This window comes from Sander vitreus, chromosome 22 (assembly GCF_031162955.1).
Source record: "Sander vitreus isolate 19-12246 chromosome 22, sanVit1, whole genome shotgun sequence".
NCBI classification, from domain to species: Eukaryota; Metazoa; Chordata; class Actinopteri; order Perciformes; family Percidae; genus Sander; species Sander vitreus.
In genome coordinates, this window is record NC_135876.1 from 19,747,996 (window position 1) to 19,877,454 (window position 129,459).

The 129,459-nt window shown below is 39.9% G+C and overlaps 1 protein-coding gene across 2 annotated transcripts; it reads left to right on the forward strand.

Annotated features, from left to right (window-relative positions):
• Positions 1 to 4,873: 4,873 nt before the first annotated feature.
• Positions 4,874 to 112,999, forward strand: LOC144537377 (RNA-binding Raly-like protein). Of its 2 annotated transcripts, XM_078281054.1 has the most exons (9): positions 4,874 to 4,998; positions 53,130 to 53,403; positions 94,249 to 94,324; positions 95,357 to 95,404; positions 97,707 to 97,876; positions 101,858 to 101,971; positions 103,338 to 103,507; positions 104,657 to 104,695; positions 109,100 to 112,999. In XM_078281054.1, exons 2-8 carry the CDS (start codon positions 53,148 to 53,150, stop codon positions 104,687 to 104,689), a joined length of 867 nt encoding a protein of 288 aa, XP_078137180.1. In that variant the 5' UTR covers positions 4,874 to 4,998; positions 53,130 to 53,147; the 3' UTR covers positions 104,690 to 104,695; positions 109,100 to 112,999. The 2 variants fall into 2 exon arrangements, with proteins under 2 accessions (XP_078137180.1, XP_078137182.1); XM_078281056.1 differs by lacking the exons at positions 4,874 to 4,998; positions 53,130 to 53,403 and adding an exon at positions 78,500 to 78,653 and having other exon boundaries at positions 101,855 to 101,971.
• The last annotated feature ends 16,460 nt before the right edge of the window (positions 113,000 to 129,459 follow it).

Genomic DNA, 129,459 nt, shown 5'->3' on the forward strand with positions numbered 1-129,459 from the left:
ATCAGCCACCACAGTGGACACTGGTCTGTCAGTCCATACACTGTCACCCACTGGCCAGGTGCTGTAAGTGCCACACAAATTTCACAGATCCAAGATGGCCGACAGGCTGACACATATGCTGAGCAGCCAACCCTTCTATGGTAGGAGACTCTTGCAAGTAAAAAAACTGTTTTAACATCAAGTAACACCTAAGGAGTAATACAGTTGTGAAATTTTCCAAGTATTAGCCTGCTTGGAGGAAATTATGATTAAACATCTGTCCACTAAATTGGACGTCATGCGTTGCCAGCTATGTTTCAACTACAGTTCATACTATTACAGTGACGTTTTTTTCTTGAAAATACTTAATCTGCAGTAACTTTTTTGGCAGAAAATCAATTCATTGATGTTATTGGAATGAAACTCGTAAATATGAAAAGATATAGAAAATGTTCAACAGGGGGCAGGGGTTGTGGCGTTATGAGCAAGGTTCAACGTTTTTGGATTGCATTGAACGGTATTAGAATATGTTATATGTGAAAACATTAGTTTACATACTTCTAAATTTCAATAACTCAAACGCATGCAGTGAAATGTGACGTGAAAAACTCGACTTGAAAATGCATGTTTGAAAAAAATGAAGTTCAACTGCTTTTGTTCATGCCTAAAGAACAATAAAAACACTCGGGGGAAAAAAATCCTGACTGAGGTTTTCATAATTCATGCATGAAAGGGTTGATTTATCTAATTTACCCAGCCCACACAAGCACATTTCCAACCTTTAACCACGTAAGATGGTGAAAAAAAATCCTTCCCTGCAATGATTTTTACAAAACCTGTATATTCATTGCTGATATTAGCAAACACAGACGATGCAAAAAAGGCTTTGAAGTACATTGTCATTTTGAATTATTTGATATAATCCTTCCACCTCAAGCCTACCTTTAGATTTGTAAATGTAACCCATTTATTGTAATGAGCATAAAATCCACTTACAGTTGTGTGCACACTCCATTTATTTTTGATTAAAACATCCTGCACGATTTCTGCAGAATCCTTGACAAAATGATAATTAAAGAATACAAATCCTCTCATTGCTTTCATAAAGGAATTCAGAAATTCATTCAGTCAATAGTTTTTTTTTGTATTACCACCAGATCCTGTGAACTACTACACTGAAGTGTGGCCTTCAATCCTATAACTACATGACAAAATATCACAAAAAAAGGATATTGTGTTATATTTTTTACTTTAAATTACTATTTTCCTTAACAGAGGGATATCATGCATTAGTATCACCAGAAGTAGATGTATAACAGAATCACGATGACAATCATTATTTTGTAAGGTTTTGCTTTCTTTTCTACATTGCTGTAGCTGCATGTTGCACTTGATTTCAGCCGATAAATAATGTACTAGGAAATATTGATTAATGCACCTCGAGAGGAAACTCGTTGGATGTGTGGAAAGAACCAAAGGCCTACATGTTTTGAGCTCTGCCTCTGATTGGCTCTTTATGGCCAAAGGCAATAAGTGGTACTTGCACATTAATATACTAATAGGGATAGTCATTCTAGGCAATGAATTATGATTCTGTTTAGCTTTGTACCTTATTTAATTTTTAAAACTACCAATGGAAATCACACCGAGATTCAGCTTAGTACAGAAATGGAAAAATGTGTTTTTCGTTGTGTGTTTGGCCTTGCAGGGGCTGCTGATGTATAAAAAGAGCCCCACCATGTCAAAAGGTTGATATGATTGATATTTCTTATTTCAGATGTTCATAAAGGGCATTCCTTTAACCTTGCGGGTCTCTTTCTAATGCACCGGCATGGCTGATAAAAAGCTCAGAGTGTGTATTGCAGTGAACCAGACAGCATCTCCCATGTTTATGGTCACAGTTATATAAATTATGTTGGGTAAGACTTACATTCTTTATTTACCTGCATATCTTCCACAACATCCATTAAAAGTCATGCAGCATTTAAGTGGGCGAAAGGTTGATTTTATACCAAATGATTTGTCAATAACAATGTCATGCATTAGTCATAGTTTATTATCGAGTGTGGTATTGGATTAAAAGGAATTATGCTGGCTGTGGTTTAATTACATTTTACTCACCCCTGCTCTGCCCATGTGTTGGCGCCAATCTCTATCTATTTACTATCCAAGTCTTAAGTTAGACCTCTGCAGCTTTCTGAATCACCTCACTGACAGTGAGGTCTTGGACACCCCCAGGCACTGATAATTAAAGCCTGACATGTCCTGCACGGCAACACGCTGACCGTCAAGCTTCGTTTATAGGCACAGATGCCAATGTGCTATGACACTGTTGACATGTAACGCTAAATGATATGGGAAAGACAGTGCTGTACAGTATGTTTACCAAAGCCACTTAAAAAGCTCTGTTGGCAAAATGAAAGAAGATTTGGTGATAAGGTGCTATATTTTGCTTCAAGGAAAGTTTGATCGCTGTTCTTGGACACTCAATGTATTCTTTTGAGAGTGTAAAAAATGTTACCTTGTGCCTCCCAAATGCTTGGATGTGATCTAAAATGTAAATTAAATGTGGCCGGGTTAGCTCAGTTGGTAGAGCAGGCGCACATATATGGAGGTGTATACCTCGACGCAGAAGGTCCAGGGTTTGAGTTTGAGATGACGATTTCCTGCATGTCATCCCCCTCTCTCTCCCCTTTCATATATATCTGTTATTTCCATTAAAGGCTGAAATGCCCCAAACACACAATCTTTAAATAAAAAAATAAAAAGTAAATTAAATTAGACAGTGCTTAAGGTGGAAACAGTGCACCAACCACGGTTATGATGAATGAATGCTGACAGCGCTGAATTGTCTCCAGCGCTGTGTGTTACATGGGTTTGTACTGAATTCTGTCTGACAACTGCAGTCAGACGCTAATGCATCAATAACACATTATTACTTTCCTGTCTGGCACAATCAGCCATAACCTACATTTTTGAGGTATATTTATTTAAGAAATGAGAGAGACAGAGAGAGAGAGAGAGAGAGAGAGAGACAGAGAGGGTTTTACAGGAAGTCATGTAGGTGCTATGAATCCAAAATGCCACTAAAACCTACCACAAGAGTCACCTCTTTGGGCCATAAATATATTCATGAAGTGTCTCTCTATGTTAATGCCTGAAGAGGGTGCAGGCACAGTGAGTGTAGGGTGAAAGCCACCCGGTTTCAGCACCATGGACAGAGCTGGACAATGTTAAGAATGTGATATTGTTATTTTGTTCTAAATAATGCTACACATTCTTTTAGTTCCAGCACCATGGATGGGGCTAATACTGTTTTTTTGCTCCTACATGTGCTAAATGATCTTAATTTCAGCACCATAGTGATTTTAAACTAGTTTGATACTGGTGGTCATTTGTCCTAAATTTACAACACACCCTCCATTTACAGAATACAGAATATGATTGTTTGTTCTAAGGCTTGCAACAACCCTTACATTTAAGTGCCATGGACAGGGCTGGGTGAAATTAACAGTATGTCATGTCTAAAATTGTTCACCATTAACAATATTGTTCACTTCACAGAATGCTCACTGATTTGCAATGTTGCCTGAATGTCTAAAAAAAATGAATATTTTATAATGCAACTTGATTTATTGTACAATCAATCGCTATTAAAGTCCACTTCATAGTGTGTTCACCATTTTGTAGTAGTGAGAATTATCAAACCCAATATAGCCGATATAGTGGAGAAGGAATGGTCTTTAATGTTCTGCACTTCTTTAGTATCAACACCATGGGCAGGACACCATGATATTACAGTAAAGCTGTATGCTGTTATTCCATGCTATATACTTTTTTGTATGTATGTAGCCTACTGTGCTATTTGTCATAGTTTGCTGTTTTTGTAGTTTGAATACAACAAAATCAACATACTTAACCGTTTTATACAAACAGGAAATAATACAATGCTGACAAAGCATGTCAATCAAACTGCGACATCAGAATGTCACTGCCAATTAAACTTAGCTAATAAACAGCAAATAGATGTCATGTATTACGTTATTTTGTTGTTTTCTGAGCTGCTCACAAGACGGTTTTACCACCATGTGCAATTTTGCAACATTTTTATCAGCTGTGAGCATCTCCTTTATGATCTTCATGCAATGCATTATGGGAAGATAATGTCCATCAGCAGCCCATTTGAAAAATCAAACATTTATAGCATGCATGCTGACTTTTTGAGTCTCCTTAATTTAAAGTACTACAAGCCTTAAACCTGATTTAGAATTAGTAAGCAACATGTAATCGACACACAGCTATTGATGCTAGTTTGTTCTATATTGAACCACACTCTCTAAGTTTCAGCACCATTGACAGTGCTGGATGATATTACTAATATGGTGTTACTAATATTACTGATATGATGACGTTTTAATGTTTACTTATCCTCAATGTACTACTGTACATTCTCAGTACAGTTTCAGCACCATGGACAGGGCTGGACTGATACCGTCGCTACAGTCCCATGGACAGTGCTAGTGCAGAGCATGCTATAGCATGCTCGTATAGATATGATACTGTTTGTTTGTCCTGGATGTGCTACATATGTTGACCAAACACAACGCCTGTCCCTTCATTCCTCATAAGAGAGCAGAAACAGGCAGTGCATTACCAATGCGTGCTTCTACTGAATGGACCGGATCGCGGACGTGGCGCTGACACCGAGTGAGCTCTGCATCTTTAAAACAGGAAGAAGAAAAAAAGAAGCCAAAGAAAAACACACAACCAGCTCAGTCATAACTGTGGGATGATAAGGACTACCTCTTTTTTACTTTTGGAGAGAGCCAAGCCGTTAGGAGAGCATTCAGCATCAGCTGTTCAACACTGGTCTCTCATTGCTGGACGTCGGGGCTGAATCAGTCACATGACAGAACTGGAGGCAGAGATCTAGAGAAAAGGCACAGCATTTCGGCTTGCACCGCCATACTGTATTTTGAGCCATATCACATTTTTATTGCAACATTTTACTCCCGCTCGGTGAGTACATTTCCAATGGCTTTTTTGTAAGCATTTTTTGTCTTTTTAATTGCCCCCCTTTTTTTTAATTTTTCTCTCTTTTGCTGGTGTTTGAATTGAGCATTGACATGGTGGTTTTGAGCGTTTTTCACATCCAGGCTTCAAGTTTTTAGCATGCAGTTATTCTGATCCAGAGTGCCAAGAGGGTAATCGGTGCGTTATCGGTCTTGAGAAAGCCTTTACTTGCTTGCAGTTTTGTTTCGAGGGTCGAAACCAAGCAGCTTTTGTCAGTATTGAGATTTTTCAAACAATTTGTTGGTGGTTTTGAAACATTTTTATTTTTTTGTTTCTGTCGACTTTTGCTGTTGCTATGCTTTGGTTTGCATTTTGCAGTGTTGTTTGTTGCCTTCGAGTTTTGTGATTTTGGTGTGTCGGTGAATGTCACCGATCAACCCCTTTGCTTTTACTTTTCTTTATAAAAAAAAGGAGTCATTTTTAAAGCCCAATGACGTTTTAACGTGGTACTTTTCTTGCAGCTGAGCTCTCAGGTTTGTTTTTTGGTTTTTCGATTTCATTATACTTTTGCTGGTGGCAGTGTCAAGTATTTTTTGGATGTTATCGTTTTTCGACTAGATGATGCTGGTTGGACGAGGGGAGTTTTGATTCTTGGGGGAGTTCAATGCGTTTTTGTTTTCGGTATCAACGAGGATGAACAGACATTTCCCCTTTTGCAGGTATATAATATGAGTGCATAAGTGACACGTTTCTGTATTTACAATAAAGAATAAGGTGACAGAAATATGCACCTGTGGCTGACGTGTTCTTTTGTAAGGGTGGCCAAATTGCTCATTAGAGAAGGCATTATTTATCAATGTTATCTGAAGGTTACCTGATCTGATCGATCTGTCCGTAAAAAAAAAAAAAAAAAAAAAAAGTGACGCGATCAACAATTCAACAACAAGGATTGAAAATCACACGCAGGTCGTTTTCATCACAATGTGTTCTTTGTTTTGAGTTCAACAATCTTCAAGCCGTCGCAGCTGAGGAGTAAATGTAAGTAGCTACATGCAGGTCCCTCGGAAGGATGCACTGTAACGACTGTAATGATCTCCCACAGATAAAGTCAAAACTCCATCCATATGTCGACTTGACAGGGGCAGAAATAACAATTTCCTTTGCTGCAGCAGGCCATAAACTGCAGTAAGCTATGCTACCAAGTTGGAAAAATAATTAGGATAACCACAATTTGCACTACAGTATGTTAAGTGTAACGCTTCACTTATGTGCCCTACTTATTGCTGGACAAACTCAAATCTGCTTTTGTAGGCCTAGATTCATAAAAACTCTTGGATTTGTCAAATCTGATTTTGCAAAAAATGAATAAAGCCACTGACACAACTAGAAGAGGACTTAAGAGTAAATTAATCCTAAAAGAGGCAGGTTTAACTTGTCATGTAGTCTTAGAAAAGGGCATGGGTTGCATTATTTTTCTGTGTTTTGTAGGCCACAATACTGCTGTGTGTATTTTCTGGGAGTAGATGTGAGCTACTGCAACATCGCTGTGGGTCCATGAACCTTCTCCAAGTTTAGTCATCGAGGCCAACGGGTCAAAAAGTACTGCTCCACAAACCTTATCGGATTTTTTTCTGGATTATTCTAGGACTAATCTAAATCGCTGTTACCTTAAATGCTGTCTATCGTATTGGCTTTTCTATTGTAAGAAAGGATTTCAGCTTGTGAATGAAAGCTCATGGATTTGCTTTATTTTGATCCATAGGTATTCACTTTAACAGAACAGAGGTTTAGTCAGTGCAATATTGCAGGCCAATAAAATATATGAGAGTGGACCATTAAGTCTGGGTATAGACCATTGAGTCCCAGTGTCATTAAGCAAGCTGACGTGGTAGATCAGAATCAGTGCAGCTTAATGTGGTGAAAGGATAAATATTGAGTGCAGAAACTATAGTTAAACTTTTAATAAAGCAAAGTGATTAGAGGCAATTAAGATAATATGTTTTTATCATGTATTGAAAAGCTGTTACCATGTATTGATTTCCCTGTCTCCAGTCAAAACTAGTCAGCTGATAAAAGAGATGAAGAGCTCCAGGGAGGCTTTTAATGGTTTTTAAGTTGTGAGACAATTTAGAAACAGTATGTATACTTCTCGTATAGTCATTGCATTCAGTGTTGTATTGTATCACAGAGCTGTCATCCATCAGGTTCGAGATGGGAATTTATCATCGTTAACTATTGAGAGGTGAGGTGTAACAACCCAATGGTTCGATTCTGCTGCAGTGATTCAAACCGTTATCATTGTTTTGTCCACGATTAGATTTGATTACATCTGCAAAACAAAGCCCTACACATTTTAAAAAGCTAAATGTATACAGTTGTCAATAATTAAACACATTTAAGCCTTCCACTGAGTCACTAGTTGAAAGAATGACTTTCATTTTCAAAGCCTTTATTTTTAGCCTCAAACCACAGCATCTTATTGTGTCTATATTTTCAACAACTTCAAAGCAACACACTTTCCTCTTGTTCATCTCAGCAGAAAAAAATCATCTGCTCAATTCAATCAAACCAAACCTTATACAATACATGTTTTTAGCTTTGTAAATAGTAACGGTCTCTATAAATAGATTCAAACATGTCAAATCTTGCCTTTCAAAGCTCGAATCGTTGCATCACGACACATTGACATTTCTTCACGCCCCTAGTTGAGAGGTGTTTCTGCCACTCTGCCACAGTATGAGCTCCTGGACATCTCTCCTGCTAAGCATTATGATAGCTTCTATTACGTCCTGCGGTGTTGTGTCTCCCCTTCAGGCAGGTTTCCTGTTATCTAGGCCAAGCCAGACCTGCACAGGAGACTTACAGAGAAGTATGATAGCTCATAAATGGATATTCCTCTGCTACCATGAATAAAACATTGCGCAAGAGCAAATTGTATACACTAAGCATGTACTTAACTATCAGAGTGTATCTGCGTCTGCATGTCTGTTTGGTCTGAATGTGAGTGAAACAACAGTTTAGCTTTCAGCATGACAGGGTTGGACAAATGGAAAACATAACTGATATGCTGTGTATTGCATCTTTCATACACATGGTGTGTGTAATTATTATGAGATGCTGGATTCAATGAACACTCTAACCCATATAGATAATTGTTAGAAGCCTAGATGCATCTTCTGTTATATTTTAAACAGGCTTCGCCTCAGCCCGGCGTGTTTAGTGTCTGTTTTAGTACACATGCACATGCATACTTTACAATCTAAATGTCAACTGTTCAGTCCAAAGAAAATGATGAAACGAGCCTAACTTTAAGATGTCTGTTTTTACAGATAAGATGTTTGTTTGTTTGTTTATTTAGGATCCTCATTAGCTCCTGCATTGCAGTTGCAAACTAAGACTGGCATGTTTCACTCTCTCAATGAGGCTTTTTCTTCCTGCTCCCCCCTTTAACAGATAAACAGCTTACCTTTGGCATGACTCATTCTACTGAAACGAGTGTTAAGTACTTTACTGTCCTTTTCTGAGCTGTTAATTTGATAAGTGAGGGGATCTTACACATCATATTGTGGGCAATTAAACCCATATCTGAAGAATAGGGTCAGGCTGAATGACTTTCCAGTGTCTATTATGGGAACCATTTGAGTTATAGTGTGTCACTTTAATGAGCCTTCTGCACAGACATGCTGAGACCTGATTGTACTATTCAGAATTTCAGATCAAAGTTTTGTGTTCATTACATTTCATTAACATTCGGCCTTGAGTGCATCATTCTTTGTAAAGCGGTGATTCTTTTTATTCAACGTTTGATTAAAATGTAGAAAACAAGAGTGAGAATTAGTGTGTGTGCGCATGCGTTTGTGTAAGAGGAGTAACTCACTAAATGCAGTTTAAAAAGGAGGCAATTAAGCCTCAATCACTTCCATTTCTTCTTATCTGGAGCTCACAGAGGAATTACTTCTTCTATTTTTAGAAGGAATTAGGGTTCATTGATAAGGAGTAAAACCTAAACCCACAAAGATAAAAGAAAGATGGATGTTAGATGTTCCAAATGGTACAGTGAGGAAGCAGAGTTGGTGCTGTTTCACTACTTTGTGTGCAGATATCGATCTAGCCAACCCTGATAGCTTCCAGGCTACATCTGTTTCAGGTCGTTACCATATTCAATACAACTTTCTAATCATGCTGTTCATCCAATTACGTTCATACATGCAGCTTCACATGGGATCTAAACATCCATAACTAGTTTTCAGATTGCATATACTGTAGATTCTGATTTGTTGTTGCCCCCTACATATGTATATACATATGTGTATTGTTTTACTTTACTTGGAAAGTAAAACCTCGCAATAAACCATCCTTCTAGAAAACGGTGAGTCTCCCTGCTTGCACATAAGTTTGTTTCAACACACTTAACTTTTTTCATTTTTTCAAATCCGTCAGTGGAGCGGCATCATAATTACAGATTAACCCTCAGGCAGGAAGATGACTGTACTAAAGATGACTCGCCTGTTTTCTTTCTTTTTCTGAAAATAATAGAAAGTCTCAGCTCAGGTATATACAGAATTATGGAAATGTGGATGAAATGTTTTGGCAGATCCCAACAATATGGCTCCATAAAACCATATAAATAAAATATGTACACAAACTCACCTATACTGTATAAAGATAAAAAAAATCATCAGACCAGGAACAGGAGAACGAAATAGAGGCAAATCAACTTTCAGAAGCAGATTTAATACTACGATTGTTTTTGGGTTGTGTGTGCGCTTTATTTTAAACCCGGTGATAAGAAAACATCATCATAGTTTCCTGATACCTGGTAGCATCAGATTATATTCATGAAATGCTTTTAAGGTCTCCAGGAAATAGCGAGAGCTTGCAATATCTTCTTCAGTACTCCTAAAATAACTTTACTTTACTAACCTTACAGAATGAAACATTAAAAAAGCACCAAACATAAAACATAGGAGTGCAAACAATAGTAAAAGAGCCCCATCACACAAATGCTACTATAAAATGCTAAAAGCAGCATAAAAAAAGATAATTAATACAATAGATACAATGTGTACACAATGTGTAGAGTTTAAAATTGTGATTGCACTTGGAACAAAATACTCAAAACCATTCTTGATTGCCACCTATGAGGTATACTTAGCCTAATTAATTTAACATTAAGATGCAAAAGCGAGGAGCACTTGCAATTTAGAAATGACCCGGGCATGAATATAAATGAATATAATGAGTGTAGAAACATGCATGGGGGACATTTAATTGGGGAGATCATTTTTGTTTGCTACTAGATAAGCAGTCGAGCATTCCTCATGGCAATTAGGGCAGAAGAGTCTTAGCGTGACTCATGTATCGGTAAGATTAGGACCCCGTGGCTTCAGTGCGGAGACAAAAGTCAAGACAAACAGACATGACGAGGAGATCCATACTTCTCAGGCACACATCTGTAAGTGGCTGTGTGGTGTTCGCTGAGTCTGGGAGAAAAAAAGTAAACAAACAAACCGGAAATAAAAAGAGGCAGAGGAGTGAGGCCTTCCAGAGCAGGTGGCGGAGCCCTCCAGATGCTGCAGAGAAGCAGCGAAGCAGATAATGTCCTGCCTAGATTACCTCAGGGACCCCGATTACAGTGGAGCGTCCTCATCTGGGTCAGCTCCAGGCTGGTTCTGCAGGGATCAGCTGTTCTCTCTGTTGTTCTGCTGGCCTCAGCTGTCTCTCACCTGCTTGTGACCAGTTGTGGAGGCGTTGACACACTGAAACTCAGTTTCAACAGACATGATATACAGTGCTGTACCTCATGTGTAGTGACAGCCATATTTGCACAGTTATTGACAGTTTGGATATTGTTTTGACTACATCTGCATGAAGACACTTTGCATGGAAGGATTATTGAGCAGGCCTGCTGGTCCCCCTGACCCACTGGGCCAGAGCCTCTGTTTGAAGTGACTGTTAGCATTGGGGCGCCTGAATAGCTCACCGGGTAGAGCGTGCGCCCCATGTACAAAGGCTCAGTACTTGTCGCAGCAGCTGCAGATTTGACTCCGATCTGCAGCCCTTTGCTGCATGTCATTCCCCTTCTCTCTCTCCCCTTTCACATCTTCAGCTGTTCTATACAATAAAGGCCTAAAATGCCCCAAAACATAATCTAAAAAAAAATAAAAAAAATTCTTGTTAGAATGTAAATCCAAAGAGACACAAACTGACTACAAAGAGTAGCTAAACCACCGCAAAGACACTCGAAACGACTACAAAGAGACACAAGATGACTGCAAACTGACCACAAAGCCACACAAAATAATCACAAAGCACCACAAAATATCTAAATCACAAATGAAGGAAAACAAAACAACCACAAATAGATGCAAAATAAAGTCAAGACAACTGCAAAAAGACACAAACTGATTACAAAGAATCAAAACAACTGCAAACAGACCACAGAGATGCAAATCAACTATGAGACAAGAGACAACTGCAAAAAGACACAAACTTACTACAGAGACGCAAAACAACCACAAAGACATGAACAATTACCACAAAGTGCCTACAAAATAACCGCATAAAGACACAAAACCATAAAGCCACAAGGTTTGTAATGTATTCATCTTTTTTCAGTCTGGCTGCGTCATTTGTAGTTTTGCGTCTCTTTCAATCTGGGTGTCTTGCCCCCTATGTAGGAGGGGTGTGGAGGCTTTTTACATGTCTGTACCCAGAGGCCCATTGTCATTATCCGTCTATGTTCATAAGGTAGTTTGAAACAGGAGTCAGAGGTTTAAAAAAAAGCAGTTTATATCCATACATTTGCACACAATGTTTAGCAGACTGGGCAGTCTGTGGGAAGTGTTGGGAAAAGTCAAATATTTATTGTTGATTCTCTTTGTCTGGACACTGTGCTTGCTTGTTACTACTGCTGTTAATTAGATAGTGGGAAGTTTCAATTTGTGTTCTTCTGTCGGTAGGACTGAAACTGACACCAAACCTTAAAGCTACATTGTGTAAGAATTTCTCCCATCTAGCGGTGAAATTGTATATGAAAACCAACTGAATATTACTTTCTAGCCCCTCCCATTCCGATCGCGTTTCAAGTCCTACGGTGGCCGAACCCGAAATTAGCTCCTAGTATCTCCATCGTTTACACGCAGCTGTTCTAGCCACTCCAATATTAACTTTGGTCTTGTTGTTTTGCCTGTCGCGTTGTCGTTTTAATTCTCTTTTTCGCTTCCCTAGCGAGTAATCTCCGCCTTGCATTCGTCACGGTGCCACTGAGTGTAAAAGGGCGAAAGGCGGAGGTATGTCCCTCTTTGGCTAATGTATTTTAAAGATGGAGGCGCAACATGCCGGCCGTCATTCGAGCGACTCGCTCCTATGTATTCTGAATGATTCTAAATGGCAGATTCTACACCTACAAGAATACTTTGATTAGTTGGTGGAAGTAATTACACATGAATGAGCACATATTTGTGAAAGAACAAAGGTTTTTTTGCTAAGAATCAACTCAAAAAAATCACACAATGTAGGTTTAACTTACAGATTTCAAACTGAGAGTGAGATGGTTCTCTTTAATGCTGCAGACGATTATAGATCAGGTGTCTTTCCACTAAACTAAAAGGAAATTACTGTGGCTTCGGAAAGTATTCAGACCCCTATTCCCTTTTGCACACTGTATTTTGTTATATACTTAATTCAAAATGCATTATACTTTTACACTTCTACACACAGTAATCCATAATGACAAATACGCATTTTGAAATGTTTTTTTTATTTTTAATGAGTGCATATTTCTTAAAAATATGAAAAAAATACTTCTATCATTTACATAAGTGTGCAAACTCTTTGCTGCAGCCCTCCCAAGTGAGCTCAGGTGCATCCCATTTGTATTAACTTCATCAGCGTAAAATAGTAGATATAAATAGCCTGTTAATACAGATATACAATTGCTGATAGATGCAATACTGCAGTATTACATCTACATCATACAGAAGATTGTGCAAAAAGAGCTGCAAATTCACATAAAGAAAACACTCTACTTTGTGTTTAAAGGACGTTCTATATGTAGAAATATCCAGAGTAGATATTTCAAGCCGATGTAGCCAGAAACGAATAAAGAAATAAGATATTTCAACACAGAGGCCTTTTGACTCACATACTCACAAGGATCATGACCTCAATTTTCAGTGTCTGCCACTAAGAAAGCACAGGTGCACTCAAGGAGAGACGGCTAGCTAGCGTGCTAGCTATTGAGTTTGTGTACCCCTCAGGGCAAAAACATGTCCACCGAGCAAACCTTTTATGTTTCTCTCAACAAACGGTTCACTCAGGGGTAGCGGGAGACTGTGGGTGATGATGAAAAATGTATTCAGCTCCACATTCAAACTTTGATACACCCTGACAGGGAATCCTTAGCTGACTAGCATATGGACAGAGTTAGGGCTTTTCATTCAGAGAGGTTCACATAGTCATTTAAATGTTGTTTGCCTTTGTTGAGATGCTTTGTTCTGTTTGTGCTTTGGACATTTTTTTGATCATGCACAACAAAACACGCAATAATGAAATCCCCCTTTCAATACCATGTGACACTCAGCCAGCCATGCCAAAACACTTATTTGTGAACTTCGTGTCAACATAAAACACAATGCTTTCAAGCCGGAGAGTTCACTTCACGGCGAAAACAAAATACTTTCACATACTTTCTCTGAAAGGAGCGTCATCTGGTGATGCCTGTAGCCGGGTCGCAGTTACCTATTGGCGGCTAAACAACAGCCGCTGGTAGCTGGCGTCCCAGAGCTCTGTAGCGGCTAAATACAACCAGCAACTGAAGCTCAGATTTTATCGTTCTATGGCACTTTAAACTGTTCACGTTATAGAGCTTTACTTAGTTTAAAATACCTCTATTTAGGTATGTAATGTTCCATTGGTGAAGTAGCATTGATCACTTTGAGGGGGGGGGGATACATTTTGTCCCTAACGGTGATAACAATTGTTCAGCAGAGGCATGGATATGTAGACCAGAAAGGGGGAAATCCCACACGTCCCCCCCAAATTGCACCCTGACTATGGGACACAAACCAAACCCAACCCTTACTTGGGTTATCCCAACTGTGTGTTTTGTGTGTGTGCACACATCCCTGCAATTATGCATCCTGAACAGGATTTCATGTTCGCTGGATTGAGATTAAGAATGGCAAATGTCTCTCTGATTACACTCTACAGGTCCTCTAAGATAAATCTGACTTGGGAAAAAAAAACATCTGTCACGCTAAAATGTAGCCCTATACTCACCAGTGTGTTTATGTGTAAAAATAGAACTCCCATCATTTAATTCCCCACTTAGCCTCAAAAAGCAATCTTCTCCTGAAACATTAAGAGCTTGTTGACATCTTGCAGTGAGCCACAGTCAATCAGGTGGAGTGTGTAAATAAGGCTTCATTCTTCATATTGATTTTTCCTCCAGGTTTTGACATCAGAGGAAATCATGAAGCTCATTGCCGTGTGTTTCTCGCAGATATTGGTGGCTATTACAGCCTTTACTTCTGTTTCCATCCACATTCTCTATTAAACATTGTGAGCCTGCGCTCGCTGTGCAGATACATGGTTTGGATTTTTGCCTTTATTGGGGAAATTTCTAAGATTCTTCCATTTATTACATATCACCTGTATCACTCAGGCAGCCTGGTCTGCCACTATTAGAGAATATCGATTTTACTGACATGTGAATTCCCCTGCCTGTTAGTAATCTTGTTTTAATGGTAATATGTTTTTCCGTATTATGTTTATTACTCATTTTAGTGCCCACTTGGCAACTAGGCTACATTGCAGCTTCCAGACATGTGAATAAACAGAGAGTAGCACATATATGTCATACATCCCCAGCAGCGCAGGACAAACCCAATAGTGGGACCTGGGTGCCCCATTCAGCCCCATGTGTTCCCCAAATTATTTTGGCTAAAATTACTAATAATTAATAATTAATAATATATGTGTATGAACAGCACATTATGAACTAAAACTAAAGTCCTCTCTACAGGACAGGACCTCAAGATGTAAGGCTTTTGGGGACATTGTTTCGTTCTAATTTCATTTTGCCAAGTAGGTTTTGGGGAAAACGTAATTAATAATAAGGGCTAAGCGTTAGTACATGGGGCGCACTCTCAACCGGGTGAGCTACCAAGGCGCCCGCAAACTTTTTTTGAGTGACGGAAAAGTAGTGATGGCGAGATGAAGCCTCATGAAGCATTGACGCTTTCCAGGAAAGTGGTTCACAAAAGGGTTCATTTCTCGAGGCTTCATTTGCTCACTATACCACAAACAGGCTGCTTGTTTTACACTCTCTGACCTACAGGTGACCATACAGATGATCTATGTGATCTGTGTTACGCTGTATCAGAGACAGTTTTTGACTGAACTTTGCACCAGTAAAAACTTAGCAATAACGCTGAAGAAAAAATCTATTTCCCCATAACTGTAACTATAACTGTATAATAAACGGATTTCCTTGAGAGGAATGTGGCTATCAAACGTGTGTAAATCAATCCTTTGGGTCACAATATTATAGCAGGAGGGGCAATTTTAGTAGGCTATTCTAAAACTGGTACGTGGCATTGGTTTAACTGGGCTGAGGGCCGTGAATGTGCGTGTGTAGATCATAGATGTATAATAAAACAGTGTAGATTTGAACCACTTCATAAACCAGTCACGTGGTATGGATGGGCAGCGGGGCTTCAGATGTCATCAATGAAGTAATTTGTCTAAAACGATACAAGCCTCGATACGCGCTTCACGGAAAACCTCCAACCTCTCAACACACGCTTCAAAGCCACGGCACAGAACATAACATCACTACGGAAAAGCACATATCTGTACTGTACTGTTTTAGGGAGGTGGCCGAGGTGGATGGTGGGCAAACAAAGGGCATCTTGTCAGTGAACGTTTCACTGATGTGTTTAGTATCAACATTTTTAGCAACTTGCCATATGCTTTATAAACAAGATTTCCTCATTATGTTAATAGCAATGATTCTTACAATTCTTTGAAACCATATCAGACAAGCATGATTAAATATCTAGCTATAGAGCCATTAGCTGGTTTACTTAGCTTAGCACAAAGACTGGAAGCAGCTAGCCTGGCTGTCTCTGTCCCAAACAGAGACAGGCTAGCTGCTTCCATGTCATTTATGTTCATGGGGGTTATGTACATGTCATGTGACTCTATGCCAAACTAGAGTTGTATCAAACTTCTCATCTAACTCTTGTCAAGAGCTCTTCTTTTAAGAGCATATTGCTCAGACTGGAAGAGGAAAGGCTTACTGCACTCACTCCTAATTCAACGTAAAACTTATGAGTAATGTGAGTTCATTTTAGTTCAACATTTCTCCAAAGAGATCCTGCAAAACAAGGGAGCAGTACTGTGCCACCTCTGTTTTTAAGTGTACTTCGTCCCAAGTCTTTGACACGACAACAGTCCCAACTTGTGACCAGATAACTCGAAAAGAAGAAAGATTTGTTGTTTATATTAATTCATTTTTCAGAGCCACAGGCAACCAACAGCAAGGAAAATCCATTTCTGTCATTTAGTAACAAGTCAGTGGATGACAGTGAATATATTTGTCAGGGGAAAATGTTTAGTCATTGCGAGCCACAGGAGCTCGACAAATCTGTTATGCAGACGGAGCCGCAGTTTGTGTATGCGCTGCGAGCATTCGTATGAGGTGACTGAACTACGACATCTGCTTAGGTCTCTTCTTATTTTACTAAAGGTACTGTAAAAGCACCTGTCAGTGGCATCATCAGGGAGTACAAACAAAATTAAGTAATCAAGCAGACACATTACATATGTAAATGCCATTAATTGCAGACATGGGTTTGAAATATTCATTTAAATTAGTCACATCATTTAGGCAGGGATCTCTTCCCAGCGAGTGTAATCATTGAAGTAATTAGGTCAGTCAATGCAAGTTGAAACAATTTGAAAAGCAATTTCAGTATCCAATTAATTCTTGACTTAGAGAACGAAAGTGATATAGGATGCAAATGTGTGAAGCAACAGTAAGAAAATCAACACAGGAGCAGACTGACAGAAGCATATGGAAAGACGTAGAGAAACCACATCACCTTAAAACCTGAACTTCAGCAGTTATTATTTTTCAAGATCTATTGGGTCAGGTTGTGTGCTTGTGCCAAGCTGACAGTCTGTATTGGAAGTATCTCAGTGATACTATTCAGTGCTGTACTGTCAGATGAAAGCCCAACACTCTTTCACATTTCTGATACAAAACAAACCACTTACGAGAATTCATAACCACATAGAGAGTGCATGCCACATTCAGAAACACACAAAACAAATACTTTCATGATACTGGGGCACAGTTTGAAATTATGATAACAGTTTTGGCTAAATCGAAAGCGAGACAAAAATGACAATATATATATATAACATTGGCAAACATATAGTTCAGTCAGACAACTCACGTTTGAAATGTTTATTATAACAGCAGAACATTGTGTTTGGCGGCCAGACTCTGACCTCATCACTCCCCGCAGTATGGGTTTACATGAGATATTGGGGAGTGATGATAAAGTAGCTTCCCCCTGGCCAGAGCCTGCAGGTGGATGCTGGGGTGGTGGTGGGGCTAACAGCGGGAAGCGATACAGGTGCAGGGCAGCAGCAGCATGGACAAGGCAGAGATAGGGAAATTGTGCAGCTTAAATAGTTTGAGGGGGTGATTTACACAAACATGACACCACTGCTTCTCAGAGTTACATTGCAGGGGAATTGAAACGTTCAGACTTCAGGATCCTCCCATCGAAGATAAATGTCCATAAATAAGGTTAGAAATCATAGAATATATATGCTCCATATAACTTCAGATCTTGGCTCATAATCATTAGATCAAGACTTTTTACTTTAGTATCCACAGTAATCCAGGATTTTTTTTAGTCTGTGTGGATAGGAGCTGTTAATACTCAAAGCAATATGGCTTTTATAAAGCAGATTTGCCAAACAAATAGGCTTTAGGCTTAAAACAAGGAAACATGCACAGTTTTATATTCAATATATATTACTAATTACTAATATTCAGACAGTTAGTAAGGGTCATCCTCAATGACTTTTCTTCAGTTTTCAGCAGCTTTTTCTTTTTCATGCCTTTATTGGACAGCTCCAGTCGATGTGACAGGTAACCAGGGAGAGAGAGACACTGTGGCAATATTGCTACATTCATTTTTCATGCAATAAAGGTCCAGGTCTGACTCAAACCAGGGATGATGCAGTTCATGGTCGGTGCCTCAAGCCCCAAGCTATGGGGAGACACTTAAAACCAAGGATTGGCAGGATCTTTATTAGATCCTGCAGACCAACTTTACAATAATCTGGGACTTCTATTATATAGAAAATCTCCAGTTTTTAGAGAAAAATAATGCAATATGACAAAAATGCAATTCTGACCTCCTGTTCTGTTTTCACTTTCAACTCTTATACAGCTTTTCTTAGATTCAATTTAGATGCACTTTCTAGAATTCTAATACAAATCATGTTTTCTTATTTGATTAATTTAGGTACATGGTTAAACTATATACAATAAAATTATAATATATTTATTTTGCAGATAAACGTATACATACGGGGAGTGTAAATGGCAGTATAAAACAATTCAACACATAAAATGACATAATGTAGGTAACTTATTACAACTTCCGGCTTAGGCCTTATGCACTTCCAGTATTCACATATTTACAGAAAGGGGCGGGAAAATTATTTTTATCTTTCTTTTGCTATATCACCCAAAGCAGATTTACAATAGTACACTAGTGCCCTGATGGGACTTTGTGAGGAGACTCTTTACCTTTTACATTACCCCAATTCTCAGTTTCCACCTTCCCACAGCGCTGTCCATCTCTCCATCCTCAGAGATCCCACCGGAAGCCTCCAAACAGACCGATGCTTTGTCCATTCATTCAGTAATTACATTCCCCTGCCAGGTCTTTGCAGACTGATTATTTAGCTGTCTGTCTCCTTTGCTTTATCTATTGGCAAGCCACTTCTTCCGTGTTAGCTCTGATTCGGGCACATTTACAGATAAGACTCACATCCAGTAACACCATCCTGACTTAGTTAAACAATGAAAAGAGTTGAAAGGGATTAACCTGCCAGATTTAAATTGATTTTAGCTTCCATTCATGGAGGCAAAAAATAATAATCGCTTCATCACAACTGACAAACAAATCCAAAGTGTTAAACTGCATTGGACATAATAAATGTATTAGAGCGATACAATATGGGAATAATCCAAACAGTAACCTACGGAGGGTGATATTGGTGAGCTGAAGCAATTAATCAATTTATATAGCCTTTATGTAGCCTTTTACAATCACAATACAGCATGTGTACTGTGAAAACATGACGTTAGTTTATTCAAAAAATGGGAACAAATGCCTTTGGGCTTTATTTCTCCCCTTTCTTTTTTGTGTTTAAATCACAGCATCACCAGCTGTTATTGCAGATGGGCAAAGCAGCAATTTAACTATATTCAATTGCAAGCACACAATAAATCATCTCTTCTGTCGCTGTCTGTCTCACTCACTCTCTAGTTTCAGCTGTCTTATCCTGAGCAGACCTTCCCATTTTTTCTGTGAAGGACCTGGTCCCGCCACTCTTTGATTTTGACACACAGATTTGCCACCATCTTCCTTCAAGTGAGATTGTTAGCATTAAGTGGCAAAAAGGAGAGTGTGGGGTGCTACAGGAGTTGTGTAAGAGGTTGGAAGTGGCTCGAGATGCTATTGACGCAAGGTGTAGTGACAGTTAGTTGATGGCAGGGAGGAAAAGGTGACGCTGCTGTGATTCAAAAATTGCCCAGATCAATGTTTAAAGAACACATGGTGTAATTAGCGGGAGTATTGTGCCTCTCTCTTTTGACTCTTTTATGCATATCCTAGTGTTAAACATCCAATTGCCCAAGCAATAACTTAACAAACAGCTGCATTGACAGTTAGAGCATTAACCTGTCTTGTTACTAACTGCTGGTTAAATGAGAAGCAGTGTGGGCACAAGCATAGACCTGGAAACTCCACATGCATAAAGAAAAAAAGGACAAGGCAAGAAATATATATATATATATATATATATATATACAGTCAGGCTTAATGTGTTGCCATAGTGTTATTGTTTTCCTGCTGCTGCTATTGGTGGCGTCTTATAAGTCCTGGCTGACACGTGTCCCCTTCCAGCTACTTGGCGTAAAGTGCACGTGTGGAAGGGAAGCTGAGAAGGTCACTTTAATAATATTTGCACTGACTACCGCCTGGAAGTGCAAAAAAAAAAAAAAAGAAAAAAAAAAAAGCTTTGAACCAAACGACACTGATGGAGTTGTTTTCAATTCAGAGGCACCACAGGACATCTCTGCGCTGGCAGCTTATGGAAGGCCATTGCTTTGGCTTTGGATAAGGAGCAGAAAGAGTGACCATGATGACTGCAGTGGTGTAGGCTGCAGTACATAGAGTAACTCTTACAATGTGTGATGACAACATTCTTGTTTTTGTTCACTCAAGGCAAACAAATAGCTTATTCAGAGTCAGAAACATGATTGACATAAATATGTAATAAATGTGTGCCTGTAAAAGCTGTTGAGATACTTCCAAAATTAATGTTATAGACTACTTCAAGTAAGTGAATAGGAGTTTCAGATTAAACCTGGTATCAGTCAGAGGTGTCAAAAGTATTCACATTCATTACTCAAGTAGAAGTATAGATACTAGGGTTTAAAAAGACTTCTGTAGAAGTTGAAGTATCAAATCAAGCTGTTTACTCAAGTAAAAGTGTAAAAGTACTTGTTTCAAAACTACTTAAAGTATCAAAGTAAAAGAAATGTAAGGGAAAATAAATGCCATTAAGGACAAAAGCTTAGGCCGTGCCACAGGGGTCTATAGTGCACTACCCCACCTCCGCAAAAAAACATTTTTCTAAAGGCCATAATGACTATAATGTTATGTTAAAATGTTGATGTTGAAAAATTTGAGATGCACCTGTTTCAGCCGCCTTTATGCCCATTGAAAATGAACGCATTTTAGTACAATGCAAATACATTAAAGAACCATATATGGGTATTACTGAACATTAACATGTGTTTCATAGAGCGGAAGTTCTATTTCGTATAGGCTTTGCCCTCTAAGCCATGCTATGGGTTTATCCCTTCGCGTCCTTGCATAGCGCTCGGGCTTCAACTACGTCCGCAAATACTGTATATAAACAGAGCGGATCCGTTGCTCTGCTCCCACTTTTTCTTCAAGCAAGCAGTATAAAGAAGATCCAGCGGCGACCGCTTCTGCCCCTCCTGCGAGACCGGCTACATCTTTTCGCCGGACCTCCACCCCCGCCGCGAGACCTGCCTCGGCGCCTCTCACGCCGGCAAGGCTCTCACCTCCGACGCCTCCTGCCCGTTCTGCGCCCGGCTGCCACCTAAAGAGCTCCAACGGCGGGTGGACACTTTTCTGGCTTTTGAGGTCGACGGAGAGGGGGACGGCAGCTGGGCAGACCGATGTGACACCGTCGACACCCTGGACTCGCTGGAAAAGGGCGTCTTCGACGGGCACGAGTCCGATGACTCGTCTTCCCCCGAATGACGATTCCCTCACCGGTTTTCCTTTCTCCCCGCTGAGAGGACTGGAACTCGAGACAGGAATCGATGACTTCCCACTACGGCTCTCCCCGTCTCCAGAACGGCCAGGGGCGCCGCCTCAGCGGTCTTCCCCTCTGCCGTCTGTGGCCCCACCCTCCACCACCAGGGCTCTTTTTCTGGACCTGCCGGACATTATTAAAAAGGCGGGCGGACCAGAGAGGCATAGCCTCTTCCAGCCCCCACTCGCGGCCTCCTGAGCGGTGACGTCTACTCTCAGGAACCGCCGTCCAAATGGGCTCCACTCTGGCCGCGCTTTACGGAGCTTCAGCCATTCGTGGAGGAGGCTCTCTCTCAGCCCGGGAAACTGAGGGCTCCAGTCTCTTGCTATGCCTCGTTCACATGGGTTCATGGCGACACAGAGGCAGGCTTCCCTTCGGTCCCCCCCCTGGAGCACAGCCTGGCGTCGATCCTGCTTCCGAAGGCTACCGGAACCAACTACCCGGGATGTAAACAGCCGGGCGGCAGACCTAATGTCGAGGGGAGGGCCCTCTCACAATGAGTGGAAAATGAATCCCACTATCGTTCAGAAGCTGTGGAGCAGGTTCGGGGAAGCGGAGGTGGATCTGTTCGCCTCACGAGAAAACACACAGTGCGCTCTGTGGTTTTCCTTGAGCACACGGGACAATCCACCCCTCGGCGTGGACGCTTTCTCCCACAATCCCTGGCCCAGAACCCTCCTGTACGCTTTTTCCCCGGTCCCTCTGATCCCTCGTCTCCTGGAACGCATCCAGGAGGAGAATCGGTCGGTCATCCTTGTGGCACCGGAGCACACGAGCGCATCCTGGTTCCCGATGCTGGTCCAGCTGCTGGCATGCCCCCCGTGGCAATTGCCGTGGCACAAGGACGCCCTGTCACAGCTGGATGGCGCGATATCCCACCCCCCGGTGATAACCCAGTGACTGTGGGGCTGGCTGCTGAGCGGGAACGCTTGCAGAGGTTAGGCTTGCCTCCTGCTGTGGTGCGCACTATTCAGAGCGCGAGAGCCCCCTCTACAACAGCGTGTTATGCGGCGCGTTGGACCGCTTTCCAGCGCTGGTGCACGGAGAGGGAAGCAGACCCTATATCGTGTCCCCTGCCTCTCGTGTTGACTTATCTCCAAACATTGGTAGATAACGACTTGGCTCTGTCCACAGTCAAAGCCTACGCAGCAGCCATTTCATCCTGCCACGAAGGCTATGGAAAGAGAACGGCTTTTGTGCATCCCCTAGTAAAGCGTTTTTTGGAAGGGGTCAGATGACAGAAACCCGCCGTGCGCTCTCTCACACCCCAATGGGATCTGGCCTTGGTGCTTCGAGCTCTGGGGAAGCCCTTAGCACAAGCCTCTCTCAGGTTGCTGTCTCTAAAAACGGCGCTTCTCCTTGCCCTGACGTCAGCCAAGCGAGTGAGCGACTTATGCGCGCTGTCAGTTTCGCCGTCCTGTCTCTCCATTAGAGGGGACGGGGGCGCAGCCACCCTACAGCCTAACCCTTCTTTCACACCGAAAATTTTAACAAACGGTCAAGGATTTTTTCCTTCCAGGGTTTTTTCCCCCCGCCTCATAACAACAACGCGGAGGAAGTTTCCCACCGATTGTGCCTGGTGCGTGCGTTATCACAGTACGTTTTACGCACGGCGGACATAAGGTGGACACAGCAGCTGTTTGTTCACTATAGGGAACACTCCCAAGGAGCGGCTCTGTCAAAACAGCGTCTGTCTCACTGGCTGTGCGAGGCTATCACCCAGGCCTATAACATGGAGGGGGCGGAGCCCCCCCAGGGCATCTGGGCACATTCTACAAGGGCACTATCGGCATCATCAGCTCTGTTCAGAGGCATGTCAGTAGCCGACATCTGCGCAATGGCCTCTTGGGCATCCCCATGCCCTTTCATCCGTTTCTATTGCGGGATATGTCCAAGCCCTCTCTGACTCTCTGGGTCCTATCCTCACTCAACGACGAACGATGCCCCGTCGTATGTGTTCTGTCTGCTGCCGGGTGCCGGGCGGCGTCCCATATATATATATATATATATATATATATATATATATATATATATTTATTATGTACATATGTATATATTTTGTCACTATCATGCATCCTGTCTCACTACCATGCACGCCTACAATCATGATATGTGCTGCTGCATGTGTACTGCCTGGGGTCCTCCCCCCCCATACTCTGGGTGGCTGGGGGGACCTCGGGCATCCCATAATTATCAATCATGTATTTCCTCACCAATCATGCATGCCTGCACTCTCAGCTTGGACCTTACAGCCAGCTAGGCCACCACTTGTGGGCTCTGGGTCGCAGGTGGCATTGACTACATCAACTTCGCCCTAACCCATAGCGTGGCTTAGAGGGCGAAGCCTATACAAAATAGAACGATAGTTACATTATTGTAACTCCAGATTCTATGAGTTTAGGCGTAGCCCTCTAAGATCCGGGCCACCTGCTCCAGTTACACTAACTGAAGAAAAAGCTTATGTTGGGAGCAGAGCAACGGGTCCGCTCTGTTTATATACAGTATTTGCGGACGTAGTTTAAGCCCGAGCGGTACGCAAGGGCGAGAAAGAAAATCTTCACGACTGCGCATGCGCGAAGGGATAAACCCATAGCGTGGATTAGAGGGCTACGCCTATACTCATAGAATTTGGAGTTACAATAACGGAACTATCGATATGATGACTAGTTGCCTATAAGTATTGTAATTAGCTCGTGGTACTTGGGTGCGCAGAGCTTGCAGCGCATTCGAAAGGAGTTGTTTTTGCATCCAAACATTTCTAAAAATTGATGTAGGGATGTAGAAGGGTTGGCTGGTCTTCCTGGCTACCAACCTCCTCGCTGGTGTTTGGTCGGGACATTTCACTCGAGTTCATTTGAGTCCCTGCCACGGACATCTTCGTACTAGGCTACATACGTCTGCTATTTCCTTGCTGGAGTGTGACGTGATTTGTGTCATGTGAAGGTGCGATGGATTGCGTACAAACCAATAGGGTGTCGGAATGCTATATGTTTATACTTCTCATCCAACCACAATCAAATTCACTCTATCCGGATAGCAGCTTGGTCCATTCTGAGAGCTTCACAGTATAGGAATAGTTGAGAGTTGCTGGGAGTTAGATGAGAAGATCAATACCATTCTCATGTTTGTACCCTAAATTTGGAACTAAGGCTGGCATAAGGTTAGCGTACTGTAGCTTAGCAAACAAGGAGAAAACAAGGGGAAACAGCTGTCCTGGTTCTGTCCAAAGGTCAAAAAAAATAAGACCGAGCCAGGCTAGCTGTTTCCACTCTTTGGGCTAAGCTAAGTGCTTTAAGTATACGTAAAGAAGTGTATTTCCCAAAGTGTCAAACTATTTCTTTAGATGCTGGATATTCAGAGACAAAGTGGTCTGGGATTGCGTCCTCACAGACCGATTTTCAACTCGTTAAATACTGACCTTTTGTCACGGCCCTCTGCGTCAGATACAGTCGCGCAAGGCACGAACATGCACTTGCATGTCTATCAGTCTATCTACTATCAGAACAAATAACAGAGAAGCTCAGATTACACCACACAGAGAGGGAGTGTGACTTCATTCTCTGCTCAGGACGCCATTAATTATATCTTTACATAGAAAATATTTGTTTGCTGCTATATTAATGTGCTGAATATCGAATACAGGCTTTAACAGCTTTAACTCTGCAGCGATGATGACAAGACACATTTACCACACAACTTACTGTATAATAGTTCTGCTAATAAATTATACTGCAGTGACCTGTTAGGAAAAGTATAAGAGAAGTTTCTTCTTGCTGTGGAATGCAGTGAATTGAAACAACAGTAATACAAATGAGATAGCCGGGGAGAGATCATAAGCGGAGTTTGACATTCGAGCCAGGGAGGGCAAAACAAAAAAAAAATACTCATTGTAGAAGCTGAGACCTGGCCTGCCACTTGGGGAACACAGCACGAGCACATAAGGACAAAACAAACATGCTAAATAAACATATGTTTATTTTTAAAGCAGATTTTAAATTACATTGTAACAATTTAACAACTTGCCCTTATGAAATCCAATCGCGACACGGCTGTCTTGGAACGCAATAGACAGACGGTGGCAAACTGCCCCGACACTTAAATTCAACTAAAATGTAACAGTGAACAATCAGTGTTGGACCTCCAGTCTGTTGAGATGCCTCTCCAAACGCAGAAACCAAGCGCAGTCACACCATAAAACGTTAAGACACGTTGAGAAAAAAGATCCGTATTTTGCCGTAATCCAATGACACGAAAAAAAAAGTAATTCAGAGCGATCAGTAGATCCACCTCGCTGTGGAATAAAATGTATAAAAGTCAAAATCTACACAAAACGCACATTAGTAAGTTGACAGCAAATTTATATACATGGCATTTAGGAAACCTGTATTACGTTGGCACGGTAAGATGTCCAGACTAGTGCAACAGTAATTTTCGTTTTTTGCGTCCTGCATATACGTCGACAACAGTCTCAGGTGAGAGCCAGAGAATTTTTTTTTACTAAAGCAGTAGGCCTATATGAAATCAGATGTATTACCTACCACCATTTAGTTGTTTTGTCCATCCATCCATCTTCGTCCGCTTATCCGGTATCAGGTCGCGGGGGTAGCAGCTCCAGTAGGGGACCCTAAACTTCCCTTTCCCGAACCACATTAACCAGCTCCGACTGGGGGATCCCGAGGCGTTCCCAGGCCAGGTTGGAGATATAATCCCTCCACCTAGTCCTGGGTCTTCCCCGAGACCTCCTCCCAGCTGGACGTGCCTGGAACACCTCCCTAGGGAGGCGCCCAGGGGGCATCCTTACCAGATGCCCGAACCACCTCAACTGGCTCCTTTCGACGCAAAGGAGTAGCGGCTCTACTCCGAGCTCCTCACGGATGACTGAGCTTCTCACCCTATCTCTAAGGGAGACGCCAGCTACCCTCCTGAGGAAACCCATTTCAGTCGCTTGTACCCTGGATCTTGTTCTTTCGGTCATGACCCAGCCTTCATGACCATAGGTGAGGGTAGGAACAAGAACTGACCGGTAGAATGAGAGCTTTGCCTTCTGGCTCAGCTCTCTTTTCGTCACAACGGTGCGATAAATTGAATGTAATACCACACCCGCTGCGCCGATTGTTGTTTTGTGTTATTTAAAATATTGATAAAATATCTGGTCATGCCATGAAACAATGCAATTACCCGCTTCAGCTGCCGCAAACTCCGCATATGGGGAAAAAACTGTGATTTTTCTCTGGGTTTTTTTGTGACCAATTCCATTATGATGTGGTCATGAAAATCAGCTGAAAAGCACTCAAATGTAGGGGGGGTTAAGGCTGGAGAGCACTGCAAAGGAATAATTCAGATCAACTGGAGGGTCATTCAGTTTCTGAGTGGAGTGTAGGAACTCATTTTACCCAGGGCAGTGTTATTTAGCCAAGAGCAGGTCCAGACATGTGCCAGAGGGGTCGCTGGGATTGGCCCTGCCTTCCATATATCTAAACTTCTCAGTCTCAAATATTGAAATCAAATCAAATAAATGTTGTTTTTGGACTTCATGCCATAGTATTTCTTCTTTTCCCTAAACATGTTATTTATTTAAGTAATTAGTTGACCACCACAAAAAATTAAAGTTTAAGGTGTATTGTATATTGTATGATCTCCTTTATGTATTATATAATTTGATTGTTCTGTTTTTAAGTCCTGTAGACAAATAGTTTTTATCCAAAGAAACCGGTATAGAATAGGCAAATTACACTCAGGGAGTGTTTCAAGTCTGTCCCAACTCAATGTTTTGATCCGTTTGAACGTTTCATCATGTTCTTGTCACCAACACTGCAAACATGATTTTGTCACAGTAAAGGGCTGTGGCCAGCATTTAAAAAAAACAATGGGTCACCTCAACACAACCATAAAGAATAAAAAAAATAATGTCTCTGTTTTTGTACTTTGATTATTCATATTTGATTAACTCTGTATATAGTCTCGCTTTGCCAGATCTTCTTCCACAGCGCTGCGGAGGAGGGTCTGGCTAGTTCCCACAGCATTCCGGGATGGGAGAAAAACGTGCTGTGGTTTATTGGCATTTCTTTAAACCAATCACAGTCGTCTTGGGCGGCGCTAAGCGCTGCACGGAGCCCCGGTACGGCTGCAAAAATAGCCTCGGGAAGGAACTTGTTTTGGTGGAACGTGTATGTTCAAAAGTAGTTTTAATCGTGCAACAGAAAACTCAGATTGGACAGATAGTCTAGCTAGCTGTCTGGATTTACCCTGCAGAGATCTAAGGAGCAGTTAACCATAGTCCTCATACTGTAAATCCAACTCAAAGGAAGAGTTTGGTAACGGAAATCCGGCCGAAAATAAGGTCTTCCGGCGGAATTTCCGGCAGAAAGTGGAAGGTCAAGGATATAGACTACTCTGTATAGCTTTTAGTTGTGCTTCATGTACATTTTATTTCCCGACATGAAAGTCTAAATGCTGTTTCAAATTGAAACTCTTTGAGTCTAGAAATGCTGGAATCACAAAGTAGCTATCACTGAGGACCTGATGACCTCAATACAGCCCTGCTCACACCCACTTGTGCTTACATTTCGTTCACTCCATGACATAGATTATTTGATTAGAAGATGCGTCAGCTTGCTACACAAATATGCATGTATGAGAACAAAGTATGGGACATTGTGTAGCTTGTACACTTCACAGGTTAGCATTTATTTCTGCTTCATTGATTCATGACAGCCAGTCCACAAACTGATCCAGACTCAAATGCGGCAGCATACATCTAGACACTGTACGTCAGGACGAACATTATTATACAGATGTCCCATTAAGACAGGATAATGTTGAATACAGTTCAAAATCCATTGCTCAAAGCAAAGCCATAGCAGTGAAATGACTCTCTTTCAATTATGTTTTGAAAGTATTAGACATGATTTTGAAAACAGGACATGCTTGCCAATAAGTATCCCTTTATTGCAGGTGAGGACATTACAAGGATATCGGGAGTTAGTCGGGAATGATGTCCTCCATATCTTGCACTGGCACATGGTGGACAAATAAAATGGAAAAGTTTATCCCTTGTTCGATCTAACCAGACCTACAAACCATGTTTGTGCTCTACACAAAAAGTTTATACAACATTCACTTACTGTAGACACATACATATAGTGTCATTGTACATGTAGGGATGCATATTTAACAGTTTGGATCAGAGTTGGCAATCCTGCAGCCCACATTTGAATCTAAAGCAGTAGCTCGACAAACGAAGCGAGGTAAAAATGCAGACAGCGTGATTCATGCAGTGTTGAATCATGCTGTCTCATATGAAAATTAGCACATTAAAAGCAACAGAAATACTCTATGTAACTCTCAAGATGCTTTTTCGTGGCCTTGTTGTGCTTTCAAGGCTCTTCTCTCGCTTTGGCTCTGTGCCAGTGTCATAGTAATGTGTCAGGATGTGTCATCGTCACACTTTTCTGAGGAATCTGTTAAAGGCTCCCTGTTTGTGCAGGATTGGCCGAGTTCTGCACACAGAGCATCGGGAGAATGTTTAATTTTAGACAGCCCAAAGCCGATTGTATTTTGAGTGATTTAATAAGTGTCGGAAAATTTGGAGAATCTTGGCAGAGTTTGAAACATCACCCAGGAAAGGTCAGCAGAAATTAACAGAGTGGGAGTGAAACTTAACCTTTCCCCGGGTTGACTGACAGAAAGACAGAAGTGGCTTGATTGCAGCCATTGTGTACACTTGTGTTTGATGATAATTACACCATCCTGTTGTTTGTCTGGCTTCATAAATATTTCATGAGCTCTGTTTCATGGATTTAGAAAGACTAAAAAAAAATATAGATAGTGATAGAAAACGACTATAATATATTGGCAGCGGGGTGTTGCTGTAGTTGTTTTACAATGATATTGAATTCTTCCGGGGCCCGCACTTGTGATTTTCTGCCCTGACTATTGCCAGTCTTGGAAACCTCTGTAGCTGTTGTTGCATGTTCTTTGTTGCACATGGAGCCTGTTAAAAGTAACATTTTACTTAAGCACTCTATAAAACAACTTCTCCAAGTGATTGCTAATGTGAATCAAATCTCCAGTTATACCAGTCTCGTAAACTGCATTCTTACATTTAGAGGGTAACATATTTTGTCCCAGATTACAATAGTTTTTGACATATCACAAATTTGTTTTGAATCAAAGTCTGCGTAGGGTGGAAACATATGTATGTAAACTTGTGTCACATCACAAAACGTATTTACTGACTTGTGTACATAACGATCTTTTCCTCAACCTAACCTAAAACTAATTAAATTAAAATGAACTAATTCACGTTAACCGTGTTAAAAACTGCGCCCGTTTCACATCCAGCGCCTGTCGCAGGTCAACACATTCTCACTCTCCCATTGCGCAAAATACGGACGCTTGGTCATGTGCCTTTGGCGTTTGTTATTCACGCTAAAAGTATCCTTTAGCGTCCAGACTCTTGGTGTCCTTTGGCGTTTGTTATTTATAATAAAAGTGTGTCCTTTGGCGATTGTTATTCACGCTAAAAGTCTCCTTTAGCGTCCAGACGCTTGGTTTCCTTTGGCGTTTGTTATTTATAATAAAAGTGTGTCCTTTGGCGATTGTTATTCACGCTAAAAGTCTCCTTTAGCGTTGGGACTCTTGACGTCACTTTTGACACTCTTGGTCGGGACGTACTGACTGACATGCGACACAAGAACGGGACAGTTAGGTTTAGGGAAAAGATCGTGGGGTTATAAAATGTATGTTTCTGTGACAAGCAGGACAAGAAGGGGACACAAACCCCGGTCTCCTGGGTGAAAGTCCTGTGTTGTTTGATCCATCCACCACCCCAACCATCCTCCTTACGCGGCATTTCGGTCTTTTATACTACTCGCTACCGTTGTCGCTCTTACTACTATGTCATCTTACAGCACCAACGGTGGCGCTGCTGCTCTGCCCGGTGCGTTCCATACATACGCCGAAGGGTGCTTTTTGCATCGTATCTGACGCTGAGAGCCACTGCAGAAGCGTCCGTTGAATTTGATTAGCCAAGCTGAGCATAAAGATTGGATACATAGGGAAACAGCTTGCATAACTCGATCAAAATAAAAAATAAAAATACAGCTATTGTACCTACCAGCACCTCTAAGACTACGTTTACACGTGGCCAGCTATTTTCATTAACGGATATTTCACCCTCTCCATTTTCAAAAATAACATTGTGCACACCTGTCAGTTTTCAGAAAAGTGTTAGTTTACACAAACCTGTGTATTTATGCCATCAAGAGCATGCCAAACCTGTAGGTGGCAGTGTAACGAGAAGCTCAAGCCCACGTTAGCCAATCAGAATCCCGAAAATGGCAACAACAGCAACGAATCACTTCCTCTTTCTCTTTTGAACAAAGATGGCGTCAGGATCATCATTCATATGGACTGACCAGGAGGTAGAGCTCCTGTTAAATACTGTGATGTGGCTGCCTAAACCTCCGTTTTTCTCAGTTTACATGCAAACGTGCAAACAAAGTTTTCCAAAATCTTCACTCTGGCAGGAGTTTTTAGAAAGAATCGTTTTCAGAGGCAAATTCTCCGTTTGCATGTAAACAAAGGGCACAAATGAAGGGAAATGTCTCAGTTTTTCAAAATAACCATATACGTGTAAACGGGGTATAAACCTGTTCATTGACATTCTCTACCTGTCGACCATATGTCCTCAGGCTTTCCCACCTGCTCCAGACGCCTAACTCCCTCATCAACCTCCTCACCTGTTTCCACTTTCCCTCATCAGCCGTGCAATCACCCCATTTCCCTGCAGTCCCAGTTACCAGACCTTCCCCGCCCACTCACCTGCTTCCCATTTCTACTAATCAGCCCAGTAGTACATCTAGCAGTTCATTTCCACTTGCATTCTGCCAGATAGTTGGAGTTGCTATGTACCTCATGCCTTTGTGTGCTAGCCTCTGAAATCTGTTACCTGAGACTTGTTACTTTCCTATTTTTTAAACTTGCCTGATTTTTTTTATTTATTTTTTTGGCCTTTTTGCCTGCCCTCTTTGGATTTCTTTGTCCCTTTGGACTGCCTTCCCAGTTTTGACCCTTGCCTGGCTCTTGTGTCCATAAGCTTTTGTACCTTCATTCGGTCAATAAATCCCTGAACTTTACAAGTCTGTCTGCATTTGGATCTTATCATCTCGCATTCACCAGCTGTGTGTGATTTCTTGGGGACCGGTGGCTAGAATCTCACTGTGATAACAAGACTCCAGAAAGTCACAAGAAATAGTTGCAGCATGTAACTCCCTGTGAAACTACAAAATGTCATGTTTCCCCCTGCTTGCAGTCTTCATGGCAAGCTAAGCTAATCAACTATTAGTTCTCGGTTCACAGACGGAGTGGTGTTGATCCTGTCATGTAATAGAATATGCATATTTTCCAAATTACCACGGTATTCCTTTAAAACCAAACAAACTTAAGATAATTTCTGTTAACACCACAAAGAAAACTCTAAAGTCCAAGGGCACTTTTCTTGCATGTTAACATCTCAATCAGCCTTTTAATACCTTAACACTTTAAAGAAAGCCTGACGCTTCTGAATTGACATTGAATAACAATGTAAAATAAAAGAATAAAACTGATGATATGCGTGAGCCCAGAAACAGAAAGTAAAACAGTTTGAAACACTTTGACCTTAGCGTTTTTAAACAAGCCTGGGCCACAATGTTTTGTATGATGAGGCAAATATACGCTTTATTATCAAGTTGGAAAAAATGAAGGTGGTTATTTTACATTCTGTGGTGTCAACATTTCTATTTCTATTTCCATAGCATTGTCATACTCAAAAACGTGTTGTCGCTGTAACATTACCATAGAGTGTCAACAGAGAACAATTGCAGTACTTACCAACACACTTAACTACAGAACGGTAGCAGCAGCATCAGTTTCTGCCTGCTCTGTATTATTCAAAGAGAATTATTTACGCCAGCAACTAGAGAATGGTCTCTACTATATACACTGCATAGTAAACATGACCCAGCGGCACAAACCAGCAGACTTCAGCACTCATATTGATTACCGGCAGAGGGGTAAAGAATGTAGCATCTGGAGACACAGTTGGGTTTTGATAAACATACCCCCTTTGGACACTGGCTGGTAAATTCAGCTGAACATTAAGATTCACTTCTTTTCTGAAGCACATCCCTAGGGAAGTGCTTGTTTTATTGTCATCAATTTTCAATTAAACCCATTAATACTACTGAAATGGCTGAAATATTCAGTTTTACCGACATTGTTTCTCACTGAAGAAAACCTGGGATAGTGCCCATTTAATAGACACATAGGGGGGTTAGTGATGACTCTTTGGGGCATAGCCTTCCATATGCTTACTGTATAATGACAAGTATGAGCCTAAATGTTTGCACTGACCTATGCAATTGTTTTGTAATCGTATAATGTCCTTGTAAGGGAAGTAAATTAGTTTGCCCCAAATTAAGAAAAGAGTGTTTGTTCTTTTCTTTCCAAAGTACATTATTGAGCCATAACTGGATCTGTATAGTCTCAGAACTGCTGCTACAAGCCACATCATGTATTTTTACTGTGAATACTCAAACGAGCAATATTTTTCTACTGGTTTTCACACAGTGTAACTGACCTTCTACTTTACTTTTACTGACAACATAAGAGTTGTATATTCATTTAGTATTAGTGGTGGTACATGAAACTACATATAGTCGGAGAATTTGCTTATTGTACTTCCATGATATAGCTTTAAATGTGTGTATTCCTGGTTTTAACAAACGCAGGGTATGATGTTGATATTGAATATAGGCTACGTTCAGACTGCAAGCAAAAGTGGCCCAAATCGGGGGGTTTTTGGGGTCAAGTGACAGGGTCAGACTTCTTCAGAAGTAGTGTGAACACTCAAATCTTGCCCAGATCTGATTTTTTCAAATCAGATTTAGATCACTTCCATATGTGGGCCTGAATCATACCCAGGTCTGATTTTTTTTTTTTTTTTTTTAAATGCGGCTGCAGTGTGAACAACCAAGGCAGATTTGATGCGACTTCTACGTAAATCTACATCGCATTGAGTGTCCTGCCGTAGGAGTCTTGAGGAGAGGCGCTGACAGAGATAATCAAGAGCTGCCCTCGACATCCGAAAGTTTTGAATAAACTGCATCTCTGTGAAGCTATTCACAACGCAGTCCCACCACTCCTGGCTTCACCTCTGCATCCACACAGACCTCTGTAGTGAATTTGCAATCATAACCCCTCAAAAGGCCAAAATCGCCAATTTGACTATCTTTCTCTTTATTCTTCTCCTCATCAGCACCTGCTCATTAATGTTATGGCTGCCATTACACAAACATTTTGAAATAGAAGCGAAAATGCTTACTTCCTCCATAACCTCCCTAACTTCAGTGCAACAGCCTGCTGCGTCTGATGTCATTGTTATTGTTCTTTTGTGCATGCGGGTCACTTCGAAACCGCAAACAGTTCACATTGGAATCTGATATAGTCCACATTTTAAAAGGTAATGTGAATAGCCAAACAAAAATTAAGCATTAAGACTCGCGGTGTGAACGTAGCGTAACCTTTTGTTAATCTGCCTCTATTGTCTAAGACATGACTATATAGACTTGAATTTTTGCAACACTTGAAGATGAACACATTTCGGTTTTTGGAACCTTGTCATTGAGGTGTCTAGAAAACCCACACACGTATTCCCTTTAGAGAATCCAAAGGTGTAAATCCCAGGGGGGTCAGGACCCCCCCCCCATCTAATGGTTGTTCTTTCTCCCCCCCAGAATATCATTAAAACAATGCTGTGTATTGTACATAACATAATGATGTATACTTAAAATATCTGTGTAAGTAGTAAAACAATACAAACCCCAAAAAATGCTTTTTAAGTTTAGAAACATTTTGAGTCCCCCCCTCCCTTGCCTCACAGTGGTTTGGTGCACTGCCTGCTGTACCTTAGAATCTGCACTAGACTCACAGTCACATCGGGTAGTGACAGGAATGTAGTAAGTAGGTGGTTCAAGGCTGTTTTATTCACATTAAACATCGGATGAAGTTGTTCTTTTCTCAAATAGAAATGATGCTGAGTAATTAATAAATTAGTCATGACAAAAAAGTTTGCTATGTTAGTGTAATATAATGTAACGTTACCTAGCTTATTTAATAGCTTGTTGGATAGAAATGCACCCACTACAACTAACATTACCACGGCGATAAGCCTAACGTTATGTGTGTGAACTGATATTAGGGTTAATATTGAAGATCTACAGTTGTGTTTTGCTGAATATGAAGTTAATTGGCTGATCAGTTAAATATATATCCTCTGTCCCAGACGAAACCTAATATTCATGTGGAGGACGCAAGATCATTTTAGAATTATAATATGACCGCGTGGTGAACCTATGAAACTAACTCATATTTAGATTAGACATCTGACGTTAAAGATTTGTGTTGTTGTTGTTGCCTAGATGAAATGATCCTTTTTCAGTACACCAAAACGCCAAGTAAGACAATTTGGTAACATCTTTATAAGAATGGGTGCTTATGGAAATAGCCCACTAACGTCACTATGTCACAGGCAAAGGAGACAGAAAGAACTGAGGAACAGGGAGACCAGGGACAGTCAGGTGTAGAGTCTCAGGGAGACCAGGGACAGTCAGGTGTAGAGTCTCAGGGAGACCAGGGACAGTCAGGTGTAGAGTCTCAGGTAAGTGTGTTGAGCTCAGTTCATATTTTTGGAGGTGTGTGGCTGTCAGGGTGAGCAGATGAGCTTTACCAGTGGCTCACTAATTTACATTATGATCAGCTAATTTAACAAATGTACAAAAGCATTGTATTTTGGCTTGATTGTAAACAACTTAGAAATAAATAAATGGTTTTAAAGAAGAATATTTTGGTCAATTTAGTCAGCTTTTTCATTGAATCAAGAGAAACACTGAAAAGAAGAATAATGGTACAGTCTCCATGCTACACTAATGATAGTATTAAGGCTTTCATCTGTGTACACATGTCCTCTACGAGTATAACTGTGGATGAATTATTTGTGTGCCTTTCAAAAATTGCTCTTCAGAAATGTTATGTTTATTGTCCCCCCCCTACTGTTAGATCAGATTTACTAAGGTATAAGGTAAGTTAGGGGATTGAGATGCTTCTTTCAAAACAAAGACTGTATAACTGAACACCAGAAAAACAACATCTTCTTTGTTGTGAATATTTGTGCAATCATTTCACTGTAGAGAGGAGTCAAATCTATCACATCCAGACTTGGTGGGCCCATTTAAAGGATGACAAACACATTTTCAAGAATTACAAAGAAAACCTAAAAAAAAAAAAAAAAAGTGGTGCTAAAGAGGCCATATGCTTTGCTGTATGTCAGGCTGGAGGCTGAATGGGTGCTGCAACAATAGTCTGCTACTTACAACTCTGTTACGACTCTAACAACTGCCATAAAATCAATAGCTTGGCGTTTTTCCAACTCGCCCCACTTTCCTAGTCCGAGGAATTGGGACACGACCTGGAGACGTGACATCACATGCAGAAGGTGACGAATGTGAGCAGGTGTCCTCCAACACGTCCTGGTCCAGTGGCAGTCGTGGGTTATTAATACAGAGGATTTACCATCTGATGTCACATGAAGCCATTTAGAAGATAATGTTTTCTACTCCACACATAAATGTATTGCTTCTGTTGGTTTATGATGTCTTACTACCTGGATGACTGAGATGACTCAACACAAGCTTATTTGACTGACTAGTTTCTCCGAATGAGAAGCACCCCCTGCTAATGGTTTTCTACCTTACTGAATCCATTGGGAATAAAACTTACTGTAAGTGTGTCTTTAAGTTACCTTAAACCCATGTATTTCTGTGAGCCTTGAAAATGTTTGTCTGGAGAAATCTGCTTGTTTGAGTATCTGCAGTGAATACATTGCATGTCCGTGTCCAAAAGTCTTAGGTTTTATTACTTAACTCAGTTTAAACGCTCTAACGAAGAGCCGGAACAAGCAGATACAGAATATATGATAGATGATACTGTCAGACAGTGTGGAATAAGATTATTTAAGAAAACCCATTTATGGACACTACTTCATCAGTCTCACAATGCTTTGGGTACAACATTATTGGATACATCACTGGGAAAATTTAAGCTATTAATTGCGACTGTATTAAGCCAGTGGAAAGCAACGGCCCAAAGTATCATCACTGGTAAATGGTGTTTCAGAATTTTTTGGGCACCACATCAGGTTTTCATCAGTGTGAGAGAAATGACACAGGCATACAGATTCCAAAACAAAGTGGGCAAACTTTAATATTAATGGAAAAAGAAAACACTTGTTTTCTGTTATTTTATTCATGTTGTTCTGAAAGTGACATTCAATTTCAGTTTCCATCATATTCTTTTTCATCTCCCGTCTATTACACCCAAGTACACTTTCATCACATGAGTCATTAGGAGGAAAAGTCACAGCACGTCTTTTGCATACTGAATAATGGAACGTGTGCTTTGTCATTAAAATTTTCATAACCAAGACGCGCCATAACCAAATGGATTCAGCAGCATACTTCAGATTCTCAGTGAAAACATTTCACTCGTTGCTCTGTTGGATTCTGTTGTTTCATAACCAAAGCAGAGACATTTAAATTGATGGATGTTATTAGCTGTGACGTTTGCAGACTTCCAATGCCAAAATTGCAAATTGCTGCTCATATCTGATTTTTTTTTAATGAACATCTGAAGTGATAGCGATGTCAAAAAGACACATATTAACAACACTTGTTTTTGTAGCTTCTCTCACTTGTTTTGGACAATCTTAGTATCTGCCTTAAAGTTTTAACTCCATCTACCCAAGACCCAAACATGTTCTATTTATTTCTGTTGTTGTCCTGACAAAACGTCACCACTATCTGTGGTAAGCAGGAATGAAATTTCCTTATAGTCGCTGTTGACAAAGTCAGAGTTGTTGTACTGTGCATGCATGTGGCAGACTATCAGAATTTAAGAAAGAAGTGCAGTTCACACTTCTTTTCTCTTTTTTTCTTTGCACTCATTAGACAGCATCATATGTTTTTGTGTCTTAGGTTCAATTTGTGTGTGCCGTGACTGTGAACGCTGTGCCGCTGTCATGAGTGATAGACTTGAAAATGTATGTCATGTAGCCAAGGACTTCTGATGACTAACTTGGAATACAGACAACAACCAAAACACTTTCAAAACCAGGGAGCAAAGGGAGATGTGCTGCAGTTCTATACTATTATTTATTATTTTTCTTTATCTGCTCAGCCGACTGGGGCCGTGGGTTTGATAGTATACAATACTGCTTCTACGAAACCTATGGAATGAACAAATGACCTAAACATCATCCCATGTTTACAGGTGATTTTTGGTCAACTTTTGTATATGATTTTTAGCTGACAAGTCAAGATATTCCTTGTAAACTGAGAAATTCTTTGGCCAGTGCCATTTCGTCTTTGTTGTGAAATAATAAATGTATGATCCACATATAAACAAAAGGGTTGCCCCACTAGTGCTGCATAAACCACTGTCAACACCAATTACTTTAGAGATATAGAGCTTATGAAACTACACCGCGTAACCATGATTTACAACTGGGGCTCTGAGAACCTTTTGAGTAATGCATATTTCCTGAACGTCATTCTTTCAAAATCATGTCCATAAGAAATGAACATATCAAGCTGATAAAATAATGTTAAATATGTTTTTTGAGTCATTAAAGAGGGGGTATGGGTATCCAGTAACATACGTTTATATGGTCAAAAATTGTAGAGTGGCCAGTGTCACCATGTATCTCCAAATTTGGTGATTTGGAATTTTTAAACTGAAGGATTTCGTGTTCATTTATGGACTGAGAAAATACAATTGCAATTTAAGTTACATAAACCATTTAATAACTGTCACAAAGCTGAAAACATGTCTGTTTTTTATTAGCTCATGGAAAGGTGACATTTTGGAGATACATGGTTTTCACAGGTCAGAAACGACAAGCTTTTTAAGCAACATGCTTGTAGCAAACACGTTCTTCACTGGGGACCACATTGTGTGTGTTGGTGAAGGCACTATGTGGATTACACACTATATGAGGCAATTGAAAATAGCTGCAGTCAGATGGAGCCGTTGGTGTACGTACGGTCATAACGTGGAGGCTGAAGGAGGGGTGCAGTGCAGTAGATGTGTAAGTAGTAGATTTAGTGTGAGGAGATACAGAGGTGATGGAGAGAAAAACACCAGGCATGTCCATGCAGTACGTCCGAGCTCCTCAGAGGGATGTGAGGCAGTTAACAGTAAGCCGCCTGCAACTCTGTCTCACATATTATTGGGTTAGCTATGAAGGGAACCCAGGCTTAATCCTCTTCAGCTCTGCAAGTCAAAAGCAATGATTATCACATGACAGTGTTTATAGTTTCTATTAAAGTAAATCCATAACTTTGCAACAACAGCACGTGATAAGCTGGAATTTGAATTTTTAGGTGATTAATTTTTACGGTGATCTCAGGTTTGTGTCATAAAAAAGAGAATCCACAAGGGATGCTTATTGTTGTGTAATACTTGCTATTACTTCACCAGCATGACAATTAACAGGATTCACTCTTCCATGAAAAAGCTGTTTATCTATGTATTTAAAACTCTCTGGGGTTGGTGTGGCGAGGAGAAAAAAAAAGAAAAACGCCCCATCTGTCATCTATCTCCTGACAATTCTTTGATCATTTTGTGACCTCTCTGCACCCTTCCTCTGCCCTCCTACACTGCGGCGGTTTATTCACATGACGACTCATCCGGCACTCCATCAGCATTAATAATGCAATCTGACAGATGTTGTATAAGGATGAGTATGAGGTGTCACTCACAGCAACAAACAAGTGAGGAAATGGATGATGTGATAAGGCTTGAGAGGGAGGCAGCGAGAGGAGGATAAAAGGTTTAGCAGTTCACTTCACCTGAAGTTATTTTAGTATTTGACAGATATAGAGCCCCTAATCGTCGTAGATAAGATTTCATGTGTCACCGTTTCTTTACCAGATTTTTATTTTTTTATTATACAGATATTTTTGGGACGAGTCATTTCAATTAATCGTTATTCAGAATATGGGACATTGAGAGGGATTTCATTTTGGGAATGAGAAATAGTTGTCACACCGACAGGCTGTCTGAAAAACAACGCCAATGGTTATTCCATTTAAACGTGGCCCGTCACCCTAAAAGCAACATTGCCCTCATAAGAGCTTTTGCCTTTTTGAATGTTTGAGTTCATATATTGCTCCTATGAGGATGTGAGCATTCATGCACAGCTACTATGTCATCATGTGTTCTGGCTTTAAGGCTTACATGCCAGTATGGTGCTTAGAGGAAATGAAGGGTTTTAGTCATTTCAAGTGCTTGAAATCCTTTTTGATATTCAGTTATTACCTCTAACACAGACATGGTTCTTTGCTCAGATATAAATACCTTCTCAGATATGATGTTTAAAAGCTTTTTAAGTAACCTCTGAGCCTTGTTTTTGTGACAGCAATCATTCAGAGAGAGTGTCATTTCTTTTCCCAAATGATTGATGTCTTATTTTGAAAAGAAATCCCTTCAAATGGATACGATAATGCCGCTTTCTGAACCCCAGCACTGAGCTGATATTTTTCTAATGTCTATTTTTATATTGCGTTTGTTTTGTCTTCATACAAGTGAAGTTTCTCAAGCTTGAGTAGTGTTATGCATAAAGCCATATGTTATTACTCTAAGAGGAGAAGAAGTGTCGAGGGCAGCAGACAGGCTCCATAAGCATCTTCTGCTACACCAAAGGCAGCATGTGCTGTCACACTGTCAAAACTTCTACTTCAAGGATTGTGATTGGTCCGCCGTGTGAGGTTCTCCATCACTTTTTGTCTGCGGTGTTTGTGTACAAGCGTGTGTGTTCTATGTGAGTGCCTATGTGTCAGCTTGTGTGTGTTTCCGCATATGTGTATGCACATATCCTTGTGTTTGTGTATTTCACCACATTTGAGCGTGTATCCATGTTTGTGTATGTGTATTCAATGTCTGCTTATTTTCGACAAACATTAGACTCCATCTTACTAAAGTCTGCTGCTCTAATTCTGCACGTCAGTAGACCTGATAAATGGAATGCCAAGGCAAGAAAAAGAAAAAAATACTGCTAGACTTCATGAAGCGCGATGATGACTTCATTGCCCAGGGAGACCCTTAAGGGTTCCCTTGGGCTCCAACTACCAAACACTTTAAAAAATCTGCAACTGTGCCTTGCAATTACTGCTTGGAGTAAGTGATCCGTGGTTTATCTAGTGTAGAATAGGTACAATTAGCAGCAATTACAACCTGCTGCATTTTTGTTTGCATATTAAGAGACACAAAAAAATGGTATATCAGCCCCTTCATTAAGCTTCTCTTATTGTCTCTGCAGTTCATCTTTATTCTGAATTATTTAGACAGTAAGGGGACTCTTTAAAGAGTGTGGCTGTCAGCAAACATTGAGATTGTTTTAATTGTTCTTTACTTTTAAACTACAAACGCTGTGCAATTAAAGGGAAATGAAATGGGGGGGGCCTGATGAATTGTCTATATACAGAAAGAGAGGGTGGGAGCCATTTTTAATGGAGACGCCACGTGCAACCAGCTAATTAAATGAAGCTGTTGAACATTCAATTTCCCTCTAAGACGTTATTTATTTCTTCATGCTCTTCTGCGTGACACTAAATTCACACCATGCATTAGTGAGAATATGAGATGTGTCATATTCTTAGTAGTGTTGTGGCTCTTCTGGGACTTTTGGGTTATTGATATTCAGCCCTTAGATGCAGGTCCTGCTAAGTCTCCTTTGATTGTTGGGAACCATGCCCTTAACTACAAGAGGCTGCTTTGATATGCACATTTTAAATTGAATGAACAACCCTGCTATTATCTCGAATCCCTCCATGCTTGCAAGAAAATATTATTTTTTACACCTGTTTGTATAAAACTAAAGGGGGGGACACGTGCATTGGTTATTCTTGGGTTATGCAAAGCCAACAGTAAATATACAAATGTGCACATAATGTGTTAGACCTTCTGAACGTATTATCTTGTAGTCTATATGTTTTAGCTCATATTTATAATCTCTGTCTGCCTGTGTTTGGGAGGGATGAATGGAGGGAGGCTGATAATAATGAACAAATTGATTCTGCCACTAATGCATGGGATTTCAAATATGTTCCTACTGGACGACCAAAGACGTATCATGAAAGCAGAAGACAACGCCACTCATACAAACAGATGTATTTAGTCATTTAAGAGAATTTGTCACAATCACATTTTTTCTTGTATTTAGAATTTCCTCTTAGGTATGAACGGAAATCACGAGTGGTCCAGGCCTTTCATACAAGTCATGCGCAGAAAGTCTGCCTTTCTCCACAGAGGAAACTGAATTATGAGTTTGAATGCCAAATGAATTTGAAAAAACTACTAACTGAACTTCCTTGACCATGACTGTGATCTTAAAGAATATATCTTGACAGTATTTGCATCAACCAGTAATTCACCATTTCGTTACCACTCACTATTAACACAGACAGCCACAGAGAAGATTTGATTTGCTGTAACACTGTACTACTGCTGGGATAAAAGAGCCATTACAAGTCCTAATAACAACTAAAGTAATTTGGTGGCGAGTTATTTCAGCCTCTTTTGGTCAAAGGATGCATTCGATGTCAGTTAGCGGGGGAATATTGATTGAACAGGTGCAGAAAGAGAAACTGTAGAACGTGATTTAGTCTGTAACAAGTATTTCTCTCAAGGCGTAACATTTTTCTCCAGCTAATTTCTTGAGATTACTGGGATGCACAAGGCAGCAAAGAGATAAGGTAGATGTACAGTAAGATCCACAATGGCTGGGATAAACCTCCAGGATCACCGATAATTCCCTAATTTACCTTAATGTGTGGCTGCAACCTCTAATGACGTATTCATTTGACTGATTGGTTCTCTGGCAGTTGTAATTACCGAATGTCTTCAGCCAGGGGCTTTGTATTTCACACAGGCAAGGGACAGACTTTGTCTCAATTAGCTTTCGGTTTTATCTTCTCTCCCTTTCTCTACACCTCACACCTCAGTAGCGCTGACAGGGATGTTTGTACCCGCTATACACAGCGGCACTATCGGTTCAATCCTTGGCATGACTTTGAAGATTAGTCACCGAACCATGAAGAAGCTTTTGAAGTGTTGGGGATTGTTTGAAGTTGGTTTTCTTTTCCTTGTCAATGCGTTACACAAAGTTTCTGCTACCTTTGAACATTTAGCCAGGCAATAACAAAAATAACATGATGGAGATTTGTATCATCAAAGTCCATCTGAGGGATGTTTCAAACCGATGTCTGCGGCATCTTCGGTGTCCTACAGGTCCCTTCACGCAGAACTGTCAAGGCTGTTTTCTGTGATTAACATCTTCTTCTTTGGGAGTTAACAGGAAAGGAAACTATGTGGATTCTTTCCTATTTTATATTTACACATTTTCACATATTGTAGTCTTTAAGTTGCCCAACAAGTGGTTTGAGAAACTCTAATTGTGTAAAATGACTTACCCATGGCTCTGAATACTAATAGTTCTGAGATGTTTATTCCTGTCTTGAAGGAAGCGATGAATGACTAGAATAAAGTTATCCTCCATTTTGCACTTGGCAGGCAAAGTGGTTATGAATAAAAATGAAAGTGACATTGGAAACAGCAAAGCAGGAAAACCTGCCCATCGAAGCCTGATGGCCACATAAAGCAAAGCTTTGGCCAACTTTTCTTGGCCAACTCTGCATGTGTAGGCTGACTTTCCCTGGCTGCTTACCTCAATATGAAATTAATGAATTTCCGGTGACTTGATTGATTGTGTTGCTAGAGGTGTGAACGTGTGGTCGGGGCAGCTGCACTTCACAGCAGACGTGGTGCTACACCAACAGCAGAAATGTGTACACAAACCCGAGGAGGGTGATGGGCAAGCATCTTCTCGTCAAAAAGTTTTAGCGGCAGGCGGGGTTACGGTCAAGGGAAGCTGCTACTAGGCGACACCTACTGTAGGTCATGGCAAGGCTACAGATGGCCGACCAGCCCCTCTGTGTAACACCACCATACAGGGGCAATGCCAAAAATATCGTCTCTATAACCTCTTTGAAATTGACTCAAAACATAACATGCGTAGTCCACAATATGAGCAAAGTGCATAAATCTTGAAAGAAATGTGCTTTTTTTGATTACACTATGCAGATAATATTCCTGCTCTTCTGCATAATAACTCCGTAAACGAAACCTGTGAATTTTAAGGTCATTTAAATTCCACTGAGCTGTTGCCAAGCCTTTGAAGCCAAAAAAATTGCCTGCCATCCTTTTACAATACAGGCTATTGAGCACAGCGTGGCTCACAGGGGCGCCCATAAATAAGAAATATCCTTCTGCTGTTAATTTTGTGAGCTGAGAACAAGATTAAATGCAATGTCTCCTTCTTTGACAAAACACACTGGTGTTTGGCTCCAGATACAGAAGCCTGGGCTGCAGTTTGTGTTTTCAGTACGGTCAAACACTTTTTAAAGTGTATATTAATACTCCTAATGAAGAGTTGGAACTTTGTCTTACCTCTTCTGCAGATTAGATGTTAATAAATGCTAATGTGCCCCCATTAAAAATGTGTCCCAACTGCAGCTGCAACTTGGAGCGCTAATGATGACACATCAAGATTTAATGAGGAGAGCAGAACGGTCAACGGCCAAATACATTAGACCCACCAAATCAAAGCATGTCTCTACAGTATTTTAGCATGTTTAAACACTTTGGTATTAGTCATGTCATTTTACATTTTTCATCAGTTTCTCCGTATACATTTATTGGTTATAATGTAATTGCACCAGACAGGATATTCATTTGCAAAATGGCCATTGTAACAAGAGGCAACAAGTGACAACAATCAGAACAGCGGGGCACTGCATGTCTAATTATTTTGTCCTGTTAACATTCAGTGAAATGTTTTCATTGTGCTTCTACAGTATGTCAACAAAGGACCATATGATCTGTTGTGCTTGATATCATCATCAATATTATTTGATTTATAGCAGCTATAATCAATATTTTTACAAATGGAAGAGGTATCCCTCCTCATCACCCAACTCTATCAAGTTAATTGTTTTAGTTCTGACCTGCAACTTTACTATTTTGGTTTTGGCAGCAGACAGACAAAGTAAGTTTTGTATAGTTAATTAATTATATATGTAAGTGTTGTGTTTACAGCTTGATTCAACTCCCCGAAATTGTCTGAAATTGAGTTGTTGCACATTTAAAAATTGATTAACACGGACCATTTGAGGTATACAGCTGGTATACAGTGTGCAGTATGTACGTAGTTTGATACACTACATTTACATTTGTCTAAGTCCTAGTCCACACAAACTCAGGTATTTTTGACCTCCCTCCCTTGTTCTTTAAAAAAAATCCCATCCACACAAGCACTGTTTCAAAATATCTCCGTCCAAAAAAAACGCAAAGACACGTTAATGCAATGTCAAGAGCATGCCAAAACAACAGGCGGCGATATAACCCTAACCCTAAAGTCATGTTGGCCGAGCAGAAGCCTGAAGAAAAACTATTACTGGAAGGCTGCCTGGCTGCAATGGCACATTGATCGCTCCGCAGTGCATTGGGACGCCTCTGTTCCTCAATACAGTGGAAGAGTAACTGTACAATTATGTGTAAACATGTAAACAAAAATCCTGTTAGTGTGTTAGAACCAGCGCTATTTTGGCCACGTCCACTGGTGCGCAAAATGTTGCCTAATTTGTGACGCCTCGCAAAGGAGATGACGGCACACACTCTGACTTAACAAGACCAGAAAACTTTAGTCTAGTCTACATGACAACGCTGAAAACTGAATTTCTGAAAATCTTCACCCTGGCAGGAGTTCTCCAAAAGATCCATTTTCAGTGACCTAAAACACAGTTTAAGAAAGGCCAAAACAAATACCTATGTACATGTGGTCTAGGCCTAAGATCATTTTGTCATAACAGTATGCAAACTTGTGTATCTTTGCAGTTATTGCAGTCATTGTTTAAGTTACTCTTATAGTTACAATATTACTGCTGGTATAAATCAGTATAAGATACATAATATTGTATCAGTCTGCAGCCCCTCAAGAAAGAGTCAACTGTAGCATATACCTTGAGCAAATTCAATATGCATGAAAGTCTGAAAGTGAATGCAGTTTGCAACTTAAAAAGTGCAGTGCTTTACTTACACTTTATTCCCAGAGGAGTGTACTTCAGTTCACTTCGCGCTGCTACTCTTACTTTTCCACTTTGTGATCCTTCATTTACACTCCACCATGTCTCAAAGATAATAATTTGCATTCAGAACATTTAATAAATGCATAAAAGATGATGCATTGCTATAGTAACTAACTGAATATTCAGTAGCCACCTTGCCACCCGACCTGTTTTTATGTTGATTTTGTCCTAAAAAAAAAAACATATGCCTGATGTGCTCATAAGCACTCTGATTGTGTTTGGTAGCTCAGTAACCGATATTAGCTATTGGTCTGATTGCCTATTTTGAGAAGATGGGGATATTCCGCTGCACTGTGCAGGGAAAGCTTTCAAGCATCCCATGGAGCTAAGTTCTATAGTGGAGAGGAAGCTTTCAAAACAATCATGCAGAGTGGGTTTTATGTCATAAAACATCCCGGTGCTTTCCTTACCGATCAAATTGGATCAGGAGCAGACAGAGATTGATCTATTTTGCGCTCAACAGCTCACTGTGTTTGACCAGATTAGTTTCAACTCTGTGCACCTGTATACTGCCATGGAAAGAAATGAAATATTGTCATTGCAGTTGAGGTGTTCTCCTGTCCATCACAAACAGCCGACTTCGCCTGGACAATAACGAATTCCGCTCGTATATCATCTTCTGTGCCCCGGCACACAGGAGTTTCTCCCACCTCATTTTACTCAGTTTCCCCTCTGCAGGTGAATGAGGGCCAACTGAGAAATGGCTCCATTTGCATCTTAGCTAATTGTATCATTGCTGCAGGCTTCTTTTTTTTTAAGTAGTTAATTTATTTTCTGAGAGCAGAGTTTGGAAGGAAGAAAAAATTGTCAGAGCCGCAAAGCACATAGCCACTATTTGTAGTGAAATTAGGTTTGCTGCAGGTAAGAGAAGGCTGAGAAAGGCTGTGATAAAATGTATAACGTACATATGTTATATTGTCCAGAGACCATAAATATATGGTAAACCACACAAGTAAAACGTATTCTTAATAAGTATGTAAAAAAAAAAAAGTTAGTAAGAGATAAGATCAAACGTTATTGTCCATTCGCACAGAAATGTGTCTTGCTTCACATTCTCCAGTCTACAGAATAACAAACATTTTTCTAAAAAATATCTGTAAGGTCACCCTCAAGCAATCATAAAAAAGACATGATACGATAAAAACATCTGACACACCTGTCTCGTGCAATGCACATTCATGCATCCTACATCTAAACATGTATGTTTAAGATGTTTAAGAAGGAGTTTTCTACATAGTGACCCACCACCTTCGAGCAGATCCGTAGTATTCTAGCTTTCAGTTGGACTGGCAGGCCACTGAACCCGACTGAGCCTCCGTTCTGCTGAATACTTTGCATGGTGGAGCAGAAGAATAGACTAGACTAATAGTTTTTCCTCACTGGCTCCAAATGACCTGAGCTTTTAAGAAATAAATCCTCTGTTGCACCTTGTTGCACATGAAGTCCACATAGTAGGTCCAGTTTTTGAATGAAGTATGTTATTAAGCTGTAACGTATAGCCCAACCTCAATCTTATTCCCACTGCCATCAACACTATGTAACTAGCTCAGTAAAGTTTAAAAAAAAACTTACTGTTTACTTTTATTTTCAAACAGGACATGAACCCTGGACGCCTGGGTGAAAGTCCTGTGTTTGTTTGACCCATCCACCTTCCTTCCTGCTCTGCTCCCATCATAATTACTGCAGCCACTAGAGGACACCGCCACTAAAAACGTAAAAATGGATCGTAATTTTGCTGCATGAACAAGCGACTTATGGAGGCGGTTTTCACGGAGGACAGTCTCATTCAGCCACTGTGGCGATTTCAATGTCTAAAGACAAAAAAGAAGAAAACTATCTTTTACCGCAAATTGAAGGCCGTAGGTTTCAAGGAGTATTACATCAGTAGATTATAACAGATTTGAGGAACATAGATTGGTGAGAACATAAAACCCCTTTGAAAGTTCTTGTTGATGTATCATATTAAGAGGACATTAAGGTTAGGATGCTGGGAACATATACGCTCTATACCACGCTATATCAGTCCAATGTTCACTCCCTTTTAGCTCTGATTTGGGCTTTACCATCTCATGAGAAACATATGTCTTTTCTGTTGTATTTTTAGTTGCTAAATGCTCTAATATTTCAGTAAGCTAGTCACTAATTTTGTCAGGCTTGGTGCTGAATAGGGAGTATACAGTGCGTTTATCTGAGCTTTCATGCTGAAAGACCTGCCTGCTGCAGAAGAGGACATTTATTTGGCAGAGGTGCATGAATGGGTAAATATAGTACAAAAGGTAAAGGGTGTTTTATGCTTCTGCGTAGAATCGACAACATACCCCCGCAGACCCCTCTGCGTCTACGCTGGACCCCACGCCGTAGCCTGACGTGCGCCTCTCGAAACTACAGTAACTACACGTCACTGGTGGTTGGTTAGTGTTGCATTTCCCCCGAATCATTTCCTGGTTCTCCTTCTCCATAAACAACATGAAATCAGGGAGAGGGTTAACTTTTCCTGCTACATATTTCCCACCGTGGTCAGAAAACCCAGGGGAGACACTCTGTTTCTCTTACTATGACTCTAGAGTCAGTACTCGCTCCGAAGCTAATCACCATCACTCTCACACTTCTCCCTCACTATATCACACACTCCCCACACACACACACACATGCCGGCTTGACGCACACGTATAAACATCAGGCCACTTACGCTCGAGCAAAAGCTCTGCGTGGAGCCTCCACAGAACCATAAAACAGGCTTAACAATACAGAAAATACATACATTTAAACAATAAAGACCATCAATTCAAGGAATGATACCAGAGCAAATGTATATGCAGTGTTTATATTGTATTATAATTGTATTATAATGTTTATATTCAATTACATTTAGTTTCCCTTCAAATCAGACAAAATGATGTGACTGCAGTTTGTCTTTGTGCAGTAGAATAGCTTCGCCTTCTGACCACGCTTCACAAAAATGTACGGCTGGATGCAGCACAGAAATGCTCTGCAGCCTACAATACAAACAGTGGCATTGATTTACAAAATAGAGTGAATATATTTCCCGGTTTTGCCGTTGTTTTCACCAGCAGAGAGACACGTTTTAAGACAAGATATAAATGAAAGGAATCCATGAAGCAATTATTCCACCTCTGCAGTACATGGCAGCAACACCATTGGAAAAGGTGTATCAGGGTAACTTTCTCTGTTCTGTCTCACTGAGCAGCTTCTTCAGCCTTTTCTCAGCCCGTCAAGCTGCCTTGGCAACATTCAGAGCAGAGTGGCTGAGGCATGGCGGAGAGAAATGTACAGTGGTGGAGTGGTAGGAAATTACAAAAGGAATCAATTCAATGAGTTCCCTCCCTCCATGAAAAAAATGTCTATAAATCAGGCAGGTGGCCAGCCCCAAACAACAACCTTTTAAGATCCTGTCTACCAAGGCACAATGCATTACAGAGCAAGGTACAACTCAGTAAAATGGCTACTATTCTACTAAATCCTTTCTTCTTTTTTTTCCACTCAACCACTTTCCCAACCCAGCAGCGCTGTCAACAAAACAAGCTTGGTGCTTTTCCTGCTGACCTTATCCATATTTCTTTATCATTGGCATGAGATCGGGATGCTTTTTTATGATGTATTAGAGGCAAAGGCATGCCAGAATTTTCTGTAATGCCACAAGAGCAAAGTGGTTCATTCTAAAAGGAGACATCCACCTTTTGAAAAATGTGACACCTATTCTGACACGACCACACTAGCATGAAAGCGAATATGAAGACGTTTTGCTCTTTACCTACAAAAAGAGTACTGAAGAAGCTGTAATCATTTTTAAAGAGTGGGCTTTTGAACACCAGGTCATCATTTAATTTTTTCCTTTAAAAAAAAGCCGTTTGAAGAATGCATTTCTGGGATGAAGCTCTTCTTTGTGTTTTTTTTTATTTTATAACAAATGTCAAGTCGGAACAATTATGATGCCAATTATACTCCCAGTGCCTATCACTTCCTGTGTTGTTTCCCCATGTTTCTCCTCGTGGGATGAGAAGCTTAATGGAGGTTGTAAATAAACTAAATGGCAAGGTCAGCAGGAAAACCACTGATGGAATAAATTAGTGTCCTGCTCTAAAGAAAACAACAGAGGAGACAACATGAAATATAACAGTAAGGAGCAGTAAAAGGGCTCCTTGACCATTACCCACTCCTGATTTATCTGACGAGAGAGGCAATCTAACGCTCCTCCACTGATTTGTCATGTTCCCTGTGACCTGTCCACGGACATCTATATGGGATGGGTGTCAGATCGTGGGCTTAAACTACCGTTAGGTGGCTATTGTGGGGCTCATTTGAGTTAGCACATGTATATGTGTGTGCTGGCGCCACATTAATTTCCACTGTCTGCTGCTGATAAATGTCAAGGCCATTTGAGAGATGGTGAGCAGCATTTATTCACACACACCCACACGCGGAAACAAACACAAGCCAATGCAGCACCATAAACAGCGAGTCGTCACACACCCGTAATGGATGTTATAGTGTATGTGTATGTGATGTAATGCTAAAAACATGTGCTGCCAAGTGAAATAATATGTTTAGCCATGAATGAGCAGCTGAATGTCTAGCATGATCTCAGTCTCAGGTGTAATGGATGCCTGAGAGAGAATCTCTCTCTCTCTCTCTCTCTCTCTGTAAATCACTTGGCTGCTCAGGCATTTCCTGGATGACTGGTCAGTTTCCTCATCATCTACTGTAGGTACAGAGCGAGCAGCCTTATGATGGAATGTAAGCATCACTCAGTTTGTGAATTACATCATCTAGTCTTTTTTTCAACAGAATTACCTGCCATGCTATAATTAGCTAAATGACTCCATTGTAGTGTAGCACTTCACAATAAAACTACTTTGTGTAATTGTGGAGATACTGAGGCCACACAGTGTCAAGTCAGGGAGGCTGAGCTGTAAGGATCTACAGCCTCTTGCAATTGGGAAATGAAGTTGGATCAAGGAAAAAGAGTGACTGTGTGTGTGTGTGTGTGTGTGTGTGTGTGTGTGTGTGTGTGTGTGTGTGTGTCCAACAACATCAGTGTTACCTTGGTTACTAATCCTATTTACTGAGGATTGGATCCATTATTTAGGTTTTTCGTCTCAAAGCTGAGTAGTTGTTATCACCGTGTGTCAGGGACTGAGACTCAGAGAAGACAAATATTGAATATTCTGTGTTTTCTTCACAATATTTCACAGTATTTAATGCACAAGGTGTAATCCATTTTGGAATATAAACTGTAATCAAAACCGGGATGTAAAAATGAAATTATGTGTGTGCATAAAAAAAGAAATTCAAGGGGAAAAGCAAATAGAAATGTGTGGGATATATCTACATAGTTATCTACTTTATGCCTACTGTGATAAAATATAGACTTAGAAATAGTGCATCCTTTCCTTGGGATATATAATTCCTCTGGTCCTGCAGCCAATCATCTTGTATAAAAACATTTGGGTGATGAAAAGGTCACCTAGAAATAATTGCAGGGGAGGCCTACAAAAGCTGAGGGTAATGTGCACTGATAACTTGACAGCACAAAAAAGTCTGAATAAAACTGTAACATGAATTACAGCCTCCGCATTCTGTGAAACGACACACAAAGCATTAGGGATGCAACAATATGGGTATTGAGATAGCAAAGCTGTCCTTCCACTGGCAGCTACTGTATGTGGTTTCTCATAAAGCAGAGGAAACTGCTGTGCCATTCACATATTGTTGCTCCTTCTAATTCTCTCACTCAGCCATAGAGTGGTAATATTTCAACCATGCGAAAATGTGGCCTAGGTAAGCAGTTGACTGGCCGATGACCTTGTACATAAATGAAATAAGGTAAACCATCAACAATAAAGTGTCTATTTAAAATAAATTGATTTAGATTCAAACATCAAATTCAAGTACATACATTGTGTTGTATGGAGCCCTAAAGTGTTCAGTATTAAACACAATATATAAGACATTGTGAAATAAACAGTCAAATGAATAAATGTACCCTATAAATAAGTTAGTTTAATCTAATAAGTAATTTAAGAAATTATAAAAGTGTTTGTTTTATTATCATTCTTATTTTCATTTTTACATAATTCACTTTAATTATAGGCTATAATTACTGTCAAAATGCCCTTTTCAAGTCTGTTTTTATTTATTAATGCCACTTTTACTAGTGACATTTTTATTTCATAATGTCACTTTTCATGACAGTGGCGTTACCAGTCACATGCTCTCAGTAGGCTCAGCAACTGCCGGTTAGCCAACTAGCTAGCTCCTATTGGCTAACCTAGAGAGTCACTACTTGCTCCGTACCCAAAACCCAATCCGTTCAGGGGCCTATTCCCTGACCAATGGGCTATCCTGACCCTCACCATCAATGCCTAACCTGAAGGCTCAAACATCTATGCACATGCGTAGAACAAATTGTTTTTTCCGGTATAGAACAGGCAGTCACAGACAGCACAGAGAAAGAGTCTTTGCTCTTCCGAGTTGTGTGATTTCTCTGAGAAACATCTTTAAAATCACAACACTGCTCAGTTAACCCAAGCTTACAAACCAGCTTAGCTAGTTAACTAGCTCAGTAGGTAGCATGTAAAGCCTTGTAAAGTTAATAAAAAAGAAGTTAGTTGTTATTGTATCGTGTTTATTCACAGCAGCAGCTAGTTGGCTCATTCAGAATTACTTTGATAGTTGTTGCTTTCTGTAGGCTACATGCTACCGAACGTTACCTCCCCATCTAACTAGCTTAAAGTGAGTTCAAAGTGAAGAGCCAATGTTAATGGAAGAAGTTAACTAGTTAACTAAACATTTTCTTGGCAGTAAATCACATAACTCTGAAGAGCAAAACCAGTCTTCTCTGTGGTTTCTCTAGCCAACAGAGTTAGCTATGTTAGTAAGCTACAGGGCGGTTTGTGGGCCTCCTGGGACGCTGACGGTATGTAATATGAAAATGAGAATGATACAATTACACTTGTTTTTTTCGTTGAGTAGTTTAGTGATTCATTTATATATATTTTTCTATATGATTATTTCATAATGTCTTCATTGTTGATTTAATATCTTCAATTTGGGGTTCCATAGTGTTTAGCAGATTCAGCTGGAGTTAGCCTGCCCCAAACCTCTAAAGCTGTGTCCTCCCCTCCCCCTCTGTCTGTGTCCCAGGAGGGCAACTGGAGGAGAATGACTGGTAAACTCCAGACCAGCAACGTGACCAACAAGAATGACCCGCGCTCCCTAAACTCCAGAGTCTTTATCGGCAACCTCAACACAGCCATCGTCAAGAAGACCGACATAGAGGTCATCTTCGCCAAGTACGGCAAGATAGTGGGTTGCTCTGTGCACAAAGGTTACGCCTTCGTACAGTATTTAAACGAGAGGAACGCCCGAGCAGCTGTGGCGGGCGAAAACGCCCGTATCATCGCTGGACAGCCTCTTGGTGAGTCTTTTTTGATTTCTGTTTTTCTCTCTTTAGTGAAAACTTTTCTGTATTGCTTGCATTGCAGATTCCATCAGAAACTCATGAAGGGCAAGTAAGATACAGTCTACACGTCACTTCACAAAAAATATCCCATTGAAAAACAGAATGTTTCGTTAAAGCTTGTTCTTTGCTAGAGGAATGGATGGTCTCTCTCGGGAACACAAAATGCCTTGAGCATCTCTGACTTTTAGTTTAGATCTTCCCTAGGCTCCTAAATGCTGAAGTGTCTTGTGTTTGTTGTCACACTTTTTTGGAAAAAGTCCCTGCTGAATCCTTTAACTGATCCGCGAATGAATGTAAGCACAGTTTGATTTTAACATCTACCAGGCAGCAACTTGCAAAAAGTATGTCAAAGTTCCTGAGACACACTACTTAGAGCAGTACTGTATATGTTAAGTGGCATTGGGATGCACCTACAGTATGCTGTGCAAGCATAATTTTTTCTACTGTGCATGCACTTTGTAATGGGTTGTTTTTTTGTGGATGTTGACTATGAAAGGTTTTTTTATTCACATTTGTTTTGCTCAATCAGAATAAGTTTTGACTGTGAGGAGCATCGTCTTGAGCCTTATCTTGTTAAAACATTTTTGTGAAGCCTGGGGATGCATTGCAAAGATGCAGCAGAGCTCATTCCTAGACACTACTGCTTTAAAACTTGATGTTAAAATAATCATGACTGGATAATAGTGCATGCAGGCAACAGACCTTTGATTAAAACATTTGAAACGTGTTTGGTGTTTTAACTAGGGAACCTGGGGTCCAGAGTGGAAAGAATGCAAATATCAGTTACACAGTTAAAAAATATCAGCATGAGATGATTAAGGTAGCAATACATGATGAAAGTTAAGTGCAGGACTGGAATGGATTATTATGCGAATGTGGAATATGTACAGGGTTGATATTTGGCATTTAGGCTCTGACCTTGTCACTCTCCACAGTGATACACCAATTTTACCCAGCTGAGATTGGGGAGTGATGATGATAACTTTGACCCAAAGGGAACATATATTTGAAACCTACAAGGGGACCCTAAGGTGTACATGGAGGTGTGGCAGAGAGCAACATCTTTGGTGTTTCAACCGGGTAACATGTTCCAGGCAGTAAAGAGTGCAAAGGTGTCAGCATATTACAAATTAAAATGTATATAGTATGAGTTGATCAAAGAGAGTAGTACAACAAGATGGAAGTTTAGTTAGGAACTGAAGTAGATTATTAATGGATGTATAAAGAGAACTGGATACAGAGTTTGAAGCGGAGGCGGTTTAGCGCTCTGCTAACTTAAATTGGGAGTAAAAGATTTAATCTTGCGGCTCATCTAGACTTTCCAAATGTTATCGTGATAGTGATAATTCTGATAGTGAAACGAGTCATCATTTTGCGTTGGTTGTGACACTCAAAAAAATACATCCACTGATTTACAGACGCCTCTTTCACCATCTAAGTCTATTGGAAAAAGTATTTTTTGGTCTTAATAGCATCACAACACACACACAGAAGTTGTTATTCCACTGTTTGCCCACTATGTCAAATTGGCTTCAAAGTCCAGTGTACTTCCTGGGGGCCTAGGATTATTATATGAAGTAGTTGATATTTGGCATTTATGCCTAACCAACACTGCAGGCATTGGGGAGTGACGATAATAAATTCCCCTCTACAGGTGGACACGAGGGTTGAGGTGCAGGTGAGGTGCAACAGACTTTTGTTGACAGAACTAGCTTGCGGGCTTCGCGTCATTATAAGGTGTAACTTAACTGATGGCGTTTGTCCGATATTAGGGAAGCATTGGCATGAAGATAGTGTCTTCGTGGACATTCATGTTTGTCATCTCTTGTCCTGTGGCTTGAGGATGATTTTTCTAAGAGCTCATACACTCTGCCACTCTATTATACATTATGCTTAGGGCAGATCTTTGTAGTTCTAAAGAAGGAATGTTTTATATAAGATTATGAACACAACTGAGGTAAAGAATCCCAGTTCAAGGGCAAAAACAAAATTCCCCAGATTAACTCCTATGTTAATCAACATTAGCTGTAGCTAATGTACAGAGTAAAAATGTGTATTTAAAGAAAGATAAGAAAATACAGAGCTCATATGAAGGTTGTCGTGTCTCCTCTGCATCAACCTTGCAGGTTATCAGTCTGCCTTTTCTTTTTGAACTGCATTTATCAATTTAAACACTGAACCAGTAATCTGACTTGACTGGCCAAGCCTCTTCTAAAATCCATTCAGCTGCTGAGAGACCTAAGTGGTTTCCTTATTTTTATTTCGTATTGTAAAAATGATGGCCGTTTATGAAGGCCTGTCTGTGTGGATCATAGACTGTGTATATAAAGACGGACGACATGTTTCCACTTCCTCCCACTGTACAAAAGTGAAGCCAAAATCTCCCGGAAAAATGTATTTGGCATTCGCTTTTTAGTTTGGTCCATGTCCTATTCGCTAACATGTGCGGGATGTATGACCTATACTGTACATGGGCAACCAGGAGGCGATCAACATGTTTTGGATTCACTTTTGGGGAGCTGTCAAGCCGTCCATCTTCATAAACTGTCTATGGTTTGAATAGGTGTTTATTAAAGCTGTCAATCTTCTTCTGTAATACCGTTCAAATTCGGGTTTTTTTTATATTCAAATTATATTCCAAGGCGAAATACAAGGCCTAGGCAAGAAGGGCGAGATTTGCTAACATTAGCCAACACATTAATACAAAATACACATTGGAATAGTAATTTCAGCATTTGATTAGTATTGATTTATTTATTATTATAATATAATTATACTAGTACAGTGCCCGAAAATGTGCCTGTTTGGAACGGGCCGATTGCTTGGCCTGTGGTATTGCTGCTTTTCGAATTCTTCAAAACCAAATCGGACACACACGCATACATACATACATACACACAGATATGTCCCGCTTTATTTGATAGATTTGACTTGTTCCAACAGCCAAAGTTTTTAATGTTACATTTTCATACTCATACATATCAGACGTTTACTCTAAAAACTGATTTTCTAATCTAATATCACCGAAAATATAGCATCAATGGTTAATGAAACATTTAATGCATCTCAGTCTATTGTTCTGATGCTAAAGACAAACAGACGTAATGATGAGCTCCTGATTAATGTCGGCTAATGTGTTTTTGCTCTTTAAATCTTTCATTAGTTTCATATTTGGCATTATGGATGTTGTAATCAGTGCATAAGCAGAAAAACACATCCGTTATTAAAACCAAATCGCAAGCAGGACCATCGCCAGTCAGAGCCAAAACCATCAGTGAACACTCTACCATATCCATAATAATAGTGTTAGTGATTTATTTGTTACTTGTCTCCAAATCATTTGACTCTCTTCACGTATGATTGCTTGTTTTTGGTTGAGAAAGCAGACATAATCAAAAATATTTTCATTACTCAAGAGTTCAATTCAAAAACATCGCAGCAAGGCAACCCTGCCCACATTGTTATCACTCAATCTACAATTCATGTGGCGGGAGTATGACTGGGAGATGCATCCTTAATTGACAATTAAGGACACCCTCCGTCTCATCCTCTCAAGCTGATGCTCTTTATATTAATATGGCGGAGGAATGAATCAGCCACATAATGATTTGGAGTTGAGGTATGACCTCCGCAAAGGATTCGTTGACGTTTCATTAAATTTTGCAGTGTTGCTGCATTCAGATACGTTGGTGTTTTAACCACTATCGGCTACTGAGATCATCCACAGCCCCCATAAAAAGAAGCAGAACATGTTGTTGTGGAGGGAAAGGTACATTTGAAAAGCATGGTTTTCTGCTGGCAGTGGTTGCTGGAAAAGAAGGACAGTGGGATAATCACATCATACTACGACTGCACAGATCCACCTCAGTTGCTCCGATGTACTGGTTATGACTAATCTGTGCACTCAATGATACGCAAGTGTCAAAGGTCATAGCCTGCCGCCACCTCAGAAGATAAGACTGTTACTCTGTGTGTGTGTGTGTGTGTGTGTGTGTGTGTGTGTGTGTCTGTGTGTGTGCGTGTATGGATGAAAAACAGCTGATGACCGAATGCAAAAATTCTATAATAGCAGAGCTGGCAGCACCTTCCTCCCCCCGCCACTCAGTGAAAAAAAGTGGATGCTCCATTACCCTATCAAATGTGAATAGGAGTTCACGAGATCACATCTAGGATTGTGAGCACAGCAATCATTGCTAAATAGCAGTGCATGCAATGCTATTCTGAATGCCGTAAGTGCAGTGTCTCTTTGCAGTTCAGAGGTACAATAAAGACATTTCTCTAAAAGCACTCCAGATGAACACAGATGTTGAATATTGAGTCTTGCAGGGCAGACGTGAGAAATGTTTCCTCTGTTGTCTCTCTCTCCATGGGGCTGAAAACCCTGACAGTATCCCAGTTAATATTATAAAGTATACAAATCTGCATGGTATAATGTTTTGGCAGCAGATATACAATAAATGAATCCACTTTACTAGGGGTGGGGTCGTTAGGATGTTATCAATACTACTCCTTATCGGTTTGGCTCTTTATTGACGACAAAAACCTAGCAAAAATCAAGCATAAATACTTTCTTTTAATTTTGTTGCCATCTTTTCTCTCTCCCTGGTGCTGAAACATTAAAACACAGGCTGTGTTCCAATTAATTATATAGGGTATCCAAATACGCATAGTCTTGGGAGTTAGTATAAAGGAAATAAAAACACTTTACTGAAAATGATACCAAGCATGCAAACCTCAATCAAACAATTTTGAAGCACTACCAATTTCATGTCTGCACAATGTTTACACCTAGATTTAGTATTACATTACATGTCATTTAGCTGACACTTTTATCCAAAGCGACTTACAATTGCTATGTGTATGTCAGAGACCGCACACCTCTGGAGCAACTATGGGTTAAGTGTCTTGCTCAGGGACACATTGGTTGATGTATCGCAGTGGGATTTGAACCCAGAACTCCCAAACCAAAGGCATGTGTCATATCCACTGCTCCAGATTTAGTACTTTTAATACTCTTTTTTTTTGAGATGTCCATGGAGATGTGTCACCATTACTTCGTAGTAGTTTTACACTGCAAACCCACATAGGTGTTTTCAGTTATTCTGGCTGATTAGACCTCTGTTCAGGTGGGTGGAGTTCAGAATAAAATCACAGTCAGTATCATAACCATCTGAGGTCAGCTGCTCAGTTGTGGCATAAGTCACGTTAAGTAGAAATAGGTCTACCTCTCATTTGTTGTTGATGTTGTTGTATGTTCCCTTCCCTCTGGCTAAAAGCTGACTGGGGGAATTCCTCGTGACACAGTGACATGATGATTGTTGGCATCCATGAACCTTAAATGCATCTGAGCAGTTTTCCTTCTTCACCCACTGAGATCTGTCTGCTGTATCTCTGTGGTCTCGCTCTTCAGTGGACTCAGTGGGCTGCCATAGAGTCAAAGAGTGACAGATTGTTTTTGCCCTCAGCTGTCCCAGCATGCACTAAACCATGACCATTTTACTGCTGAGTTTTCAAAGCTACATGTATGCAAGTACAGCTGACAGTAACCCGAATGCTATCTGAACAACCATTGCTGTATGTTGCAGCAAGCTAAAATCAAACGTAGGTGTTTTGAAAGTTTTCTGAGTTTCTATGAAGAGTTATGATTGTAAGACTCCATTGATGTATTTGGATCAAATACTGAGATGCATACCACTCTTGCCCTTTATGTGGTGAGATGAAGATCTCGCTTTTATTTTTTTTCTCATCTACCGAGGTGGTTGTTTCAACTATGTCCTGATGTGGCACCGTGTGCTTGTGTGTGATTGGCAGGTAGTGATGTAAAAGGACAATGAAAGAATAGCATCCCACATTTTTCTAAGAGAGGCCATGTATGGAGATATATACAGTGGCCCTGAGAGGCCACAGCACGCAACAATAAGACAACACATGCAAAAAAAACAACACACAATAATAAGACAACACATGCAAATAGCCCACACCACAACGGAAATGTTTCCAGGGGACACTTTTAAGTGATGCACACGTGCCTCAACCATTGGCGTTTCCGGTACATAGACAGACCAACAATTTTCGCCATTTTATTCATCACTAAATTCACTTCTGAGTACGTTTTAGGCGAGAAATGAACTCTTTAGATTTCGAATATAAGCAGTCTTGCGCAAATCGTTGCCGAATTGACAATTTGCTTCAAAGTTTTCGGAATTGAGTAGCTCCATAAAATGACGCGACAGCCAGCTAGCGCCTGCCGGGGCCGCTAGCTCGTCGCTCAGACAGTCGTGCTCCGAGACCCCGCTCTAAGCTGGAGGTCTCTCAGACCGGTCACGTTGATGGATCGTTTGTTTAAATATCACAACACATGTCCATCATAAACGGGAACCTGTGGTTAGCTGCATTTTCGGAGTTAATCTCCACAAGCGCTTGCAGGCTTAACAACCTCGCTGGCCGGCCGTCACACACACACACACACACACACACACACACACACACCGATACATAATAATAAAATACTGAGCACCCTACGTGTGCCAGACTTCCAGTAGGCTACATTCATTTAAAATTAAACATTGCAGTTGGTGCTAAGTGGAGAGTCTGTCATAGTGTGATTGGTTATGTTGGTGGCATTGATTCTTGATTTCCCACGAAGCTGATCGCGGTTACGTGCCAGTTTAACTTTTCATCTCCAATCCTATCTGTATTTGTGAGAAGTGGCGCTGTCCTGAGTTGAAAGCCTACTTTACGGCTAAATTATCGAGTTAATAGGCATGTGTGTTCGTGTCGGCAGCTGTCCATTTCCTAAGGCTCTGAAATGCAAACATTTTTTGTAATAATTTGGCAACGATTTTCGCAAGACTGCCTATATTGGAAATCTAAACAGTTCATTTCTCGCCTAAAACGTACTCAGAAGTGAATTTAATGATGAATAAAATGGCGAAAATTGTTAAAATTGACCTGTTGTTGGTCTGTCTATATACGCCAATGGTTGAGGCACGTGTGCATCACTTAAAAGTGTCCCCTGGAAACACTTCCATTGCGGTGTGGGCTATTTGCATGTGTTGTCTTATTATTGCGTGCTGTGGTTTATTTGCATGTGTTGTCTTATTGTTGCATCCTGTGGCCTCTTAGGGCCACCGTATATATAGGCCGCTGTGCAACATGTGGGCGGAGGGGGGGGAGAGAGAGAGAGAGAGAGAGATAGAGAGAGGTTAATAGCAGAGAGAGGGTGAACTAACAACCTCTCTGGAGAGTCCTTCTGGTAGTAAGCACACCTGATAATCTCCCCTCTGTTGACTCCTGTTTTGAGTAGCCTGACCCAGAAGAGAGCTGCATTCCCTTCCACCTGGAAGTTTCATGGTGAAGGTCCATTCATACAATATTAATGACCACAGTGAAGGATAATGTGTGATGGATCACCAATCATACTGCCTCCAAATGGCATTGGCAAGAGTTAGGCACATAAATAATAAAGTGATTTAGATGCAAAATCCATCCTAAGCGGATTACAAAGGCAGTGGCACTGCAATCAATCGTCATTTTGGGCCAACATGATGCATAGCAAGGAGCACAGGACACAGAAACTGAAGCATACTGGGAAGAAGGAGAAGACGGAGCAGGGACAGGTAGAGGGAGAGTGTGCAGGGAGTATTGCTTTCAGTGTGTAGTGTGGAGTGTCTTGTTGTTCAAAACTGGCTAAAGACAGTTGCTGCAATGCATTTTGGAATATTTAAAGGCACTCCTACAGTGGACTTTGATGGCATCAATGTTTTCTATTCTCTTGAAGGCCCTTTACACAAATTTCCAAATGGGACAGGCCATAATTACATAAATGTATGCAATATTTGGTGAAAACCTTGGAAAATACAGTCTTAGATCAGTGGTTTATCACTGTATTGTTTTCCCTCTGCTGATATGACGCCATGTATGCATTTATTTTTTTGCCATGTGTGGGCTATGTCTTTGGTTGTTTTTATTGTGTGACTTTCTACCACTGAAAACCAATTTCCCTTTGGGATAATTAAGTTAATCAATCAAAGCAACCTATCAAAATACGACAAGAAATAACCCAGAATACACTGGCGAGCGTGGTTAATGTTGAGCCTAAAAAAAAAGAAAAAAACTTACATTCAGCATTTCACGTTGTCCTACCTTTGCTGACCACGATAAGCTTCAAAATCTCATTGAGATTTTTTCTGTTTCCATTTTTTAAAATGTTCCATTTTAATTGCAGTACTATGATTCACCAGGCAATCCTGGCTTCATCTGACATTCCAAAATTGATCATACAGTCTGACACAGATTGCTAACCATAGACCCTTCTCATCACACAGTGTGGCATACAATGAACATATAAGATTGTGATCGCACTATAGGTGCCTGAAAACAACAGTTTGATTTATTGTTGATTGTTAGATTGTGAGAGAAGTCTATGGAGTATGTATGATGTATGAAGCCACAGCCAGCGCTTGGTTAGCTTAGCTAAGCTCAAAGACTGGTATGGAAAATAGATAACATGGCTCAGTCTGAAGGTTATACAATCCTGCAACCAGCCCCTCCTTAAATCACTAATTAACACAAATATATATTGGCTCTGGGACACACAGGTCTGATCAACCTGTGGTGGGCCTGCACTGATGAGAGTGTATTGTGAGTAAAAGGCCGAAACACCCAATGATGCTGGGGTACACAACCGATGATGTGTTCCAGTTAACAACCAATGGTGGTCAACAGCGCCCCTATGTCAGGATAGCCAGGCTGGTTCTTCGGGATTGTAACACCTAGTCCTACAAACCAATCTTGTTTGTTAAATCTATACAAAAAAAAACCCCGTAAAAAACTAGTTCTCGTTTTATGATGGGTGGTATTGATATTCTCTTCTAACTCTCAGCAAGAAAGTGATTAACCACATTTTTGGTGGAATAATTTGTTGTTGACCCCCAAGAATTAAAAGTGCAAAGGCTTTTGGCTTGACTCATCATTTTGCAGATTCAAAAGCATTCTGGTAAAAACAAAAAAGAAATATGTAACTCACGTTTACAAAGATGAGGCTGTAATGTAAAATGAAACACTTCCTCACAAAATACATGCAACTCCTTAAATGCTGTGAATATCACAGGCTTAACAGTATAAGTGAATACCCAAAGGGGATTTTTTTCTTTAATGTCTATCCAAAGCAATCCTCCTGCATTTTCTCCACCTGACTGCTGTAATTCTCTCTAACATTCACCATTAGTATTCACAGGCTCACTTTCACTTTGAAATTTGCATAGATAATTCCAACTATGTCTACAATAACTGCACAGCTCAGTAACTTTATTTTAGAGAGCCAGGTTCAGAGGCATGAACAGTCATGAGTGAGAGGCCTTCTGGGTATTGCAGTATGCAACTAGATCGGCCAATTCTTCCTGATCCATTGGACTGAGCCTTGCCAAAGCTAACCCCATAAGGCCCCCTTTGTGTTCTTGTCATGTCCCTGTGTTTGCTTCTGAGGCTGTGAGAGTATTCAGTGTGTGTGTGTGTGTGTGTGTGTGTGTGTGTGCATGTTTGTGTGCTTGTATGTGGGGGTCGATGTGTGCTTGCAGATGGAAAATGTTGAGTTGGGAATTCAGGTTTGTGCACAGAAAAGGAACCAGAGTGAGGACACTTCACACAAACTGTAATATCAAAACATTATCTCTTTCTTTCTCTTTGCTCTCCTATTCCCTTTCTTCCTTTCTTCTGATACCTCTCCTTGTCCTTGTGGGTGATTAGAATGCACCCTGGTTGTCTGTCTCCTCCCTCATTAATCACGCTCTGAGCGACGGAGCCGGACGTTGAATGCACAGTTGGCCTGACCCAGCACTTGACAAAAGCATCCATAACAGCAGGTACAGAGCAGTGTGCAGGCTCGCAGTCATACAATAACATCAACAGCATAGCCATGCCGAGGATTTATCTGAGCTGTAATGTATTCAGAATATAAGAATGTGTTTCTTTTGTGGAAACAGTACTGACAAAATTTAAAGATTGTCATTGTGCACTTTATAGGCTTTAATAAAGCCACCAGGAAAGCACATTTCCCCTGCTGCCAGGATATCTTATTGTCTCTCTGTCTGTCTTTTTCCTCTCTTTCTCCATCCCTTTCTCTCTTTCAACCATACTGACAAATGCTTTAGTGGGGCATGAGGCACTGTGTGGACAAAGTGAGATGGATTACTGTGTGGATTTTGGCAGGGGAAACTGAAGCTAATTCTCTGATTAGAAATCTGGGTTCAGAAGGCAGAGAAACACTGAGCTGTGCATCTGTGTGTCTCTGTGTGTGTGTGTGTGTGTGTGTGTGTGTGTGTGCGCGCGTGTGCGTGTGTACAAGTTAACATTCAAAGTTTCACTTTCCATCACCTCTGCTACAGAGCAACAGGCCATTTTATATTATGTTATATATAAAAAAATCACTATTGTGGTGCAGGGTGGTGTGCTGGTTGTGTGGCAGGTTGCAGTGTGGATTCTCATACAAAAGCCAAATAGTTTTGTTTTTTTACTATACATACTGGTATGTATACATATATTTGACTTTTCTATTTTTTTAAGAGCCCTTTGTTGGGCAGTTGATGAATGCCATAATATATGTGGATAAACAAGAATACCATGTTTGTGTACTTGTGTTAAAATGATCCATGTTCAGTTTTACAGATGTATATAGAGGCTGATGGTGTGCTGTTATTCTCAATCTAACCTCCAGTATTGAAAAATATAAATTTGATCACCAAATAAAAAACTTATGTGCCAAAGTGCTCTTGAGCAAAACAAAGAATCCTGCTCCCTCAGCACAAACAAAACGGCCAATATTAAAAATGTAATATCCACTCCATAGCCACCGGAAATTCCAGTGAGATATCCAGTGAGTTGCGTGATCTACAGATGTATAACAAAAAAAGAAAAAAAGATCATCGATTCCAAATTGATTAACAGGTGTTCTCATGCAACATTTGTATTGTTTATGGCTGTAATAATAATCAGAATGTTTTTTTCAACTATGATCAAGTGAGAAATATGCTAAAGTTAAAGATGCCGACTTTCTGTTTATAACTCAGTCCTTATAGTCATTCAATAGCTAAACGGGAAAAAGACGTAGATGAGGCATTTAGAAGTAACGAGTGACTTAGCAATGCATTTCGGTACTCAGATTACAAGGTAGATTTTATTTTGATTTGTTTATTTCAATTAAAATGGTGTGACTTTAGAAGTTATTTTTGTTAGCATAAATTAAATAAAAACAGCAGCAAAAACAGAAATAATCTTATGTAATCTGGCACAGATGAAAGGCTGATAATAAGAAACACAATCAAAGTCTGCTTGATATAAACAAGACTGTTGTTGCTTCTGAAGCAGGGCCACAATCTTGCATTACATTTATAAAAAAGATTGACAGCCAAACTGCAGACAAGCCTTTATAAAAAAAAGGGTAAAATGTACTTAAACCCTAATCTTTTGTTTTGGAGATCCCTGGGCCCTCTTCAATGCTTTATGGTAATCTCTGTATTTTGTCACCTTCAGCAAAGGTGCACGCAAAGTTTGTGGCAATTACTTATTACTTCAGTATTTTGGGTTTTAATAAGGTCAGAAAGAAGAAAAGAAAAACATATGTTTTTTTTTTTTTCACATGCAGCAGTGGGGTGTGTGAGAGAGTATATACACACACATTTATTTTGGAGAAACACTGCAACTTGTTAGTTTTTAAGGAGATTACTTTCCCTACCACTGGTCATGACATGATCCGAAATATAACATTGATGCCGACATGAGTCAGTAAGTATAGAGGACACATCCATCTTCATTCCTGTCTTCATATCTTCCATCTGACCGACCAGGCTCCTCAGAGTCTCAAGCTGCATTTCTTTCCTTTGTCTGACCGAGGATCCCTGAAGCTGTTGTCCCTTCTTGTAGCTTTTTAGCAGTTAGTAAATAAGATGATGAGAGCCCAGTCCAAGGTGAACAGTGGGGACAGTGAGAAATAGGATTAGCTTGAAGACTAACAAGCATCCTGGCTGAGATGTGTTCATTAATATTACATCCATTTACAGAGACAGAGACAGAGAGAGAGAGAGAGAGAGAGAGAGAGAGAGAGGCACAGGCAGCAAGGGGAAGTGGCTGTGGATCACTGAAGAAGAACAGAGTTGGATAATTGTTCCCCAGTTTAGATTAGGTTCACATTTAGGGCATGCTGATGCAGACAGGATGGGTTTGAATAAATGGATCATTGTTTGAAATTTGAGATTAGGGGCTTTTTTTTATAATCCAAAAATGTACAACAGATATGCTTGTTTATGATTAGACACCATATTTGGAATAATGACATCAACTAAAGAGGCTCGGCTTTACACGTCGCAGCGATGTGTATCAAGTCATGTGTAATGAGCCTTTTGTGTAGGATTAGTGTTCTAGATGCTCTACTACATGCTGACAGATAATACTTCAGTAACAAAGCTGTGTGTTTGTGCCAGGTGCGCAGCCTTGCTATGACATAGACCACTGCAGTGCAACCTTTTCACAGAGCATCAGCTAAACAGACAGACCTTCATAACACAGACCCCCCCCCCCACTCCCCCCACACCCTCCCCAGAATGGAAAATCTGCCCTTTAACACTCCACAATTATTGATTCAGTCAGTCATGTCTGTCTCTTAATTCACGCTGTAATCGTCGATATGCACCTCAGGCTGAATGACAAAAGAGAAATCCAGGCGATTAAAGGGTGACGTATTGTGTGAGTAATGGTTTGTGACTTGTGATTACACATGCAGTGATAATTACTGCGACCCCGGAGGGTTTCTGCGGACCCCTGCTCACAGGGCTCTGCAGCGTAACCCCTCTGACTCCCCCCGCTTAGTGTGCGAATTAAGAATCACTGTGACAGACTCACAGGGGAGTTCTGCACCCTGAATGAAGATGGACAGTATAAACAAAATAACATTAAAAACAGCCCATAACCACACCCGGAGCAATCTCTTGCTCTCTGAAGTGTTTACTTTTCCCTCTCACATTTCCTCATTTGACATTTATTCTCCCTCCGTCTCCTCGCTCTCTCACGCTACTTTGTTTCCACCCTTCCTCATTCCCTTCATCCTCTTACTCACAAGGCCTCCTCGCCAATTACGCTACAAATCGGACTGCTTGTGAATCATTGCATCCAGCATAAAATACTGACTCACAGCTGGAGGAAGGGAGCTAGCCTTGGGCTCCACTGTCCGGTAAAAGGTCACGCTGAGCATTATGGCGGTTAACTACCCCAAGTTTACTGCAGTCAACACTTTGCATTAGCTGCAGCCAGGAGTTAACTCTCTGACAACATGCAGACACAGTTTACAGTCAGGCCATAACCATCCCTAGGTACTCAGAGAACTGGTGCATGACAAAACTGGTCACTTGGCCCTCTTAGACCTCAAGCCTGTGCTATTTCAGGGAGTGCAACTAGAAGGATAATTCCGCCACTGTCTGAGAGGGCACAGATTTGTTCCTGACATAAGATCCACATGCAAACTTATGTCTAATTGAATATAGACTGATTAAACAAAGCATCTGGTACATTGGTCTGATATTTTGCAGACCTTTTTCGAACAATCTCGCCTATCTCAAAGCTTAAAACTCTTAAACTCAGCTTCCTTTCATTTTATCTGTCTCCTCCTGTGTGGCTGGTATAGATTTAATTATGGAAATCAAAACGGCATAATGACTTCTACCTGAATTGACCTCTTCATGAAAAAAAGTGTCTTGATTATTTTGCATATTCTGTGAAGATTTGATTAAAACACTGAACTGCTTGCTCGCCCTGAGAAATTCAATTGGATAAGAGTTAAAGGGTAACTACTGTTTTTTTCAACCTGGACCATATTGTCCTATGTTTTTGTGTCTGAGTGACTGATGGGAACAACAATCTTTGAAATTGCTCCAGTATTAAGCAAGATCGCTGCAGTCGGCGACGAAACAAGCTACAATGTAAGTCAATAGGGAAATTGTCCAGCTTGTATTTACCTTCACAAAAGTGCTCGTTTTGCCACTGACAGGCTCAGATTAATATTCTAAGTGTCTGACAACATTATGGAAGGGGTTACAAGGAGGTGGACCTATCTGTTAAAGAGTAAGATCGTTAATTTAAACATATAAACATCCACGAAATTACGTTCGCCAAACCAACCAAACTCCATGTAAATAAACAGTAATTTTAGCATCATAAAATACACTTCATTCAAAGTCGATAGAAACAAAATAAAACTATGAAAAGCCATTTTGGGTCTTCTTTCCACTTCTCCAACCATCACAACTCTAGTTTGGGTTAAAAATAAACACAAAGTTTACAGATGTACATGTGAAATTGTGTTGGCTATATACACGCTAAAAGCATTGCTTTTTTTAAATGGAGTCTGGTTGGTTTAGAGCTAGCGACTTCAGAGCTGTTTCTGGTTAAACAGAAAGGACTTAAAGAGGTTTTAAAGGTCTATCTCTGAAGGGATCCTTTTCATAATGTTGTCAGACACTTAGAATATAAATCTGAGCCTGTCAGTGGAAAAACGAGCACTTTTGTGAAGGTAAATACAAATTGCATTAGCTATTACTTACTACTTACATTGTAGCTTGTTTCACCACTGCTGACTGCAGCGATCTTGCTTAATACTGGACCCATGTCAAAGATTGTTGTTCCCATCAGTCACTTTCACACAAAAACATAGTAAAATAGGGTCCAGGTTTAAAAAAAACAGTAGTTGCCCTTTAAGTTGCTGGAGCCAAAGAGATGGAAAGGTGCACACTGTACTGAGCTGACAGGATGACCAAAAAAAAGTTTATTGCAGCTGTTGAGAGAGAGGAAGCCTAACACACAGCTGTCTGCTCCGTGTCTCCAAGGACTAATTGACAAATGCAAGCTTAATACGCACAGGGAGGGGTTGTCTTCAATAGATAGCAGCTGGCTTGAAGTGCATGCCTGACCTTGACAACGCCTTGTGGCTTGTTTACACATCCTCATTAGCCCGTAGCCTTGGTGGAGAAGTAGGAAGTGGTAAACAAGTTGCCAAACTAATGACTATAAAAGGAGGAACATTTATTGGTAAATACCAGTGTTGTAGTCATCACTTAGTCTCGAGATTAGACTAAGTCTCAAGACCACTTTTTGAAGGTCTCGGTTTCATCTCGGAATCGACCACAATTTTATTCAGTCTTGACTCGGTCTCTGATAAAGAGGACACTGGATTTTATTTCAAGACCGGTCAAGACCACAACTGCAGGGATATCACTAAACTGCCTGTGCATTGTTTGATTTATGTGTTAACGTCATTGTTGTAATTTGATGTAAAACTTCCTGCTTCAAATGCAACCAATAACTTGACTCATTTCTAATTTGAAATTTGTTATTGTTAATCCCCTCTCCCTGTTCCCTTAACACACTTTCAAGAAAGTGAATGAAAAGGGAAACAGGAGAAGAAGCTCTGGCTGTCTGGCACTGGTCTGGTCTGGACTCAGTCCCTGCCTTGGTCTTGGTCTTGGTCTTTACTTGGTCTTAACCCCTTGGTCCCCCTTAAGTCTTGGTCTTGTCTTGCCCTCGATACACTCTGGTCTTGGTGATGACTGGGTCGCGGTCTAGGTGGTCTTGACACACTAATAAATACAAGGTGCTTTCATACAGAGTATTCACACAAGATGACAAAAAATGTGAATGTAACACACGAAAGATGGATAACTCGAAGCATGGTTGTTAATAGTCCCATGTGATGTCAAATCTGTACCAAGGTTTTAAGCATCTTACTTTTCAGGGTACACTATGTGAACATACCTCCATAAGTGGGGCTTTGCAGCCTCTGGGACTCAGAGTGCTTGAGCTGTAAAGTGTGTCACCTTTTTTTCCCATAGCCTACCTGTGTGACAGAGTTATTAATGAGCTGTGTCTGTATTTATGCACCTCATCTAACAGGGGAAGATGGGCTGCCTTCATTACTTTGAGTTGTGGGAGCCGTCCTGTCAAATGAAATTTGAGCCTTGGCCAAGACGAGCGCTTCTTATAACAAAAGGGGAAATTCATCAAGTGTTCATTTGGTTTGACGGGTCACGACGGTGTCAGTCTCGTCTCCTCTCTCTCATCTCATACATGGAGTAAATGAAGATCATGGAGTCAGAAGTGTGCTTGTAAAACAGCACTTTTCCACTGTGTGGTCACTGAGCGCCACACTGTGGTTCACAGCAGCTATTACCACTTGTGACTGTCATAACCAATACAGTGTGCTTTAAGTTGCAATCATGCCTCACAGATTTATGTACAAGTAACAGTTTTTTTTCTATTTTTTAATGACTTCCCATCTACTTGGTTTCGGTTTCTTTTTGTTGTTGAGAGGAACTAACTGGTCATGTCTTAATGTGCTTATGTGTGACTTTCTAAAAACCGTGGACAAGTTTGAATTTTGATGCAGTTGGATTTGACACACATCATATTGAAGTCCTGGTAGAGTGGCATAACATTATGTTATTATATCAATTGAAATGTCTTAAAGAGGTTAATTGACTCTTGTACGTCTATCCTGTCATTTGCAAAATGTAGTGCACATAAAGTATGTTCTTCAGAATATAACAAATGTGCATGTATACAGTGTATATATAGGGTGTTATAGAGATGTTTTTATGCATGTGTCTATGGTAATGACAATTAATATTAGTAGCATTATTATATGTACTTTGATTATCAATCAGTACAGTAAAATGCATTTGTATTGTACTTCTTTAAAAGGCTGTTTTGAGGCTTAAGACTTATGTTTGAAGTTAGGATTAGGCATTAGTTACAGTGAGACTATGTCAGAAAAAACACATTATTTCTATTTCAATTGAAATAATGAATATATATGCAATACAATTCACCATTAATCAATTCAATACTCTCAGGGGTTTGCTCATACAGCCTTGCTTGGTCTTAGAACTGAGCATTTAATAATATCCCGTAATTGTTACTTGTGGCAAAAGTCTAACTTTAAGGTTAGAGTTAATGGACTGCATTATGTCAGTACAGGTCCTCAAATGTGTGCAGCTGGAAATACTTATTTTCAAAGCTCATCACAGTCTTACATTATCACAGATTGTTGCAAAGATAAGATAAGATAATCCTTTATTAGTCCCACAGCGGGGAAATTTGCAGTGAGGATCATCTGTGAGCACCAAAACGTGAATAGTTTTTTTTCCAATGTTTTGACAAAAATACATGTTTTAAAATGATTATCCCTCAAGCTTAAGCACTGCCAACAAGTGTTTTTCTAAAGGGGAATTTCTACTTTGCAAATGTTTTCATAATCTATTTGAAATCTAATAGGTAGAGGAACCATAACCGATTTTCATCTCAACTGAATAACTGCAGTCAGTTTCATCACAGTTTATGAAAAGGGGACACAAGAGGAGATGTTTTACATATCGGCTGAAGATTGCTGTAAAAAGGGACAGACTTGCAGAGGGATTATTTCCTCAGACAGAGCATACAGTAGGTGTGACGCTGGTGTGGCCAAATTAGTTAATTATGTAGACTGTGAAAAAAGCACTTTTAAGTTGCATTTTGTTATATTACAGTTTGGAATTCTTAATTTTATTACTTTTTTAGGCCTATGTGTAATTGCTGTATGCTGCATATGACTTGTGTATGATGGTACCCTCTGAGTCCCCCATGACATAGAAATATGAATCAATTGTAATGCTGCCGTTTGTTTATTGTGTCTTTATTTGCAAAACTGTACTTTGAACTGAAAAAGACTTGAATCCTGGTGTTTTAGTAGATTGATATGTTTTTGATGCATGTATTATGTAAATAAATGTAAATGTAAAGTTTGTGGTTAGAACAAGTTAGTAAAAGTTAAAAAAAGAAAAAGAAAAAAAAAAAAGAAAGTACGTGGCGTTTGTGTCTGTTTCCTCGTCCGGATTTGACTTTTTGCAGCCAAGAAGTTTGTAAAAGTGTTTGTGAGTTGAGATTTTCTTGTTAGATTGTGTTAAACAGTTCTGTGCCGTCAATATAAAGGAACAGAATTGGAATATGGAATAAGTGATCACAGAAGTAATATTTAGGATTAGTAGTGAGAGCAGAAGCGTTAACGTTCAGTCCTCTGAACAGTTACAGATGTAGAGCACGACAATGTGTCCGACATTGTCTCGTAAAGGTTTTCACTTAAGCTGCCATTTGTCATCCTTGGTGCATTAATCACTCTATTCTTTACGAGTGTTACTTTCTAAATCATGGAAAAGAAACCGCAGCCTCGTTAATCTCAGATGCAGTAGGTAGAATCAAAAATGAAGTAAAAATCCACCTGCTTTGGTGCCTCTTTTCTTCTGCGGTATGGGCAATAGCTCAGGCATTTGTGGCTCCATTACATCCAGGAGACATTATTGCCTATGTATCAGGTTTCTTCAAACTGCCTGTGTCCCTCCCTGTGTCGTTTGTATTATCTCTGGGTGAAAGACCGTGGCACTGATAGCGTCTGAGCTGAATTCGATTTGGCAGCCTTTATGAATAGCAATTGTGACTAGTTCAACATTTGAATACTTCTTAATGTGATTCTTTGCACTCTGCTGACCCTGCCAGATGAGAGAGAGAGCGTGAAGCAGAAAGAGAGGCAAAACAGTGAGTGAGTGAGAGGATGAGGGAGGAAAAATAAGGGAAAGCAAGTAAGCAGGAGGGAGGGATAATGCAGATTAGGGCCTTTAAAAGAAATAAATGAGGTCTTACTTGAGATGATGTAGGCTGGATAAATGTAATTCCAGTGATGTGTATGAAAAAGATGAATGATTTAAATGAAGATGATTAGAAGGGTTTTGTTTTTCTGCCCAGCTTTTTAGAAAGTAATCGCTCAGTTTAATTAAAAATTAAATGTGTACTTGTGTATTTGCTTATTTACTGAGGATCTGTGGATTGTAGAGGGTTGGTCAAGCTTATTTACATGTTCTTCCGTTAATTACTCCAGTTTTTTTTCCCAAAGTCCAAAGACATGTCTTACCTGGAGACTCCAACTAACTTTCAGTGTGAAAGTGTGCTTTTGTTTTTATGTGTTTTATGGGTTTTCTATCTGTATTTTATGCTCTGTAACAGACTGGAAGCCAGCTGATTCTCTGCCTTTGGCTCAAGACATGCTAAAATAGACTATCGTCCTCATATGATGGGAAACAAATGGATGAATGATCCGCATTTATACATTTTAATAAAGTAAGCCAAGCAATTTTTGAATAAAGCTAAATCCACCCTACTACAGACTTTACATTGTTCTGTTCCTGTGATTTCAGACAATAAAACCATAATATACAAACACAGAAAATGATGTTTTTAAACTAAGAAATTAGAGCAAAACATGAGGTGACAGATTGCTTCTGTTGGCCCACTGACACTGATTACTTAAAGACGCAGTATTCAAGGGAGCTAGGGCTTAATCAGCCGAATAGGAAAATGCAATCAGGCATATAAAGTCACCAGGGCCGCTTTTATCACTACATCTGTCTCTCTGATGTTCAGCTTATAAAGAAAATCCATAAACTAAGCCGGCAATATAGAAATAACAAGTCAATTCTATTTTTAGAGTAGATGTTCCCTTTAAATCTCTCAGTTGGAAGCGGGCATTGCTGTCATGCTGTTTGTGCTCCACTAGAGTGCACAATTTTCCTTCCCAGGTTTGGGTTGCAATCAACACTTGAACCACAAGGATGCTGGTGTTGAACACGTTGAGAGGTTTCCTGCAGTTTTTGCTTTTAGAGGAGGTAACTCAGAACCTGGTAGTAATATGTGTATGAAACCTGTGTGTGTGTGTGTGTGTGTGTGTGTGTGTGTGTGTGTGTGTGTGTGTGTGTGTGCGTGTGGGCTTGTTTAACTTAATTCGTGCGGTCCAAAAACCGGGAGTCCAGTATAGTTGTGGAGTCCTGACAGCTTCGTGGGGCCAAAATGCTGGACCCCACATGTTTAAAAGGCTGTTTGAGGGTTAAGACTTGGTTGTGGTTATGACTGGGTGAGGGTAAGGGTTGAGGTTAGGCATTTAGTTGTGATGGTTAACTTTAGGGTAAGGGGCTAGGGAATGCATTATGTCAATGACGGGTCCCCACAAAGATAGTGCCACAAACCTGTGTGTGTGTGTGTGTGTGTGTGTGTGTGTGTGTGTGTGTGTGTGTGTGTGTGTGTGTGTGTGTGTGACAGGATGCCTTTTTTCTCCTTAATAATGTTATTTTTGAAAAACTCTCCCAGGGCATTGTTCTTCTTCTTCCCAGTATAATGCACACTGCCCCTTTGAGTAGTTGAGGCTTATCTGCATGCATAAACTTGGAGGTCACAAAATGTATACGAAAACACTGCTAACAGGGCAATAATTTGACACTGTTTTATAATAGCGTGCATCAGAGATTATCTGGGCAGAGTTTTCATGGTGAATGCTAAGAATTTAAATGAACAGAATGTTGCAGTTCTACAACAACAAAAAATCATTTGTTCCAGTTTGTTTTTTTTTGTATTTTTTGACATCTTGATCTGTCGAATGGACGGAATCCAAACAAATGAGTCGTTGAAACTTTATAAGCTTGATATTAGCAAAGAGAGGTGATTTGCTTTCACAGACTGATAAGCAGTTGCAGGAGTTGACACACTAGATTTGTTTGCAATTACTCAATGCCAAAAGCAGTACGTGTCTAATGAGCTAAGAGAGGCTGTAAGTAGTAGGCCAATGATATGTGATGGCTTGAGCAGATTTATATCCATCATGTAGAAAATCTTCCCTGTGGGCATCCGCAGCATCCCTCCATCTCGGCTATAAATGAGGGTCATTTGTTAACAGGCAGTGTGTTTCAAATGCCAGCAGAGATTGTCTGAGAATGCCGAGCATTTTGATCCGGTTGATATATGTACTTCTTCTAGGAAGCTCTTAGTATCTTAAAAAAGGGCAATGGTGTGCTTAGTTCTTTGAAGACTTCACGAAGTTCCTAGAAACAGGGTGTATTCTTCTTAAGGAAATCGCCATGTCCAAGTTGTTTCTCTTCATCTTCCCTTCTCGCTAAGGAAACTTCAGCACCCGGGTCTTGAATTGAAATCAGTTTAACTGGATTTAACCAGCCCTGTGGTGCAGTATAGCAAAAGAAATAACAATGGCTGCTTAAGAGAGGCGTTAATATATTGCAAGCTGTCCTTTGGGAAGATGTGTATGTTCAAGTTTTTACACTTTCTCCCACATTAGTAAGTGTAAGTAAGAGCTTAAACATTTATTTTTTTGGCCATCAGGGGGAAATGCAAACAAGCTGTGAACATTGATATATTATATATTTATACTTTTATACTATATCATATTATTATATGGGGCGTCTGGTAAGCTCACGTGGTTGAGCATGCGCCCCATGTGAGGCTCAGTCCTCCGCAGCCGTGAATCGGTTCTGACCTGCAGCCCTTTGCTGCATGTCATCCCCCTCTCTCTCCCACTTTCCTGACTTAACATGTCCTATCAATAAAGGCAATAAAAGAAGCCAAAAAAAATCTTAAAAATATATATATATATATATTATATTATACTTTTGTTAATCAGATCACCTATATCCAATATTTACCCTCCTTTTTAATGCTGTTTCTGGTCTCCACCAACTCCAGGGGGAGGTATCTGGCTCTTTAGCTGCCACATGCTCGACTATTTAGCTGCTTCAGTCACTAACATCTGTCTGTCTGCCATTTGGAAATGACAGGTAGTGTACAGTGGGCTTTTAAAACATTTGTATTGTGAACAGCTGCCTGCTGCAGCCGATAATGACTCAGACATCAGTGAGAGTGAACCAAAACGTTCAAGTTGCAGGTCAGAAAACCAAAAACAATGAGCTGAAAGATGCTAAGAAAAAGCTCTGTATAACTGAGGGGAACTGCAAAGTTGCGTCATGATGCCCTAAGGGTTCATGCCTATGAGTACGTTTCGCATTACTCATTTGATTCAATGTTAATATACAGTACAGATATTGATTATACCTGCTTTAATAGCCTCATGGAGGTCACTGAAGTGTTGTTCAAGTAAATCTGTCTGAAAGCGTCTGCCTTGCTGAGGTGGTCCTGATCGAAACATTGAATATTGTTATTCAAATTGCAGTGACCGAAAAGGTTTCGAAGGTCAGATTTGATCCTCTGTAGTTTTGAGAAATTCACCACAAAGCTTGAGGATCTTCGCATCTAACTGGAAACAAATGCTAAACCCTGCATTTCATTTCCAAATATTCATGTTTCTAAATGTAAAATAATTCTAATGGGGAGTCTAGCTTTGCGCAGAGATTTTCTTCTGTCTGATGCTCATTAATAAAGCCATTGAGCCATTGATACTCAAGTGGCAGTATTAAACACAGCTGGCATTGTGTAAAGTCATTCCTAAATTTTACATTTTTGAGAGAGAGAAGTCACAAAATGAAGCACATGAATAGTATTAATTATGAGTGATGTGAACCATGTTGACTACATGCTTCCTGTTGTATTATCGAGGCCAGTTGTTATGTTGTTGTTGTTGTTGTATTATACCATCATGGACACCAGATGTCCCTGCTATACTTTAAAAAAATATTCTTCTTATTACTGGGTGCTGATGTTTGTAATATGTTATTCCTTCTTTTTTGCCTTCCTTATCCAAAGAAAAATGTTGAAGAAAACCTGTGATAATAAAAAGCCATTTGTATACTTATACTTTACTAATGACTTATATAGCCCAGTGCATGAACCAGTAATCATATCCTCACTGTTGATGTATTTAATTTTCACAAAATTTGAGGGATTTCATCTTTTCTGAGTTTCAAAGTAAAAGCATAAAAAAGGCCATTTGTCATTCTGGAGTATGTTAGAGCAGCAGCCGCAGTTTCAGAGGAGAGTAATATTGATTGAATTCCTGCAACTTCCATGGAGTTTGCTTTCAGGGTTATTTTTTTCAAATGCACAATTCATCTCAGGCCCAATAAATGTGTTGTTATTCAACCCACACAACAATAATGTAATATAGTGAAATGGATGGCACAAAATCAACATCCAGGCTGCTTCCTTATCCTCGTCTCCATAGCAACACAATCCCCTTTGCAAGTAAGATGAGATGCACCTTTTCTCAAGTGTGCCCAAAGGTTGTGGAGGGAGTGGAATATTATTTGAATTCCAATGTCACTGTATGCACATGTGAAGTAAGATAATAATCAGACAGTATTACAATTGAGTGGTTTGCTGCCGAATGCTAACTCCTTCTTGTCTAAATACAGAAATGAGCTATCACTGATACAGTGGCACCTTTAAGCTCACAGACGGTACTTGATTTCTGAGTTTGGTTATCTTTTAAAGTTTGGATTGATAGAAAATCTAAAAGTAAAGTGTGCATGCTGTGAGTCAATCTGAATTTAATTATTCCTAAAATAAAGTCAGGATCAATTTTAAGCACTTTTGAAGAATAGTAAGTACCGAAAATACACTTTGATGACATAGTGCCAACTCATTTAGCAATTTTAGCTATGCTAGCAATATGGATGATGAGGACAGTAAGCCTGAAATATCTCAACAACTAATGGATGGACTGCCATGAAAATTATGGCAAAACTGACAAACGCCCCCCCCCCAGCCACCATCACGGCTGTAGACTCCTCTTCTTTACTGTAACATATATATCTTGAGTGACGTAAAATAATAAATATTCATATCAAATCCAATATATACAGAGGCAGGAAGACGTACTTTAAACCAGCCTTTATTAATTATTATTGCAGAGATGGGGTTTGGGGCTGGGTCTGTGGGACTGTTCCTGGGGGATGAGTCTGAGGGAAGAACAGGAGACAAGGGTTAGGAGAATGCAGAAGACAAAACGTAGGTAAAATAAAAAAGTGGCTGGATCAAACAATCAAATTGAGTACACACCACTAGAGAATGGCTGGTTTAAAGTACTTCTTCCTGCCTCTATGTATTTATGCTCATGGGTAGCCTAAATGGGTTCCATTCAGACCTCAACCAAACATTAATTCTTTTACTGTTATATGTCAACAAGATTCAACAAGACATTTTCACCTGGCTATACCCAATGTTTAGATCTTGTGTTGGTATTTATGCAAATTAGCACATACATAATTAGATTATGCACCGTTTGCCCATGTTAACAAACTATTTCAAAAAACGTGTAATACATTTTTTGTTTTCCTTGATGTAAGTAATCAACTCAGTAATTTTCATAGTGATATCTAAAGGTTAAAATCTTTACCCTATTCACGTGAGAAAAAGAATGAATAGGCGTATGAATGGGCTATATTTGGGTCTTTTTCGAAACTTTCCCCTAATGGGATTCTTCGGGACTTTTTAAATTCCTTACTCGGGACATATTGAGAATACAAAATCAGTTGAGTTTGCTTCTGTTGCAATTTGGCCTACCTTTTTTCATAAAATATAAGGACTATAAGGATACAGTTAATCCTGAGGATTCCTTGTGCCACATGTAGCCTATGTTTAACATTAAAACATGATTTATGAAATCTTGCCAACAATAATTATTTTAATAGTTTAGTATCCTATGCACTAAAAGGGTATGTATAAAGGCTTTAGGTATATATATATATATATATATATATATATATATATATATATATATATCTATCTATCTATACTCTGTATATATATATATAATCTCTATCTATATATATATATATATATAATCTCTATCTATCTATCATTTATCATATCTCATCTATCTATCTATCTATACCTCATCTATCTACTATCATCATATATATATATATATATATATATATATATATATATATATATATATATATATATATATAATCTCTATAATCTCTATCTATCTATCTATTTATATGTATATACATCTTGAGGGTAGATGTGACCAAAATGTATCCTGCCAGATTACTCTAGTTGTTACGCAAAGTCGTGGCTATTTATTCCTTTTCAGATTTATGCTCCCTATTTGTGTTGATATGTTCTAACACTCCACAGAAGTGTGTGTGGATGAGAGTCACTGTGGTCCGGCTCCCCCCTCCCCCGTCTCACATGGTATGATCCTCGCTCAAGCAGCGCATCCAATCCCCCAGTCTGAAGGGCTGGAATTTATTTCTGGTCAGAAAGTATCGCAGCTCGCCGAAGTCTCGACGCTCTGTGTCTCTGTAGCACTTGAAACTGAAAGAGGATCTGAAAGAGCGCAAAGGTGGACCCGTACACAATGCCCATGTACAAGGGGAAGCGTCGCAATAACCGATGTAAGTTTTACACAGCATCATTAGAGCTACATGATACGCGCGAGGACATTTTCTTTATGCTGACGTCGCTCGATACAAGTTGCAAATAATGAGCCGAGATGCTTGTATTTCAAGATGCATCTGGTTCACCTTAAACTGAATGCAGGCCTCTTTTTATTGTTATAGCCTTATTAGCGTGAAACGCAGTTTCAGCCAAAGTTAAAGGTAAACCCACCGCTGTCTTGCTCAACGCTTTTGTCTTTGTCCGTTCATTTCGTTGTGTTTTTTATTTTTATTTGTATTATTAGGCTAAATCTCCCAATGGTTAACACGTTGGTAGCACGTTGCTTGATTAGTGTTTGCATCAAGCCATTAGTTTGGAAAGCCATCCTAGCAGCTGCTCTGTTGTCTGTTGTAATATATTCATTCTGCTCAAGTTGGCATTCATTATCATGAGAAGTGTAGATTCATCGAGGTTATGAGGTCGCTATTAATAATGAAAAGACTCCTGTAAGGTTAAGTTCAGTTAGAATCCACCACCGTGTTAAAATGTGAATTCTGATAAACGGTAATTGCGCTGTTTCATGTAAAACTTGTCCTGGTGGTGCTTTACACACACACACACACACACACACACACACACACACACACACACACACACATATATTCTTCTGTAGTGATACACAGTTTAGTCTCCATTAATGACTTCACTCATATGGTGAGAAGGTCAAATGTTTGTGCTGATGTACCATGTGAAGTCTAAAACCATGGAGCAATGATGGATATGAATGCAGCTCAATTGACGAAAGATTAACAAATCAAGTCGTTTAGGTAAAACATCAATACTTACCTAGTTCAAGCTTCTAGATTGTGAGGATTTGCTACTTGTGTTTGTCTGTGATTATAAACTGACTATCTTCAGGTTATGGACTGTGAGTCAGACACATTTGAAGATCATCTTAAAAAAACTGTTATTTTCTGACATTTTATTAACTAAATGGTGATATGATTAATCAATGAATTAAGAAAATAATCAGCAGATTAACTGATAATGAAAAGAATTGTTAGATGCGGCCCTATAACTGTATAATATGGGTGGTATCATATGTTCAGGATCTAATGCAAACCTGTTGTGCATGTTTTGATATGTAAAGCATATAGATAGAGTGGTTCACTAATTACCAGTTGGTTAAAGTGTTGTTGGCACAGTTTTCCACATGTGCACACACACTCTACAGTCGGGTGGCACAGGATTTGGAGAGCTGGTTTGTGGTCTAGATGTTTTTGAAAAGACAACTCGATTTTCTTCTCAGCAGAGGAAATGCAAAACTACATTGTGCACTGCATAGGCTACAAATAGGCCGCACTGCATAACTTTCTGGATGTACAGCTTGCTACATAGACAAAGGTGGGTGGGAACCCAAATTTGGATGCCAACCACAGAAAAGCCAGTGTCAAGAGACAGCGTGGGCGAAGAAATCCAGGAGCTCCTAAGCCAAAGAGCAGGGAGATGGTAACAAAAGCCAATTAATGTGCATATGGGCTCAAATTGGTGAAGATGTTATGGACTTTATCTGTCAGCTATCAGGCCAGAAAGACCGCAAGAGATAGACTGCAGGTCCAAGCCGCTGCTGTATGTTTAAGAAATGAACACACTTGCTAGTGCTTGAAATGCGTACAGGATGCGACATTTTGTGTGGTGCTGTGGAGTCCATGTATATGGATCTCAGACAGTAAACCTGTTGATTAGGGCTGCAACTAACGATTGTTTTCATTGTCGATTTTAATACATTGACTATTTTCTCGATTAATCGATTTAGTTGTTTGGTCTAAAATGTTGATCAGCGTTTTCCAAAGCCCAAGGTGACGTCTTCAACTGTCCTGTTTTGTCCACAACTCAAATATATTCAGTTGACTGTCGAAGAGGAGTGAAAAAACTAGAAAATATTCACATTTATATTTACTTTTTTTTTTACTCAAACCTATTCATCGATTATCAAAATAGTTGGCAATTAATTTAATAGTTGACTTCTAATGGATTTATCGATTCATCTTTGCAGCTCTACTGTTAATGAGTTCATATTGTATGATGGGTTTCTAACATGATAAAACTACAGTTAGTGGTGTTGTGTGTCATTAACCCCCTTAATTCAACAGCTAGCTTAGTTAGTGTTTCTTTTTCAGCAACAAATTAGGTGTAACTATTGAGATGAGTTAGACCAGGGGTCGGCAACCTTTTTAATATGAAGTGCCATTTTAAAATGTTCTTGTTAATCAGTGTGCCATATCAGCATTAAGCCAGCCATCAGCTACCGAGCCCGCTCAGGGCAGTGTTATTTTTTTCATTCATGCCGCATTTTGTGAAGAAGGCAATGAGTACTAGCCAATCAGAGCCAGATTACAGGGCGGGTCTTCAGGCAATGAAGATGATATAAAAGTCAATCAAACTACCGTAAATAACAGGCTGTGCTCCTGCCAATGGAAGGTCATTTGGCATTCGGATTGGAACCTTTCCAAAAAACTCTCTTGCACACGTATCGCTAGTGTACCATTGGTTGAGCTGCCGTGTGCCAATGGTGGTACGCTTGCCTAAGGTTGCTGACCCCTGAGTTAGAATATATAGATTTATTTATTGCACCAGCAGCTCTTATTTTGAAATGTGCTCCAACAGTGGGGCATAGATATAAAATGCAACACATGCAAAGCATTTTACAAATAGCAATTGTTCCTTTTTATTAGAAAGTAATAGTAGGCCATCTCTTATGTTATAAATGTGCTGCGTAAAACATCCCTGTGCAGTGACTGTAATACCCATTGGGACATTCTTCTTTTGTGCTGTTCGCTTTGTTCTTTATCAAAAGGTGAACTCTTTGCCTGTGAGCATGTTTATAGTGTTGACTATTGTGATCAATTAAATTAGGAAAATAAAACCTCTCGGTCTCTTTTCTTGTGTGCCTGAGAATGAGCTCGAGTATGAGAGTTGAAGTCCATAAATATTTAAGATTTTGCAGCTCAGGAGTCTTTGGAGATCAAATGGGGGTTCCAGCTCTCTGCACCACCGGGATTTTTTCCCCGTTCATGTGTGTCTGTGTTATTAATCTGTGTAGTATGGTTGTGTGATTTCATCTTCAAGCAAGCCTAATACGTGCAAATGAAAACTTCCTTTTAGACAAAGACACACTCTTTCGACTTTTCTCTGCAGTGAGTGAAGTCATTAATGGAGACTAAACTGTGTATCACTACAGAAGTGTGTGTGTGTGTGTGTGTGTGTGTGTGTGTGTGTGTGTGTGTGTGTCCCAGACTAGACATCTTTTCAGCTTAGCTCCATTTTGCCCAAAATCTCAGTTTGCATGTCCTTGGAAAGGAATACAAATCATGTGTCTGCTGCTCTGTTCTGCTTCTTTTGAATAAATCACAAGCAATTACAGAGTATAATCCATTCCAGGTACTTTAGTTGCCACCAAAGATGCAGTTGTTACGGTTTCAGAAATACACCAGCTGTGCTTCCACGCTTTTTTTCTTCCTCCACCTGGACAAGCACCCACAACACTCCACTCTGTCCTGGAAATGTGTCAGAAAGGACCTAATGAGACTCCTTGAGTGATTGTCAATGATGAAATAATGTGAGCAGAGTTGTCACAAGATGTCCCCCCCCCCCCCAGAGTCCTCGTCTCTCCCACCAGCAGCTCCATTTGCGTTTAGTGGAGCAAAGGCTATTTGGGACTGTTGCCAGGAGAAGCACCAATCAGTGTGACATAAAGACAAGCATTCAGTGCCACACATACACACTGACATCTGCACGCATACAAGCGTTGATTTATGGAGAAAACACCAGGACTGACACCTTATCATCCATTTTACTTTGTGCAATGAGCTTTTGGAGGGATAAATTTTGCAAAATGGCAGATGTGTTTTTGTGTTATCTTGAAGAAGCAGAATATTTAGAGCAACAGGCTTTGGTGAATGGCCTGTATTAATATTGGATCTAATGTGCACAATCTACAGCTTTGACTGCAGCAGTGTAGCAGTTTGAGTACGGTGGAACTATGTCAAGTGTCATGGCAAGCACAATGAAATAATTGGAGAACATCTCACTCTGTTGTCTCTCGCTTCCTATCACGGAGCCTGTCACTCATATGCACACCTTTGCAGGGATGTGTAACATGATATTGAAAAGGCGTTCTAGGCCAGCAATATGCCTGTCTAATTTCCCTCAATCAGTAATTCCCTTTATTTCCTGGTTTAAATAAAATATAGATGTCTTAAGCAGCATGTCAGAACAACTCAAAAGATTCCTGTTGTAGGTTCAACGCTAAAGACTCAAAAAGGGCCCCTTTGTAGTATTTTTCAGTAAGGAAAGCCGATGGCCATATCCTGATTATCAGCGTGATTGTTTTTCAGAGGACACACTGAATGCTTATGTGACAGCGACTGACTGCGAGGTGTTTGTTTTGATGCCTCGCTCCCCACCGTGCCATGTTCAGACACCCAAATTGTCCCCTTTCTGAAGTGCATCATTGTTGACTCGCGTGAGACAGCTTGCTGGGTTTTACAGGTCACACATAGGGATGTGATCTCAAACCGATGCCATGCCTTTATCTTTTCTGCTGGTGCCTGAAGGGCTGGGGGATTAGGAGCTGATCCCCTCGGACTTTGGTCTGTGCAGCCTCAGTGAGGCGCCGAGGCAGGGCAGCAGACTGAAAGTCACACCCGAGTGTTTACCGAGGGAGAGATGCTCCAGTTTTGTAATGGGATGTTCACTGAGATGTTGTAGTCGTATATAATAAAATGGCTGTTCAGCGAAGTCTGGTCTGTATTATAGAGTGGAAGGTGGATGGGATTTTTGAGGCACTGGTTATCGTTGTTAAACCTGAAGAGGATGAGTTTGGAAAATGCTTACAACATAGAAGTAGAAATGAAATTAATCAGCCACTATTTTGATAATCGATTATTATTATTTTTAAGAATAAATCAGTGTTTCCAGTCTCTAAAATGGTACCATTGCTTGTTTTTCTTTATGATATTCACCTAAATATTGGACTTTGGAATGTTGGTTGGACAAAACATCCGATTGAAATATGTCAACTTGGGTGTTATGTATATTCCAACATTTTATGAACCAAATGAATAATTTGTAAATAATGGGCAGATGAGAATAAAAAATAATCATTGGTTGAAGCCCTACATAGATGTACAAATGAAGCCACAATGAAAGATCATTTTCTCAGGTTTCTTACTTTTTAGTTTGGAAACAATTAGTGAATTAATCAATTAGTCAAATGATAGACATTTTCCAATGACAGTTTGGATAATTACCAAGCAAAACACACATGCATTTCCTGGTTCTGTTTTTAAACGTCAAATATGAGGCTTTTGTCCGTTTTATATTATTGTAAATTGAACCTCCTCTCTGTGGACTGATGGTTTGACAAAACAAGCTATTTTGAAGACTTTACCTTGGGCTTTGAGAACTTGTGATTGGTATGTGTGAGGCATTTCCTCTCTTTTTTGTAGTCTTTCATAGATTAAACCTCTGAATTTATTGTCTGAGAATGAAGTGTGAGGCATTGGGCAGGAAGGCTGTTGTAAACGTCTGTAAGGATCCACTGTGAATGGCATATTTGCATTTAATTCACTGAGATTTCAGGGAAATCTTGCAGTCTATACCTGCAATGTGGCCTTTATCAGTAATGTCTCAGAGAAGCAAAGATGAAAGGCGTATCTCAAGTTTTATGAGGCTCACACCTGCCAGTGCCTCGCCTGCAGGTCATGATGTACAGCGCTGTGCATGAGATGCGGCAAATCCTTCATTTCAGACCACCTACCTTCCTCACAGACCGGTCCAGCTTCACAATTCACTGAGGAGTTTGTGACGACCAAGCTGAAGCTAAAGCTGAGACAAATTTCCCACATCCCTACCTGCATATCCATCACCTGCTTGATTCAGCTCCTTCTTGTCTCTTTGCTTACGTCTCGCCTGCTGAGGAGCAATTTGCATGATTAGATACTTTGTTCAATTAATTAAGACATTGGGGACATTGTCGCCAGATTATCTCGTTTCATGAGGAGATGATCGACAGCTCCCTGTTTCCCGCTTTCTCATTCTTTCTCCGTCTCTGCCTTTTTAATTTTTATCTCATGAAATAGACAGTTGGCCTTTCTGAGGAGAGAAGAATGAAATAAAACATTTGCTGGTTGCACAGCTCTTCTCTGTTTTATATAATTGTGAATTGAACCTCATCTCTGGCATGATGGTCAGACAAAACAAGCTATTTTGAAGACTCCCCCTTTGGGAACTTGTCTTTTTTTTCCAGTCTTTTATGGATTACACATTTAAATAAATAATTTTTTTCGTACAGATAAATCAATAAAGAAAATAAGGTGTGGAGTTTACAGCTGATATGGGATGCTTGTGCAGTGAAGCCAACTGTCTATTTTCTGCATTTAGTAGAGCAATCCACTGTGAAATGTGTGTGTATTATCCATTGCGAGCTTGTTTCAGATTCTGCAAATAATCAAATCTACTGTAGCTACTGAGACCCAGCCTTGTTTTCTTAGTTAAAATGAAAAGGGATATTTGCAGCTCAACAAAAATGCACCAGTGTGTTGAAGCTTGTGTGACCTTGAAAGTTATTTTATATGGCGGCAGGAATGAAAGGCTTCAAATCTTAATTGTGTACTTCTTCTTGCGATACATTACTTAGTGTAACTCTTGATTGACAAAATGCACTGACAAAGTTATGATGTAATTTTTCATGTCATTGTGCCTTTAATACATTAGAGTAGGGGGTGGATGATATGGGTAAAATCCTCACATCACAGTTCATGTATTATATGGCTGCAACAAACAATTAAGCAAACAATTCATCGTTTTTGGCTATGAAATGTCAGATAATAGTGGAAAAACCCAGGGCCCAATATGACATCTTTAAATTGCTTGTTTAATCTGACCCACAGCCCAAAAAGTAAAATATATTCCATTTACTGTCAAGCATCAGATCCTCATATTTGAGAAGCTGCAACCAGCAAACGTTTCTCGCTCAGAAAACTAACTGAAGTGATAAATGGATTATTAAAGCAACCTTATGTAACTTTTCCCGCTTCGGTCCCCCTACAGGTTAGAAATGGAATTTTCCATTACATTATGCAAGTTTGCCAGATCGGGTAGCGGATGTCTTGTTCGAATGAACTGGACAATGTAATGTAATGGACAATTCCTCTTCCAACCCGTAGGGGGACCGAAGCGGGAAAAGTTACATAGTGTTGCTCTAAAATAACTGCAGATTCATTTTCTGTTGATGTTGACTAACTGATAAATGGACTATTCGTTTCAGCCCTAACGTAATATCATATCACAACATTGACTTACTGTATATTGTGATACATTTCTTGATGGATGAAATAACAAGACGAGAACTTCTGTTTTTGGCAAACCCAACAAATTAAACACCTGACAAATCAAAGTACCTCATCACGTTGATGCCAAAATCACATGAAAATCAAATATAGCAAGAAAGCAGTTCATTGTTGCTCGTTGATTTGTAATATTGCTCACTCTGGCCTAACACCTGTACAACCAGAGACAATGAAGCGATATTTCGTCTCACGGTATGAAATCATAACTTAGGCATTTAAATAAAATGGCCCATTTGAAAATTGTGCCCCAACTTAATGCGAAAGAATTCGATGCCCAAACTAAACTTTTAAAACCAAACTGAGAAATGTAGAGAGCCACCTCACTTCACCTTGAACTTTGTTTCCCGGTTCACCTAAATAGCCCCGTTTGATGTTTCATCTTCAAAGGTTCCAAGAAGAGCACCTTTGATATGCAGAAAGCCCCTCTGTCTCCTCGCCACTCCTTTTCCATGTAATTAGACAACAGCCATCCACAGCGTTGGCCTGCTGCAGCTCTCCTGTTGTTAAGAGGTAAACAAACTGTTTTTCTGCAGGTGTTAGCAGGGAAAAAGGTAAATGGCTATTTCAGTTTGAAGGGACCACAGTGCCTTGTTACATTGATTTAGGGCTCTGCAGCCCCAGAAAAGTAAAAAAAAAGGCTAATGTCTGAGAGTGAAGTGAATGAAATGTGAGGTCTGATTCAGCATGGAGCAGGAAGATCCATTGTGAATAGCATATTTGAGTGTTATTCACTCTTGAGATTTTGGGGGAAATCAAAGTTGTCAGCCAATACCTGCCAAATAGCCTTATCAGAAATATATCCGAGAAGCAAAGATGAAAGGCGTATCTGGAGTTTTTATGATGCCCACACCAGCCAGGGCCTCACCTGCAGGTCATGACAGTGCTGTGTGATGCTGCAAATCCTTAATCTCAAACCACCTGCCTTCCTCACAGACCGGTCCGGCTTCACAATTCAGCGAGGAGTTTGTACAAAGACCTCAGACGAATTTCCCACATCCCTACCTCTCCCTTCTGCACATCCATCACCTGCTTGATTCAACTCTTTCACTCCCTTCTTGTCTCTTTGCTTGCGTCCGTCCTGCCGAGGAGCAATTTGCATGATTAGATACTTTAAATTAATTAAGACACTGGGGAGATTGTCGCCAGAGTTTCTCGTTCCATGAGGAGATGATCGACAGCTCCCTCTGCATGCTGCTCTGTCTCTCTCTTTCTCTGCCTTTAATGTTTATCTCATCAAATAGACAGTTAGCGCTTTGCGAGGGGAAGAGAATGAAATGAAAGAACATGCAAAGTGAAAAAGTGACAAATGTGTTGTAGAGCCATCAGCTCTGGTCCATGGGGAATTTCCCCGTTTTTGGAAAAGAAAAGAACAGATTCCTCATTCCTTGAAAGTCCTCGCTGATGTGTCTGAAAGGGAGTTTATTGCAGTCAATCACCTGGTCGCTGTGCTGCACGTCTGCGATATGACTTCTAGGCGACACCGAAGCTTTTTAGGTAATCAGGAGGGAAAAAAAGACTTTTGTACCTTGATGGGGACAGGGTGTTTAAGGTTAGCAAGACATTTAATATCACAGGTTTCATAGAAACATTTGTGATCTCCAGAGGACAAATCCGACTGACTTTGGTTATCTCCTGACTTTTCATTTACGTCCACCAAAAGGTCAAAGTCTCCCTTAAGCTCCTTTACCACTGGACAAAAAACCCACTAACACCGAGTAACATTTAGCTTTTGTCTTAGTGGGAACAGTCGGCATTCATTCGCGGGAGAAATGACTCTGCAGTCGTCAAGGGGATTTATGGTTTCCAGCCCTGATCGGCAGTGATAGAAACATGACACCCAGGTGGACACGCTAATTTTCACCTCTTTTCGGGCAAGATGCGATGACCTGTTTTTGTCCCCTAAGCCTCTAATTCTGTCTGTCTCTACAAGCAGCGCTCGAACATTGTTCCAAAATTAGTCGGTCTAGTTTGAAAGTGTGACTGAATAAGTAACAGATACGAAGTAACCACTGTAACATTTTCACTGGCATTGCATACGTATAATCTCTTGTTATAAAAATCAACCAACTCCAAAATGGCTAGTAAATGGCATGTTTGTCCTAAAGCAAAAGGATCCCGGAGGAATCCCGACCTGTTTATTTTCAGTCTCTGTATGAGGCCCCAGACATATTTAAGGTGATAATGGACTCACATAATTTTGTTTTGTCAATTATAGCTTGTGTGCTGCACCACAGCAGGTGTCCAAGCAGAAACCAACAAAAACCAGCTGGGTTTTCCTTGCTGGGTTTTCTGTAACACTAATGGAGTTTGGCGTGCAAATGATTTGCAAATATTGGTGCGTTTTTCAGCCCTATATACAGTTGGTGTAATTTGGTGTAGCTTTGGTCTAAGGAGCTTGCACCAAATTTCTGCCCTAGATGCAAATAGTATTGAGCCTATATTTATTAATGAGCAATGCAGTTTAGAGATGTTCCGATACCGATACCAGTATCGGTGTTGTCTCCGATACTGCCTAAAATGCTGGTATCGGGAAGTATTGGAGTTTATGCACCGAGCCGATACCACATAATACAGCCCTAAAGAAAATCTACATTAAAGTAGTTTATTTATGTTCTTTTTCCGTTATAACTGATTGTCAAACTGGATAATAAAAGAAAGTTCTGTGGCATTCATTGTTTCTGTTTGTTCATGTTTCACAAAGAGTTTAACCTGCGCCAGACCGACAACAAAGATAGAAATCATATCACATCCATACAGGGATAGTAGCATACAGTTGTTAAAACATAATAAAATATATGACACACTGGTATCGGATCGGTACTCGGTATCGGCCGATACGCAAGTTCAGGTATCGGAATCGGGAACCAAAAAATGGTATCGGACCATCTCTAATGCAGTTTGAATGTTTTATCTTGATGATGACTGACTACATTGATGGACGTAGCTTGCCATATGTTTAGACAACAATCTTTATCTCCACACATTTTAAAGAAAAGCCTGTGCAAAATGAGCTATTGAAAGCCGAGTGATTGGATTGTCATTATTCCAATAGCACAGAGTTATTGCTGATGAGAACAGTCTTTCCGAAGAAATAGATTTTCAGGAATCTGCCCTTTTTTCCTTCTTCCATCACTCTCTCCACACTAATACAAAGAGGTTCTATAGCTGACATACAATCTATCCGTCGCTCCTTTCCTCTGACCTTGTGGTCACCCCTGCTACCTGTGATTGTTAGCTTACTACAGCCTGAAGCCTCAGGCTATTAGCTGGTTTCCCCCCCTCAGTTTGTGAGAGGAAGAGAAAAGGTAGACCGTAGAAATGGAGAGCGAGAGAGACAGAAAGATTACGGTCTGATTTGTTGTGGCTTCAGCAGGAGCAGCAGGTTTTGTGGCTGCTCCAGTATTTCGCATCCCAGTGATTCCCCTGCAATATGTTGCCATATGGCTGAGTTTATAGCCCTGATTTATTCAAAGCCTTGACTTCTCTTGCTCGGCTGTTATTCATCCCTTGCTAATGAAATGAGGGGAGAAATAAGACTTGTAAAGCTTTCGTTGGCCAGAGGTGTCAAAAAGAAAAGGCCCCACAGGTGATGCTCGGCACTGAAATGTCTCATGATGAACTTCCTCTGTGCACACAGAGAAACAGGAAGAAGTATGAAACGTGAGCGAGAGTGACGGAGGGCGATGTGGGGTTAGATGCGGTCTTGTGTGAGGAAAGGGCAGGTGAGGAAAGTGAGAGGAATGAAGACAGAGAAAGAGATGCTGAAGAATCGGGTGAGGCCGAGGGCAGAACAGGAAGCATGAGCAAGAGTAGTCTGAGGGAGACAGAGATGTAAGGCAACAAATGAGACCAATAAAACACATGGGCATGTTGCTTCGGGGAGTCACGGATCCTTGTTTTCTTGACAGAGGAACACCGGTCTGTCCTCAGTGATTACTTACGCTCTGTGCCTTTGTCTATTCACTGCAATTTACCTCCAGAACCTTTTCTCCCCAGATTCCTCAGCCAATAACCGTGTTGCCTTAAATATTTATTCTGTATTGTGTTTGTTTCAGTAGCTATAGGCAGACAGACACCCTGCCTCTCTCAGAGATAGAAAAGTCAAGCTTGGAGTTGAGCTCAAACACATCTATGAATAATTTCATGGCTGCAAAATCCAAATTGCATCATGTGTATGTTCACGCAGCTGCAAGGTCGAGCCCTTTTGTTTTATTCGCTGCCCAGTCAGAGCAGTGCAACAGACCTTAAAAACCCCCTTCGTTCAGCACCACAGACAGCTCCGCCCCATCCCCGTCTGACCGAGCTGCAGATTGAGCAAGCAGACAAACCAATGGGAAACAGGAGAGTAACTGAATAAAGCACACAGATTTGGTCCATGACCCAGGGTACATCTCATTCATACCAATATTAGTCCTTAGTGCTGCACTGATCCAAAGTGTTCTGCTAAAAGCTGCATCAGAGATAGTCTTTAACAGTTCCTCGTAGGTTATTTTGCCAACCCTGTTCATAGAATCCCACCTAAAGTAGTTTGCAAACAAGGACAATGGGGTGCTTTTGTACCAAAGCTGCTGGTAGCCATTATTATGTACAACTATGCCTTTTGGTTTTTACAAACCAACCAATTAAAAGTGTTTCTGTATGCTTTGGTCTAAGAAAAACAAATTTGAGTAAAGTTCTCCTGCTGAAATAATGAATACCAACAGTGTGGATGGATTCATTGTTTAAGTCATTTATCTTTGTAATTGATGTCTTTGACAGACAAACATAACCACCACACATCGCACACAGTTTTTTTTTCTTTGTCAAGCAACACTTGCTGGTTATAACATGATGATTTGCTGCTTTTTTTATGTTTTGAAAATTTTTGAAATTTGAAAGTAATTGACTGCTCAATTTAGTAATAAATAGTCTTAAGGTGCAGTCATGATTGAAGTCCAAAGTGATTTGAATTATTGTAAGAGCATCTGTTGTCTAAAGCAGTGCCTGCATTAAGATAGGGCTGTCCACTTTTTTGGAGGCTGAAATCATCATATATGAATGAACCATACACTGCCTGTGGTCAGAAAAGAAGATCTGGGGTCAGGGGATTTTTAGATTGCTTGAGGTTTTGGATGCCAATTACATTAAGCAGGATTGATGTGGGCTAATCAAAGGGTTGGTCTTCCTCTCTAAGAGAACCTTCAGGTTAATGAGCACAATCATAATAATATCTCCTAAATCAGCATCACGGTCAATCCCAACATGCACACAAAAACACACCCGTAAACACACTTCTACACTCATTTGGTCATGCAGCTCTGTGTATAAAGTCTGTTTTTTAGCTTGTCTAAGTAGGTAGTATACAAACAGACCAGGGTTTAATCCTTTTTCTCATGAGAGCAGCCACTGGGAGAAGGAGGCAAGAGTTTGCCTGAAGCTTATTTACACCCCTGTGCAGTTCCACTCCCGGGGATTGAGGCACTTCCACATGAAGGTGGGGACAGGGCGGATGCATAAGTTATTTAGGCAAATGTTTATTGCTGGAAGGGACAAAATGATAGTGAGAACATAGCTGCATGCAAAAAATTGAATAAGAAATTGGTCAGAAAGTGCCTTTTTAAGTGATCTATGTACCTATGAGGCACTTAGCCGAAATTATACATGAGGCTAGGTTTGGGTTTCGTCTCTCAAGGGCACCCTGTTGAATTGGTTTATTGTTCTCTTCGGACTACCTTGCTGCATGCAGATGTTTGCAAAAGGTTCTGTGATATCAAATATATATATATATATATATATATATATGTATTAGTGCTGTCAGTTAAACGGGTTATTAACGGCGTTAAGCAAACCCATTTTAACGGCGTCAATTTTTTTGTCGTGAGATTAACGTTCTTTTTGGCATAGCAAACTTTGTAGTTTTTTTCACATGCTGTTGCAACAACTAGGTATCATGAGTCTACTTGCTTGATTATCAAGGAGAATGCACAAAATACTAAAACTTTGAAAACATACAAAGTTAAATGAGCACATGAAGATACACAAACAAATAATGTGCAAGTATTTTTAAACAAATAATTGTTTTCAAAAAACAAAATAATCTTTTCAAAATAGACATTTTTGCTTTGCTCAATAAATAAATAGAAATAAATTGAACAATAAATAAGAAAATACAAAGTCTTAATAAAAGATTACATTTTGTTTGACCTTATAAACAATGACATTTTAGATGGGTGTAATTTAATTGAAAAAGTAGTGATTAAGTTACAAAATATACTTTGTACAACCTCTTCTTAATGTCTGCATGCTCTGAAACCTCACTACACTTCTGATACTCATGTGACCATACAGGACACACGCGCTAACAGACTGATTGGTCATATCTTTCATGGATGTTGTTACGATGGTAGCGTAAGTGAGAGCGAGAATCGTAGGTGCGTTGAGTGAGTGACGTCAGTGAGTGATTGGTCGAGCAAGGAGGGAGAGGGATTAGCTTAGCGGCTGTGTGAGGAAAAAGAGATAGCAAAGACAATGTAAAGTGAGTTAACGGAGAACAATAAAAACAACAAGCTCCTTAAGACAGTGTTACATCTGTTGTTAATACTGTCGGTAAAGTGAGACAATAGAGTGTCACGCGCACAACACACCTTATTGTTTACCTAAATCCCACATATTTTGCCATTATGTAATCGCACAGAGTGACATCGAGATTGCGATTACATTAATCGTGCAGCCCTATTGTATGGCTCACCTGAGCTGGGATAAGGATGTGAATGCTTCTTTGAATTGTAAAGCTCAGTTACAAGTGTTCTCCTCCTGCACCATTCTCTACTTGACTTCATGGATATAGCCTCATGTCCACATCCATAAAGTTTCTGGAGTCTTTTTCTCGCACTGGGTGCTTGTTATGATCCACTGGCTCCTCTCCCGGAAGCCAGACTGTTAACAAAACACAAGGACCTTGTAACACCCTTGGCAATTCACAGATAGCAATTGAAAAATGCCGCATCAATGACTGGCCTGGTCACAAAACTATTCACCTGAATAGTATATACACAATCGTAATATTACATAAAGAACAAACTGATGGGGAGTTTTCTTTTGTATGGTTGTTCTTTTTCATTGCTTTTATGTGTTCAAGGATTCTCTCTGGCCTTGCAACAAGAATTTCATTATGTAATCTTTCCAGTGCACGGTGGCAAGGTCTCCAGTCCTGACTAAGAAAATTGGCTGTCACAGTGCACCTCTACATTAGTGAATGTGTCCTACAGTACTGCAGCTTTGTGTGTTGCTTAAATGTCTCATGAAAAGTTCAGTTCAGTTTTACAATAGAAATAGCACAGAGCTTCCAGAGAACTTGAACTGATATTTTACTCTCTTTTATTATTAAGTAGTACTTGTATTACTTTTATGCTCCCTTGTGCTCAGGCACTGCTGTGAGCTATATTGCAGTACCATCACTACCATCATGAGCCGTCGCTCTGTTTGAAGAAAGGGCGTTGTTTTATTTTTTATTGACACAGTTCTCTGCTTTTAAATTAGGTTGCACTGCAGCGTAGGACACATTGGTGTTGATAGGAATCAAAATTGAAATCCTATAATGCCACTAATACTCTAGGGGCATGTCCAGTAAAGACTCTTTATGAATTCATATAGTAACACTTTACTTACACCTCCCTATTTAGCATTAATAAGCAGAAAACATAAAAAACACACTATAATGTTGTAAGCTATAAAGTTGTTTTTTTATTACTGTTTATTAAAGTATATGTCAACACTTTTCCTATGAATCATCTGTTGTCATTTATATATTACACCAGAGCTGTTATTGTATCTAATTATGTGATTAAAGACATTAATAAATTCTCACAGTGCGTAATAAAACATTTACTTACTGCTTATAAATGTGTTCAGAACATATTCAACTTGAAGGCTCATTCTTGACAGAAGAATTATTAACTCAATGTCACTAACCAGATTTCTACTGTGGCTTTCAGCCGCACCTCATGGCCTTCATCAGCGCATGGAGAGTATATGGAATGTATTTATAAATTTAAATTGTACATATTTTTGTTTTGTTTGTTTCTTCTTTTTTTTGGGAGGGGGGGTTAACAGATTGAATGATGAAATGTTACCAGTAAAAAAATTATGTATGCATGAAATATGTATAGTTCACTGTAATGCAAGAATGACAAGAGATTTGTCTGTGTTTGTGTTTTTGCAGACATAAACATGGCAGGCGAACCCAAGCCATACAGGCCCAAAGCCGGCTCCAAACGGCCGCTGTCAGCTGTTTATAGGTAAGATTTACTCTCCCTGCAACGTACTTCTTCACATGCAAAGCTTTCTGATGTAAAATGTGGAGTAATATTTTGCATGTGAGGATTCATATTATGTTCTCTTTTTTCTTCTTCTTTTGAACCTTGAATTTCTAATTGAGTTTTTAATGCAACATTTTCATAGCCTTGATTGGAGTTTGTTCGGCACGGACCTGTAAAACTCAAAGCAGATGCTGTTATATAAGCTTCATTAAGCATGACCCTGAATTTCTGCCCCGTACACATCTCTGGTCACAAACAGATCAAAGCAGTGCTTGTTTACTGTAGTTTAATGTGACAGAGGGACAGACATGTTTTTTTTTTCTATTCACTGGGACACTTCTTTTTATGTTCTCTGATAGTTTGTCCATTCACAAAGTCTATATTCTCACCAATTTATTTATTTCTGAATTGTGGATTGCATGGCACATCTTATTTTACAAATGTATTAGTTTGTGCATTGTGTTGTTATAAACCCTCATTTGCACTGTATAGCTGGCCATGAAAACAGACAGGATGTAATATGGTAATTATGGAACAGGAACCAGAGAGGCGAAAACCAACACAACACCACTCTAAATTAAAATAGTAATACATTAATACGAATTAAAATTCCTCTGAGAATTTCAAAACAGCTTCTTCTTTGCTCCTCTTCTCTTTATTTTATTTCTCTCCCTGAATTATAAATTAGTTGCCATCCCTAGCGTGTACTTAACATTGATTTTCCTCTCAAGGCTCTATGAAAAAAAAAGTTCTTCGACTGTATTTTCCCTCTGAAACTTTAAATTTTTTTCCTTGTTGATCTCTGGTCTTTGCATGCCAGCATGGCTTAGGCAGTGAGCTTTAGGGCCTTAACTACAGCGTGTCTGTTCCAGTCAAAACAACTTGAGGTTGATTGCTTATTTTTGACAGATCCAAAATGGCTGGTCTTAATAAAACCCATCTCTTTATTTGTTTCTCCCTGTCTCTCTGCGCCCTCCTTACCTTCTATCTCTCTGTTTGTCTCTCTCATAGCGGTTATGAATTTGATTACGAGTACTACAGGGATGATTTTTACACCAGGTATGTATCATTCACATCATTATTATTATCAAATTTGAGATTGAATAAGGAAACTGCCCGTTAGCTAAGCCCCATCCGCTTTACTTACTGTTGCTATGCCTTAAGCTTTCTGTTCTCACACTGCACATATATTTTATAATGCTAATGGTGGTGTATTTACCACTCAAAACTAACTAAACTATAGGTTTTTAGTTTCAGACAGAGGTAGACAAGAGCAGACTTCTCATATCTAACTGTCAACTAACTTTCGCTAGCACATTTTATAAGCTATAGCTAGCTAATTAAGCTAACTTTAGCTTGCTAACAGACTTAGTTGCTTTTTGAAGATTTCCAGCTGATTTCAACACTCTTAAAAAAGGGGTCTTACTGTAAATATGCACTTAATAGCTATATAAATATTTTTGTGCTAAAAGACTGAGGCGAAAACTCACTTGCCCCAGGCCAAAGCATCCTCACCAGTTGGTGATCCATGTTGAAGACGTAGACATTAAGAAACAGCATTGTAAGGTTAAACTTTGTGCTAACATAAGTTTGGCTGCTTAACTTACACACTTTGTGCTTTTATTTAGAATTTAGAATTTAATTTTTCTTCAAGTAGTTTTTACTTTTGACGTTACAAGAGAACATTAACCTATGTATTTGGCCAACATAATGCTATCTCGGGCAACCTTAGCTGCTAACTTTACACTAAACACTGATAGCTGGGACCAGCTTCCACACAGTTGGAAAATACAGTGGATTTGCTAGTTGTGAACGTTTTTCCGTAGCTTGTTACCTCACAAACAAATATAGTTAGTTAATGATGTGCTCCACGGTCATGGAAGTAATAGTTACTACTCCTCAGTTACTTCTGTAGTGCGCTAGTTAGCCAGACATACTAACGATTGCAGGTTAAGTTAAGGCAGATAAACACATTTGTTTCCCTAGTGTTTTAAGTTTTGGAAAGGCTAGAAAAAAAGACTCTATGTACAGTCATGTGAACAAATTAGGACACCCATGCTAAAGTTGACTAAAAAGAGGAATACAAAAATTATCTTTAGGACATTGATCTTAATGCCTTAATTAAAAAAACAGGAAAAATCCAATCTTTAAGGACACCAATTTTCTTTGTGAATGAATAATGTATCGTAAATAAATAAATGTTCTTCCTTAAAATACAGGGGGCACGGTATGTGATGATGTGGGGCTATTTTAATTCCAAAGGCCAAGGGAACTTTATCAGGAAGCATAGTATCCTGGATCCATGAAATAGCTGGCCTTTAAAAATAAAAAGCTGCCTGCCTCTATGGGAATTTAACATAGGGGTGTACTTACTTATGCCCCCTGTATTTTAAGGAAGAACATTTATTTATTTATTTACGCTACATTATTCATTTTGGTGAATAATGTTCATTCAATTCAAAATTGGTGTCCTTAAAGATTGGATTTTTCCTCATTTTTTTTAATTAAGGCATTAAGATCACTTTCCAAAAGATGATTTTTTTATTCTTCTTTTTAGTCAACTTTAGTATGGGTATCCTGATTTTTTCACATGACTGTAACACAGAGAAATCCAAAACCTGACAGACCTGGCATGCCTAGTTATGGTTGCAAAGCTATGATGGGACTGTTCAGGGAAGAGGGTTTAGCTAATGATCAATAGGTCTTCCCTCTAGATTTTTGACTCCCCCCTCATTAAACGTCTCCCTTGTCAGATGTAAGTCAATAACTATCCCACAGAGGTCCTTTTAAATAGTCAACTTGTCAAAATGGCTGAACAGAACTCAAACACAAACGCTGATGAAGGAGCAGTCTTGTTTTCTCTCTCATTTATCTATCCGTGATCTGACTGCTTATCTGTGAAGACATTTTCTGAATGTCAAACTTGTTGAGAGCAGTGACAGATATCTGCTGTCACCGAAAACAGTCAAAGCTTACACCTTCATTTGACATTTAGCACCCTCTTCTTTTCATCCTCTTCACTTTCAAAATATATGTGAAGAGATTATTTGCATGCACGTAATGGCCTGGGTAGCCATACAGAAAGAGGGATCGTGGTAGATTTCAACTGTAATGTTTGTCTTTTGTTTTATGTGTGCCGTTTGAGGGAAAGAACCCAAGAGAAATCCATGGAAAATCTATCTTGAAATACAATACTGGGAACAGATAATAGGCTTCAGAAAGAGGTGATGGAGAAATAAATGGAAAAAACATTCAGCTCTAGTAGATGGGTACTTTCTGAATGCTTTAGGGCCTCTTATCAAAGACAGTGACTTATAGAAAAAGTGTAAGAAGTGTAATATAGTTTTTTTCTTTTCTTGAGGCTTTTTGACTACCATGGCAGAGTGCCCCCCCCACCAAGAGCCGTGATCCCTGTCAAACGCTCCAGGGTGCTCGCTCCATCCTCCCGCCGCGGGAAGACCTCCTTCCCCATCAAAACATCCTCCTCTTCCTCCTCTTCATCCTCCAGACCTCCCTCATCCGGGCTCAAACGTACGTACAATAAGGTGCTTTTTACTTATATTGTGTTTACACTTTGCTACTCAGATGCTCCTTTATTTCATATTTTTTTAAAAGGACACTGCCTAATTACGCTAATGGCATTCTGTCCTTTTCAAGGCTTAATGCAAATCTCGAAACCACGGCTCTGAGCAGGGAGAAAGCAGTGGCATGATTCAGCTGTGCTACTTAAGCCACTGTACAAAAAAAAGAAAAGCTATTTAATTCACTCCAGCAGCTCAGAACAAGCCACACTGCAATGTAGAGCAAAACACTAAAACGCAAACATAAATATAATCCGAGCTTTGCGAGCAGCACCCATTCAGCAAACAGTGCTATTCCTGTCACCCAAGATCCATATGGATCTCATTCGCTCTTCTGATTAACTGGTGATGCATTAAAACGTCCTAAATGTAATTAATGTGAGATTGGTGCCATCTCTGTGGAGCTGCGGTCAGCTGTGTTTTCCTAAACGTTAGTCTCTATCTGTAGCCTGTGTAATTGGCTACAGTGTTTATCCCATTGTTGTCTGTCTAGGCCAGTGTTATCAGCACGAGCAGCTTGGTAAGGTCTGTGAGGAGGACCCAGTTGCAGTTGGTATTATAGAGAAGGGGGGGAGTAGCCCATCTCCCATCCTCTTTTTGGACAGAGTCAATGAATTCTCTCCTCTGTCTAAGCAGTGTTTGGGAGACTAATTTGCCCCATCCGGTACTGTGAAAAGTCACTGTTTGTATTGACTTTGGCCTAAATATATTGGACAGCAAAACAAGGTTAGCTTGTCCAAACTGCAGGGTGGGTTAGTGTGGGCAGTATTAAAACAACTTGGGCTGAACAAGTAATAATTAACTTGAGGGGGGAAAAAAAAGAGAAATGCAGGTATCACTAGGATGGATAGATTTGTGTTTTCCACATTAAACCCTTTTTGACGCACAATGTTGATCGTCAGTTTATGAAGACAGGATTTGGCTTATTTTGTCTATTAAAGAAAGACTGAATGATGGATTCATCTTTAAGCAGTGCTCTATTTTGTAAAGTCACAGGTGGCATTGAGAATGGGACACAATCGTATTAAATACTGTATTTTCTAAGACCATATTGAATGCAGTGTGTGTAGTATTCAGTGTGTGTTTCCTGAATAGTGCTCACATTTCATTGTCCTCCTCTCTTCATGTTTTCTTTCTTTACTCAGCTATTAACTCAACTCTCAAAAAGCTTTTTGATAAAAGCGCTCTTTACAAGCCCCCAAATATGAGAAATTATGATAGTGTTTGTTCCTTGGTCTTTTTTTTTATTTTTATAATTGGATTATGTTCCCCTCTGAAAGGCAACTTTTTGGAGTTCATTATTAAAAAGTCGGAATTGTTCTTAAGTGATACTGAACTGAAGCTGCAATAATTAGTCAAATAATCAATTAGCTGATCAACAGAAACTAAATTGAATCATCTTTTTTATAATTTAAGTAATTGTTTATTAAAAGTCACTGGTTTCAGATGCTCAAATATGAATACTATAATAATATGAATAAAGAGTGTTTAAAAATCAGGTTTTCTTCTATAATGTCTTTAAATTCAGGCTCCCAGAATCATCCTAATGTTCATCTGTCAAAGCTGGTAACTTTTTAACAACTATTTAGAGTCTGAATTATATCACCAGCCCCAACACTCATTGTCCACTTTGGTTATCATCTAAGACTACAGTTTCTCACTGTTCCCATTATAAAAAAATGTCAGCTCATCATGAGTTCCTAAAATTAGATCCAGTACCCATACCCTTATCTAGTAATGCTTATTAAATCACAATGGCGTTTTTGTCTTCCTTTTCTTGAACACAAGCTATTTAAAGGTGCTGTGTTGATGAAATGATGTTGGATTAGGATGTGTATGTCTCTCTGCAGCTTATGTGACTGATAGCACAAAAGGGGAAAAAAAAACCTGGAGGCAGCGATAAATTAAAAACTGTTCCACACTTTCTTATCATCAAGTAAGCTGCCCAAAGCAAGCTCTGATAACATTGGAATAAGGGAGGAAGTGTGCATGTGTGTGCATTCATGGATGTTGGTGTGTCCACATGGAAGGCGGTGATACTGAGAAGGCGATAGAGACACTTTAGTGTGTCCTACCATCAAGATATCATTGTATATTCACTATTTTCTCCTTTTTTGCTCCCCCAGAAAGGTTGATTTTCTGCTTCTCTGTAGCTTTAGGGTTGATGGCTGCTTAACATAACAGAATGAGATTCATTCTTGTGATTTCCAAACACATAACCTGTGTATTGCCTTCAGTGTGGCATTATATACCTCTTTTCTCTCTCTTTCTCATGCACACATTAATCATCCTGCTCCATTCGAAAGAAGTAACATTTTGGCAAATACTATACAGTATGCATTGGATCTTACCTGGGCAGTGTTGTGTTTCAGCATGAATTCTTGTGAAAGATTAAAATGTCCTTTCAGGGAAGCTAGTTTACAGCGAGCTAATATGTCAGAAATTTCTATCACACACTGACATCTTCTCTAACCGTAGATGTTCATGTTTTATGCATTGGTTTAGCTCATACATGTATAATGGTGCACATACATAGGAGGGAATCTGCATTGTGATGTGTTGTGGGTGTAAATATACATCAAAGAAACTAACTTAAAGAGCTGCATGCAGACATGATACCAGACAAGTAATGTTTTGATTCTGTGCATGTCTCCCGCCTCTGATTATCCGGCTGCAGCTTTACAGGAACTTGTGGGTTTGTTTACCGAACGCTCATCCATCCTCTTTACAGCCCTGACAGAATCTGAAAGGTGTCAAAGAGAATTTTATGATTTCTTCTCAACTTCTGGTGTCTGTTTTTCCCTTCCTCTCAAAGGATGACACATTTCAGCTGCAGAGGGTTAAGGAATAAGATTATCTTATTATTTTTATGGTCTAAATTCTTTAATCTGCTCAGTTCAAGCTGCTAAAGACTACACACTCGATTTAGTAACCGTGAGAAAGGCCAGATTGAATTAATGGTAACATCCTTCAGATACATTTTTTTTTTTATTAGCATATAAACTTTAGCATGATACAGTTACATTTTTGGTACATTTACCAAAAGCTCATATATCTATTGTAGGTTGTGTAAGACAAAGCAGAAAGAAGATAGTAATTATTCATAAGGCAGTAAACACAAGCTGTGGGAGGGTGATTCTGCCCCCTGTTTCTCATGCGGCAATGATGAGGCAATGATCAGGCATAGTTGCAGTGAGTGTATGAAATAAAAATTAAAAAAAGCAAGTGAAACGTGTGTTTTTTAATCCAGTTTAGTGTCCTGAACACAAGTGCCGAGCATCAAAGTGAGATTTTAGTCTTTTTTTAAATACCCTGGATTAATAGACCGCAAAATAACCTTTAGCAAGGCAAAGGTAAATGATAATGACTTCATGACTCCTGACAATGAAAACAACTATATATAGAGAAGTAATAACAGACTGTAAATAAATTGAATGGTGCCATAATTTTCATGAAATTATTAAGGATTATAACTCTTAAGATGCAACACTTTCACCTGATAAATACAACATGCATTAACCAAGCAGTTTATATCCTATAGTGTAAACAATCTCCACATTTTATGTAATTAACTAATGCCAACTGAAAGGTAGCATACAGTTTGTTCAGATTTTGGCATTATTAAGCAAAACTTGAGCAACACTGCACAGCATGGTGGGCGTAAGCTGTACATTAATCTTCAAATTGAAAGCAGCAAGTCCACATTTTCAGCAAGGAAACTTTGCAGTTGGCCAGATGGAAATATTCTTCCCTGAGGAGGAACGTGTGACTCAGAGTGATGACATGATATCCAAAACTAAGAGCATTAGCAGATGACAGCATGCCGTCTGAGATAAAACGTTATGAAGCAGCTTTATTAAAATGAGTGCACAGAGAAAATTAGGACAAACTCAACTTAAGTAACCATAAATCTGTTTCTGTCCCTTAGCAGTGAAGACGGACCAGCTTCAGACTATTAAACGGGAGCTCACTCAGATCAAGTTGAAGATCGACTCTTTGCTGGGACGCCTGGAGAAGATCGAAAAGCAGCAGAGAGCCGAGTCCGGTAAGAAGCAGACAGACACATCGGAGCTAGCTGGGAGAGAAAGGGAAAGGACACCAACCACAGAGGGAGGGAAATTAAGAGCACACGCTGGCCATAAGTCTTCATGACATTGTGTGAGATAAGAGCAGTAGAGCTCTCTGTCATAACAGCAGACAGGTGTCAACGCCACGCTGGCTCAGTTTATATGGGAGGTCTTTAAAGATGCCCTACACTAAAGGACAGCCAGAATACAGCTCACTGTGACGGTCCTTTAGACTTAATGCAATGTAATTTGGATTAGAAAAACACCAAGCATGTTTGCAATGCGTTTTCTCTTTTGTCTGTGATTTGTTCCAAGTGAGAATAAAAACTAACCAGTGACTAGAACAAACAATGACAAATCTAAGGTTTTCTGGTTAGAAGGAAAGGGTTGTTTGTATCGAGCAGCTAGAGGCACGCAAAAATGTTTAAAAGGCCATACATTGCTAAAAGGGCCAGTTGCCATGGTCATTTACCATAAAAATGTCTTTTTAATTATTTACGGCATATATATTTATATGTATTATTTATATATTATGGCTATTAATTTATGTACTGTGTTCAGACAAACTAATGGAAATTTTTAGGCGATTGAATACAAAGTCAATGGAAAGAGGAGAATTTGCCCATGGAAATTGGCGCAAATAAAAAAAAAAAAAGGTTCCAACTTGAGCCAAATGTTCACACGTATTCCCGAGCTCTATGAATCTGCATCATAAACGTACAGATGAATAAAAAGAGAGAGTTCTGAACAAACACAGAAACCTTTCCACAGACACAGTTGGTGTGTTAGTTGCTTATGTTTGGAGCAAATAAATACAAACTGTCAAATTAATATGAATGACACAACATGAAAATGTGCTTCGCTTTCTGTCAGAACACCTAGTAATAGTTTCTTTCTAAGTGCACTTTTATCCCCCAAAATTGTAACATTTAGTAGAATTCCAAGAATTTCGGCATTTCTTAGCATTGAGCGCTAACACCTTGTCTATACAGCAAAAGGAGCAGAAGCAACTGCAGTCCTTCATCCATGTCTACACTTTAATCAATCATGGATGGGCTAAGTGGAAACCTAAAAACGGCTGCTTTTGATTGCAGTTGTGCTCGTATAGCTTGTGTGAAATTTAAGAATTCAGCAGCTGGTGTAGACAGCTGCATTGGTTAAAATAAGAATGTCTGTTGAGGTCAACCCACTTCTTTTCAGCTGAGGGTATGTAGCAGCACAGCCTCTAAGGATCGCTAGTGGGGGTACAGAATTTGAAAACAGAAAAAGGCAGCCAAGTAGCTTTTCTACTGCTGTGTGAACTAAAGAAAAAAACAACTCTCTGTGCCCCTGTTTCTCACTCAGAAGCTCAGAGAAAGTACGAGGACAACTGTGATTCCCTGCATGAGGAGTCTGTGTCCGAGACGGCCGAAAACTCGGTGGAGGAGGTTGGCGAGGGGATGCTGGATGTGGAGGCAGGAGAGATGACCGATGGCGGCGAGGACGACTACGACGAGGAGGGCAGCCACCATCTGGTAAGAGAAACGTCTTGACGGGCCTGACAGGGGAGGGAGAGAGCAGGGCACTTTGGGAGATCTCAAGTGGGCAGACAGTCTTTGCTTTCCGAAAGTTAATTTTCCAGAATTATTCATGGCCACAGATCTAAGAGAGTGGGGCTTCACATGAGTGAATGGTGAGAGTGCGTGGACTGACAGTTCCTCCCTGTCGACCACCGTGCCGGCAAGGCTCTTCACAGGCCCTCACACAGCCCAGGCTCTCACTCACAGACACACACTTACAGGCTATAATTAAAGCAGATGGCTCAAGAGACAAAGAGCAGCATTTTTAAGATCAAATCTGCATGGACTGGTATGATCCAAATGTTCTTCAAAACTTCCCATTTTAGCATGTAGCTTGCTGGCTCGACGTTTGTTGTTGTTTCCTGAAGAGAACGGCGTTAGACAGCTGCAACACACATCGTCGGAAATGAATTGTCATCAAATATTTCATCCAAGGCTGCAATTAACTTTGAGACATCTACAAAAATTATGTTTCCAATGGAACAAATGGGCTGAAAGATGTTTGAGTTGAACTAAATGAACCTGTCTGATGAAGGCTGTCTGTTTTTCTTTGAAAAGAATGTAGTTTTCTTCCATTTTGTGTTTGAATAATAAAACTGTCAATGAAGCGTTCATATACAGAGAGTTTAAACATTATTTCCCTTTTTTTTTCCCCCCCAGAAAGTAAACCATATGGCCACTCCGTTATATTTCAGCCCACACAGTTTTTAAAATTGAAGCATCGAGATTAAATTATTATTCTTGCGTTCATCTGGGTTCAGTTGTGCAGGGTGGCCATGCTTTTGACCATGCTTTTTCTATTATGCTTTATTTATTAGCCATTAGGCCGGTGAGCATGGCCAGGCTATCCTTGATGAAAGCTTCGTGCCCATGCTAATGGAAGACATTATTTTTCAGAGACACGGTGGAGGAGATTTATTTGTTTCCTGAAGGTCACATTGATCACAGATGGTGATAATGTACCACAAAGACTGTTCTCGCAGGTTGGCATGGCTGCTCATGTTATCAGCAATGACCTTTAGAAAAGATGAAATACAACCTGTGTGCTCAGTTTAAAACGCTACATCGTATACGTGATTTTAACTTCCTCTCTCTCCTTTTCAGATAGAGAACCATGTATCGGATGTTGACAACTGAGATCAGGTAAGGTTTAATTCATTACAGCATCTGTGCGATTGTTGTACAAGACTGCTAAAGGTCCTAGGGTTTCATTTATAAACGTGGCGTGCGCACAAAACAGGGCTGAAAATGTGCGTAGGCCACTTCCAACGCAAAGGTTGTTATTTATAGTTATTTATAAGTTATTTATAAAAAACAAACTTGACGGGAGAATGTGCGGTCCTCCACGCAAACTCTGACCCATGCGTACGCACATTTTGGAGACAATGGAAATTGACGGCGCAGATGCGATGATGAGGTGGTGAACTGAAGTCAGACTGCAGAAAGTAAATGTGGGAAAAACGATTACTCTTAATATTAAGTATTGATGCCTCACGCACATTTTTTCACTCCATATCATCCACGTTATCATGAAGATTAAATCCAGCAGTGATAATTGTTCCATAAACCCCTCCAACTCAAATCTTAAATAAAAATGTGTTCTTAATATTCAAACCGGCGCTGTCTCACCGACACATTGTCCGCTACGGAGCGTAGGAGGAGATGGCCCGACTGCATGGAATACAGGATAGCATCAAATAGACACCCTAGCATTAGATAACTGCAGAACACAGTGTAAATATATGTCTGTCTATCTATCATCAAATGTCAAAGTCTGAAAATACAGACGTTAAGCTCTTGCACAATCGTTACACTTCATTTCCTTGTCATCGGTCCAAACTTCAATACTGTTCGTGACCAAATCTGCATGAAGAAAAGTGTGTTTGAAGGTGTTGTGTAAACAAATAAATACTGCAGTGACCCAGTGCGTAATGCTGCATGATGGCACTGCTGGCACTGCAGGAGGACTACGGCAATGGAAGAATCAGGAGAGAAAGAGACTTCAGGGACCATGACGATGACTGGCTAATATGCCGATTTAAATCCCCTAAAGCTGCGCTCTTGGATCTATGTACTGAATTGGGTCCAGTAGAGAGGGCAACGCGCCGGAACTTTAGCCTGGCTCCGCCCTCCTACTTACTTCCTCTCAATTTTCATTTCCCTTCAGTACTCTGTCTGGGTTTGCGGTATATTCTTGGGTTTTCTCCGGTCAAATATTTGTAGGTCCAATCAGTGAACAGAGGGAGTGTCTGAGAACGATGACGTTGAGGACGTGCACTAGAAAGATGCGAGCGAAGCCATTCGGTCAGTTGTGGCAGCAACGCTGTCGAATATTCAGAAGTTAAAGCCCGAGCAAGAACAATCTTTGCTGAGTTGCGTTGGTGGCCATGATGTTGTGGCCCTCCTCCCCACGGGGTTCGGGAAAAGTTTGATTTTCCAGCTCGTTCCGTTAGTGGTAAAGGATTTGGCTAAGGCTAACGCTAGCGATGCTAATGCTAAATATAAGCCAATAGTTGTTGTCGGTCTCCCCTATTGTTGCACATGCGCATGACATACGTCACGACCAAACGTTAGCGATTGGTTATGGCAGATCCAGAGTGGCTCTGGGCAGATCCAATAGTTTTCAACTTCAACAGAGTACCCGCCTTCAAGGAAGTTAACACTCTCTGTACAAATGAAATGTACGAGAGTCTGGTAGGACCAGGCTACCGGAACGTGCCATCCCGGTCCAAATACAGGTCCTCGCCACTCTGGGGGCAACTGTCTGTTTCCTGAGGGAAATGGCAAACAGCTAAGTGTTTTATATAAATATTATAATCTTCAACTTTCATCACTAAGGCTTGTTTGGATATAATATATAGTTCTGTTAAATCTTATCATAAAGGTCATTTTTGACTTTTGGCCGTACGTACACTTTTAGTAAGAATCATACGCACAGTTTTATAAATGAGACCCTGGTCTTTATTAAAGGCCTTACAACGGTCCTCATTAAAAGCTGTAACCACTGAACTGTGTCTTGAGCATCTCTAAACATTCGTTAATCATCTCCTAAGTCATAAGCTCGATGACATTTAGGAGACCAGTTCCACTGAAGGGCAGCTAATGCCAAATTCAACAGAGGGAGCAATAATGGCATTACAATGGGCCAGAACTGCTCATAAACAACACTGATCTAATTGAATTGTGTGGAAGGGGGTATAAATGGCAAGGCCTAAGGTAAAGAATTCCCTGCCTCTCGCCTCTCAGGGTGTGGGTAATGATGCAGCCACATCATCAGTCGGCTCGCTGCTGGCTGGCTCGCCGTAACGCGGGTGCTTAGCTGTGTTTATGGGTCGCACACTGTTGATGTAACAGAGTTAAGCTGTCTTCTTTTCTGATTCTGATTTAATGTGAGTGTTTTGACAAATGTGTTTATTTTAAATATTCTTAGTTGTAATCTACCTTTAGTCAGCAAAAATAGAAGTCTAGTTCTAGTCTAGTCTAGTTTTCACCAGTGAGTTTAGTCTTATTCATGCATTTGTAACGTTTATGGTTTTTAAGCTGTCACCATCTTTAAACTGTACAGTTGCCATGGTTACAGATCTTGTTCTAGCCTATTGAATTTGGCCAAAAGGGCACTGCTCACCTGTTTAAACCAGACTGAAATAGTTCACAGAAATGTGGTAATAGACTCATTTTCAGTGACAATAGACTCTCAACTTCACATTCATTCCTAAACTCATGTGCAGCTTGAACATAGATGGTTATTTTACTGACATTCTTGCTCAATTGGCATTTTTGCAGCTCCCTGCTTATTCATTCGCGTTCACTAATATATTATTCTCTGTTCAGGTTTAGCTTGAACAGATAGTTTGACATTTCTGGAAATACACTTATTTGCTTTTCTGCCGACAGTTAGATGAGAAGATCAATACCACAGTCAAGTCTGTTCATTAAATATGAAGCTAGAGCCAGCAGGCAATTAGGTAGGAAACGGGTACCCTTAAGGCCTTTTTATGGTTGTGCGTCGAATCGACGGCATACCCCCGCAGACTCCTCTGCGTCTACGCTGGACCCTACGTTGTAGCCTGACGTGCACCTCTCGAAAAATGTAACTACACGCAGCAGCGTCACTCGGCCATGGCTTGGTAGCGTTGCGTTTCCCCTGACTCATTTCCTGGTTCTCCTTCTCCATAAACAACGTGAAATCAAGGAGAGGGTGAACTTTTCCTGCTACAGATTTCCCACCGTGGTCAGAAAGCACTTTCACAATCTTTACGGTGCTTTATTACCCACTGTAGATTACTGAGTTAATGTTACTGAGAAGTCATATAGTCGCAACGAATATTTTTGCTCAGACAGAAAATAATTCATACAATACAATAAGAGAATACGTTACAGATGCATCGTTGCATTTCAAGTGTTGCATAAGGTAACTTAGCCTACTTTGGATGTATCGTAAGCTAAACCAGGTAACGTCATCACTGTCACTTTATCAGGAGCCAAAGCATTAAGAGATTGTTGTAGCAACCAACATAGTAATAACTTATATTGCGCATCTCATGAAACCCAAGTATAGGGGCACAAGGGAAAAGAAAATAGTAGGCCAACACAAACACGGACTAAAAGAAATAAAACGTCCGTGCATAATGGAAGGGGGACGTAATTTAATCTAGGCTACTGGCGTACAACCACTTGGCGTACAACCATTGTAAGTAATTTTATGAATGAAATAGACATATGACATACATGAGGGCCAATTCGGGGACGTTGTTGAATCATTTACAATCCCGTAATTGTCTCCATCTGTTAAAAGCCCTATCGCGATTGACTCAGTTTCGCCCGTTGTCTTTCACTTTCCCTTTTAGCTGTTCTTCGTTTAATTTCTTTCTTTTCTGTGATGGCCCTGCCCCAGTACGAGCCATAACTACAGCACATAACTTCTAAAATAAAATAAAAATACAATTAGCCCTATAGAAAGAAATATCCTGCTACCTTTTACCTGGCTGGACACAATAACACAGGCTTTTCTGGTGTTACACAAAAATCTGTGACCCTTCAGAATGTGTGCTCTGTAGCGCCGTTTACCTGCCATACATCATTTTGTGACTTCGCGGGAAAAATCGGAAAAATTACACAGTTTCAGAAAAATTTTAAAGTTACATATAGGAACTTTAAAGGCAAAATTTACAGCTAACCCCACTCCTTTTTCCCCCCATCTGCCTGTGCAGGCGTATGGTGGTCCCAGTTCTATCCACCTCTTAAGAAACCACGTTACTCTTCAGTTCCATATGTCTGCCTTGTTGTGCTTGCAGGACCCCAAGAATAGAAAATCACAGTGAGAAGAACCTCAATAAGTCATGTCCAGAAGGATTAGAGAGGCAGCTTTGGCTACCAGCAAATATTTCTGCACTTCCCAAGATATTTCTGAGGCCATTCAAAATGGACAAGCTTTAAAACTCAGCCTAATCCTCATCAGATTTACAGCATTATAAATAGCCAACATGTTTGAAAAGGAGACATAGTCCTATAATGTCTTTTCATCAGTTTTCTCCTTTATCACTTCAGGATGAGGCAGCAGACACCCCTGGTCGGTGGTATTAGAATTCATCATCACCTTCAAGAGACAGAATAAGACTTTCATTCTGGACTGTAAGTTGTGTTCAAGTGATGCTGCATCACATTTAGATGCCCAACTGTGAAGCACAAACCAAATGTGATGTGCTCTCTAAAGAAAATGTATTCAAGACCGATTTTAATTCATTGGCCTGATTTCACCTCATGGATATTCTGTGCAACTTATTTATTCATTGCAAGAGGCTAACCACATCATTCGCTAATCCTGTTCCTGAAAAAAAGAAAAAAAGAAGGGAATGAAATGAAGGCTTTTATTCAGATCAATAAATTGAATTACATTGAAAGAAGAGAACATGACATTGTTGATCAAAAGATGCTGCTTTTTTTACATGTGTTTGCAATGTACAATTTACAATGTTTTTCAATGAATTTCTGTTATGCTCAAAAGTGAAATGAATAAAAAACAGTCAGAACAATCTGAGATCACAGTATGATATTCACAAAATGAAACATCCGTGCCGTCTGGTTCGGATTTGACTCATGCATAAGCCAGTAGCTGTGAGCCACAACTTTATCCAGCTTTATCCATTTATCACACAAATGCCCTGTGGGGGCGTTCCATCATATATTCCAACACCTGCCAAGTTTCAGAAGCAGAAAGGGCTTCCTGTGGTAGAGAGCCAACATTGGCACAGGCCTCCTGCCAGGGAGCAGTGCTCCAACGTCGCTACTCCCTGCTCAGCCTGTGTATCCCAACATGCAATGCTGCTGTTCAGGAGCCAACGCCCTTTCTCTTTCTCCTCTGCTATCTGCCTATTTATTCTGTCTTATGTAGGCAAGAGAGCGAGGCAAGGTTTTTTAAATATATATTGAGATGCCTTGATTTTATCTAAGGATGTGATTCAGATTGCTTACATTTCTAAATAAATATTGAATAATATGACATTACACAATGACTAATGCTGCCTTAACACAACCTAAACAAGTGGGGAGACAATTCAAAACTGTATCCCATTACTCGTTTAATAAATTACCCATAGAAGTCAATAATAAAGTGAAGTGCAAACTGTGGTCAGATGAAGCTGAACTAGCCAGAATTTGATTTTTAATTAACCTGATTATAAATACATTGCAAAGTGAATCAACCAATGACTGGATGTCAGCATGGTCTACTGTTAATTATTCACTTCATGTTTGCCCATTTTTCCCCGAATATGTAACGGAATAAATTCACTCCAAACAATGACACAGGCATGTTTGTTGTCTCAAGCTTTTAATCTTCCTTTAAAGCCAATCCTCAGAAAGAGAGAGGTGTTGGGAACTGCAGCTAATATTCAACAGGTGTGTCTGCTGATTGGTCCGTTGCAACAATAGGGATGACGTGTATATCAGCTGGCACACCTGGTATGTATTAGCTGTAGATCGCGGTTGTCTGCATAAACTGCAGGAGCTAGCGAGGCTAGTGGGCTAACAACAACATTCATCAAAGCTGCAAATTACACAGCGTCTTATCAAACACTTTATTAGGCTCATTAACCTGTAGCGTTGTCCTTGCACTCACTGCAGTCAAGCAACATCTCCCGTTTCTGCTGCTTGTATAACTTCACTACTGTGTTGAACTCTCTTTCGCTTCAATTCACACTCAGCATGAGCACGACCACACCTTAACTCCTCCTGAGGGGGTTTTAAAGTATGAAAGCAGACAGACCTCTTGTCATTGGAATAACTTCATACTGAATATCAGTAGAAGTCCTGAATTTATGTAAAAATTGAATCATGTGATTCAGTGCTGTTATTAGTTTAATGAGTTGTTTTACCCAAATAAAAAAAATAAAAATTGTTGACTAGTCAAGCAGTTAGTTGTGGTTTTATTTGCATAGGTTTTGAGATATGGACTCTTAAGAATTGCAGTCACCCCAGTACTGGAAGCATTAAAAAAAAAAAATCATCTGAAGAATTCAATTCAATGTCACAATTACTCTGGGAAATCCACACATGCCTCTGTAGACATTTTAAAGCTGGGGTAGGCAGTTTTCTGGAAAAAGGCACAAAAAACCACCAGCCCCTCCCTTCATGCAGTAACCCGGGATTGTGATCCCAATGCCATTATATAGCTATGAGAATAACGTCCTGTTTTCTTTTTAAAGCCCTTTGAGATGACATGATGTGATTCGAGGCTCTAGCTAGCTACATAAACATTAATTTGAATTAGCTGCAGCCGTGAGCCTTTGGCTACGGTTAGCAGAAGGCTAAGCCATTTATCAACATCTTCTCTTCATCTCTGAAACGCTTCGTTGACATTGACTTGTGTTTTATTGCGTTTTAATGTCAGACTCTCATTTTGAGAAGTCCCGTCTGTTTCCCCGTCTGTTCCTTTTTTGGGTTGCTTTGCAGTGTAGGCAGTTATTGCTAATGCTGGAATAGCACATTTTTTTCCGCAGGATTTTCCACCGTTGAATCTGGCTTTTACCATCTGAAGGTATGTGCACGCTAGGGCTGAACGATTTTTTAAAATAATGTAATTGCGATTTTTTTTCAAAAATATTGCGATTGCGATTCAATATGCGATTATTTTTCTAAGCTCTTTGTCTTCTAATCATTGTATAGTATGAACAATACAAGATTAGATAGATTAAACAAAATGTTCTTTCCTGGAGGCCAGGCTTGGATGTGATGAAGGCCTTGAATTTATATGAATGACATCTTTTATTTAACTACTTCAGTCACAGTAGTATATTGAGCGCTGACCAAGCCTGGTGTAAACATTCATATGAAAGTCAGAAACAAATCACACAAAGTAAAGTGCAGATTGCAGAAAGATAAAAACAAATATGTGGCTTTACCACACACAGTAGTATTTACATTTAATTATCATTTACTGTAATAAACATAAGTAAACATGTGGATTGCACTTTTTAAACACTGTCTTTGAACTTTACTAGACAGTTAAGTAAAAATATAGTATATACAACGGTGTATTTTTTTTACAGCGCACACAGAGGAGCTGCCTCCAGCCCCTCCCTCCCCTCATGAAGTTGCGTGCCGCGTGCATGACAGTGTCAACATTGCACTCACACTCAGAGACAGAGAGGCTATCGTAACGTTAGTAGTAGCATGCTGCTGCTGGTGTTCTTGTCGTGGGATTAACTGTACTAATAAAACCATTTAAACAACGCAGCCACGCTGCTGTGAAAGCTCCCCGAACGTCATTTATCAGTCTGGTTGTTACCCCTCCCCGTGGCAGTCTCCTCCACTCCATATCTTTATAACGGCGCTAGCTAACTGGAGCTAACCACTAATCAGAGCTAATCGTTGCTAACCGAGCCTTCAGTTCTGCATGCCTGTATCCATTAACTGCACGTATGGACTCTAGCCTGAATAAAACCCTTTATTTTATTAAAATGGCTGTAAAAGTTTTAAACTACAACTCAGCGTTGTTTGAATGACAGAATCTGCTCAAGGTACGGCGTAGCGTTAGCATGGTAAGTTGATGCTTTCTCTGCGGGTGCAGACTGATTTGCTCTTGCGAGTCACGTGACCAAATCGCAGCCTTTGTGATTAGGAAATCGCGCCTTAACATATGGCGATATTATCGCAAATGCAATTAATCGTTCAGCCCTAGTGCACGCGCATCCGCATTTGTAGAACAGCCAATAGGAATGCACTCTCTCTGTAATGACCTGTGATTGGTTAAAGTCTGCTGTCACAAGCTAGATTTTCTAAAGCCTGAAAATGGAGTCGAGGATGTACAGAAGTCTAGTTTTCTCTCAGACCAATTATATATTATGGAATTTTTTGCTCAATGATGCCAAAAAAAACTGTCTACCCCAGCTTTAATTAATCTTGGGTGGGAAATAGTTACCATAAAAACTGTGGATTAATAATCCAGAATAATGGTGTTTTTATATATATATATACATATATATATACACATATATATATATATATATATATATATATATATATATTGAATGTTGCAATGTTTTCAACACCATAAACCAAACTCTTTTCACCCCTATTGTACCTTATTAGCACAAAACCTGAGAAAATAAAACCAAACCTCCAGGGTAAGTAAGAAAATATTGTTTTGTGATTTGATTGAACTGACCCTTTAAACAGAGAATTAAAATTAAATGTTAAGGAAAGTGTGTCACCTTGCACAATTTCATGAACAACAGTCAAACTTGGCAGTGCTGCCTGAAAAAAATACATTAGAAAAATGTCTGTCCTGCAGCTCATTCAAAATAAGTGTCAGTTGAATGATGATAACGTGTAATCTTTAGCACTATTTTTGTATCCAAAAACATGTGTAAGGGAAATGGCTCTGCTACATGTTTATCTTTTTTGCTGATAGCCTGTTATTTAATGAGCAGTATGGTGATGTGTCAACTATTTTGCTTAAGTACTAAAAAAATTCATTGCTTTTAACTGTTGTAATTTATATGGGTCACTTTAAATGTCTGGCTCAACACTCACTTTTAGTTTGCACTGTAAATAGTCTTTTTTTGTTTATTTCAAATATCAAAAGACTGAAAGAGACATTTTATTAAGTTTAAAATAATGCTGAAATAATATACTGACAGTTTGTTGGAGTCGTTACAGGTGTTAACCAGAATCGTGGGGCTTTTAGAGATAGTGTAACTGACAACTGTTGTATAGAAATGTACATTTTTTTGTAAAGATATTTTTATCAAAAGGCATGTTTACTGTAACTTTGTATTTTCAGTTCATGTATAAAAAAAAACAGTATATTCCAACTGTTGTAAGGCTAGAAAACTCATCATCATTGTACATAACTATTTGTGTTCTTATCAGTCAATAAAATGTTTGTGTCATGTTTAACTGGTCAACTGTTTCAATGATCAACACTTTATTTTACAAATAAATAAACTGAAGGACAAAGAAACCTTTGGGCTTTATTGTAAAGTGCTGTACATAAACAGACATGATAATTACTTACAGAAGGTTTACAGACATATGTAAATGTTTGTTTGTTGCATCTTTAAGGCATGCCACTTAGAAAAAAAATCTGTTCTCCATTCATTACCATGCATCTTCAGTGCAGGCTGCTCATTTAATCATGATTTATATAGTTGATTATGTAGCATGTGTGCCACAGTTGCCATCAAAATGACACTTTAACAAGTTATACAGCACAGTGTTTGAATACATGTCAAATTAACGTCAGTCAGCAGAAAAGTGGACACCATAACGGCAGCTTGTCATCTTGTATTTTATTAATAGCACCAGTCTCGCTGGCTGCCAGCTGATATCACTAAGCCTTCAACTGTGGCTCGTTTTCCTAATACGATCTGACCACAGCAGCACGTCCACCTGTGGCAGGTCACTCTACACCTTCTCTCATTGATTTGAAGCGGAGGATAGCACATACTTCTTTGCACCAATCAGGATTTAGAATCTGATGACAGTGGGAAGGTTATTTTGTCACTGTCGATCGAGTATGATCAAATCACACACACTTGCATTCCTGATGAAGCAGATTAGTAATGCTTAACATAAATAAATAATATCTGACAAATTTTAGGGGCCGAGCAGCGTAGATGCGTGGACCATAGTGGACCCTATTGTTTTTGCCGGTATTGTTATTCTGCTTCCTAAGAAATACATGTTCCCATACATGAAAACTCACCAAACTTTGCACACAAGTCTAGTCCTATATGCCAAACTTAATCAGTATGATTTGTGTGCTAATTGTCCTGATGGTGGCACTACAACAGCCATCTAAAATTCTAAACTCATAACTAATCAACTGTACATGCTACGCAACTTAGCCCCAATAGAGAAGAAACTGATCTCTGCTTTTACCCAGTAGCAATTTTAAAGTCTGTCACTCTACCTTTTGCAAAAACTGCAAAACATCTTCTCCCACATTGTGAACTTCATCTCCAGTGAGGCCACTTGTGTCATCACCCAGATAATAGCTCCCTGAGATCAGTGACTGTGGACAACTGCCCTGCATATTTTAAATGTGTCTGCATTAACACACCTGATTCAGATTGACAATCATTCCGGTTCCAGTTTAGGAAAGTCATGTTATTGTGTCAACCCAGTCATCTATATGTTGTCTAGACGAAGAACAAATTCCAAGAATTTACTAGTGATTTATTAATTTTTTACAGTATTTTTAAATCCTGTATTTGGATTACAATTCCATTGATCCAGATTGACGTAATTAAAATAAATCACAGACCTTTCTAGACAAAGTACACATATTCTCCGAATTTTTCTTATAATTAATACATTTCTGACCGCCTTAGCCGTCGAAGCTAAAAGTGTTATCACCTGGCCAATAGCTCGCTGAGATCAGCACTTGCCTTCAGACTCAAAGGTTGTGAGTTTAAAGGAACACGCCGACTTATTGGGACTTTAGCTTATTCACCGTAACTCAAGACAAGTCGATACATACCCTTCTCGTGTCCATGCGTGTTGTAACGCTGTCTGACGGTTCCACCGGTAGCTTAGCCTAGCACAGAACCTGCAGGTAACTTGTTCCAACTAGCCTACTGCTCCGAATAAGTGACAAAATAACGGCAACATGTTCCTATTTACATGTTGTGATTTGTAAAGTCACAGTGTGTACAAAAAAACAACGTTACATGAGACACTGCCATCTTCTAACCGTAAACAAACTGGGAACTATATTCTCAAAAAGGCGAAGCTCTGCTACTTCTGCTACTTGGGCGGAGTGATTTGCTTTTTACCCTCTTCCTGTTTCGGTTGCGAAACACTCAAAATGGCCGCCCCGCCGCGGCCATGCCCTATGACGAAAAGTGTTTCTTTTAACAACTTTTCATCTTTAATGTCTTAAGATGGCACAGACCAAATTTGAAGTTGATTGGATGAAATCTCTAGGAGGAGTTCGTTAAAGTACGACGTGGAAATGGCCAAAATCGCACTAATTTCGAACTTTGAAATCAAAATGGCGGACTTCCTGTTGGGTTTAGGGTATGGCACCAATGACGTTTTTTGTACGACTTGATATGCTACATATGTGTACCAATTTTTGTGAGTCTACGTTAAATGTATTGCAGGGGCTAAATTGTTTTAACTTTGTAGGGGGTGCTAGCGAGCCATTTTTGTGTGCCTATTCCCGAAACCCTTAAAATAAGTAAATCTTCCCCAGACTTGATGCGCCCGCCAATTTTGGTGAGTTTTTGAATATGTTAAGCCCCTCAAAAAGCCAATTCATTTGCAGAAAATAATTCCTTCAGTTCCAATAGGGCCTTCGTCGCTGTCGGGGCGCTCGGGCCCTAAATATTAAGAATAATATACAAATAAAATAGAGACTAAATAGGCCTATTCTAAATAGCACAAACCCTTCATCACACAAATGTGAAAACACACTAAAGAGAATCTAATTGTTACACTATAGCACTAATAACAGAAAACAAACTAAAACCTGACCTTTCTGGCCTTCCTTGATGCAAACTCATCAATGATGTTATCATATGAAATCTGCTCCCCTATTGAATGCTCACGGGCGCACGCCCTTTAACACAAACCGGCCGACACGAACACACACACCTATCAACTCAATAATAAAGCCATAAAGTAGGCTATCTTTCAACTCAGGACAGGATTGGAGATGAAAAGTTTAACTGACACATAACCACGATCAGCTTCATGGGTGCTCAGTATTAGCGGAGCACCAACGGTATATCGGCGCCTATGCCCAGCAACCCGTTCGACCCAGAGGTGAACTGTCCCCTGGTCCCCCTCTCCTTTCCCCTTCTCACACGGCTTATTTGTGCAGTGTGCACGGCACCTTCTCAGCAAGCAGGGGCACAAATTTGCCAATTTCCCCACACGGTGAAATGATAATACAGTAGAAAACCGCTTCGAGGATTTTTTTTTTTTTTAAGTGCTCGTGCCGCCCCCCATGAGTCATAAAAAAATGCCACCCCGGCGGCTGCCTGGTTCGCCGCCACTGCTTATGCTTCACGTGGGAACCCACAACGTGATTTAAAGCACCCATATTATGCTCATTTTCAGGTTCATAATTGTATTTTCAGGTTGTACCAGAATAGGTTTACATGGTTTAATTTTCAAAAAACATAATATTTTTATTGTACTGTACAGCTGTCTCTCACTGCTGCAGCTCCTCTTTTCACTTTGTGTTCAGGTCTCTGTTTCAGCTACAGAGTGAGACATCACTTTTTCTGTACTATCTTTGTTTGTAGTCGCACATGCGCAGTAGCTAGGTAAGGATCATGTTAGCTAGCTGTTTCCATAGACAGTAAAAGAAAGGCTGTTTCTCCAACTTCGGTCAGTTACAAGGCAGGATTAGCCGGGAGACTTATTTTAAATAAGGGCGCACACGTAAGTAGTTCTTTTGTAGATTATGGTGAACTTGTGTGTGTTGTAGCAGTGCTTTGCCATTGAGAACGAGGTAGCATGCTAACGGTTGCATTAGCCAACAGCTCGCCCAGAGACTGAAGGCAGGACACATTCAGAAATCCTCAAAACAGCATGGATGGGGTTTTTTTTCAAAGTTTGTGTGCGTGTGGAAGCACCAGAGACACAAAATAACCCCAAATCCAAGAAAATGTGATTTTTTTTTTTTTCATAATATGGGCACTTTAAAGGCTGATTATCACCCTGATTCCCCTTTGTTTTTAGACACTGAAGAGTCTGCTCCTGGCTGTGCCAAGGTCAACAGAGCAGCATGGACTGTGAATGTTACAGCTGGGCTGAACCATTTTTCTGTAGTTTGGCTGTTAAATAGCAAAGTCAATCTCTGTTGTGCGAGTTCAAGGAGTGACGCACAGCCTTTTCACAGTTGGATAGGTATTTGTATGTGTTTTGATCGCGTGCACTCCGGAAAATCATTTCTTCACCACTTTCTGAGCTACCTCTTGTTTAATTTTGTCGGTATAAAAAAAGAAACTTGATTTATGCTGAAGGTTTTTAAACAGAGGATCTAAAAACACAAAATCATAAAATCAACAGCTGCTGCAACAACAGCAAGAATTAAAAGACAGGATGCCAAAAGCAACAAAAAAAAGCTCCTGAGATTAAAAGCAAATCCTTTCATAAATGGCGTTTATAGTGACTTTAAAAATGGCTCAACCAAATCGGCAGGGTTTCTGTGTGTTATTAGAGACTACAACATTAATGTCCTTGAAAGGTTTCAGTATGTCACTTCCACTCTGTTAGCGATTCTGTAAAGGTATCTGGGCGGCAACAGATGGTCGATTTAAAGCCCCACCATTTATCCACAGTAAAAGGTAATGCAGTAAGGTTAATGAGAGCCAACTACAATGCCACACACAATTAGCCCGCTGTATCGAGTCCACAGCACCAGTGACTGGCATGATTGCACACAGCTGTTCCCGTTTAACCTATGTGAGAACAAGTTTCACCCTCCTGCTTAATGCACTGGAGTTTATTCATATATAGTGAAATGACTGAAGCTTCTGAAGTGAAGATATTCAGCCCTGATATTGAGCCTCAAGATGAAAATGACTATACGATTTTAATTCCACTGGAGCTATTAAGCTTCTGCAATAAAGAATTTTCACTTTCACAGCTGTGGAAATAAAAACTAGATTCAAATTGCTGCTCGCCAGTTGGTCATCTCTGGAAATGTGTGTGTATATATATATTTTTAATTTAAACAAATTTAATACTCAGTCTGACTCACAATCGTTAACTCGCATGTGTTTATATCAGCCGACTCATTTTTGACCAAGACAACTTCTGGTAATGTCACTTTGATTAATGTCAAGTTGTCATAATCAAGACAACCCAAACAATGTCAACTTGTCATGACAAAAACCGAATGACACTTAATGACAGAAGTCATAAACGTTTGACTTGTTTATAACTTTATGACATGTTCATGACAGTGTCATGTCACGATTATGTTGATACCTTCAAGTAAAGTGTTACCAAAGACCCTAATAATGTATTCCATTGCTAAAGCTGGAGAGCATTTTCTTTATTGCAAATATTCTTTTTCCCAGTTCGCTGCACAAATCTTAATTAACATTTATATTATATTAGCTCAGGGGTGCATGATGAGCATATTTTCCACATCTGATTTGAAAAATATTTAAATGAATCCACGCGTTGCCAATAATCTGAGTGTCAAGTTGCAAAATTAGGATGAAGAATCCCGAATTTCCTCTCTGCGGAGGCTTTAATGAAATCAGTAGAATTTATGACTGCAGTGAAGGATGGATCACTGAGTTTGGTTAGAGGCCAGAATATCAGCCTTGTTGGATAGTGTGACATATACAGCTGATTTATCAGTGTCAGATTAATATTTTTTTGGGGGGATCTCAAAGTCCTAACCTTACATGGACAGACATTTACATGCAGTATGTACATGCAGTGTATTTGAATGCTTCACTACATCTTCCCAAATTGTTATATTGTTAGTGCAATTGTAAGCCTATTTAACAATATTGAAATTGGTTCAGGAGCGGGAAGAACAATCACTCCTTCCGTCCGCGAGCTGCGAAAGTCATCAGGTTTTTTTTAGATGATATCCATCATGGGGTAATTTGGGACTGAAAACACGTCACGGTGATGTATAGAATGTATGAGGAGTTGGAGCGGAGAGCAGGATGATCATAAAGGTTAATCCTATTAAATCTAAGTCAGAAATAGACAGCCAGACTGTGTGTGTGGTTTGGATTTGCAGTTTCGGCAGAAAATGAAATGTCACAAAATTGAAAATCAAAAAGAAAAGACAAAAAGCTGAACGGTCATTGATCCTAAAGCAGCAATTGGAAGAGTAAAAGTAGGAAACTTTTATTTTACTATTTTAGGCTTTAAAGTGCCCATATTATGAAAAAAACACTTTTTCTGGGATTTGGGGTGTTCTTTTGTGTCTCTGGTGCTTCCACACGCATACCAACTTTGAAAAAAATCCATCCATGCTGTTTTGAGTGAGATACAGTTTCTGAATGTGTCCTGCCTTCAGTCTCCGGGTGAGCTGTTCAAAATTGGCACGGCTTGTGACGTCACAAGCCGAAACGAGCTGGCTAACCGCAACCGTTAGCTCGTAGCGTTATGCTAACGCTAGCATGCTACCTCGTTCTCAATAGCAAAGCACTGCTACAACACACACAAGTTCACCATAATATACAAAAGAACTACTTACATGTGCGCCCTCATTTAGAAGTCTCCCAGCTAATCCTGCCTTGTAACTGACCAAAGTTGGAGAAACAGCCTTTCTTTTAGTGTCTATGGAGCTAGCTAGCTGACATGATCTACATCTGAGCTACTGCATGTGCGAGTGCAATCAAAGATAGTACAGCGGAAGAAGAAAAGAGGTCTCACTCTGTAGCTAAAACAGAGACCAGCTGAAAAGAGGATCTGCAGCAGTGAGAGAGAGCTGTGCAGTACAACAAAAATATGGTGTTTTTTGAAAATTAAACCATGTAAACCTATTCTGGTACAACCTTAAAATACAATTATGAACCTGAAAATGAGCATAATATGGGTGCTTTAATACGGAGGAATGGACTCGTAGTTAAAGGTACCCTGTGGAGTTTACTTGTACACTAGAATTCCAAAACTCCACAGGATACCTTTTAATACATTTGATAAAGCTTGTTATCTTTGGGTTTTGTGTATAATTATTTTTTGGTGCTAATGATCATTTTTGATGCTGTAGTTTTGTAAAGCACATGTGCTTAGAGGGTGCCCTGTGGAGTTTTCTTTTAAACAAACATTATCACATTCAGTGTCATTCACTAAAATGCATTTTGGGTATCCTTAAGGCTTGAGAAAATGTGCTGATTTCCTTCCTAATAAAACATTTGTGATGCCATTTCTTTTAGATATATCAAACCATGCATTCAGGGACGTGCACAGACATTTGGATGGGCTATTGCTCTATTCTGGAAGAAAAGGCAAAAGTCTCCAAAAGAAACATTAGATTTCTGAATAAATTCTATAATGTACCTTTAAATTAAGAATACTATTGGCCGCAGCATCTACACTGAACAAAATTATAAATGCAACACTTTCGTTTTTGCCCCAATTTTTTATGACCTGAACTCAAAGATCTAAGACTTTTTTTATGTACACAAAAGGCCTATTTCTCTCAAATATTGTTCACAAATCTGTCTAAATCTGTTAGTGAGCACTTCACAGGTGTGGCATATCAAGATGCTGATTAGACAGCATGATTATTGCACCGGTGTGCCTTAAGCTGGCCACAATAAAAGGCCACTCTGAAATGTGCAGTTTTATCACACAGCACAATGCCACAGATGTCGCAAGTTTTGAGGGAGCGTGCTGACTGCAGGAATGTCCACCAGCGCTGCTGCCCGTGAATTGAACATAGTCATTAGCTTTGGTTGATAACATAGCATTTTACGTTAATATAAGGCAATGCTGTAGCCTAGAAATCTAGACGCACCCTAGCGGCAGCAAATGTAATTTGCAGCCAGGGTCAGTCTAGCAACTCTCCATTGGCTTGCGAGCTGGAAAAACCAAACTCTAGTCAGGCCAATCGCATTGTGTATAGAGTCGTTGGGTGGGCTTAACATAATGACGGCAGAGTTGCGACCACAGTCAATGGTTGCGACGGTTCCGCGTGAATTCCCTGCTACTTGAAAACAAAGAAGGTGGCTGCTGCTGCTGGCGAACAGCGGTCTTTGAAATCGGCTTTGGCCGCGACTCTGGAAGACTTCGAGTTAAGCTTTTCTTTGAGAAAAGAACAAAGAATGGCACTGATGTCATTCTTAAAAAAGGAAGATGTGTTCGGAGTTTTGCCGACTGGATACGGCAAAACTTTAATTTATCAACCAACGTTGCTCTGCTTGGTTGTAGCGCTATCCTATTGCGTGCAGAGTGAATTTGAAAGACAACCGTTTATCCCGCCCCTCGGATTGAGCCCTGCCAATGGTGAGTTCCCAGACCCAACATCTTGATGTGGGTCTGGCTTGTCAGGCTAGCAATGCTGCGCAACGTGATGCAAACGTTACAAGCTGAAGCTGCAGCTGGAGCTGGATTTTTTTACTACTATTCACAGGGCATCTGTCATAATCTCCATAGCTTTAAAAACTCACGTGAAGGCAGAAGGACTTGGCTTTCCATCTTTCATATGCGGGGCTCCGGAGGTGAGAATATAAACAAAGTCACGTGACTGGGGCCAGAGGGCATCGCTGAAGGCAAGATTGGATGATATAGCGATTTAATTTCATTGAACTTTAGTAATGATGGGCGTATTATCGTATTGATGCAGCCACAACAGCAAAAAGAAAAGTTTATTTAGGCTCTTTCAGAGGCAGCTAAGCCAATCAGGGCAAACAGGCTGTTGCCCGGGCAACAATAGCCCGTACCTGTGCACATCCCTGCATGCATTGATTGTGATATTTACTTGCTAGCCTCGTTCTACCCTAGCTTTGTTGGTGCATTGCTACGTTTGTACGTAGATCAGCGGAATTGCATTAACAGCACGATGGGAGTCACACAGAAAAACATTACATTACAGTAGCACTAGTGGTAAAAACTTCTCAGGGTAGCTTTACGTTTGTTAATGTAGTTTTCCAGTGTTAATTTGAGACTTTTCTTCATGCAACAACGCAAAATTCTGTCTATGACTGCTGCTCCAGCAGTTGTAGCTAAGACTATGATCTCTCTGTACCTCTGGAAGTTGCTCTTCTTGCCTTAAAAACGTTCTTAGAAAAAGGTGATTGTCAGACCGGTATTAAAGCTGACACAAACTGCTAATTGGTATTTAACCTAATAGGACACACTTGTATCTTTGCAGCCTTTCTAATTTGTTTTCAAATTTATTTATTTTTTGTTGGTATCTGTCTAACAATAACGTGATGAACGCTGTCAAAAAGCAACACAAAAATGAAAGACCTTTCAGGGATATTTGCTCATCATATAAATTAAAACCAAAGCCTAAAAAAAAATCACATTTAATGAATGTCTTTGAGAAGATGGGGGGGGGGGGAAGATTCAGAAAATTGGAGTTTACTACCAATATTAAAAGACTCATTATTACTCACTATTAAAAGACATTCATTAGTGCTTTCATTCTGCTTGAAACAAAGTTTATTCTGCTTTAAACAAATCAGAATGAAAATATAGAATATGTTACTGTATCTATGTTTACAGTAGTCTATGGTGGAATTATTCAAATACATGCATGTAAAACTAAACATATATGAACTTTGTGAATTAGGAGAAGTTGAGAATTTATCCCATTTTCGTTTTGTATTGTCCTTATTATGAGTTAAGAACACCCATCTAAAATGATTTGTCTGTTCAAAATCCAGAAATGTTTTGGTGTACTGATGATGACCAAATGGAGTGCTTGTTTCTATTTAATGTATATAAGTTTTGTCAGACACTTTTGAGACATTTGTCTTTTTTTAATATATGTAACTCATGTTGCAATTCTGGTATCTGGTCCTTTGTTGTAAATAATGGTGTCTTGTGAGCCTGTTTGGGCTGGGCATATTTTTCCAATGCAAGGCACAATAATAAAGTATTCATTCATTCATTCATTCATTCATTCATATGAAATTAAAACCTTAAAGAGAAGAGAGTCAAATAAAATAACAAACAGCTAGAAAAACAAACTGGAATTGGGATGAAACACATCTCTCTGTGCAGTGGAAGATCTGACTGCTGGAAACAAAAAGTTAGTAATTATCATTACCTACAGTATGCAGCTGTGTGGGCTGAGTTATCCCTTCAGTTCTGCACTAATTGTTTCAAATCAATAAAAGTGTTTAATCCAAAGGAAAAGGAATGTGTTGCTCTGGAAAGAGCAACACATATAGGACTCACTGACTTGAGAGAGAGAGAGAGAGAGAGACAGACAGGAAGGCAGACACAACGAGATAAAGGGAGAGGATACATTTTGAGTGATCGCTTTTGAAGCAGCATGGTTTTGCTACATGTCTCAAGGTGTAACTTCATAATTGAATCCCTTCCTTTGTGCTGCTGTGAGGCCGAGGATGCTCGAGGATGGCCTGGGGACGGGAGCATCTGCAGCTTTCCCCCCGCTGATAACACTGAGCAGTATCACCACCTGATAACTCTCCATGGAGACAGACTCCTAATGGGAGAGAAAAAAAAGTTATTATGCATCTCAATGGGGAAATGATAACATAGTACAGAGAATTGTCACATTATAATTATGAGCAGCAAATGGGTAGAAAGGAAACCCTTTAGGTTTCGTGACTGAATCCACTCCTGCTCCAATTATGTTCTCAAGAGGCCGCTGTCCATTCATGCACAGCCACAAATTATTGTCATTTTAGTCCCAACTGTCATAATTGTCATTCACATCGTGACGAAACTTTAAAATGGGGTTGGAAAGGTAATATGGTGTTTTGAAAATGGAGGAATGGCTGTGAATTCAGCGCTCATCATGTGTTACTGTGGACAGTTTAGTAAGTCAGTAACTAAGTCAATTAAGTAAAACAAGTATTATGAGCAAAATGTATTCAAAGTAACAACATTTAAAGCATACAATACAGTGTGCAGCAAAATGGCCCCTGTGAGTGATGTATAATTATATATGTTTAGAATGTAACTGTTACTGTACCAGGGTGAGGTTTTTTTAACTACTTTTTACATAGTTACTGAAGTTAAGTTCCGAACCCTATAGGGGTCGGGTCCCTTCCAAAGGGTCATACGATAAATCTGAAGGGTCATGAGATGATTAATTGGCTAGCAAAGAAGAAAAAAGTCCTGTGTTACAAATTTGTATTCATATTTTAGTCTTTTTTTCAAATCATTTTTGCTTTTTTATGAAATATTGGGTAATTGTACGTCTTCTGTTCTCAAATAATAATTTAAATAAAACCATCTGAGACATTCAAAGGCAAAATCACTCTTAAACTGCCATACTACATACTTCATCCCAACTGCTTGTTGGATGGTTGAACAGATTTCGAAACCGCTCCCCCCCCCCCCAACACCTTTCCGATGTCAGAATTGGGTCTGACTATTTCTGTAACTTTCCAAAACTAACAGTCAGACATTTACATCCACTACATGCAGTGACTGACCAGAAAGAGCAAGCAGGGTTTGATCTTCTCTCTTTCTTCATTAGAAACGTTAAGCTGAAAAGTAACTCTAGCTGTCAGATAGATGTAGTGGAGTAAACTGTACAATATCTCCCACTGAAATGCAGTGGAGTAGAAGTATAATGAATCAAATGGAAATACTAAAGTAAAGTACAAGTAGCCTACCTCAAAAGTGTGCCTTATTACTCTCCATTAGGGGTGGTACGGTTCACAAAACCCACGGTTCGGTTCGTATCACGGTTTTAGGGTCACGGTTTTTCGGTTCTGTACGGTTCTTGTTATTTTTTTTCTTTTAATCTTTAACAGTCCAGAAATATACTTCAGCATATGATATATAGCTTAATTATCCACAATGTAGGATGCAGTATTAAATAAGTATATAGTTATATCATGTAATCATGCACAAACTGAATTTGACTTGACTTTAAGCACATTATTGGGACCATCTCTGAGGAAAGCTAGCTGAGATTTTGATACAGCAAGAGGGAAGACATTGATGATTTCAACATGCTTTTCATTTATTTGGCAAAAAAAGGAGAATGTGTATTGCCATCTACAGGAACTTATGTGCATTTTTAGCACATGAAGATTGAAATATTACAGAATATCAATTGAAATAACTTGCATTTATCAAACTGCCAACTTCAGTGTAGCTCTTACAAAAATGTATCCTTTAAAAGAAAAAGAGGAACTCTTAAAGCTCCGTCTTTTGAATAAGTCAGAATACGTTAAACATAAAAACAGTTTACATTGTTAGTTAATTTCCTGTCCTGGCCTGGGCTGGGACACACAGTCATACGGTTTGATCAAGTATTTATTGGACTTATCATTGCACTTACAATAACGAGCGTAGCTGTCAGGTCCTCCTGTATATGTCTCATCTCCGTTTTTTCCTGCATCCACCGTGTGTGTGTGTGTGTGTGTGTGTTTGTGTGTGTGCGCGTGTCAGTCGCGGGGAGAACTGAGCAGCCCCGCCCGCTGCAGAGACCCGACAGGATCTAAACTGCAGCCGCTTCAGCGACTTTAGAGTGAAAAAAACGTTACAGTACATTGATGTTAAAATGTATACAGGTTGGCAGGACGGCCTGAAATGTTTTGCACGGTCTTTAGCTGTACGTTTTGTTGGTAACTTGTCCGCACCTCTTCTTTCGCGCGAAAGGGAAACACACTGTCTGAGGTCACATACGGGCACCTGACGGGCACGAGGTTCGGATGTTTTTTCAGGAACCGTACCACCCATACTCTCCATTAAGGGAAAATGAGCAAATCTAGAATTTTACAACAAAGTTTCTGAGCACGTAATACATTATACTAAAAGTGCAGATCACAAAAAAGTAATCTTGCAGTCTTATCTGCACTGCCAAGGTTATACTGCGGATGAATGATTCACTTCTTTACTGTACTAGTCGGGAGAGTTCATCATACTTTTCCTGACTTCTCCAGGCTTTCCTTGATCCATTCCAGCCTCATTGCAAGGCCAAATTGGCTATTGATCACCGTCTCTTTGTCTATTAAGGGAGAGCCTTGCATGCCAAAAAGCGGTCTCCGCCGTGACGGTTGCCCATATCTCAATGCTGATTGATTCTGTGCAAGCTGTGGTTGGCCGGGCCAAACCAAGGTTGATGGGAGAGGGGCTGAGGATGATTGTCTGAGGTTGCTGTCAGCCTGCCAGTCGATGCACACGATCAGTTGAGCAGGAATCCACATGAGCAGATCCTTCTGCCCATTTATTTGGCTCAACGCTGCTCCACACCCTCTGTGTACTGCCATCAGTTGAAAAGGGAAAGGATACAGAGAGGAAGGTTATTCTTTTCATCCGTCTGGAGGGGCTTGATGTAATCAATACTGGCAGTGTGGAATGATGGAGCAGTGGCTAAGGCAGTGCATAGACTTACTGTGTATTGTATAAGGAAGCAGAAGAAAGCAAAATCCCCCTACTGTGACCCAGTGAGAGAACAACAGTTGCTTTGATTGCTCTTTTCTACAGAGTTTTCAACTGTGCCTTGTGGCTTTCACTGGTGTGAATAAGAATTGATTGATTATTTATTAAATTTTTTTAACTCTGAACTTAAACGTATTTTTCCCTCCTGTTCAAATCAAACTACCGGACAAGTTTGGTCAAGTGATTGCAAGAACAGAGATTTTCCAAAATAGTTTAAAAAAAAATTCTACACCACACATTGATTTTTAAAAGTAGCTTGCCTCCTGGTAATTTAAGGTGAGGCTACAGTCTTAGCAGCACTCCTCCAGCATTCGGGCTCAAGTTACAACGACGAAACTCTGATTCATGGTTTAAATGGTGAAGAAAACTAATCTCATCCAGAGATGTGGTTTGTATTATATTAATTTCCCAGATACAGAACCATGAAACGGAATAAGCTTGTGTGTTTATTTCATACACCAAATGATATTGGATATTACAATCAAACTTCAATGTTATCTCACCATTCAAATTTGTTTGAATGGTGTTTTTATCTGGCTGGTTAATGCAACATTGTTCTATTAAAAGGTCCTGTGAGGAAACACATTAAAGGTGCTGTAGGTAGGATTGTGAAGATCCAGGATTTAGCCAAAAAATGTGAACATCGACAAATTCTCAGTCCCTCCCCCCCTTTCTGCTAAAGCCCAAAACGGTCTCCTAAGCCCCTCCCCCCACAAGGGAGAATGAATGCGTGTGCATGAACAGTGCTTGACACGCAGTTAGTTAGTTTTATAAGTCTTACCCACTGCATCTTTAATGTTCCAAAATAATACTCCTCATAATCTATAACATAAGAGCGGCATTCTTCTGCATAATGAGCTTCACTTTTGATACTTTAAGAACATTTAAGTGTATTTAGTTGATACTACTTAAACCTGATTTTTTTTGTCCAGTTGGGGCCAGCGGATAACGAGCTGGAAACACAACACTGACTTCATCACTTTTTAAGTTGTATGAGGAACTGTCAGCAAACAGCAGCCTATTTACACATACAGCAGACACATAGCAACAGCATTAGCATTCATTAGCATCCATTTGGAGTTATATTTCTGGCCATCTGATGAATGTAAGCCTAATATTCACTTTTCTTTAAGTTGAGCAGGTAGTGTACAATCTTGTGACCCAGTCCTGATAATTGTGCTATAATGCATAAAGTTTGCGGTTGGCAGGTTCAATGTTTGTGGTTTGCGGGTTCAGATTAACGCGTATTTTTGCGGGTTGGATGGTGCGGGTTGGCTTTGATAACGGGCCGGTTGGGTGCGGATATTAAAAAATAACTTGACCCTCCACTAGTACAGTGGAATCAGGCATCTGTAAACGATGTTCGTGAGAGCCTTGAGAGTGAATCAAAACAATAAAATTAAAACCGTAAAACCAAAATAATGAGTTCAAAGACGCTAGAACGCTTTGCAGAGTTGAGGGGAACTGCATAGTCTTGTGGTAATTATCTGTACATCCATTGCTTACAGATGTATTCACATTAAACGTGATATTTGTTAGTGCAGCTTTAAGTCATTGCTATTGTGTTACATTTTCCTGAAGGTCTCAAGGATGTGATCAGATCTTATCCACGTTTCATATTTTCTGATGAGCTATTATGATGGAACATGCATATTTTGTGAAATATTTCTCTTCACGTAAAAGATTCTTTTTTTTCCTACATACGCTGTTGTGCAATGTAGCTTTGTTCACAAAACACTAAGCATTCAAGATGGTAAGAAAGTGCTAATTGAGGGGGAAAAAACATATTTCTTCAATTACCTACAGCATCTAGTTAATTCTCAAACTATGGTATTTCAACATTAAAAACATTCATCACCAACAATACTTTCAAAGACCCTGAAAAACTCTCAAATGGTTTCTCTTGTTCCAGGTTTTGCAGCACGTCAAAGAAAGAGGTTTTGTCATTCAATGATGGCGTGCCTGTCGAAGCAAATGGGCTGTTTCTGAAATGTCAAACGAAACGGTGCAACCTTTCAAAAGGTTAGGCATAACCAGGGAAGCCCTACTGTACAAACCCCACCACCTGACTGAATCAGTGTGGCCCCAACACAAGATTAACCTCCCTGCAAACTGACGGAAAGATAATAAAGACATCAGAATGGGAGCCGGGGATAAATTGAGTCAGATCTTAACGACAATATTAATGTCTGTTCCAGAGTATCAATAAATCATGAGTTACACTGAGGGTGGCTGCTGAATTTAAATTTGATCTCCATGCATAATTTGATTTTCCCAAACAGCTGCTCATGGTAATGCGGAGGACTTTATGGGAAGGTGATAGAGTGAGCTATGCAGAATCCAACAAGGGGGGAGGGATCCAAAGTACAGCCTAC

Bases quoted from the DNA above. Each gene is read 5' to 3' on its own strand.
- LOC144537377 (XM_078281054.1), top strand. From the start codon at position 53,148: ATGACTGGTAAACTCCAGACCAGCAACGTGACCAACAAGAATGACCCG. The intron at 94,325-95,356 runs GTAAGATTTACT...TCTCTCTCATAG, and splicing joins CCGCTGTCAGCTGTTTATAG to CGGTTATGAATTTGATTACG. The intron at 95,405-97,706 runs GTATGTATCATT...TCTTTTCTTGAG, and splicing joins AGGGATGATTTTTACACCAG to GCTTTTTGACTACCATGGCA.